This window comes from Heterodontus francisci, chromosome 6, assembly GCF_036365525.1.
Source record: "Heterodontus francisci isolate sHetFra1 chromosome 6, sHetFra1.hap1, whole genome shotgun sequence".
Classification (NCBI taxonomy): domain Eukaryota; kingdom Metazoa; phylum Chordata; class Chondrichthyes; order Heterodontiformes; family Heterodontidae; genus Heterodontus; species Heterodontus francisci.
The window spans coordinates 113,001,360-113,145,538 of record NC_090376.1 but is presented as its reverse complement, the minus strand read 5'-3'; the positions used below and the strand labels follow the sequence as shown (position 1 = coordinate 113,145,538).

General features: G+C 43.2%; 1 protein-coding gene across 1 annotated transcript; it reads right to left on the bottom strand.

Annotated features, from left to right (window-relative positions):
* Nucleotides 1-46,275: 46,275 nt before the first annotated feature.
* LOC137371007 (uncharacterized protein C3orf85-like) lies at nucleotides 46,276-113,430 on the bottom strand. The gene is made up of 5 exons (XM_068032907.1): nucleotides 113,384-113,430; nucleotides 113,191-113,240; nucleotides 97,334-97,470; nucleotides 59,246-59,337; nucleotides 46,276-46,542 (listed from the first exon to the last, which is right to left on the bottom strand). The coding sequence occupies exons 2-5, from the start codon at nucleotides 113,237-113,239 to the stop codon at nucleotides 46,467-46,469; spliced, it is 354 nt and encodes a 117-aa protein (XP_067889008.1). The 5' UTR covers nucleotide 113,240; nucleotides 113,384-113,430; the 3' UTR covers nucleotides 46,276-46,466.
* Nucleotides 113,431-144,179: the final 30,749 nt, after the last annotated feature.

The following is a 144,179-nucleotide window of genomic DNA, read 5'->3' as shown; positions in this document are numbered from 1 at the left end:
GAAGCATTGAGAATCATCTTCAAATCCTCACTAGATACAGGATAGGTACCAGACGTTTGGAGGTCTGCAAACGTTGTACCATTGTTTAAAAAGGGTGCGAGGGATAGGCCAAATAATTATAGGCCAGTCAGTCTGACCTCGGTGGTGGGCAAATTGTTAGAATCTATTCTGAGGGACAGGATAACCTGCCACTTAGAAGGGCACAGAATAATCAGGGATAGTCAGCATGGATTTATTAAGGGAAGGTCATGTCTTACTAACTTAATTACGTTTTTTGAGGAAGTAACAAGGATTGATGAGGGTAGTGCAGTGGATGTGGTCTACATGGATTTTAGTAAGGCATTTGACAATGTCCCACAGGGCAGACTGGTCAGTAAAATGAAAGCCCATGGGATACAGGGGAATGTGGCAGGTTGGAGCCAGAATTGGCTCAGGGCCAGGAAACAAAGGGTAGTAGTCAACGGATTTTTTGTGAATGGAAAGCCATTTTCAGTGGCATTCCACAGGGCTCAATGTTGGGTTCCTTGCTGTTTGTGGTATATATTAATGATTTGGACTTAAATGTTGGAGGCGTGATTGGGAAATTTGCTGATGACACAAAAATTGGCCGTGTCGTTGATAGTGAAGAGGATAGCCGTAGACTCCAGAATGATATCAATGGCTTGGTTGAGTGGGCGCAAAAGTGGCAAATGGAATTCAATCCAGAAAAGTGTGAGGTAATGCATTTGGGGAGGGCAAATAAAGCAAGGGAATACACAATTATTGGGAGGATATTAAGAGGGGTATAAGAAGTGAGAGACCTTGGAGCGCATGTCCACAGGTCCCTGAAGGTGGCAGGACAGGTAGATAGAGTGGTGAAGGCATATGGAATATGCATTCCTTTATTGGCTGAGGTATAGAATTCAAAAGCAAGGATGGAATGCTGGAACTGTATAAAACACTGGTTGGGCCACATTTGGAGTATTGTGTACAATTCTGGTCACCACATTACAGAAAGAAAATAATTGCTCTGGAGAGAGAGAGTACAGAGGAGATTTACAAGAATGTTGCCAGGGCTCGAAAGTTGCAGCAATGAGGAAATATTGAATAGGCTAGGGTTGCTTTCCTTAGAACAGAGGAGTCTGAGGGATGAGTTAATAGAGGTGTACAAAATTATGAGGGGCCTAGATAGAGTAGACAGGAAGGACCTGTTTCTCCTAATGGAGAGTTCATTTACCAGGGGGCACATATTTAAGGTGATTGGTAGAAGTATTAGAGAAGACGTGAGGAAAAACTTTTTCACCCAGAGGGTGGTGGGTGTGTGGAATCCACTGCCAGGAACGCTGATGGAGGCAGAAACCCTCAACTCTTTTAAAAAGGTACCTGGACATGCAGCTGAAGTGCTGTAACTGGCAAGGCTACGGGCTAGGTGCTGGAAGGTGGGATTAGATTGGGCGGTTAGTTTTTTCGGCCGGCACGGACACGAAGGGTTGAATGGCCTCCTTCTGTGTGTAATGTTTCTATGGTTCTATGGTTCACATTGCAGGGAAAAGCAATGTTGATACTTTGTCTAGAAATTAACTTTGCTTTGAGTTATGAGTGCAAAGATGGTACAGGGCATTACTGTATTAGTTATAGGTAAAGAGTGAATGAGAATGTGTGTGTAAATGAGTTTTAATTTTTTTGTATTTTATGTCCACACTTCATAATGAAATGCATTTAAAAATAATGTTTCATTTCTCCAAGGGTGAGGTATCATGAAATTGCTTCCATTATTAATATTTTTTGAGGACTTGTGTTTAAAAGATTGTGAAAATTGGTTCATTTGTAAGTCTGTGGAAAACACCTGAGAAGATGCCTGGACTTTTTTTTTATTTTAGGGTCACTGGAAGGACACTTGGGACTTTGTTTAAAAACAAACACTTACTGGAAGTCACATGTCTTAAACTAAGTAAACAGCCAGAGCTCTATGGACTATGGAACTGTTTGGAATTAGAGAAGTCACATGTCTTGATTTATGGTTGCCAGGTGTTTTTTGCCTGTTTTGGGGCTGGACTGTTTGAATACTCAGTTAGTGTGTCTTGCTAAGAGAGAAGCCACCCAACTCATTCTTTTCCACCTGTTTTGAAAAATCTCCTGAGAATCCAGTGCGATAGCTAAAACCACAGATGCAGTAATTCTCCCGAAAAGCCTGCAAGACTACTCCTCAACATCTCCTGAACTGAGCTGCTCCAGAAAGCCAGAAAGATCCCAGTGACAGCTGTCTATGTGGACCAAAGGGACATCCGGAACATTCCACATCATCCTTTTTCTTCAAGAATTGACAATAACGTGGCCAAAGTTTTTTTTTTTTAAGTTGATCTCTGCAGAGCCAGTTTCTTTCATTTTTCTTTATTGTGTTAGGTGTGTTAGGATATTTTAGAAGAGTAGATATTTATACTTTAATATATCAAACTGTGTGTTAATAAGCTTTACATCTTTATTGAATGAGTCTCGTTTGATAATAAATCAACAATTTTGTTTATTGAAGAAACCTGGTTGGCAGATTTTTATTCGGAGCTAATATAAAGTATATATTTGGCCATATGGGTAACTGTGAAAAACATTTATATGTGGAGTCATGGAACTCAAGAAAAACAGTGCATTCCTCCAACCTCAGTCGTAATGTCATAAGAGTTTTTTTTTAAACTGGGAAGTCTATGTGCCTTTAAGATCTGTTGTTACTTTTGGTGAACAGTGACTGCAGAGACTTGTGGTATTTGAAGACCAGGTTGCAGGGCAATTTGTATCCAAGCAATCTGATAGTTTTACAATTGTCTTGTGACTCTTATTGTTTGTAAAAAAGGCTTAAGTTTTTTGTTCTGCAGAGGGAAACAGAACAGCTAGCAGTGGCTGGAGCTGTGATTTACTGATAGACTAGAGAAAAAGACCTATTCTCATAAAATGAGCTCTGTATTTCAAGGGAAAAACTGTTACATTTGGGGTGAGATTTTGACTTACCTGAAGAGAGAGGAAAAGACCCAGAGAAAAGAGGAATTGCAAGACTCTGGAGAAACACTGCTTTGGAGAAAGGAAGTCTGTGTTTTTCAGGTGTGGGCAGTTGTTGTTGCCTCCAGTTAAGAACCCCTGCCTCGAGAATGAGTTCTGTTGTGCTGTGCTCTGTGAAGAAGGCTCCTTTGCTGAGAGTAAGTCCTGTTGACTTTTGTGTTTTGGAAGTTCCTGAACTCTCAAAGTTTCTACTGTTAGACTGCTACTTTAAAATTTAAATAGACCAGTTGCTACAATCTGTTGCTGCAAGATGTGACACCTGCTGCAGACAAACTAGCTTGAGCGCCTACCAACCATAGACTGTGCATTAATTTCACCTGGAGACTTTGAGTGGCATCTGACTATTTGACTCTGGGACACATCATTGATCTGGAAACAACCCACCAGGAGTTACAACCCAGTGACTTTACTATCCCTAAGAAACTGTTATAAAATCAATATAACCATTTTCCCTGGTTAACTGTTGATTTTTGGATGTATGTGCGTGCATGAGGAAGATGATGATTAAGGAGTTATAAAATCTTTTCATACATATAGATTCATCTCAATCATTTAAAACTTGGTTTATTAATAGCTGATTTTGTTATTTAAAGAAACCTGGTTTGGCATGCTTTATTCTGGGGATAAATTAAAGTGATTAATTTGGCTATTTTTCTGGTTAATGGGAAACTTTACTAATATGCTGTGATCTGTGGAGTAGTGGGACTGAATTAACAGTGCATTACTCCTGCCTTGGTTGTAACAGTAACAAGAGCCACAGCAATCCTCTCAGCAATATGAGTTCTGTTTGCTGACCAAGGGATTCCTGAAAAATTAATATGTGACAATGGCATCCAATTAATCTCCAAATTTTACGAATTCACTGAACAGTATGGGTTCAACATAATCACATCATCACACTACCAACAGGGACACGGGTTTATATAAAGACACATCTGGACTGTCAAAAGAACATTTGCAAAATGCCAAGAGATGAAGGAAAACCCAAATCTTGCCTTGTTGTCACTCCAATCCACACCTCTCAAGCCTGAGATGAAATCACCCACAGAGCTGTTGAATGGAAGGAAGTATATGACAACTCTGCCAAGCAAAATTCACTTCCTCATTGCCACTTGGAGGATGTGACAACTCACTGAAGCACAGATAAGAGATCAACACTTTGACTTGCATGCTAAATTCCTATCGGAGCTATTGAAAGGACAAATAGTACTGTACAGGATCCAATCAAGAAAGCCTGGAAGCCAGCAAAAGTTGCTGCTGAGATTGAAACTCCAAGGTCATAGATCATGGAGAACAAAACCAGTACAAAAATGACCTACACCTGAGCTGGGAAAACAGGAAAGATCAACACCAGAAACATCACTGCCCAGCGAGACATCAAAAACATCACCAGCAAGTGACACAGCATTACTGACAGCGAGCACGACTCCAACACCAGGAACAACCAGCACAGCATCGACTGTGCAGCGTGCCAACTCACCACTAAGAGTGACAAATGCCAAATTGCAAGATGGAGGCACAACATCTTACCACCTAAGTGATACCGTGAATAACATTTTTTAGAAAAAAGTTTGTGATTGGAGCAGTTATATTGATATAGTGGCATTTTGTTATTTACAAAAAGAAGGCTGTTATATTATCTGTAAAGAGTTAGGAACTAATTAGCGCGGAACTAATTGTTAGGTGCAAGTGTGTTCCAGTGCCAGATTCACTGCTGCAATGGAGTCATGTGATGCCTAACATGACACCAGTCTAAAGCAGTCCCTTACCAGGCAGCATGAAAGTTGCACAGAATAAACAAAGATGTCCAGCCTTTCCAACTCTAAAGTGTGATTATTTCTAACTTATGGGAACCAGAAGACAACCAGAAAATGTAACAGGCAACTCTTGGAAAAAAAAGATATAAAAGCACAGTCCTCAGGACATAAGAACATAAGAAATATTAGGAGTAGGCCATTCAGCCCCTCAAACCTGCCCCGCCATTCAATATGATCATGGCTGATTTGCCTCAGAGCTCAATTCCTCTTTCATGCCAGCTTCTCATAGCCCTCAACTCCCTGATATTTCAAAAATCGATCTACCGCCTCTTTAAATACTTTGTGATCTAGCCTCCACAACTCTCTGGGGTAGAGAATTCCAGACATTCACTACCCTCTGACAGAAGAAATTCCTTTAAATGAGTGTCCCCTTATTCTGTAACTATGTCCCCTAGTTCGAGATTCCCCCACTAGTGGAAACATCTTCTCAACATCTACCCTGTCAAGCCCCCTCAGAATCTTGTACGTTTCAGTAAGAACACCCCTCATTCTTCTAAACTCTAATAAAGGCCTAATCTGTTTCGCTGCTCTTAATAAGTCAACCCCTTCACCCCAGGAATCAGCCTAGCGAATCCCTTTTGAACTGCCTCCAATGCCAGTATATCCTTTCTTAAATACAGGGACCAAAACTGTACAGTGCTCCAGGTGCAGCCTCACCAACACCCTGTACAGTTGTAACAAGACTTCCTTATTTTTAAACTCCAACCTCCTAGCAATGAAGGCCAAAATTCTATTTGCCTTCTTAATTACTTGCTGCACCTGCATGCTAACTTTTTGTGTTTCATGCACAAGAGCACCCAGATCCCTCAGTGCTGCACTTTTTTTTTTGGAGTCTCTCTCCATTTAAATAAGAGTCTGCCTTTTGATTTTTCCTACCAAAGTGCATGACCTCACATTTTCCTACATTATACTCCATCTGCCAAGTTTTTGCCCATTCACTCAACCTATCTATATCCCCTTGCAGATTCCTTATGTCCTCATCACAACATGCCCTCCCACCTATTTTTGTATCAGCAAATTTGGATATATTACACTGTGCCACCTCTTCTGTCATTAATATAGATAGTAAATAATTGAGGCCCTAGGACTGATACTTATGGCACTCCACTAGTTATTTATCTTTCCAACTTGGAAAAAACCCATTAATCCTGGCTCTCTATCTTCTGTGAGTTAACCAATCCTCAATCCATGCTAATACATTACTCCAATACCATGAGCTCCTATCTGTGCAATAATCTTTTATGTGGCATCTTATCAAATGCCTTCTTGAAATCCAAATACACTACATCTACTGGTTCCCCTTTATCAACTCTGCTTGTTATATCCTCAAAGAACTCGAGCAAATTTGTCAAACATGATTTCCCTTTCACAAAACCATGTTGACTGTGTTAAGCTTTTCTAAATGTCCTATTTCTTCCTTAATAATGGACTCTAGCATTTTCCCAACAACCGATGTTAGGCTGACTGGCCTATAGTTTCCTGCTTTATGTCTCCCTCCCTTCTTGAACAGGGGCATCACATTAACGGTTTTCCAATCCGCTGGGACCCTCTCAGAATCCAGTGAGTTCTGGAATATTTCGACCAATGCCTCCACTTCCTTTAAAACCCTAGAATGCAGGCCATCAGGTCCTGGTGACTCGTCTGCCTTTAGTCCCATTAGTTTGTCAAATACTTTGTCCCTCATGATAGAGACTGTTATAAGATTTTTCCTCCCATTAGCTCCTTGCTTATCTGATATCTGTAGGATGTTTATCATGTCCTCCACCATGAAGACCAATGCAAAATATTGGTTTAAATTATCTACCATTTCCCTGTTCCCCATTATCAATTCTCCAGTCACATCCTCCAAGGGTCCCACGCTCACTTTAGCTACTCTTTCTTTTTGTATACCCATGGAAGCTCTTGCTTTTTTAAATATTTCTTGCCAATTTACTTTCATAATCAATTTTCTCCCTCTAATAGCTTTTTAGCCATTTGCTGCTGGTTCCTAAAAAATTCCCAATCCTCTGGCCTATCACTAGTTTTTGCCGTTTTGTATGCCTTATTTTTTGATTGGATACTCTCCCTGACTGCCTTTGTTAAACACAGGGTGGTTCATCCTTCTCAGAGTCCTTTTTGGATAAATTTTTGCTGAGTGTTATGAAATATCTGCTTAAATATCTGCCACTGCTCATCCACTGACCTTCCCCTTAATCTATTTTCCCAGCCTGCTTTAGACAACTCTTTCTTCATAACTCTGTAATTGCCCTTGTTTAAGTTGAGGACAATGATATGAGATCCGAGTTGCTCGCCTTCAAATGGAATTTGAAATTCTACCATGTTCTGTCTCCTGCTTTTCTTTCTCTCCCAGGACTGCTTGGGCTCCTATCATCTTCCCACCCTTTGTCCTTTTCCGATTTGTGGTGGTGACTAGGAAAGGTTCTCCCCTGGGAAACTGACTTATAAATTAAAGCAACTCATCGGCCAGAACAGCCACTTGCCAGGCTCTCTGGACATGCTGCTCCTCTACATGGGTCTTTATGGAGAGTGGGAGTGTTTAAATCCCCAACAGAATTACCTCAGATTCTCATTGCTGAGCTGTACTTTAAGAGCCCTCAGCCACTGGTCAAAAGCTAACTGCTTACTTCTTTCAAACTCCAAATAAGTTTGATTAGCTTGCTTCTTGAGGGTTCTAAACTTTTGGCAATAGGCTTCGGGTACTAATTCATATGCCCCGAGGATAGTATTTTTGGTCAGTTCATAATTTGATGAACTCTCATCTGGCAACAGGGAATAAACCTCAAGGCTTTTCCAGTTAGCTTGCTTTGTAGTAAAAGAGGCCAGGTCTCAGCTGGCCATTTTAGCTGCCTTGCCAGTTTCTCAAAGGACACAAAAAGTTCTTCTGCATCCTCCTCATTGAATTTTGGAATTAATTGAGCTAGTTTTAACAATTTTGTACGCAGCCCTGAATTATGCTCCTCCATATTGGCTATGCTTTCACTGGGGTTACTCTGTCACCACCTAGTTAACTCAAGCTGCTTCAGCTCTCTTTATTCGCATTCTTTCTGGAATATTCTTTCTCTCTATGTTCCTTCTGGAAGGCTCTCTTTCTCCCTCTCTCTTTCCTCAAACTCAAGTTTCCTCTGTTCCAATTGTATCTTTGTTAGCAATACCCTGTCCAAGTCTATTTCTCACCCTGTTTCTGCTTCTTCAGATTCAAGGGAAAAATGGTTGGCCACTAGTCTTAGGAGTTCAGACTTTCTAGCCTTGGCATGGACAGTGATTCCACTCTGCTCAGCCATTTTTCTCAACTGTTCCATAGACAGTGCTTTTAACATATCACTTGTTAGTTCACCCTGGCTTGGGGAGTTACTGACTTCAATTGCAGACATGTTAGTGTTCAAGCACACACAGCCACAAAAAAACCTGCATTGAAATTTTTTGTCTTTTTTTTTTTAAATTGGGATCAATTTGATTTCCCATTTCCAATTTTCTCATTTCTCTGTGGATCGAACCTTGGACTCTAGCCCCCACATTTCTGTTATGACCAGGTTAAAAAGGGGTCTAGGGTTTCCCTCTCAGCCTTCACCTGGTCTTACTGTAACAGGGTTTAATATTTAACTGTTTTTAGCTCCCCTTCAGTGAATCCTTGTTCACTGCTCTCCAATTGTAAGGCAAAAGGAATCAACCGGACAGGTTTTCTTAGATTTAAACAAGAAAGGTGTAAGTTTATTAACTTTAAAACTCTAATTTGGTTAAAACTACTATGAATACGTAACACGACTATGCTAGCATGCATACGTGATAAACATACATACCAATAGAGACAGAAATGGAACAAGAATAAAGGGGAAAGGTTTGAAGCAATAGCTGGAGGTCGTTTACTGTTCTTTGAGTTCAATGTAGAGTCTTTGACTGCAGTTAAATCTTACCATTTTGTTGAGGCCCAGTGCACGCTTTCAAATTTGTTTCAATGTAGGAGTCTTCTCTCGAGGTTTAAGTGACTTCAGTGGATCTGGAAATTTGAGAGCGCGCGCGCCAGGGAAAAGACCTTCTTTCTCTGTTGTCTTCAAAGTAGTCTGTCTACAAACTGTCCTTTCAGCACAATTTAAACTTCCAAGTTGGCCAGCAGGTTAGTCATGTAACTAAGTTTTTTCAACAAACTCTGCTGTGTTTTTTGTGGATTCTCATTCTTAGCAGCCACCCTCGGATGGAATGCTGCCTTGTTACACATTCAATGTCTGGTAATCAAAATCTATTTGGGTCAATTGGATCAGGGAGTAGTTCCATTGTCTTTTCCTAGGCAACTGTCTTAGAATGAAAATCTTTCCAGTCGCTGCTGATCTCTTTAAACAAGTTGTCTTTTCAGTCCAGCAACAGTTTACAATTAATGTTTCATATGATGAAATTAATATGTTTTATTCGTGGCAGCTGGGGTCTTCATGACACTTTAAAAATGCGGCAGTGCCTGTGCACAAGCAGCTGACACCATTGCTGGTGATGAACAGCTCACCCCCTCCATGTGATTGTTGGGGGAAGGGGGTCGTGGGCTGCCCAGGCTATTTAAATGAGCCGCTGCATGGGAGATTGAGGTGGTTCTTCAGCGTGTGACCCACATGTGCAGGCCGCTATTTTGAGCTCACCACTAGGAGTGACGGCAGGCTCTTGAAATCCAGACCAGAGTGATCAGCTTCTCTATGGGATTTCGTCATGAACATTGATTTTTAACTGTTGTTGGAGCGAGGATATGACTTGGTAAACAGATCAGTCGTGGTTGGAAAAAAAATTTACGGAGTAACATACATCGAAGGTGAGGAAACACATTCCAGAGCCTGCGAAGGAGGATACTATCCACTGGTTAGATCAGCTGGTCAAATGAATACCTGGCTGTTCCAGGGTTTTCTTTTGAACTAGCCACAGAGAGGTTGAAGAGAGTGTGTCTGTTTGCTGCTGAACTGAGAAGATCTCTCTCCTGTCTGCTCCCATCTCTTTCTCACAAGCCTCTGAAGCCACTGAAGGCACATGAACACCAAGAGAGAAAAGTCTCCTACAGTGAACAAGGTTTAAGAAGAATACTGGGCCCCAACGAAAAGTAAGATCCACTTACAATCAAGGACTCTACAGTGAGCTGGAAGAACCGTAACAACTACTCTTCAGATATTGCCTCAAATCTTTCCACTTTATTTTACTTCTGCTCTTTTCTGTCTCTACTTGCCTGTGTGCATCATGTATGCATACTGGCGTGGGGCGTGGCATGTATCCGTAGGTGTTAACTGAATTAGAGTTTAAGTTTAATAAATTTCAACTTTTCTTCTTTAAACCTAAGAAAGCCTATTTGTGCCGGTTTCTTTGCCTTATAATTGGAAAGCGGCGAACAAAGGTTCACCAAGGGGAGCTAAAAACGCGGTGTTTAAAATTAAACCCTGTTACAGTAAGACCAGGTGAAGGCTGAAAGGGAACCCTAGACCTCTTTCTCACCTGGTCGTAATAGATTGGAAAGACTGTAAATTATATTTTAAAGTGATTTATGAAAAGGTTTTTATTGAAAGGATTATAATATTAGTTTTTAAACATTCTTTGTTTAAAATGTCCGTACTGTTTCAAAAGAATGCTGAAAGGGTTCCAGAGAGAGTCTGGGAGAGACAAAAGAAGCCAATCAAATTAAAGCAAGTTGGGAAAAAGGTATCAGAATTGTATCAGGTCAGGAAGGGGAAACAGATGCAGAGAATGTGTAGTTTGGCACGTAGACCGCTCTGGAAAACAAGATGTAAAGGCAGAGTCCTCAGGACCACAGTTCACATAGGCACATGCAGAGGCACCAGAAAAACATCCATGAGAAGAATCATAGATGAACACACAGAAGAAGCCAGAATAGAAGAACCAATGACAACATCACCTGTGTTCCAGACAGCTTGGAGGAGCAAGGATCGAAAGCGGCTTGTCTACTATTGCCGATTAAATTTTTTTTTTTTTTTTAAAAAAGAGATACAACACAGAAACAGGCCCTTCGGCCCACCGAGTCTGTGCCGACCATCAACCACCCATTTATACTAATCCTACATTAATCCCATATTCCCTACCACATCCCCACCTTCCCTCAATTCTCCTACCATCTACCTATACTAGAGGCAATTAATAATGGCCAATTTACCCATCAACCTGCAAGTCTTTGGCTGTGGGAGGAAACTGGAGCACCCGGCAAAAACCCACACAGTCACAGGGAGAGCTTGCAAACTCCGCACAGGCAGTACCCAGAATTGAACCCGGGTCGCTGGAGCTGTGAAGCTGCAGTGCTAACCACTGCGCCACTATGCTGCCCATTTAAGCATTTACTTAATAAATTCTGTTGATTTGTTGCAGCTAAGTCATTGTCTGTTGCCCTTTTTGTCTTGTCCAAGAACTCAGCTAAGGTAAGGGACTGCATTTAAAATAGTGTTCAACAAAATCCAGGAAAAATTGTATTCCGCTAAAAAAATCAAGAACAAACTAAACACTATTGAGACAGCATGGGTGAATAAAGACACAAGGGAAAAATTGTGGGGAAGGAAAGAGGCATGCACTAAGTATACATGGATAACAGGGGAGAGCATGACACTTGGACAACTCTTTGAGTACTATGTACAGTTCTGGTCACCAGGACATACAAACACTGGAGAGGTTGAAAAAAAGATTTACAAGGATGATAACAGAAATGCAAGTTGATACCTATCAGGAAAGGATGAGCAGGCTATCTCTCTTTTCCCTTTAAAAAAGAGAAGGCTGAGGTGTGCCCTAATAGAGGTCTTTAAACTTATGAATTATGGACGACCTTTTTCCAAGGACATCAATAAGGAAACCTGCATGGCTCCCCCAAGGGAATTGATGCAAGTTTCTGTAGTGCCACTGGAAGTGGTGCTACATGAACAAATATTTCCTCTACAGAGTGTGTTACCACTTGTGGGCAAGAGCAAAATTTAGAGGCTATCAATACAAGATAGTCACTAAGAAGTCAAATAGCGAATTTGGAAGAAACATCTTTAACCAGAGAGTTGTAAGAATGTGGAATTTGTTACTGCAGGGAGTCATTGAAGCATATTTTATTGATGCAGTTAAGGGGAGGCTAGATGAGCATATGAGGGAGAAGGAAATAGAGAGTTATACGAAAAAAGAGTTAGATGAAGAAAGATGGGAAGGGGCTTAAGTGGAGCAACTGGACTGGTTGGGCCAAATGGCCTGCTCTGTATATTCTATGTAATTCTATGGAAATTCAGGACTAGTTCAGGGCACTATGAAAATGGTAGCTTACTATCAGAGGCCCTGTAATACCTGTCAAATTATGCAATTATTCTTGAAGTTGAACTTAATAATCAGCATTAATACTCTCGGTTTTGTGTCACAATATGACAACTTCACAACTGATCACTCAGAATACTTGGTGCAAATAGCAAAATAATTCACTATTTAAAATGTATATTTTTGTTCTGTATGAATTTTATTTTTATCTCAGCTTTCTAACTTGCAGATTCTCATTCAGATGTCAGGATAGCAGTTCTCATGTTAACACAGGCCCTTTTCATTAACATAATCTCTGACTATCTTTGATTCAGTTTTCATTTTTCTCACTACCAATCATTGCATAGATTAACAGTATTGCATACATATTTCAGTTGGAACCAAATATTTAAGAGAATATGCAAACGCAAAGTTCAAACATTTAAAAGAAATTTGCATTCTTTTCATGGGTAACCCGACTGCACCTGTGGTGACTTTAAGTGTCAACAGCAAACAGTTGTGTGGTGGACAGAGTCGTTCCACAGATGAAAGGAAATGGAAGACGTGTCTGCAGGTAGTTAAACAGCTGTTGCCAACTCTCAGTGGACACATTTTATAACAGAATCTTGACCCACATTAATGAGCACAGTAACTAAGTGGAAAAATCAAATCGGATAGGTTAGTGGCATCTGCCATTTGTGATGTATAGCAATAAAAGGATCCTATACATTAGCCTATCGTAATGAATGAGAATGTTAATACTTTTTTTTAAATCTAGATAAAATATTACACCAATTATTTACCTGAAATTTATAATGTGGTGGCTCTCTTTAATATTTAGCTTAGTTTTTATACCAAAAACTTTAAGTTTAGCTGCCAGCAGATATTTTCAAATATTAAATCACGAGGGCTTAGATGTTACTCCTTCAGTGTCAGTGTTCGGGTGTAAAGGCTTGGTAGGGCAGAAGCCTTATCACACAATCAGCCACAAGCTGCTGACAATTTTCCACCTGCTCATTTTAATAGATGAAGAATTGTGACTGATTTTTCAAAAAGGATCCTTATCAGTTGTGAGTAATATTAATTTTAACAACTAAAATGACAAGTTTGAACTGTGGCTGCTGGTCAGCCATTTTATTTTAATGGTCCTCAATCAGATGTTCAAGTGTCAAAGCTGGAACTTTGCCAGTGATCATCTTAGACTGCATGTTCTAAACCTCTGCTGGGAATCCAAATGACAACCTACAAAAGGCAAGCTACAACTTGAGTGACTATTGTATGAACTTTGGGCATCTTTAACCAACTGTGCTATGCAATTAATGTTGCAGAGCCAGGATTTATATGGAGGATGAGGGATGGTGAATGGGGTGGGGGGGGGGGGTGAGGAGGGAGTGTGACTCTGGAGGGATTGCCACTGGCTAAGTTTCCTGGCCACAAGGGGCAAATGAAAACCAAAATCAAAAGACTCACCCCTGATCACAAAAAGGGCAGCTATGGGAAGTCTAGATCACTAGGGTGGAAAGGAAAAGGAAGATAAAATTGAGAATTTAAAGAAATCTTTTATACATGTTGATTACAGATCACAAAAGGTGTTGGTTAAATAAGAAACACATCCATTAAAAATGAAATTGGAAATAATATTCTTTCATGACTAATTTATTGTACTTTTTAGTCTGATTTTAACAAACATTACCTAGATTTTTTTTTCTGTTGATGTATACCACCCCTTTGTCAGGTCCCTCAAGTCAAGAGAGCGTGTCCCTGTTGGATAAGGCTGAATGTGAGTTAACACATGGAGAAAATAATTCACAGGAATTTTTTTTTTTTATATATAGAGAGATACTCATTCAACCTTTGAATCGAGAATTATTCTAGGCTGTATATCACTGCGATTGACATACTCCAGCCAGAGACGTTGACAAGATTGCTAATGGATTTGCTTTATTGCACTCTGCCTGCACAGTTGATAATTTGCTGGTCCACATGTTAGATTTAAAAGAGCTGTCTGTCCTTCAGGCTGCCTGGCCAAGGTTGTCAACTTATCACTAAAAGTTTGAGGGCTGAAAAGCTCATCACATATATGGCTGCATTCTAATGCTAGTCTCTACAGAGACTACAGCTAGAGACCTGGGAAAGAGACATCCACAATTAAGAATAAAAACAAGAAATGCTGGAACCACTCAGCAGGTCTGGCAGCATCTGTGGAAAGAGAAGCAGAGTTAACGTTTCGGGTCAGTGACCCTTCTTCGGAACTGACAAATATTAGAAATGTCACAGGTTACAAGGCTGGGCGGCACAGTGGTTAGCACCGCAGTCTCACAGCTCCAGTGACCCGGGTTCAATTCTGGGTACTGCCTGTGTGGAGTTTGCAAGTTCTCCGTGTCTGCGTGGGTTTCCTCTGGGTGCTCCGGTTTCCTCCCACAGCCAAAAGACTTGCAGGTTGATAGGTAAATTGGCCATTATAAATTGCCCCTAGTATAGGTAGGTGGTGGGGGAATATAGGAACAGGTGAGGATGTGGTAGGAATATGGGATTAGTGTAGGATTAGTATAAATGGGTGGTTAATGGTCGGCACAGACTCGGTGGGCCGAAGGGCCTGTTTCAGTGCTGTATCTCTAAATCTAAAATCTAAGCAAGCAAGTGAAGTGGGGCAAGAGATAACAAAGGGATTTTGTGGGATCGCCCCACCCCCACCTCACTTGCTTGTAACCTGTGACATTTCTAATATTTGTCAGTTCCGAAGAAGGGTCACTGACCCGAAAAGTTAACTCTGCTTCTCTTTCCACAGATGCTGCCAGACCTGCTGAGTGGTTCCAGCATTTCTTGTTTTTATTTCAGATTTCCAGCATCTGCAGTATTTTGCTTTTATCCACAATTAAGACCCCTGCTCAGTTTATGGTATCTACCATTAGATGCTGCTGCTTGCAGTTGGCAAATATATATATGCACCTTCAACAAATTGAAAACTTAAACAGAGTAATATATTTATAAAGGGTGAAAGATTTGAGCTGGATTGTTAGATTCTGTGGGATTGCAGTTCCTTCTTTCTCGTCACACACTTTCATCTTTTAAATTTTTCTATTTTTTTTGCTGTTTCACCTTTTTCTCCATCTCTGATGTACTTTGTTGTGTTCTGATACTTACAATTTGTTTATTTCACTCCCAATTAACAACTTAAATCTGAACCATCGTCCCAATAGTTGGGGACAGTATCGATGTACTGCAGATTCCTTTTTGACATGCAGTGTTAATGTCATATTGTTTCAATCCAGAACACTGTGCTTCAGCTATTCATGTGGTTGAATATCCCACCTAGTGATCCAATGAATATTGATATAACACAGTTAATGAGTTAAAGTAAACCTTGACTAGAAATATACTTTACAAGTCAATTAACATTCATACTTATGTTTTTTGTTCTTTTTTATAAAGCATCAAGCATATACTTTGATAAATGCCCCTCATTACCCAGCAAAATAAATACAGTAAAATGTACTCATTTTGGTACTTCTGTAAATGTAAATGATTGAGTTTAAACTCAATTGCCTGTGATTCAAATAACTATAGCAGGTCTGGTTTGCCATGTGCATATTGCACCACGACCAAAATGCTAATAACGCATTTCATGTTGGGGCACAGTCTGGGGCTAAATTAGCTAGCACAAGAATAGTGATGCGTAATTAACCCGGGCCTGTTGATTGTAAAGCAGGCAGCATGTCAATTTCATGCTGCCTGCTCATTTGAATGATCTGTGTCCAGCCAGCGCTAACTGCACTGCTCATTTGCTGCACGCATCAGCAGGGATGCTAATATTGTGAGTGAGTGCCTAGCACCAGTAAAAGCTAGTCTGCACTACTCAAAGCTAGCCTGCACCTCTTAAAGGGGACATACATTGTGGCTGGAGTAGGTGCTGGGAGTTGTGGTTGTAGATGATCAGACCTGGGAAAGAGTAAGGAATGGAAAAACAGGGGAGAGAGCGGGTTCCAAGGTTTTGGGAGGCTGCACTGGAGGTCTTGGTGAAGGAGATGGAAAAGGAGGAGAGATGTCTTGTATCTGCAGGGAGAAAGGAGACCCACCAGACACATGGTTAAAAGGCAGTAGGACCAGATAGCCATAGAGGTCAATGCCAGGAGGACATGCATGCAGAGCCACAAAATGTTCATTGACCTTACATGAGTGGCATATATCCTCAAATGCCATATTCCACCAAGGCTGCATTTGACTGAGTATGGCTTCAAGGAGTCCTAGCAAAACTGTAGTCAATGGGAATAAGGGGGAAAACTCTCTGCTAGTTGGAGTCATACCTAGTACAAAGGAAGATGGTTGTGGTTGTTGGAGGTCAATCATCTCAGTCCCAGGACATCACTGCAGGAGTTCCTCAGGGTAGTGTCCGAGGCCCAACATCTTCAGCTGCTTCATCAATCACCTTCCCTCCATCATAAGGTCAGAAGTGAGGATGTTCGCTGATGATTGCACAATGTTCAGCACCATTCGCGACTCCTCAGATACTGAAGCAGCTAATGTCCATACGCAGGAAGACCTGGACAACATCCAGGCTTGGGCTGATAAGTGGCAAGTAACATTCGCGCAACACAAGTGCCAGGCAATGACCATGTCAAACAAGAGAGAATCTAACCATCTCCCCTCGATGTTCAATGGCATTATCATAACTGAATGCCCATTATCAACATCCTGAGGGCTATCATTAACCAGAAACTGAACTGGACCAGTCATATAAATGCTGTGGCTACAAGAACAAGTCAGAGGCTGGGAATTCTGTGGCGAGTAACTCACCTCCTGTCTCCACAAAGCCTGTCTACCATCTACAAGGCACAAATCAGGAGTGTGATGGAATATTCTCCACTATCCTGGATGGGTGCAGCTCCAACAACACTCAAGAAGCTCGACACCATCCAGGACAAAACAACCGGCTTGATTAGCACCCCATCCACCACTTTTAACATTCACTGCCTTCACCACCGACGCACAGCGGCAGCAGTGTGTACCATCTACAAGATGCACTGCAGCAACTCACAAAGGCTCCTTAGACAGCACCTTCCAAGCCTGTGACCTCTATCACCTAGAAGGACGAGGGCAGCAGATGCATGGGAACACCACCACCTGTATACTCCCCTCTAAGCCACACACCATCCTGACTTGGAACTATATTGCCATTCCTTCACTGTCGCAGGGTCAAAATCCTGGAACTCCCTTCCTCACACCACCGTTGGTGTGCCTATACCCAAAGGACTGCACTGGTTCAAGAAGGCAGCTCACCACCTCAAGGGCAATTAGGGATTGGCAATAAATGCTGATCTTACCAGTGACGCCCACATCCCATGAACAAATAAAAAAACTGCACTGGTAGCCTCAGCCACTACTCAAATTATCACACCCCCTTCACTCACCTGCCAACAACCTCCATCAATCAAGCCTCATACCTAACATTCATATGCTTCCTCACAAATCAATATCTCAGTTTTCACACACTGTCAGCTATTCAACCATGACAGCCACATCAGCTAAAATATTGCATTCCACTCACTTCCCTCTCCTTTGCAGGACAAAATGGTATATAACCATCAGAAGCTAAAGGAAGGGAAACTGGCATGCCTGCATGTTCTAATCCCCATGAAAGAAAAGGTGCTGGCCATCATTGGGATGGCCATGCTGAGGCCATGGCCAGCAGTAGAGCTGAAATCATTGATGAATTCTTTGTACCTAACCGTCCTTCTCCCATCTCACTTCTCCCTCATTCCACAATCTCTTCTGAAATGCAACCTGGCCAGGCAGTGGAGGAACACCAAGAAGAGAGTGATGATGAAGCCACAGCACTGTCACTGGACTTCACACTTGCAGCCATTGGCTCAGATACCAAAACTGTGCGTACCTTAGAGGAAAGATTAATGCAGAATCTGCACATGGTCAGACTCCAGACAGGGGTGAGCTACAGCCAGGACAGGGACAAAGATAGCCCACCAGATGTTGAAATTGCACATGGGTTCTACTGCAAAGGACTCAGATGAGGACTTCAATAGGGTGCCGGCAGAAGGCGGCTGATGGGGTGCATTGGCAGACCTGCCAGAAAGGCGGTGGTCAATGTCAAGGAGCATGGAGGATTCCAGCATCAACTTGGCACAGGGCTTTGTGCAGAGCTTGGAGCTCATCCTTTCCAGCATGGAAGTGGTGGCCAACTCCACTCACACCCATGGGCCCAGCTCTGTTGCAGCATCTGATGACCAATGTTGCAGCTTCCATTGTAGCACAAACAGCAGCTACCCAAAGTCTGAGTGCTGCAGTGCAAGCTCAGACTGCCCTCGTGCAAGGTCAGATTGCTGCTGTAAGTGCTCATTTCTGTGGATTACAGTCTGCAAAGGGACATCATGGTGCCACAGCAGTCCAGCAATCCGTCCTCCGATAGATTACCAGAATTGCTGAGGTGCTATACCCTGGGAGTAGCAGTGACTCCATGGAGGATGAAGCTGCTGTCCTCTCTCAGGAAGACAGCATTTATCCTCCCACTCTTACACTCCACCAGTGCTCTTGCAGTTGCCTTTCAACCAGCTAGTCCAGACAGCTGCTACCCACATCAAGATGATGTAGTCTGCAGCCAGGAGCTGCTTGGGGTCATCCGTCAAGACCACCTGCAATCTCCTTCACTGAAAATCAGCAGCCTTCCAACAATCATGCTTTAGCCACTGCTGTGGCACTGCGTAAGAGCACTCGGACAGCTAAAGCACACAGGGGACAGGCACTAAGGGAATGCACAAGGATGATTAGTTGACTTTTGAATGCAATATGGCATGATACATTTGAAAATTTGGTTTGGAATATTTATATTGTGCTGGCATTAATTTTTGCATTGTGACTGAGCAGGTGCCGTGTTGGTCCGTGACTGGGAAGGAAAGGTGTAGGACTGTTGGTGAATGGGGACTTCGGGATTGCAATTATTAGTATTGCAGTGGATGAGTTCGTCCCTTCCTCTTTCACATCTTCCTCTTCATCCTCACATGATGGCAAAAGAAACAACAGCAACATGAGGAAAAACGGTTAAGCAATGAGTGTTTAGGATCTGGAATGCACTGCCTATGTGTGGACTGTGGTGGAGGCAGAGTCAATTGAGGCCTTCAAAAGAGAATTGAATAATTATCTGAGGAGAAAAAGTTTGCAGGGCTACAGGGAAAAGGCAGGGGAGTGGGCTAGGCGAGTTGCTCCTGCAAAGAGCTGGTATGGACACAGCAAGCTGAATGGCCTCCTTCTGTGCTGCAACCATTCTATGATTTTATGCTCCTGCACCTCAGTTGCTCACCCTATAGCTGATGGCAAGAGCTGTCCCTCATGGTGAGGTTGTGTAGCATGCAGCAGATCACCACAAATTGTGATGTCTGCTCTGCCAAGTACAGCAGGGCTCCTCCATAGCAGTCCAGGCAGCGGAACTACTGTTTCTGCTTGCCAATGGTCTGCTCGATCACATTTTTTCTGGCAGCATGGCTTTCATTGAATGACTGTTGTGCATGTATGCATGGGTTGCACACCAGAGTCAGCCATGTGGTCAGTGGATAGCTCTAGTTACCCAGAAGCCATCCTTTGGTATGCCATGGTGGCTCAAATACAGCTGGTACGGCAGACTGCTGCACAATGAAAGCATCATGACAACTGTCAGGATACCAGGCACTGACCAGTTGTGGCTGCAGCAGGTGGCAGATTTCAATGAGGACATCCTTACTTAAGCACAGACATGTCACATGTTGCTCCTCAGAGGTTCAGGTTGGAGAATTGCTCCCTGAACAGCTGGTGAATAGGGCTTCCTGCTGAGAGCTTTTCTCCCCTTCCTCCCTCTTCTGGCAGCTTGTCCTGCTCTGCATAGTCTCTGCCATTGCCCCATTGATGCTGTATTCCAAGGGGAATGCCGATTAGTGCACCCATGTCTGGGAGCAATTGGTTAGTGAAGAGGCCTTGAAGTCAGCAAGAATTCCTTCAGAACCTGCCACACCACTCCCTGTAGACTTTAGCAACTATAGAAAAAAAATCTACAGAATCATAACAGCAGTCAGAGGAAATCAACCAGCAACTAACCTGGAAGTAGTTGATGATCCTTTGAAAGAATGCTTTGGGGCATCCTTCCTGAACATGTGTTCAGCTGTGTGAGATTAAGAGAGACCATTGACTGGAGCATAGAGCTCCCAAATGGCACCGCTGGTAATGCTGATTTGCATACTTTCAGCTGACATGCACTTTGTGCATAGCAATGCCTGCACCAATATGGCATCTGGCCTAATTCACCCTAAAAGTGTGCCCACCACCTTGGATGCCATTTGAGCTCCAAAGGCTCTTGTGGTACCTCAAAGCTGGGCACTAACAAGCCCAGTTTATTCAATTTTCTCTTAAAAGGTGCAACATTCTTTGCCTCAGCCACTGCCTGTGGCAAAACATTCCACATTTTAACAATCTACTGTGTTAAGAAATTTCTCCAAACCTCTATCCTCAATTTTAATTTTAAATTGATGACTCCTCATCACTGGCTTCCTAACCTGAGGAAATAGACTTTCTCTATTCACTCTATCAAAATCCATCACTATTTAAAATAAACTCTAGAAATATTTTTAGTCTTCTCTCCTTCAGCATATCAAGTCTTCTCATAATTACAGTTTCCTATCACTGGCACCTGCCTCGTGAATCTACACTATGATTTTAATATCCTTTCTATAATGGAATGCCCAGTTAATTTCTGTACAACATCAGTCACTGTGGTAATAGCAGGTAATTGGAATAGTTTTGGTCCTGAATAAGTGACTTGAAATATCACCGATTTAATAAAATTGATAGATGTTGGACTGGCCCCAGAAAATGACTATCAAACCTCGCAAATGGTCTAAAAACCCAACAGATTCATTCATGCCATCAGGGAAGGGAACTTGCCTCATCTACTTTTTCTGGCCCACACCTGACTCCTGTTCCACACTCTGCAGTTGACACTTACTGTCCTCTGAAGTGGCCAAGCAAGGCATTCAGTTGTAAAAGCAAATCTGAGGAGAAAGCTCCTTCTCCCACCTTCTCACTGCAATTAGGAACGTGCATTAAGTGTGGCCCTCAAATCCTGAGAATAAGTTTTAAAAATAGTTTTACCAAAGCACATTGTGTCATTGATAATTCGGTGTTCATTTCTCCCTAGGACTCATGTGTACATAGTAATTTGATTAAATGTACTGTAATTTCAAAGCACAACCAGATTTTGTTTGACTTTGAAGCCACCGGAAAAATATTGGCCCAGATTTTGCTGGAGTGGGGCATCTCATGGGGTACCCTTCAGCCCGAAATGTTGTATGATCTGTAAATTGCATGGGAGTGAGAGCTGAAAACCATCCACTAAGAGCAATGGAGCATCTGGATCCTTGGTGAACAATACAACCAAACGACCTCCCTGTAACCAACAAGATTTTAAGAACTGAGAAAGAAACATGATCACTGGAGAAGGAAATAGGGCAAATTAAAGTCAAATCCAATTCGGAAATAGAGAGGGAAAGAAAGGTTGGATTGAGAGAAAAAAAAAGAGACAGAAAGGAAAAATAAGAAAAAAATTAAAAATACATAAAAAAAAATTCATGAACAACTATTTACTACCTGTAAGAATAAGATACCACAGCTGTAATTGTTCCATTTCTGGGCCTGAGAGGTTGAGTGGCTTGCGAGAACATAAAGCCACTGACTAAAAAAATATTTACATTATTAAGTAGCAGCCCTAAGATTCTGTGGCAATTTTAATTGGCAACTATGTAATTGCAGCAATTTCGTGAAACTCATGTTGAGGGCCAGCTGCCATTTTCCCCAAAGCTAATGACGGATGGTGCAAGTCGTCCAATATCTTGTGATGCTTTGTAATTCATGTATCTCCTTCATGCTACAAATTGCTAGACAATTTACAAATTAAAATGGTGAACGCCATTAAACTCACTTTCTTGGCAACAAAATCTGAGCCATATAATTGTTTTGCGAAGGGGAAGAGACTGAAAACAGTTCTGAACTATGCGCTCCCACCCCTAAATTCAGCTCCTCAGAAACATTGTAGTGCCAGCAAAGAATCAGACTTTATTTTGCTGTTGCAACTTGCAAATTTTTTTTCTGCCTGGCATTTACAGAATAGTTGCGGCTGCACAAATTTTAGAATTCAAACGCATGACAATTTCCAGGAACCATGGAAAAAAAGTTGCACCAGATCTGATGTTTCTATAAAACCTTTACCATGCCTCCTTCTCCCTCAATCCTTGACCCACACATTTAGCATCTGATTGCTGAATTTCCTGCATTCTTAAATTGAGACAATGAGAATAAATGTTTATCATCCAGCAGATACATTCTCTCCCCAGACTGTGCAAAATTCATCCCTGCCATGGACAGCAGCATATCCATTCAGTCGTCTGAGGGAAATGCTCTAGGCTTGTAGAATCATAGAAAGGTTATGGCACAGAATGAAGCCACTTTGCCTATCGTGTCAGTGCGGCTGAAAAAAAAAAACAGCCACATCCCACATTCCAGCATTTGGTCTGTAGCCCTGCAGCTTACTGCACTTCAGGTGCACATCCAGGCACCTTTTAAATGAGATGACATTTTCTGCCTCTACCATCCTTTCAGGCAGTGAGTTCCAGACCCCTAACACCATCTATGTGAAAAAAAAGTTCTCATCTCACCTCTAATCCTTCTACCACTTTAAATCTATGTCACCTAGTCACAAACCATTATGACTTGGAACTATATCACTGTTCGCTCTCTGTTGCTGGGTCAAAATCTTGGAACTCCCTTCCTAACAGCATTGTTGGTGTACTTACACCACAAGGACAGCAGCAGTTCAAGAAGGCAGCTCACCACCACCTTCTCCAGGGCAATTAGGGATGGGCAATAAATGCTGGCCTAGCCAACAATGCCCACATCCCACGAGTGAATAAAAAAAAGTCACTGACCCCTCTGCTAAGGTAAATAGGCCCTTTACATCCACTCTATCCTATTCAGGCCCCTCACAATTTTGTACATCTCAACAAATATCCTCTCAGCCTCCTCTGTTCCAAGGAGAACAACCCCAGCCTTTCCAATCTTTCCTCAAAGATGCAATTTTCCAGTCCTGGCAACATTCTCGCAAAACTTCTCCATACCCTCTCTAGTGTAATTATATCCTTTCTATAATGAGGTGACCAGAACTGCACAAAGTACTCAGGTTTTGGCCTAACCAATGATTTATACAGTTCCAGCATAACCTCCTTACTTTTATATTCTATGCCTCAGCTAATAAAGGAAAGGATTCCATTTGCCTTCTTAACCAGCTTATCGGCCTGTCCTGCTACCTTCAGGGACCTGTGGACATTCACTCCAAGATCGCTCACTTCCTCTACACCTCTCAGTATCCTCCCATTTATAGTGTATTCCTTTGCCTTGCTTGACCTCCCCAAATGATCTGACACTACTCTGGGTTAAATGCTATTTACCACTTTTCTGCCCACCCAACCAGTCCATTGATATCTTCCTGCAGTCTACAGCTTATCCTCCTCGCTATCAATCACGCAGCCAATTTTTGTGCCATCTGCAAACTTCTTGATCATGCCTGCTACATTTACACCCATATCATTAAAAATATACCACAAAGAGCAGGGGACCTGGTACTGAGCCCTGCGGAACCTCACTGGAAACACCCTTCCAGATGCAAAAACACCCAATTACCTTTTGTTTCCTGCCACTGAGCCAATTTTGTATCCACTTTGCTACATTCCCCTGGATCCCATGGGCATTTTTTTTTTTTTTTTTTTTTTTTTAAAAAGTCTGCCATGTGGAACCTTGTCAAAAGCCTTACTAAAATCCATGTAGACCACATCAACAGCACTACCTTCAATCCTCCTCGTTATTTCCTCAAAACATTCAATCAAGTTAGTCAGACATGATCTTGCCTTAACAAATCCATGCTGACTATCCTTAATTAATCCATGCCTTTATAATTGACAGTTTATCCCGCGCCTCAGAATTAATTCCAATAATTTGCCCACTACCGAGGTTAAACTGACAGGCCTGTAATTATTCAGTCTATCCCCTGCTCCCTTTTTCAATAAAGATACGACGTTAGCAGATCTCCAATCCTCTGGCACCACACCTCTATCCAGTTAGGATTGGAAAATGATGGTCAGATCTTCCCTTATTTCCTCCCTGGCTTCTTTGAACAGCCAGGGGTACATTTCATCTGGACCTGGTGATTTATCCACTTTCAAGGATGCAAATCCCAGTAATACTTCCTCTCTCCCCATGTTTATCGCATCCAATACTTCACACTCCTCCTCCTTAATGACAATATCTGCATTATTCCCCCCCCCCCCCCCGCCACCACACCCACTGTGAAGACAGATGCAAAGTATTCATTAAGAACCATATCCACATCTTTCGCCTCTATGTTGGTCTTTTAAGGGCCCTACTCTTTCCTTAGTTATATTCTTACTCTGAATGTATTGAGTTGGGTTCTCCTTGATTATACTTGCCAATATTCTTTCATGTCCTGTCTTTGCTTTCCTGATTTCCTCCCTCCTCTTGCTATACCCCTCAGCTTTCTGTAATATTGAGTTCTCGGTGTCTCACAGAAAGCTTTTCTGCATCATACCCTGTAAGCTCCTGGACATCAGGGGGGTTCCATATTTGGCCGTCCCACCCTTTTTCTTTGTGGGAACATGTTTACTCTGAACCCCCTGAATCTCCTCCTTAAATGCCTCCCACTGCTCTGACACTGATTTACCTCCAAGTAACTATTTCCAGTCCACTTTCACTAAATCACTTCTCAGCTTAGTAAAATTGGCCTTACCCCAGTTGAGAACTTTAACGCCTGTTCTATCATTGTCCTTTTCCATAATTATGTTAAAACTAACTGTCCTATATATTTCTTAGGTTCTGCTTTCAGAGTAACAAAGGGCAAAGACATTTCACCTGCCATCTTGACCATTGATGGTGGGTAACTGGAAGAAAGGGAGCTGGAAAACAGCCTTACCCTCAACAAAAAAAAAAACTTGGAGATTTAGCTGCTAATGATACCGCTCATGTGTTCAGTAGGAAAAATTACTGATTGTTTTTTTTTTAAAATGCTTAGAACACCCTGTAAAGCACAAAAAACATAAACATTTAAAAACAGTTTAAAAACACAAAAGAGGCTACATTTTGTGAACCCACGATTTGATTAAACTTTCAAAATCAAGTTAAGTAATGTAATGGACTTGGAAGAAATTACTGTCAGTGAATCCTCAGTTCAGAGTCAGAGGGCAGGATTTTATATAGGGGTTGCACACAAAATGGCATGGGTGGCATCGGGCAGTGTGGCTGATGGTGTCCTTCCCCCATGCCATTTTCTTCGTGGCAGGAAAGTTGGAGGATGACCCTTCCTCCCAAGGCCACTTAAAAAGGTAGCTTCATGCCTCCACTCCCATTTCACCAAGGTCGAAGGGGCCTGCCTCAGCATGGAAACACCACCGGTTTAAACCTGGCTGCCTGTTAGCAATCTCTGGGGATGAGGGGGGTTGGTGTTAGAGAAATTTCCAAGCCGGTTTGTGAAGAAGACACTGAGACTAGGATGCTTTGGTGGAGACTGTTTATTGTTTGCCATAGAGCTTACTCCTCCACTCCTAACACCCAGCCAGTACTGGCTGGTTCTTTATATATACACACATCGGAGTACATTTAACTAATCAACATCCATTCACCCTATTATCTTCAACAACTATATATTTAAGATCCATTAACAGAATTTATTAGACACTAACAGGTTCCCCTCTTTTCTTTAAATTAAATACATATATATAAACCGAAAAAGACAAAATAGTGATACTTTTTGCATCTTACGTTATACCATTAACCTTCAACAGCACTGGCCATTAACATACTGTATATTCCTCCCTATTTTAAAAACAAAAAAACATGCTTAAAGAATTACAAAGTGATCTTAACATAAATTTCCACGTTTTCCTAACGCATCATAACACAAGACAGCCCTCTGAGGATACCCAAAATTTTTTTTGAACCAGCACCTCTCTTCATAAAACAATCAGACAACTGATGACTGGTGTCGACCCATTTTATTTTGGAAATTTATTTTCTTTCCAACATTTTTTGGATATTTATGAGATCAACCCTCAACCTCTTTTCTGTGACACTTTTGTCGACTGGACATTGTCCCAGGGAGAATGGCTATCTATATAGCATTTTATAGGAAAATATTTCTCTGGTTGCCCCTTTAATAAGAGTTCCTTTAAAATAATCGATTAATACATACCCATATCTATTGCTTCCATCAGTGCAAGTGTCTCAGCAGCTAAGGTGCTTTTAATAATCCTCATTATTTTCGATTTCCAGGCTAATGGATAATATTTACCATTTCTGCCCACCAAAAGTATAATGAACCCTGCTGCACTCGAATAACCATCGGGAAGAATAGCGTGTGAGGAGTCACTAAAAATTGTTAATTTGATTTCTTCTGGGACATCCAATGCTGGAAACTTGAGTATATATTTGTCTAAACTCAACTTCAATGTCTTATTTGCTTTCAGTACTTCCCCAACAGTAGCATGCATCAGCATGGTGCTCAATTCTAAAACATCATAGCAAGCATCCAACCTAGGTTGTGTACACAACCAGTTTAATTGCCTGATTAAGCTCCTTAACTGGTCTGCTTCTACCTTGGTTGCAGAATCTTCCTTTTGAGAGGATCTGGCCCGATTTATTGGGATCCTATTAACATTCTCTAGGTAAGACAGTTGATTTAAGGTTGCCCCCAACTTAGTCTGCCTAATATTCAACCCTATATATTTAGAAGCTCCAGAAGTCCAACTGCCAATTTTAAATTTGTCACAAGAGTTTTGTTTTTTATTTGAAAGCTTGGCATTGTGTGTTTTTAAACAATTAAGGAAAAGGATTTTATGTGAACATTAAATGCTGAAATTTGGTGTTTGAACTGAGTGGGACAGACTGCAAGACACCTGTTCCAAACATCAGCAAGGGAAATGACAGGTCATATGACTTGTTAGCGTTCAGTTTCACTTTTGCTTAGTGGAAGACCAGTGCAGACAGGCAGGAGGCAGAACAAACTGGTTGGAACCGGTTTTTTTTTTTTTGCAGACTAGAGGAAAAAAAAAGATCTCTGCCTGACAAGTCTGCCTCTCTCGTAAAATGAAATCCTACATTTTGAGGTGGTGGCTGTAGTCTGCCTGGATAGGAAAAAGATGAGTTGCTGCTCTCTGTGGAAAAGGGCTCCTTTTTGGAGAAGAATTCCTGTATTGTAAAAGGTAGCAAATTCATTTGCCTCTAGTCAATGAAAAATCACAGCCTCAGGAGTTATTCCTGTTGCCTCTTATGTTTTAGGAGACCCTGAAATCTCAAGAAAGCTTCTAGTGCTAGACTGCTATTTCAAAACCGTTTGTTACACTTTGCTGAAAGATCTTTGTGGCACCTGCTGCAGACAAAGTGCTGTGAATACCTACCCATCGCAGACTGTTCATCAACCTCGCCTATAGAGGTTTTGAGTGGCATCTGACTATTCGGCTCTGGGATACCACACTGTCCCAGAAATATCCTACCAGAGCATTACAACCCAGTTATTTTATTATTCCGAAGAAACTGTTGTAATCTGAAAACATCCTTTTAAAAGCAATTAACCTTTTTCTTCTGGAATGTATGCATGTGTGCATGCACATGAGGGTTAGGAAGAAGAAGTTTTAAAGTATCTTTTTACATAGAGAGTTCTCTTTATTGTTTAAGACTTTGTTTATTGATAAATAGTTAATGTTATTTAAATAAACCTGGTTTGGTGTGCTTTATTCTGGGGGACAAGTAGAGTGTTTGATTTGGCAAGTTTCCAGTAGGTGGGAAACTTTACTAATAATGTTGTGACATGTGGGGTAGTGGGACTGAATTAACAATGCATTACTCCTGCCTTGGTCATTATACATTCCTGTATAACTTTAGCAACCATAAATTTCTCAAATGCCGCAGATCCTCCCCATAGAAAATCAAGAAAGTGTCTGCCAGTTTTTCTTCATAGTACCAATAAAACATTGGAGGATCCACTTTTAGCTGAAAACAACCAGCTTTTAGTAGGATGGACCCAACTGAAAAATACCACACCCTGGATGCATTGTTTAGCCCATAAACACACTTGTTTAGCTTCCGTAATTGCCCCTCTATATCTCCAGCTTCTTTTGATGGCTTTAAAATACTTCCCTAGCTCTCCCCTTGCAAAAATGCTGCTTTGATGCTAGTTGACTTATGCTGCTTTGATGCTAATGTGTGCATGTCACTAAAAGGACTCTGAAAATCCTCAAACTTGCTTTCCCTGCTTTTGGGGAGCCGACTGCAACTTCCTGGTCACCTAGTCATTCCTTAAATCCCTGAGCTACAAGTCTGGCCTTGGCTTTATACATATCAGGAAGTACTTTTCTGTACATAGCCATCTACGGGACAATACTAGTTGTCCTCTATCGGGCACCTCCATGTATACACCAAAAACTCCCCAACTGTCAAGCTTTGTTTTGCATCCTTTACCAACCTAGCATCTAACATGTTAGTAGTCATTAGAGCTTCTCTATCGTAAGGGCTCTTACTTGCTGTGTCACTCCTTGCTCTTGTGAAATCACGTCCCCTACTAGATTTTCTATCCCTTCTGGACTGCTACTACTCGACTTGTCCCTCCTACAACCAGACTCTCTCAAGTTAGTGTCCTTTTCCTTGGACTACGATCATCTTCAGGCCCATTGTCTGAACTTACACTGCTTTTTCTGGCCTTCCACATTTTCACTTCCTTCTGCTAATCTATAGGTCTGATATCCTGTCCCTACTCTTGCACATTCAGCCAATGTTTGTATTTCCCAGTGGCCTTTCCTATAATGGTGGCTTCCCTCCATTCACTAGCCCCTTCTGGCATATACATCACTCTAGTCCCAACTTTTGAGTGTTGATCTTTGCAATAAATGGCTTTATCTTGATCTGCACCATCACTTGGTCAACTCTCAGTTAGCCTGTTATCTGCCACTATGTTACTCGTAAAGGTCAAACATATGTGCATGTGAAGTACATGGTGCATCAGTGTCCATCACTTGTTCAGATCCTGTCATTATATAATCAATGCCAATAAGCCACAAGGAAATGTATTCTAATGGTTTGGTTGCCATGTTGCAAAATTACCATTTTGCCAACTTTTCCTTGGTCTCTCCATTCTTTCTGACCTTCTCTTTTGTAATACACCATGTCCACAGTATTAAAATTCTTTTCTGATGGCCTGATCCGATACCTCAAAGCTCTCGATTTTTTTTCCTAAAACCTCCAGCTTAATAAATGCTGTTGTCTCTGCATGCATAGCATTCAAATATTCCCCAAAAATTGAACTAATTGTAGTCCCCTCGAAAGCTGGGGGATGATTCCACATTACCGAAGGCATTTTCAAATTTCTGCCATAAACTAATTGATACAGGCAGTAGCCCCCCCCAACCATTTGGAGCATCTTTTGCACATGTACTGCCCACGCCAGAGCAGATGTCAATTTACAATTTGGCTGGTTGGCTAAAATTTCAGAGCATTTAGTCAATCGTGATGTGATTTCTCTCTCAAATCCCATTACTAAAAAGATGTTCTGCTGCCATGTGAATTGCTACAATATTCATATTTTCACACATATTCCTGAACTCATCATTGGCAAATTCTCCTCCATTGTCAGTTAGAAATCTAGCCAGTGCTCCCAGGCCCATTCCTAGCCACCTTTCCATTATCTTGTCCACTATTACTTTTTTTGTCTTTACTTTTAATTACTGTTGACAAATTGAATCTAGTCACTATGTCTATAAAGTGTAGAAGAAAAAGGTTTGTCTTCATCCCATATCTTCAAGTCCATCGCCACAGTTTCATTAAAGTCCCTTGCTAAGGGGAAATTCACTACGGGTCATGATGGAATCCACCTGAATTTTTTTTTTTTTTTTTAAAATATATCACATTTTTCACTGATATCCTTGTTAAGTTTAGTGTAACCATCTATTACCTCTGCATCTTTTAACAGCACATTCAACCTATGACAAGATGGCCAAGCAAACTGTCGATATAGTTTTGAAATAATTTGCCTTCTCTCCTTTAAATCCCTACCCCCAGATGCCATTAATACCTCTAATATCCTACTGAAGGGGGTTAGGTCTCACTAAAGGAATACAATATCCTGACTGTAAAATGCAAAGCTACAGATTTCCCACAGAAACACCTTATGTTCTATATCCAATTTCATCTGAGCCTCTTTCATAAACAGTTTACTTAACAGCAAAAGGTAGATCACTGGATTCTACATCTGTGCTAGTAAAATAGTTTACCCCTGCTATTTTACACAGAATTACCACTCTTTTTAGCAATTTCAGCATGTCATCATCCCCAAACCTGAAACAGGTAGAACTGTAATATTCTTTGACCTTACTTTGGTCTTCCTTACTTAAAGGAACAATGTAACACCTGAACCAATCCACTCTACATACCGTGGACATACACCCACTGTCTAGTACTGCACAATTGAACAAATCTGCAACTCGTGACCAGTACAATTCCTTCAGATTGATCAGCATCATCCTCACCATCATCATGTGTCATCGCAAAAACCCTATTATTCCTTTTTGGACAATGCAACACACAATGATACTTTGAATCACATTGGAAACACCTGTTGACCACCCCTTGGTTGTTCCTGGGGTCCATCCTTCTGCTATAATTGCCCAATTCCTGTTATCTTATAGCTGCCAAATCTATATCTTCATTCATTTTGTTTGTGATTCTCCTTTCATACTGACATTTAGGCCCATATTTGAACAGCTTCAAAATTCTGCTTGCATTGTATCCTCCACCTGCACTGTCATCACCCATTTACACCATGAAAGCAACCAATTATTTTCCTTCAAATTTTTTTTTTTAGGGCATCAGACTTCTGATCATAAAAAGTGTGTCTCATTTTATGACTTAAACTCCAGTTAACAAGAGCCTATCCATGTTTGATATCCTAGCACAATCCAACAATTTGAAGGCAAGTACTGATTTAGGAATTTCCAAGCAGAAATGCTGCAACCTTGCACATAGTCAGTTAAACACCATAATACATTCTTCTATGGAAGAACCATCCATTTTCTAAATTTACCAATGTCTGACAACACCACATTGGCACTCAATAAGTCATCTTTTATATAAATTTTATGAGATTCTCCAAACCTTTTTCTTTGTCCAAATGAGAAGCCTCTAGCTCAGAACACTTTGCCACTGATTTTGCTTCTGGTAGGAAGTGAAAGTACAAGTGCAAGGACAATTCCTTGTTTCCTTTGTAGTAAAGAAATAACCTAAACTATGGATTAACTTCATTCTTCCATCGATTGTAAGGTTCAGCTTCACAAAACAGTAGTAGAAAATCATAGCTCAATACTTTACACCTGGTTGCAACCATCTTTCTTCAAAAAAAAAACCCTCCAATAACAGCCTTCTTAAAAAAAAAACTCCAATTCTAATCTCCAAACTTCACTTTCAGGCAACCATCCTCTGCTGCCAATGTTAGAGAAACTTCCAAGCCTGTTTATTACTTACTTCTCCACTCCTAACAACACCCAACCAGCTGGCTGGCTCTTCTATATGTATACACATCTGAATACAATTAAATAATCAACACTCAACACCTGTTCACCCTATTACCTTCAACTACTAGGTATTTAACATCCATTAACAGAATTTATTAGACACTAACAGGCAGTCCCTCCTCTGGGGACAATCCATGGGCCACAAAGGGCCCCAACAGCGGTGATGGCTGCCCCAACAGCGGTGATGGCTGCCCCACCACCTCCCCCCAACCCCTCCCGCCCTCGTGGCAAGACCCTCCATGCCCTTACCAACACCAACCCCGCCCCATCACCGGGACCTACCTGACCGGCCCCAGTGACCCTGCCCCCACTTACCTGCATCCCAGTGTCTCCTCTGTCTTCGCCACTGCAGGCCTCCTGCAGTACCAGCAGTGGCCACCACTTCTAGTGGCACTGCTGGTATTACAGAGTTACTGGACCTCTGATTGGTCAGCAGCTCTAGAGGAAGAGCTTGTCACTAAAAGGGACTGCGGCCCGACGACAGGCAGTTAATTGGCTGTCCGCTGTGGGATTCCACCAGGGGTCTGTCAGAGAGCCGAGGCCGGTGCCACCCCAAACCTCCCATATTCTGGCCCGCTGCTGGGTCCCCATCGCTGAGATAAAATCTGGCCCATACAGTCATTACGGCACAGAAGGAGGCCATTCAGCCCATCGGGTCCATGCCTGCTCTCTAGTGCAATCCAGTCAGTCTTGTTGCCCCTCTCTATCCCTGTAGCCCTGCAAGTTTATATCTCTCAAGTGCCCATCCAATTTCCTTTTGAAATCATTTATCGTCATTGCTTCCACCACCCTTGTAGGCAGTGAGTTCCAGGTCATTACCACTCGCTGTGCTAAAAAGGTTCTTCCTCACATCTCCTCATATCTCTTGCCCAAAACCTTCAATCTGTGTCCCCTAGTCCTTCTCCATCAGCTAATGGGAGCAGTTTTTCCTTGTCTAACTAATCTAAGTCTATTTTTATCTTGTATACCTCCATCAGATCACCCCTCAACCTCCTTTACTCCAAGGAGAACAACCCCAGCTTCTCCAAACTAACCTTGAAGCTAAAATCCCTCATTCCTAGAACCATTCTGGTAAATCTTCTCTGCACCCTCTCAAGGACCTTCACATCCTTCCTAAAGTGTGCTGACCAGAACTGAACACAATACTCCAGCTATGGCCTAACCAGAGCTTCATTTATAAAAAATTCTTTACTGGGATGTGTTGTTGGTAAGGCAGCATTGGTTGCCCATCCCTAATTGCCCTTGACAACTGAGTGGCTTCCTAGGCCATTTCAGAGGGCAGTTAGAGTCAACCACATTGCTGGACAACATTGTTCTGGAGTCACATGCAGGCCAGAGCAGGTAAGGATGGCAGATTTCCTTCCCAAAAGGACATTAGTGAGCCAGATGGGTTTTCACAACAATCAATGATAGTTTCATTGCACCTTTACTGAGACTGGCTTTCAATTCCAGATACTTTTACTAATTAATTGAATTTATTAATTAATTGAATCTAAATTCCACCAGCCACCATGGTGGGATTCAAATCCATGTCCTCAGGGCACTAGCCTGAACCTCTGGATTACTAGTTCAGTGACATTACCACTCCACTACCACCTCCCCAAAAGATATATATAGGTTATAAAGGCTGTGCATAACTTGCATGCTTTTGTACTCAATACCACTATTTATGAAACACAAGTTCCCATATGTTTTGCGAACTACTCTCTTCATATGTCTTAATATGTCCTGCCACCTTCAAAGATCTATTGCACATGAACCCCCACGTCACTCTGTCCCTGCACACTCTTTAGAACTGTTCCATTAAGTATATATTGCCTCTCTCTATCCCTTCTGTCAAAATGCATCATCTCACACTCTTGTGTATTAAATTTCACCTGTCACATGTCTGTTCATTCTGCGAGCCGATCTATGTCCTGTTGCAGTTGATTGGTGTCATCTTCACTGTTTGCTACACCTCCAAGTTTGATATCATCGGCAAATTTTCAAATCCTCTCTGGCCACAGGAGAGGTGCCAGAGGACTGGAGGACAGCGAATGTGGTACCATTATTCAAGAAGGGTAATAGGGATAAACCAGGTAATTACAGGCCAGTGAGTCTAACATAAGTGGTAGGGAAACTATTGGAAAAAATTCTGAGGGACAGGATTAATCTCCACTTGGAGAGGCAGGGATTAATCAGAGATAGTCAGCATGGCTTTGTCAGAGGCAGATCGTGTCTAACAAACTTGATTGAATTTTTCGAGGAGGTGACTAGATGTGTAGATGAGGGTAAAGCAGTTGATGTAGTCTACATGGACTTCAGTAAGGCTTTTGATAATGTCCCGCATGGGAGATTGGTTAAGAAGGTAAGAGCCCATGGGACCCAGGGCAATTTGGCAAATTGGATCCAAAATTGGCTTGGTGGCTGGAAACAGAGGGTAATGGTCGAGGGTTGTTTTTGCGAGTGGAAGCCTGTGACAAGTGGTGTACCACAGGGATCGGTGCTGGGACCCTTGCTGTTTGTAGTGTACATTAATGATTTAGGCATGAATATAGGAGGCATGATCAGTAAGTTCGGAGATGACAAGAAAATTGGTGGTGTCGTAAATAGTGAGGAGGAAAGCCTTAGATTACAGGATGATTTTGATGGGCTGGTAAGATGGGTGGAGCAGTAGCAAATGGAATTTAATCCTAGAAGTGTGAGGTGATGCATTTTGGGAGGACTAACAAGGCAAGGGAATATACAATGGATGGTAGGACCCTAGGAAGTACAGAAGGTCAGAGGGACCTTGGTGTACCTGTCCATAGATCACTGAAGGCAGCAGCACAGGTAGATAAGGTGGTTAGGAAGGCATTTGGGATACTTGCCTTTATCAGCCGAGGCATTGAATATGAGAGCAGGGAGGTTATGATGGAGCTGTTTAAAACGCTAGTTAGGCCACAGCTGGAGTACTGTGTACAGTTCTGTTCACCACATTATAGGAAGGATGTGATTGCACTGGAGAGGGTGCAGAGGAGATTCACCAGGATGTTGTCTGGGCTGGAGCATTTCAGCTATGAAGAGAGACTGGATAGCCAAGCACAGAAGGCTGAGGGGGGACATGATTGAGGTATACAGAATTATGAGGGGCATTGATAGGATAGATAGGAAGAAACATTTTCCTTAGCAGAGGTGTCAATAACCAACGGGCACAGATTTAAGGTAAGGGACAGGAGGTTTAGAGGGGATTTGAGGAAAAACATTTTCACCCAGAGGGTGATTGGAATCTGGAACACACTTCCTGAAGGGGTGGTAGAGGCAGGAACCCTCACAACATTTAAGGAGTATTTAGATGAGTACTTGAAATGCCATAGCATACAAGGCTATGGGTCAAGTGCTGGAAAATGGGATTAGAAGAGATAGGCGCTTGATGGCTGGCACAGACATGATGGGCCGAAGGGCCTGTTTCTGTGCGGTATAACTCTATGACTCTATGACTAATTTTGAAACTTGCTCCGTATTCCACTATCCAAGCCATTTTCTATCAAAAAAAGCAGTGGTCCTAGCACTGACCCTTGGGGAACACCACTGTGTACCATCCTTTGAAAAATAACCATTTACCACGACTCACAATTTTCTGTCCTTAAGCCAATTTTTTATCCAAGCTGACACTGACCCTCCTATTCCATGAGCTTAATTTTGTTAACCAGGCTTTTATGCGGTACTTTGTCAAATGCTTTCTTAAAATTCATAACACACTAGAAAATGGGATTGCTCGACTCTCCAAAATAGTACTTCTTTAAGAGGTAGACGTCTCTGTTTAGGATCTAAATCAGAAAGTAGCATTGTTCTGTCAGATTAAATGTCTTGCTTAGCAGTAGGACCATAACAGTTATGGGCCAGATTTTGCAGTAGGCATAACAGTGAGGCAAACCGTGCTCACCATTATTAATAACGTAGAAAGCAGAGAGCAACTTCCAACAACTGCACATGCACATTTGAATGTGGAAGGCAGATGTGAGATGCCCGGCTCCTCCCAATCCTTCCTGAAAACGGCATCTCACTATCTAGCTCCACTTTCAAATAGATTGAACAATGTGAAGTTGCTGTAGTTACCTGATATAGAAGACTAAGTCCACCACAACAAGTTAGGGCTTATCCATTCTCGCACAAGTCTTAATTGCAGCCAAAGAATCTCTCTGGCATTGAAAGTGAACTTTCACAAGTTTGGAGTCTCAGTCCTCCAATTTTTAATTATTGTTGGAGAATTAAAATAACTTTTTTTTTGTTACCTTTTCCTTCTGTCTCTCTCTCTCCCTTAATTCAATCTTTCTTTCTCTCTCTTTATTTCAGTTTCTGAACCTGATTTGAAATGAATTAAATATTCTAACTGACACTTTCTAGTTCAGACTCTGTTATACTCATTAAAGATTCTTTGATCTGATTAGTTAGCGAGATACACAGTTGCTTTCCTTGTTCACACAGGTCCCAGATATTTTGTAGAGGGTGCTGAACTTTTTGGATGTTTAGGAGAGAGGAACTGCAAATGCAAAAGCCCATAGAAAATCTTGCACTGTTTTTTCACTGCTTACCACACAAAATCCAGCCGAATATGAAAGTGCGAGGATTATTCCATGTGACCATCTCGAAGATGTAAGCTAATGTAATGAATCTGGGACCAGCCCACACACTGGGTACTACTCATGTGCAATGTCTCTTAGTCTCGTAAAGGGGATCACTTCCTGTGAGCTGATAGCAATATAGTTATTGTTAATTGAAAAGCAAATCTGCTTTTTTATTTTTGCAGAATACAAACATTATATTGGGTTTCTAAAAGTTGCTGGACTGTCTACATAATAATGGAAGCAATGTGCAGATCCATTTAATGAACTACATTTCAGATTTACATGGAACTGGAAATGAGAAGTAGCATGTGACTTTTGTATATGACATAATGGCATCACACTGCATTAGATAGCTCTTTTAAACTTCAAGGGAGGGGTGGGAATGGGCTAGGGTGTTCTTGTTACATCACTAAGTTTATGAAGCTATAATAAAACAAAACATTTTTACTTCTGATTGATTCCATTCTTGATTTTGCAAATTACTTTAGTGTAAAGCCCTATTGCCTGTTGTGTGCTCTTTTACCTACTCTAGTGCTACCACTATGGTTATAGTTTGGGAGTTGGAAGGCTGCTGAACTTCAGCTCAGGGCATTTGAGACAGCCATGGTGGGTAACCTCAAAGGAATCTAGCTTTTGAGCTTCCTTGTTGCAGACTGCTGGTAATCAGTTTTGGCTGGAGCAGTCTGGCCCAGCCAACTGTCTGACATCAACAGGGGCATTGGTTGTGTGGCTGACAGGGAGTCAGTGCGAGTGCTGAGCCTCAGCATTCCCACTGCTCTGCAAGAGAACAGAGCACAGGCAGGCTGAGAGGCTCTCAAATGCCCCTAATCCTTTGTAAGCCAGAGAAGTTACTGGGCCTCAGGGCCAACATGGAAGCAGTTCAAGCATCCTTCGGAGCAGTCAAAGCTGTCATCAGATCTCCATTACTGTGGGCCTCACCACTGTGCTCATAGAGCTGTCTACTCACTCCATTGTTGCCTACATGGAGCTGGACTCCTGCACACTCTCCAACATTATGCACATGCTTTCTGGCAGGCAGTACAGCATACTTTAAAGGTCAAGGGATAGCGATGAGTCTTCCTATGTATTGTGGGCCCTCGGTGTCTTCACCTTTACTCTGCATATCAAGTCCAGGATGTAAGATCTTCCTCTGGTGAACTCCTTCTTATCATGACTTATTCCCCTGCCCTTGCTCCTGTATACTTATTTTCTCCCTGTGCAGACATCTGCAGTGAAACCTGCAAACTGTCTGTATTGCCAGTATCTGAACTGGTGTCTGCAACTGTAAGGCCAAGTGATGGCTCCTGTTGTGCAGTGTTGCATTTTTGTCGTCTTCTACTTCCTGAGGGATGATTGAAGTTTCCAAAACTGAAATGGAAGAAAGGGAGAAGGATTCACTTTTAATAGCATGGGTAAAGCAGAGACAGATAGCTGGTTTCTGAAAACACCAACAATTTGTCATGCATCATGTACAAGAAGAGGGGAAAAAGATAGTTTAAAACATCACAGGAAGTCTCCAGCCTAACCAGAGGCCACGCCCTTCACACGTTTCTTACTCATGACGTTCATCACCATTTCAAGTGGGGACAGTGTATGGATGAAGCTTGGCCCTCCTCCTGTGGGTGCTTGCTCCCTGTCATTGTGTGCAAGCTTGGCCTGCAGAAAGAAGGAAGAATGTCAGTGTTAGAACAGCAAGACATTTTGGCAACCTGCATGAGAGGGTTGAATATTGTTGCTGGTGTGTGAAAGATGGCAGAGGTGATGAAGGAAACAATAATGAGGAAAGTTGCATGTGCAGAGTGCTGCAGTAGGAGTAGAAGGAAATGGAATAAAGTGTGCTGCAGTGATTATAGAAGACTGCTGGTAGTCAGATGTGGCAAGAGATTTGAGTGCTGGAAACAAGTAATACAGGCTAAGCAGAGAGTAATGAGATATACGAGTTAGGAGGCTTACCTTAGCTTTCATTGTGAAGTCTTTAAAGTTTTACCAGTATTGCAGCCATGTCCTTGGGACAAGGTATTTGACACTCACTCACTCTACCCTCTAATGCTGGTCAGCTTGTTTGTATATCTTCCAGCACCTGGTGGATAGAACATCTCGTTCATCCTGCTGACCTTCTTCACCAAAATCTCCAATGCAGCATCCAAAAATCATGGCCCCTTGCAGCTTCTGAAGTGCTGCCATTACGTAGAATCCTCACTGACAATTGCCTGCAGCTAAAGTGCTCTTCATTATTATAAGGTACAGACTGCTGTTTAATAGCATCAGCAATGTGCAATATTGATGTCCCTGATTAGACAAGCTGCCAATGAAGAGTGTAATCAATTAATGGGGAGCAAGAATTTGAGGCCTTATTTATGGCCATGTGATCGAGCATGGTACCAATTCTGGGGAAGGAAATGTACTTAGAGCAATTTCTACTCCAATGCCTTTGAAGAGGAGAGAAAGTAGGGAAGGAAGAAAGGAGAAACAAGGAGAGAAAAGGAGACGAGGACTAGAATGGAGAGGAGACAGGAGAGGAGGAGAAAGTAGAAGAGAAAAAGTGAGGGCATTCTGAAAAGAAACAACAGTTTTGGCTGCTTATTTATTTTCATGCAATTGGGCTGTGAGGCAAAGAAAATACACAACATCAATCTCCCTTATCTTGTGTCAAAATCACGAGCAACCTGCATGACATGGACAAGATGATCAAGGTAGGTTCTCCAGCCTAAGTTCTGAAGGGAAACAAATGTTGGGAAGTGCTGCGTCTCACTTTGATGGTCGCTAAAGCTTTGGGTAACAGCTGGAGGCTCTCAGAGTCAACTTTGACTCACTCACAGCAAGTTTGCAGACTATTCTACAGCAGCTCATACAGGTCAAAGGTTTTATGCCCAACAAAACAAGTGGTCTTTGCAGGGACATGCCTACTCATTGGAGTAGATCTTGACTTTTGGCGATGGTGTAAAGCAAGAGATAGTAAGTCAACAACAGTTTTTATATCTCTCCCGATTTTACTGTTTTGATGACATTCTCAGGGCATCCATGAGACAATTGCCAATGCAGGATGATCAAAGTGCCAATGCCCCTCTTGATCAGCATCCAAGACAAGGCATGGACCTCATTTCACTATACCTCAACCATGGTGTATGAGTGGCCATGAGATGTCAGAACCACCATCACATTACATAGCCCATATTTCCCAATCTGCAGCCACCAACCTCCATGAGAGAACACTAAACATTGGGTTAGTGTAAGATGTATGAATCATGGCCACTCCCATGTACATTTAGTTTATAATCATAAACTGTTGGTCGCATACCATCCTCACTTTTAACTGCTGTACTGTATGAATAGTAACTATGGGGGTATATCACTATTCTTTGAAACCTCTGGAAATCAGTGAGTTGGTGAAAGTTCAGCTGCATTTGGGGTTGCCAACTTTGTTGGACTGCAAAGCACAACTAAACAATGTATAAGTCTCTTGTCTTGGGGCTCTGTGATCAGAACAGCAGCACAGCCTCTTTGATATCTTTGTGGGGACATAGAAGTGACACATCGAGGTCGTTACTTTGACTGTCACAGGCAGGGTGGTGCTGACTGAAGACTATCTTTGTAGTTCATCATTCAGAAGATTGTACTGATCAGTAACTCATCCCAAAATAGGCCTTGCCTTTGTACCTAGAGATGATCAACGGCTTCTTGATTTGTGCATAATGCCCCAGGATAATTGGTGTAGGTGGCCATAAGTATTTTGTGAACTTCTCCACCTGTGCTTCTGTGGCAAGGCATCTGCCTTGGCTGAGTGGTAGCACTCTGTTGTACTGGTGAAGGTGCCTTTTTTAATGGACATGTTAAACTAAGGTCCCATCTACTCCCTCAGGTGAATGTAAAATATCCTATGGCAATTTTCAAAAAAGAACAGGGAAGTACTCCTGGTGTCTTGGCTAAAATTTATGCATCAATTAACAATGCCAAAAGTGAATTATCTGGCCACTTATCTCATTGCAGTTTGTGGGACCTTACTGTGTACAAATTGGCTGTCGTGTTTCCCTATAACATTGGGCTGGATTTTGCAGCCCCCCAATGTCGGGGGTCATGGCGGGTGGGGGCCAGAAAAGGACTCCAGCAGAGGCCTACTACAGGCTTTGATGGTGGGAAGGCCCGATCCATTATTGCCAGCAGCAGCAAGGCCTTGTGGCGGCATCCCCCCCCCCCCCCACCCCCCGCCACTCAGCGATGGGACCAAAATTTAAATGTTAATTTATTTAAATAAATGAATTAATTACTTACCTGCTCCCGCCGTCTGTTCTGGGGCAATATTGGTGCTGGTGGCCAGCACTCCCATGCCTTCAGATACCCATCAGTGGAACACTGGTGGAGAGGGGGGAGCAGGTATGTTTTTCAGTGCTGGGGGTAGGGGGGGGGGGGGAGCGGGGTCAAACTAAATTCATTGGTCTAGTGGGTGGTAGGAAGAGGTAAAGTTTAAAGTTGATGATCTTTGGGGTGGGAAGGCACAAGTTAAGTGCTTTGTTGGGGGAGAGGGCAGGTAGTTACGTTTATGCTTATTGCGGGATGGTGGTGGGAGAGGGTTAGGATCACGTTATTTCATTTTTCAGAATCATTACTTCTTTCAAAATTTAAATTGCAATGTCGGGCTCAAAGCCCTTTAAAAATGGCGCAGCACCTGCGTAGTGGCGCCTGACGCCATTGCCGAGGATGGACTGCCCGCCCCCTCCATGTCATCGGGGTGGGCAGTCTGCCCTGGCCATTTAAATGAGCTACCGCGTTTAATATCGCGGCGAGCTTATAAAATCCAGCCTGCATTTCAAAAGTATGTAATTGACTGTGAAGCATTTTAGAACATTCGGAGGCCATAAAAGGCACTATGTAAATGCAAGTTCTTCCTTTAAATGAAGCACAGCATATATTTCATCATCATTATGCTAAACAGAGAAAAATGATTCCAAATCATGAGGACAGCAACAGGCTGCAATGAAGAATTAATTGCAGAAAACGATAAAAAAGCACCAGATTGGCATTAAAAGGTAAATGCCATGTTCCATGCTGCAAACTCAGAGGGATTGCAGATCAGAGGATCATGGTGCAATGTTTTAATTCTGTCTTTGATCCCTGTATTCTATGGCTGTAAGATGACTATGTAAGAGTCACTTTTAATCAATGGATGTTAAAATAACGGCAGAACATTAGTGCTAATAAATTCTTTACTCACATGGCAGAAAACATGAAATAAAACTGATGGAGCTGCTGGTTATGTGTTTCTGTTTTAGCGCCTTTTAAAAACAGCTTCCCTAAACATTGCCAACTAAAAACATTAGTCATTTAGCATCTGGAGAGTAAAGCAGCTGATGTATCATAAATGGGCAGTGACATCTGCTGGTGAACTAATGAGAGCAGGATCAGATGAATTGGCTCACAATCAAAAAGCACATATTCCTTTTTTTCAACTGTTGACATTTGCTACAATACAGTTCCAAGGTCATTGGGTACTATCCCAAAACCTTGCCCAGTACCCATTCTTCATTAGACAGTGAATGTTGGCAGGTTACGTGGCATGGAGCTCATTACACCTAATGTCCATTCTGTTCTCACCTGATCTTCAAACAAGGACGTTTCTTAACATGGGCCGTTGCACAGCAACAGCAGCATAAACCCAGATTTCTGCTCTTCCTGGACCAGCAAACAACTTAGACTGGATATCATACCTACAGCCTTGCGAATGACTCTGCACTTCGGCAAGCTTTCTCATGGGTTATACCATGGAGTCTTGGGGAACACATATCAAACTTCACGTCCAAGTCCCCATTAATATGTATCTATCTCAAGTTGCTGATACTAACAGATCTTAGCGTTTGTTCTGTTTTAGGATTTATCCACCAATGAGGCAACAGCATTAAGAACCTCTACGGTTGGCTGGCACCCTTCCATCTATGAAAGATGATGGACACGCAGCAAACAATCCATTTAGGTGGGGTGTCTTCTCTCGGTGCACCTTTGCTGATGGCTGTGAAGACCAATTGTTGAGAGGCAGATCATGCCACAAGTGCCACACGTGAAGCTGCCAAGTGACAATGTGAGTTGTTGTTTTTGACGCTTGTTGCCATGCTGCTGTAGCAACTGGTCATCGTGGTAGTGCACACCCAGTCCACAGGATGTGTCATCATTTCCCTCTTTCGCCAGCTAGTGACTCTCAAGTGCGATAGTTGACATTTAGGGCCTTCATGTCACGTTGCAAGCATCCTTGAACCGGAGCTTTGGATGCCCCACTGATCGCCTGGCCCTGGTTACCTCACCATACAGAAAGTCCTTGGGTATGTGACCATTTTCCACCCTGCAGACATGTCCGATCCACTGAAGCTGCCTCTGATTAGTGCCAAAACACTTGGGAGCTCTGCCTTTGAGAGGACTGCTGAATTTGTGATTTTGTCCTGCCAGGATATGCCCACAATGTGCTGCAGACAACAAAGATGCAAGTTATTGAGCTTCTTTTCCTGGTAGCTGCAAGCTGCCCATTTTTCATAGCCCTACAGCAAGGTGCTGAAAACATAGGTCTTATAAATCATCAGCTTGGTCCTAAGGGTCAGCTTGGTGTAATCCCATGTGAGTTTCACAAGTCGGTCAAAGGTGGTAGCTGCTTTCCCTATGCATTTATTGAGCTCCGCATCAAGAGCCAGATTGTCTGTCACCATGGACCCAAGGTATTTGCTAACCACTTCCAGTGGGATGTTGTTTATTGTGATCAGGGGTGGAGATACAATACCTTGTCCCATGACCATGGTTTTCTTGATGCTTATAGTCAAGAAGAACAAGTTACAGGCATGGGAGAGATAGTCCATGAGTCTTTGTAGCAGAGTTTCCATGTGAGCGACTAGCACAGCATCATCAGCTTAGAGGAGTTCTCCAAGAAACTCTAAGCTCTCAAAATTCAAAAAGGGCAAAGCAACAAATAAGAAATACAAACACATTTAGGAATGTGTTGCTTGGTCTTTGAGGAGCACTGCTATTATATCTAGATAATGCCTCGATCCACTGGAAGGTGATTAGGTTCTTAATAGCCTAGGTCATCAGTAGCATATTACCTTTTTGATGATATTATCTTACTTAGTGGAAATTTAAAAAATAACTTTAGATTTTTTTTTACAATTTTGAAAATAGTGGATTTAAAGACAAGCATTCCAGTGCAAGATGAGTGGGAAGGATAGAGAGACAGCTGACAAGTTTGGATCAGAGATTGCAAATATAAATAACAGGTCAAAGGTATGGATAGACAAGGACTTTGTGAGGAAAAATATTTAATTCCCTGGTCCCTAATCATGCTCTCCCGGTGTGGAACTTAACCCGTCGGGAGCACATATCGGGGATCACAAGCTCTGCATCGCACAGCTGAGGGAACAATTAGAAAATATACCCTGGAATATGCATGGCTCAATCTTTCTATTCAGGGATTGCAGCTCCGATCAGGAAATGAGCCATGGCCAAATGAATTCAAACTTTCATTTCAAAAACTTTAATGCTTTGAAAATAAACAGCCTGGAATGTATTGTTATAAGGAATATTCAAGGATTAGAAAGGAAGAACTTTCATTTATAAAGCCATTCATCACATCCCCAGGATGTTCTGAAATGCTTGAATTCCAATGAATTTTTTTCTCCTTTTCACCATGGACGTCCAATCTCTCTACACCTCCATCCCCCAGGATGGTCTGAGAGCTCTCCGCTTCCTCCTTGAATGGAGGCCCAACCATCCTCCATCCACCACCACTCTGCTCCACCTGGCTGAACTTGTTCTCATGTTGAACAACTCCTCCTTCAACACCACTCACTTTCTGCAAATAAAAGGTGTTGCTATGGGTAACCATATGGGTCCTAGCTATCCCTGCCTTTTTGTAGGATATGCAAAACATTCTTTGTTCCAGTCCTACTCCGGCTCCCTCCCTCACCTCTTTTTCCAGTGCATTGATGACTGTATTGGTGCCATTTCCCGCTCTTACCCTGAACAGGAAAATTGCATTGACTTTGCTTCCAATTTCCACCCTTCTCTCCTTTCCATATGGTCCATCTCTGACTTTTCCCTTCTTTAACTTCTCTGTCTCCATTTCTGGAGATAGGCTATCAATCAATATTCACTATAATCCCACAGACTCCCACAGCTACCTTGACTACACTTACTCACACACTGTTCCATTCTCCCAGTTTCTCCATCTCTGGTGCATCTGTTTTGATGATGCAGCCTTCCATACTAGCGTGCTCCTTTTTCCTCATACGAGAATTCCCCACCCACTGTGGTTAACAGGACCCTCGACCATATCCATTCTATTTCAAGCACTCCTGGTCCCATGCCTTCCCCTCCCTCCCAGAATCACAACAGGGATCCCCTTGTCTTCATCTTCCACCCCATCAGCCTCCGTATTCAATGGATCATCCTTCGCATTTCTCCCACCTCCAGGGTGATGCCACCACCAAACACATTTTCCTCTCCCCTCTCCTTTCAGCATTCTAAAGGGACTGTTCCCTCCACAATTCCCTGATCCACTCTTCAGTCACACTTAACACATGCTCCCTTTCCTACAGGACTTTTCCATGAAAGTGCAGGGGATGCAACATCTGCCCTTTTACCACCTCCTTTCTTACAGTGCAAGGCCCCAAACACTCCTTCCAGTTGAAACAGCAATTTACTTGTACTTATTTCAATTTAGTTTACTGTATTTGCTGCTCATGATGTGGTCTCCTCTACAACGGCAAGACCAAGGCAAACTGGGTCACTGCTTTGCGGAGCACTTTCTTTCAGACGACAAGCATGACCCCGAGCTTTCAGTCACCTATCATTTTAATTCTCCACCTTGCTCCCACTCTGACATTTCTGTTCCTGTCCTGCTGCAGTGTTCCAATAAAGCTCAATGCAAGCTCGAGGAACAGCACCTCATTTTTCGACTGGACACTACACAGCCTTCTGGACTCAACATTGAGCTCATTAATGTTAGATCAAAACCCGCCCCCTTTTTCTCAATTTTCTTTGCTGGTTTCATTTTTTCTCTTGTTGCTCTCTTGTTTCCTTTACTTTGCTATTCTGGATCCTGCCATTCCACCCTCCCCTAAACGCATATTTTGTTTCTTGTCCAATTCACACTCCTTTTGGTCTTGCAGCATGAAACCTTTGTCATTTAATCTCACCCTATCACAGGCTTTTCCCTTTTGTTCTTCTTCCAACCTCCCCCTTTCACTCGCTCAAAACCTATTACATTTCTAACATTTCCGAGTTCCAATGAAAGGTCACAGACCTGAAAGATTAACTCTGTTTCTCTCTCCACAGATGCTGCCAGACTCACCGAGTGGGTGGTATTTAATCTAGCCAGCGGGAGCTGGTAGCATGGCGGGGGGTGGGGAACTGTAGAAGTGGGAAGGCTCGTTGCCTTCCTGACTCGGTCCAATTTAACCAGGGATGGGGAATATCAAGGACAGCCTTCCTGCTCAGAGGCCAATTGAGGCCCATACAAAGCATTCCATTTCCCACACTGGCATTGACAAACAGCATACATATTCAGTCTCTGACTAAATAGCTTTGTACACCAAGCACCAGCATTTAAAGGCTCTGCAAAATTGTAAGGCTGATCTTTCAAGTTTGGCTGCGGGGTGGAAGCCTGATCTGTAATGTAAGTGGATAGAATATCATAAGCTGTGCGACCGCCAACTCCTGGTGATGTTTCCTGGCCACTAACACACACTTGGGGGAATTACCCCCTGTGTTTGACACACTGGCATTTGACAAGGATGCTGGAGTGCTGCTGTCCTTTTCTCACTGTGAAAGACAGCAGGTTTATTTAGCTCTAAAATGTTAGCAAACATTATAAATCATTCAGAATAAAATCAGGTATGTGCAGTTAAATAATATCACAACACAGTGAAAATTTTTTACTATCAATATTTATTGATTAACATTTTTCAGGCAATGCTTCAAGCACACCCCTACTTTGGATACATCTTGGCACAGTTAGAGCTCATTGAGCTGTGGTTACATTGTGCTTTGTTACAAGAGAGATATTCCCATGCTGTCAGAGCAACTTGATTGATAATGACATGCTATATGGGTCTTCACTGTCTGCTCTGAGTTAATCATAAGATTGCAATTATTTGATGTCCTTTTTATCCTTCAGTTCTTTTGAATCATTTGTACGTGGGTTGCTGTTGGAGGTAAACGCTTGTTTGTCGTAGGTAATCCATGTAGCTTCTGATATGCTCCCTACAAAGGACACAGTAGAAATACAGGCTTAGGCAGACTACAATCACAGGGATATATTAGCACAGACCTTCTGAAGGTGAAAAGAGTTTTCCAAAAGAGCTGCAGCGTTGCAAGGGCAGCCTCCAAATGAGACAGAAATCAACCTTGCAATATTTCTGGAACTCTATATTTTCTCAGAATATATGTTGATGACATTACAAGAGGCCAATAAGGCAACAGCCACTAACCTCATCTCCCAAAAAACCTGAAATACACTACAGTGGAACAAATCTCTTACAACAGTTTTAATTTTTCTAAAAAAAAAAGTTACTTATTGCGGCAAATTATGTGACTTTGAACCATTGGCAAAACTCAAGGGCATGATTTCCTGGCCATGCAGTGCGCACCAAATATGCTGATGGGAAGGCTGCTGCTGGGAGCCTGAAGTCAGAACATTATCCCTAATACAATCCGAGCACAGATTTTATTCCTTTGGAGAAACAAAACTATCAGACTGACCCCATATTTAAATAATTGTATCTGGAAGGAGGAGAGAGAGTATTTACTTATAAGATTAGTGCCAGTTGTTTAAGGAATGCACTGAACAAGGGAGGAATTTCAAGATAATGCAAGCAGCAGAAATTTTGCAGAAGGGACATTTTGTCAAGTCAGACACATTGGAGTAAATGCTCATCTTAACAATCAGGCAATCTAACGTTCAGTGGAAAAATTCTAATTTTAAAAGAAAATACCCCTCACCCCCAATCCCACTCTGGAGACTACACCTTTACATGGCATGAAGGCTTGCATGCTGCTATGACCCTGTGAGTTATGCTGCCAAGAATATAACTACCGTTAGGGTCAGACATATTGAAAGGTGGGGGCCAGAGGAGAGAAAGCTCACCAGTCTTCCTGGTAGAGGTTGTGAGTCGGGCTCTCTCCGTGTAAAGGTGCCTTTTGTTATAGAAACAACCCAGAGACAAGATGGGCTGGATTTTACAGACCCCCCCCCCCCCCAAAGTTGGGGGTTGTGGCAGGGGGAGCTGGAAACCGTCTCCGGGAGAGGCTCACCATGGGCCTTGACGCTGGGAAGGCCCAGCCCGATATTGCCGGTAGCGGCAAGGCCTCGTGGCGGCCCCCGCCACTTGGCAACGGGAGCAGCATTATCATCGTCAAAAAATACAAATAAATTCATTAAATACTTACCCGTGCCTGTCGACGGTTCCGGTGCCATATTGCTGGTGGCGGCTGGTACTACTGTGCCTTCAGATCTCCGTTCAGAGATCCGATGCGGGACACTGGTGGGGAGGGGGGAGCAGGTAAATATTTCAGTGCGGTGGGGGGGGGGGAACGCGTGGAGCGGGGTCAAACTATTCTGATTGGTGGAGGGGATGGTGGGAAGGGGTTGAAGTTAAAAGTTAATGAACTTTGTGAGGGGGGGAAGAGAAGGTCAGGTACACAAGGTTAATATTTTGGGGGGGGTGAGAAGGCAAAGACTGAACTGAATAGATATTGTGAGGGTGGGAGAGGGGATAGAAACATTTCTTTAAGTTTTTAAATTAAATCTAAAATGCCCATTCTTCTAAATATTTAAATGAAATATAAGGGCTGGAAGCCCTTTAAAAATGGCACCTCCACAGTGGCTTCTATCTCCACCACCCTTTCAGGCAGTGAGTTTCAGACTCCCACCACCCTCTGGGTGAAAAGAAATTTCTCCTCAACTCCCCTCTAACCCTTCTACCAATTACTTTAAATCTATGCCCCCTGGTTAATGACCTCTCTGCTCAGGGAAATAGGTCCCTCCGTCCACTCTATTTAGACCCCGTATAATTTTATATATCTCAATTATATCTCGCCTCAGCCTCCTCTGTTTCAAAGAAATCAATTACAGCCTATCTTACCTCAAAGCTAAAATTCTCCATTCCTGGCAATATCCTCATGAATCTCATCTGCACCCTCTTTCGTGCAAGCACATTCATCCTGTAAGGCAATGACCGGAACTGTATGCAGTACTCTCGCTGTGGCCTAACTAGTGTTTTATATAAAAGCACGCACTGAGCTCTTCTTCCATCGCCTTCACCTCTGCACCCACTTCTTTGTCCAGGAATTCACACCCATCACAGTGGACCTTTTCACCCATTTCCAGTATTCTCCCTACACCCGGACCCCTCCCTCTGTCCTCTTACTCTCTCTTGATCTTTTCATCGAGAATTGCTGGCATGGTATCAATCCTCTCAATTTCTCTGCTCCCCTCACTCACTCTAACCTGTCTCCCTCTGAACTTGCTGCACTCCATTCTCTCAGGTCCAACACTAGCATTGCCATCAAATCTCCTGACAAGGGCGGAGCTGATATTGCCTGGCGAACTGACCTCTATCTTGCAAAGGCTGACACCAACTCTCCAACACTTCCTCCTACCTTTCCCTGGACCCTGACCCCACCACCTAACATCAAGACATTGTCTCCAGGTATGTTACCGACCTCATCTCCTCTGGAGATCTTCTCTCCATGCCTCTAACATTAGAGTCCCCAAACCTGTACAACGCACTTCTACCTCCTTCCGAAGATCCAGAAACAGGACAGCCGTGGGAGATCCATTGTTTCAGTCTGTTCCTGCCTTATTGAACTGACCAGGTTCTACAACACAAGCATGGTGTTGAAATAAACAAGACTGACTGCAGCCTGTTCCAAGGTTAAACTGTGATTCTTTCCAATATCTGGGAACCAGAAACAACATAAAGATGAAACATGGTGGCAGCGAGTGTCTGTGAGCAAACCTACAACATTTTTAAAAGCATCAGATTGAAAAAAGTGACCCAAATTAGTGACAGAGAGACAGAAAAACTGAGTGACTCGTACAAAGACTCTAAAAAAAAAATCGAAATGTCAGCTGGGACAGGAATGAAGGCACTGCGACAGCCCATAATGAATTGGGGAGCTGATGATGTCGTAGAAGTTTAAACTAAAGTGCAATTTGGCATTCAATAGTTTCCTAAAAGGCACTAGTGAAGAGGAGAGGGTCCTTCTGTGGGCTGGAGATAAAGGAGTAAATTTATTTAACAGCTGGGACCTAAGCAAAGAGGACTGCAGAAACCCAGACAAAATTTTTGAAAGATTCAGCACCCATCTCCAGCCAAAATCAAATCATCTGATATACCGATATGAATTTCAAGGCCTCAAATAGGAACTAGGTGAGCCTATTGACAATTCTGTAGCAAGATTGAAAAATGCAGCCAGAAAATGTAAATTTAAGGACATAGATACACAGCTGATAGATCAGTTCATTCGGGGTTCTGTACATCCTGAAGTAGAGAAAGCTCTAATCGGACAGGACAAGTTCAAAATATCGCAGGCTGTATACACTGCCAGAGCACATGAAGCCACGAGCAGACAGATGAAGACTCTGACCTCCCAAATGGCTAGCCTTCAGTTAAGCCAAGAGACAGGCAGCAGGGTTGATGCAATGAAACAACACTAAAGAATGTATACCAAACAGAGAGAAAGATGTGCAGGATCTGTGGACGACCACATGACTTGACAGATAGAAGCAAAAAGATCTGGTGCAAGTGTACCCACAGTGTTTTGATGAGATGGTTGGGTGCTTCGAAGATTTTGAGTATCACATCACTATTGACCTAGCGATGAAACCAGTGATACACCCTTCACGTAAAGTACCAACAGAACTAAAAGGAAAGCTTGAATGAGAGCTCCAAGAAATGGAAGGAAAGAAGGTGATTGCCAGAGTCACAGAGCCTGCAGACTGGGTAGATTCCATCGTGGTGACAGAGAAGCCAAATGGATGGCTAAGAATTTGCCTAGATTCCAAAGATCTGAACCAAGCAATAAAGAGAGATCACTACCCTATTCCAACATTGGAAGAAATCACACCAGCACTGGCAGGGGCAAAAGTTTTCAGCAAGCTTGATGCCAGAAATGGTGACTGGAATGTGAAGCTAGACACAGAATCTTCATTTTTGACAACATTCAATACACCCTTTGGACAGTACAAATGCCGACATCTACTCTTTGGCCTCAAAGTGATCCAGGATGTGTTCCGACAGAGAGTAGATGAGACATACAGGGGATGCAAAGGAGCAGTCGGCATAGCTGATGATATCCAGATATATTGTGTAGATGGAAAAGATCATGACAACCATCGACATGAAGTCATGGAGAGAACCAGGAAAGCTGGGATTAAGCTAAATGCAGACAAATGCATTCTGAAAGTGACAGAATGCCAGTTCTTCAGAATGGTGTATACACCTGACGGAGTTAAGCCAAGCCCTGAAAGAATCTCAGCCATCTAGTCATAGAGTCAGAGAGTCGTACAGCATAGAAACAGGCCCTTTGTCCCACCGCATCCATGCCGACCATACTGTGTATCTATACTAATCCCACCTGCCTGCATTAATTCCATATCCCTCTATGCCTTGCTCATTCAAGTACCTGTCCAGATGCCTCTTAAATGTCGCTACTGTTCCTGCCTCCACCACCTCCTCAGGCAGCTCATTCCAGATACCCACTACTCTTTGTGTGAAAAATTTACCCCTTTGATTCCCTTTAAACCTCCTCCCTATCACCTTAAATCTATGCTCTCTAGTTTTAGTCACCCCTACCATGGGAAACAGACTCTGGCTATCTACCCTATCTATGCCTCTCATAATTTTATATACCTCTATCACGTCCCCTCTCAGCCTCCTTCACTCCAGGGAAAACAGACCCAGCCTATCCAATCTCTCTTTATAACTCAAACCCTCCAAACCAGGCAACATCCTTGTGAATCTTTTCTGCACCCTCTCTAGCTTAGTCACATCTGTCCTGGAGTGCGGTGACCAGAGCTGCACACAGTACTCCAAATGCGGCCTAACCAATGTCATGTACAACTGTAACATGACGTCCCAACTCTTGTACTCAGTGCCTTGGCCGATGAAGGCTAGCATGCCATACGCCTTCTTCACCACCTTGTCTCCCTGTGTTGCCACTTTCAGGGAACTATGTACTTGCACCCCAAGGTCTCTCTGCTCAACAACACTCCCCAGGGCCCTGCCATTCACTGTATATGTCCTGCCCTGGTTTAACGTCCCAAAATGCATCACTTCACACTTGTCTGCATTAAATTCCATTTGCCACTTCCTTGCCCACTTTCCCAGTTGATCTATATCCTGTTGTAACCTTAAACAACCTTCTTCACTGTCCACTATACCACCAATTTTGGTGTCATCCGCAAACTTACCAATCATGCCCCTTATATATTAATGACTTGGATGTGAATGTATGACAAACAACATAGGGCCCAGCACCGATCCCTGTGGCACACCACTGGTCACCGGCCTCCAATCTGAAAAACAATCCTCCACTACTACCCTCTGCCTCCTATCACCAAGCCAATTTTGTATCCAATTTGCTAGCTCACCCTGGATCCCATGTGTTCGAACCTTCGAGACCAGCCTACCATGCGGGACCTTGTCAAAGGCCTTGCCAAAGTCAATGTAGACAACGTCCATCGCCCTGTCCTCGTCAATCGCCCTGTCCTCGTCAATCCACTTGGTCACCTCCTCAAAAAACTCAATCAAATTCGTGAGATATGATTTCCCACGCACAAAGCCATGCTGACTATCCCTAATCAGACCATGCCTTTCCAGAGGCATATTAATCCTTCTCTCAGAATCCCTTCCAATAACTTTCCCACCACTGATGTAAGGCTCACCAGCCTGTAGTTCCCTGGCTTATCTCTGCTGCCCTTCTTAAATAAAGGCACAACATTAGCTATCCTCCATTCTTCCGGTACCTCTTCCGTAGCTAACGATGATACAAAAATCTCTGCCAGGGCCCCAGCAATCTCCTCCCTTGCTTCCCATAGCATCCTAGGATACACCTGGTCAGGCCCTGGGGATTTATCCACCTTAATGCAATTCAAAACCTCCAACACCTCCTCCTTTGTAATGCTGATATGCTCCAGGATATCGTTGTTCCCTCCCTTGAACTCACTAGCTTCCATGACCTTCTCCACGGTAAATACGGACGAGAAATACTCATTTAAGACCTCGCCCATTTCCCATAGCTCCACGCATAGCTTACCACACTGATCCTTAAGGGGACCTACTCTCTCCCTAGCTACCCTTTTACTCTTAATATACTTATGGAATCTTTTAGGATTCTCCTTTATCTTATCTGCCAGGGAAATCTTATGGCCCCTTTTCGCCCTCCTAATTTCCTTCTTAAGTGTAGTCCTACATCCCCTATACTCCTCAAGGGACTCGCTCAATCTCAGCTGCCTATACATGACATATGCCTTCTTCTTTGTCCTGACCAGACCCTCAATATCCCTCGTCAACCAAGGTTCCCTAAACTTGCCAGCCTTGCCCTTCCATCTAACAGGAACAGAATCTTTGGGATGGAAGCCCCAAGAGATAAGAGAGTTGAGAAGTTTCCTTGGTTTGATACAATACATGAGCTCCTTTATTCTGCACATGTCGGAACACACAGCGAACCAGCGGGAGCTGATGAAAGAAGATGTAGAATACCTGTGGTCAGAGTCACATGACAGGAGTTTCAACAAACTCAAAAAGATAGTATGCAAGGAGACAAGTCTATCGTACTACGAAAGAAAGAAACCTGTTACTCTGCAAGTAGATGCTTCCACAAAAGGATTGGGAGCAGCCCTGGTACAAGAGGGAAAGCCAATAGCATTTGCTTCCAAAGCTCTGACATCAGCTGAGACAAGATATGCCAACATAGAGAGAGAGAGCTTTTGGCAGTCGTGTATGGATGTGAGAAGTTCCACACATAACTCTATTGGAGCAAGTTCACAGTGGAGAGTGATCATCGTCCACTGAAGCAAATCTACAAGAAAAATCTATGTAAAGCACCAGCAAGACTGCAGAGGTTACTCTTGAGGCTTCAGAGTTATGATTTCACTCTGAAATAAGAGCCAGGAAGAGAAAGGGTGCTGGCAGACACTCTATCTTGGTTGTCATCACAGGAGACACATAAGATAGAAGATCTAGGCATGAAGATTAATCACCGAGTGAACGTAACACCACCGAAACTGAGTCAAATTAGAGATGAGACCAGCAAAGATGATGAGTTACACATGCTATTTCAGCAAGTGATCTAAGGATGGCCTGATAGGATACAGCACACACAGCCAGCAATACGGCAGTACTGGTCTATCAGAGATGACATCTCACTAGAAGATGGTGTTCTGCTGGCTACATCCAGAATAATCATACCCAAAACAATGCAGGAAGAACGTCTCCAAAAGATACACGAAGACCATATGGGAATGGAGAAGTGTAAGCTCAGAGCCAAATCAGCTGTGTACTGGATAGGCACATAGAAAGACATTGAAAATATGGTGTCTACATGCAATGTATGCCAGAAGTACAAAAAATCCCAACAGAAAGAGGAGACGATAGCTACTGAAGTACCACCCAGACCATGGCATATTGTAGGAGTCGATTTATTCACACGTAATCAAGAGTGGTATCTCATAGTCGCAGAACACTACTCAAAATTCCCTTTTGTCTGGAAGATGAAAGACTTGAGAGCCACAACAATAATCTCAGCAGTACAAGTTCTGTTCGTTGAGCAAGGGATTCCTGAAAGGTTAATATGTGACAATGGCACCCAATTTACATCCAGAGAATTTAAGGAATTCGCTGACCAGTATGGGTTCAACACCATCACCTCATCACCACACTACCCACGGGGTCACGGATTTATAGAAAGACACGTCCAGATGGTCAAAAGAACACTTGTGAAATGCCAAGAGATGAAGGAAGACCCAAACCTGGCCTTACTGTCATTCCGATCCACACCTCTCAAGGCTGACATGAAATTACCTGCAGAGCTGTTAAATGGAAGAAGATATAAGACAACTCTGCCAAGCAAAATACATTCTTTAAGTGACCAGGAGGAAGTGAGACAACAACTCACTGAAGCACAGGTAAGAGGAGAGCAACACTTCGACAAATATGCTAAATCCCTACCCGAGGTGTTGAAAGGACAAACTGTACACATACAGGATCCAATCATGAAAACCTGAGCCGAGCAAAAGTTGTTAGTGAAGTTGAGACGCCAAGGTCATAGATCATCGAGACCGAAACCGGTAACCAAATGAGAAGGAACAGAATCCATATTCGATCTACACCTGAGCTGGAACAACAGAAAAGACCATCAACAACACCGGAAACTTCACTATCCAGCGAGACAATATTATCATCACCGGCAAGTGACACAACATCGCCTGTACAGCGTGCCAACTCACCACTGAGAGCAACAAATGCCAAATCTGTAAGATGCAGGCACAACATCTTACCACCCAAGCGATATCATGAATAAAATATAGAAACATAGAAATTAGAAGCAGGAGTAGGCCATTCGGCCCTTCGAGACTGCTCCGTCATTCATTATGACCATGGCTGATCATCCAACCCAGTAACCTGTTCCCGCTTTCCCCCCATATGCTTTGATCCCTTTCACTCCAAGAGCTATATCTAACTCCTCCTTGAAAGCATACAATGTTTTGGCCTCAACGGCTTTCTGTAGTAGTGAATTCCACAGGCTCACCACTCTCTGGGTGAAGAAATTTCTCCTCGTCTCCTGAAAAGTTTACCCCGTATCGTTAGACTATGACCCATGGTTCTGGACTCCACCACCATCGGGAACATCCTTCCCACATCTACCCTGTCAAGTCCTGTTAGAATTTTATAGGTTTCGATGAGATCCCCCCCTCACTCTTCTGAACTCCAGCAAATATATTTATTTATTTAGAGATACAGCACTGAAACAGGCCCTTCAGTCCACTGAGTCTGTGCCGACCAACAACCACCCATTTATACTAATCCTACATTAATCCCATATTCCCTACCACATCCCCACCATTCTCCTACCACCTACCTACACTAGGGGCAATTTACAATGGCCAATTTACCTATCAACCTGCAAGTCTTTGGCTGTGGGAGGAAACCGGAGCACCCGGCAGAAACCCACACGATCACAGAGAGAACTTGCAAACTCCACACAGGCAGTACCCAGAACAGAACCTGGGTCGCTGGAACTGTGAGGCTGCGGTGCTAACCACTGCGCCACTGTGCCGTCCTATAATCCTAACTGACTCAATCTCTCCTCACACGTCAGTCCCGCCATCCCAGAAAACAGTCTGGTAAACCTTCGCTGCACTCCATCTATAGCAAGAACATCCTTCCTCAGATAAGGAGACCAAAACTACACACAATATTCTATGTGTGGCCTCACCAAGGCCCTGTATAATTGCAGCAAGACATCCCTGCTCCTGTACTCGAATCCTCTCGCTATGAAGGCCAACATACCATTTGCCTTTTTTACCACCTGTTGCAAAAAAAAATACATGCTATAAAAGACTCTAAAAAAGGTTAAAATTATTTTCACAAATCGGATGATAATCTTCTTTATTTATATTGACAGTTATATTGATATAGGGGCATTATGGCTGGAATTTTACGCCGCCCCAGCGGGTCGGATGATGGTGTGGGGGCGGCGTAAAATTGAGCGGCAGGCTCCAGGAGGCCTAACGGCTCCGATTCCGCCTCCGACCAAGTTTATGGCGATCTGGCGGGGGGTGGGGGGGGGGCGTGGTGGTGAAAAGCGGCCTGCCCGCCCAAGGCCAATCAAAACCCTTAAGTGTCCACTTAACTGCCACTTAAGGGCCCTCGCCTGCCTCCATGGGTATTTTACCCATGGCAAGCGGGTGTGCTGGGGACGTGAAAGGCCACCCAGCCATAGCTGTCGGCGTTTCCGCACCCCGGGGGCAGGTCCTGGCAATCGGGCACAGGGTGCCTGATTGAGGGCCGCCCCCGCATCCCAACCCAACCTCGGGATCCAAGACGCCCCCCTCCCCCCAAATGACCACCCTAGCCTCACCAGGGCACGACTGATTCCCCTGGTGAGGCTGCCCGAACTTACGTTCTGTCCCGGTTCCATTGCGTCCTCCTCCGTCGGCTGGGCTGCAGGCTCAGCAGTGGCCACCGCTCTCGGTGGCGCTGCTGAGACTAAGAGCTGCCGGCCCACTGATTGGCTGGCAGCTCACTGAGGCGGGACCTCCTCCCTCAAGTGGGTGGAAGTCTCCCCTCGAGCCAATTGAAGCCTGGGGATCCGTAAAACACGGGACGAATCCCCGGGCTGGGCGGGAGCGGGATCGGCACCGACATTTACGTTGGAGTCCGGCTCCTGATCGCCCAGCGTAAAATTCCAGCCTATGTTTTAAAGAAAGAGGGATGTTGTATATGTATATATTGTTATACTAATTGTAAAGTGTTAGGAACTAATTAGCTAGGAACTACTTGTTATGTGTAAGTGTTCCAATGGGGGGGGGCCTCATTCACGGCTGCACTGGGGCGTCATGTTATATGTAACACAAGAACCAATTCAACCAGGTTCTACAGCACAAGCATGGTGTTGAAATAAAGAAGACTGACTCCAACCCTTTCCAAGTTTAAAGTGTCACTCTTTCCAACATCTGGGAACCAGAAATAATATAAAGACAAAACGCTTTCCTTCCTGCCACTATGCCAATTTTGGATCAAACTTGCAACTTTGACTACATCAAACGTGCTACCCTCATCACCCCACCTTGTTACCTCCTCAAAAAATTCAGTCAAGTTAGTCAGACAGAACCTTCCCTTAGTAAATACACGTTGACTGTCCTTGATTAATCCATGTCTTTCTAAATGACGATTTATACTGTCCCTTAGAATGTTTTTCAATAATTTGCCCACCATCGAGGTTAATCTGACTAGCTTATAATTACTCAGGCCATACCTTCCTCCCTTTTTAAACAATACAACGTTAGCTTGTCTTCCAGTCCTCCAGCATCATCCCGATAACTAGTGAGGATTGGAAAATGATGCTCAGAGCCTCTGCTATTCCCTAGGTTGCTTCTCTTAGTAGCCTGGGATACAGTTCTTCTGGGACTGGTGAATTATCTACTTTCCAAGATGCTAAACCACTTAATATGTATTTCCTACTATCTTTAGCCCAACGAATATTTCACACTTTTCCTCCTGAACTATAATGCCTGCATCATTCCCACTCCTTTGTGAAGAAAGATGCAAAGTGTTCATTAGAACCAAGCCCATACCTTCCGTCTCCACACACAGGTTCCCTTTTGGATCTAAATAGGCACTACTCTTTCCTTAGTTATCTTCTTGCTCTTTATGTATTTATAAAACATCTTTGAATTTTCCTTGGTTTTACAAGTCAATATTTTTTCATGCCCTCTCTTTGCTTTCCTAATTTCCTTTTTAATTACACCCCTCCAGAGTCACTATGACACAGAAGGTAACCATTCGGCCCATCAAGTCCATGTCAGCTCTAGGCTTTCTGCAGTATTGAGTTTTCGGTATCAGCTTCTCTTTTTCTTCATTGGTTTGTGGAATGTGGGTGTTGATGGCAAGGCCCGCATTTATTTCCCATCCCTAATTGCCCTTGAGCAGTTGGTGCTGAACTGCCTTCTTGAACTGCTTCAGTCTGTATGCTGTGAGTACTCCAAGGTAGAGTGTTCCAGGGTTTTGACCCAGTGATAGTGAAGGAATGACGATATAGTTTCAAGTCAGGATGGTGCGTTGACATCCAAGAGGTCTAGATTTACAAGTCTACCTATTTTCTTAGTGGGAACATATTTGTTCTGAGCCCGCTCTATCTCTTCCTTGAATGTCACCCCCTGCTTTGACACTGATTTACCTTCAAATAGCTGTTTCCAGTTCACTTTTGCCAAATCACATCTCAGCTTAGTAAAATTGGTCTTTCCCTAATTTAAAACTTTTACTCTTGATCTATCTTTGTCCTTTTGCATAACTTTACTGAATCTAATTGAATTATGATCACTAACACCAAAATGTTCTTCCATTGATACCCCTTTCACTTGTCCAGCTTCATTTACTAAAACTAATTTCAGAACCACCCCTTTTCTTGTTGGGTTTACGACATACTATCTAAAAATAAATGTTGCTCTGAACAGACAGCAGTGGAAAATTGGGTTGCCTCCATTATTCCCTCCAAGCTGTGTGGCCACATGACCACAGCAACCAGAAAGTTTTCGTGAGGCCACACACAAGTCAGCACCTCTAAGTTACCGCGCTCACACACTTAAAGGGCCCACACACTTAAACACATCAGCTGCACACTACAAAAAATAAGTAAAGGGGACGTTGATAGTCTCCTGTGCCACTAGGCACAGGAGATTCCAACTACCTAGTTGATATACCCACAGCAATATTTTGTATCTGGGGCCAGTCTGCCAATGTTTGGAAGATATGAAGAATAATTTGCCGATTTAACATTCAGTGAGTGAGAAACTGTGCTTCACAAGAGCTTATGGAATTCACCGTGTAACCCATTATATAATTTAGTTACATAATCTGTGTTGGGTTGATGAGGTCAGCACTTGCTAGTAGCCCAGACTCCTGAAATTCCTCTCCTGTGCAATTGGAAATTAAAATGTCGAGTGTTCTTGGGCTGATAAGGCTCATTCCATGGACCAGGCACACTGCTGGCAAGAGGCTGTTAATGAGCACAATATTAGGATATCTGCCTTTCTGAATGCAAATTATAAACAGCATTAAACATTTGTATGTGTTTGTTCTGCATTCCCCTTGACTGCATACTGCAACTCACCATTCACATCATGTCAATTTGTTCCATTGTGCATACAATGCTTACATAAAATAACTGATTCAGTACTCACTGTACAACAGATGGATCTGATGCAAAGCCAATCGAACTCAATCCTATATAGTACTGTGCTGTGTCTCTCAAGGATGTCCAATATTCACTTGCCTAAATTGTAATAAACACATTCAGTCAACAAATGTACAACAAAGTGAATGATGCAGTGCTCTTCGGTTTTAAGAAGAAAAATTGTACACAGGTGCACATATTTTTATAATTATTTAGCAATTTTTTTCACATTTTCAGCAGCAGGTAGCAAAAGCAAGAAGGGTAGCAGGGATAAACCAGGTAATTACAGGCCGGTGAGTCTAACATCAGTGGTTGGGAAACTATTGGAAAAAATTCTGAGGTACAGGATTAATCTCCACTTGGAGAGGCAGGAATTAATCAGGGATAGTCAGCATGGCTTTGTTAGAGGGAGATCGTGTCGAACTAACTTGATTGAATTTTTCGAGGAGGTGACAAGATGTGTAGATGAGGGTAAAGCAGTTGATGTAGTCTACATGGACTTCAGTCAGGCTTTTGATAATGTCCCACATGGGAGATTGGTTAAGAAGGTAAGAGCCCATGGAATCCAGGGCAATTTGGCAAATTGGATCCAAAATTGGCTTGGTGGCTGGAAACAGAGGGTAATGGTCGACGGTTGTTTTTGCGAGTGGAAGCCTGTGACCAGTGGTGTACCACAGGGATCGGTGCTGGGACTCTTGCTGTTTGTAGTGTACATTAATGATTTATACGTGAATATAGAAGGTATGATAAGTAAGTTCGCAGATGACATGAAAATTGGTGGTGCCATAGTGAGGAGGAAAGCCTTAGATTACAGGACGATATAGATGGGCTGGTAAGATGGGCAGAGCTGTGGCAATTGGAATTTAATCCTGAGAAGTGTGAGCTGCTGCATTTTGGGAGGACTAACAAAGCAAGGGAATATACAATGGATGGTAGGACCCTAGGAAGTAGAGAAGGTCAGAGGGACCTTGGTGTACTTGTCCATAGATCACTGAAGGCAGCAGCACAGGTAGATAAGGTGGTTAGGAAGGCATATGGGATACTTGCCTTTATTAGCCGAGGCACAGAATGTAAGAGCAGGGAGGTTATGATGGAGCTGTATAAAACGCTAGTTAGGCCACAGCTGGAGTACTGTGTACAGTTCTATTCACCACACTATAGGAAGGATGTGCTTGCACTGGAGAGGGTGCAGAGGAGATTCACCAGGATGTTGCCTGGGCTGGAGCATTTCAGCGATCAAGGGTTACTGAAGAGGCTAGGGTTGTTTTCCTTAGAACAGAGAAGGATGAGGGGGGCCATGATTGACGCATACAAAATTATGAGGGGCATTGATAGGTGTGATAGGAAGAGACTTTTTCCCTTAGTGGAGGGGTCAATAAGCAGGGGGCATAGATTTAAGGTAAGGGGCAGGAGGTTTAGAGTGGATTTGAGGAAAATCTTTTTCACCCAGAGGGTGGTTGGAATCTGGAACGCACTGCCTGAAGCGGTGGTAGAGGCAGGAACCCTCGTAACATTTAAGAAGTGTTTAGATGAGCACTTGAAACGCCATAGCATACAAGGCTACGGGCCAAGTGCTGGAAAATGGGATTAGAATAGTTAGGTGCTTGATGGCCAGCACAGGCACGATGGGCTGAAGGACCTGTTTCTGTGCTGTATAACTCTATGACTCTAAGAGGCGCAACCCTGGATAAAACCAGACCCGAGAGTGGACCTGCAGAAAAGCGAGAGGACCAACCCTGAGATCTGGGTGTCCTAGTGCATGAACTGCAAAAGGTTAGTATGCATGTACAGCATGTAATTAGAGTCATAGAGTTGTACAGTACAGAAACAGGCCCTTCGGCCAATCGTGTCTGTGCTGGCCATACAGCACCCAACTATTCTATTCCCATATTCCTGCACTTGGCCCTGTATGCTATGGCGTTTCAAGTGCTCATCTAAATACTTCTTAAATGTTGTGAAGGTTCCTGCCTCCACCACCACTTCAGGCAGTATGTTCCAGAATCCAACCACCCTCTGGGTGAAAAAATGTTTCCTCAAATCTCCCCTAAACCTCCTGCCCCTTACCCTAAATCTATGCCCCCTGGTTATTGACCCCTCCACTAAGAGAAAAAAGTTTCCTCCTATCTAACCTATCAATGCCCCTCATAATTTTGAATACCTCAATCGTGTCCCCCCTCAGCCTTCTCTGCTCTAAGGAAAACAACCCGAGACTTTTCAGTCTCTCTTCATAACTGAAATGCTCCAGCCCAGGCAACATCCTGGTGAATCTCCTCTGCACCCTCTCCAGTGCAATCACATCCTTCCTATAGTGTGGTGAACAGAACTGTACACAGTACTCCAGCTGTGGCCTAACTAGCGTTTTATATAGCGACATCATAACCTCCCTGCTCTTATATTCTGTGCCTCGGCTAATAAAAGCAAGTATCCCATATGCCTTCCTAACCACCTTGTCTACCTGTGCTGCTGCCTTCAGTGATCTATGGACAAGTACACCAAGGTCCCTCTGACTTCTGTACTTCAAAGAACAAAGAACAGTACAGCACAGGAACAGGCCATTCGGCCCTCCAAGCCTGCGCCGATCTTGATGCCGCCTAAACTAAAACCTTCTGCACTTCCGGGGACCGTATCCCTCTATTCCCATCCTATTCATGTATTTGTCAAGATGCCACTTAAACATCGCTATCGTACCTGCTTCCACTACCTCCCCCAGCAGCAAATTCCAAGCACTCACCACCCTCTGTGTAAAGAACGTGCATCGCACATCCCCTCTAAACTTTGCCCCTCGCACCTTAAACCTATATCCCCTAGTAACTGACTCTTCCACCCTGGGAAAAAGCTTTTGGCTATCCACTCTGTCCATGCCACTCATAACTTTGTAAACCTCTTTCATGTCGCCCCTCTACCTCCGTCGTTCCAGTGAAAACAATCCGAGTTTATCCAACCTCTCCTCATAGCTAATGCCCTCCAGATCAGGCAACATCCTGGTCAACCTCTTCTGTACCCTCTCCAAAGCCTCCACGTCCTTCTGGTAGTGTGGCGACCAGAATTGCACGCAATATTCTAAGCGTGGCCTAACTAAAGTTCTGTACAGCTGCAGCATGACATGCTAATCTTTATACTCTATGCCCCGACTGATGAAGGCAAGCATGCCGTATGCCTTCTTGACTACCTTATCCACCTGTGTTGCCACTTTCAGTGACCTGTGGACCTGTACGCCCCGATCTCTCTGCCTGTCAATACTCCTAAGGGTTCTGCCATTTACTGTATACTTCCCACCTGTATTAGATCTCCCAAAATGCATTACCTCACATTTGTCCGGATTAAACTCCATCTGCCATTTCTCCGCCCAAGTCTCCAACCGATCTATATCCTGCTGTATCCTCTGACAATCCTCATCACTGTCCGCAACTCCACCAACCTTTGTGTCGTCCGCAAACTTACTAATCAGACCAGCTACATTTTCCTCCAAATCTTTATATATACTACAAACAGCAAAGGTCCCAGCACTGATCCCTGCAGAACACCACTAGTCACATCCCTCCATTCAGAAAAACACCCTTCCACTGCTACCCTCTGTCTTCTGTGGCCGAGCCAGTTCTGTAGCCATCTTGCCAGCTCACCTCTGATCCCGTGTGACTTCACCTTTTGTGCTAGTCTGCCATGAGGGATCTTGTCAAAGGTTTTACTGAAGTCCATATAGACAACATCCACTGCCCTTCCTTCATCAATCATCTTCGTCACTTCCTCAAAAAACTCAATCAGGTTCGTGAGACACGACCTCCCCTTCACAAAACCATGCTGCCTAGGGTCCTACCATCCCTTGCCTTGTTAGTCCTCCCAAAATGCATTACCTCGCACTTCTCAGGATTAAGTTCCATTTGCCACTGCTCCACCCATCTTACCAGCCCATCTATATCTCCCTGTAATCTAAGGATTTTCTCCTTTCGTGTCATCTGCAAACTTAATGAGGAAAGCTCACAGAATGTTATCATGGGTAATTGAATACAAAAGTAAGGAGGTATGCTTCAGCTATACAGGGCATTGAAGAGACTACATCTGGAGTACTGTGTGCAGTATTGATCTCTTTATTTAACGAAGGATGTAACTGCATTGGAAGCAGTTCAGAGAAGGTGTAGTAGACTGATACCTGGAATGGGCGTGTTGTCTTATGAGGAAAGGTTGGACAGGCTAGACTTGTACCTGCTGGAGTTTAGAAGAGTAAGAGGCGACTTGATTGAAACATATAAGATGCTGAGGGGTCTTGACAGGGTGGATATGGAAAGGATGTTTCCTCTTGTGGGAGAATCTAGAACTAAGGGTCACTGTTTAAAAATAAGGGGTTGCCCATTTAAGACAGAGATGAGGAGAAATTCTTACTCTCAGAGGGTCATGAGTCTTTGGAACTCTCTTCCTCAAAAGGAAGCAGAGTCTTTGAATATTTTTAAGGCAGATGTAGATAGATTCTTGATAAGCAAGAGGTGGAAGGTTATTGGGGGTAGGTGGGAATGTGGAGTTGAGGTTACAATCAGATCAGCCATGATCTTGTTGAATGGTGGAGCAGGCTTGAGGGGTCGAGTGGCCTACTCCTGCTCCTAATTCGTATGTCCGTAACCCAGGATAAAACAAGGCCCAAAAGCACACCTGCGGGAGGGTGAGAGGAGTGACCTAGGATAAAAGCAGGCCCGATAGTAGACCTGCAGGAGAGGGAGAGAAGTGACTCAGTCTAAAACCAGGCCTGAGAGTGGACCTGCGGGAGAGGGAGAGGAGTGACCCAGGATCAATGGTCGGCAACATGTCTGTAAATGGACACCAGTGTCCTTGGTAAAACATTTTGTGGTAAGTGACTGGTAATTTCAGGGATGAGTTATTTCCCATTGACTTCTTCTTTCCGACCAGAAAGTCTTTAAAAATAAAATTACACAGTCATTTGCACAACTGAATTGGAATTTTTAAGTTCAGATCTTTATCTAATGTTAATTAACACCCTTTCCATAGTCACGACTGATAGGTGCTGAGAGCGGGAACAGCAGTTTCCAAACTTCAGACAGATCCGCAGTTTTCCAATGGGCCTTTATAAAAAATTGGAACCTGCTGGAAAGCCCTGAATCTGTCCAAAGTGCAGAAACCACTGTTCTGCTCTCGGCAACAGTCAGAGTCGGGGAGGGTGGGGAAGAGGACAGAGAAAAAGGGGTGCACAGGGAGAGAGGGGGTCACTGGGAGATAGAGGGCAGGCAGAGAGAGAAAGAGAGAGAGATGGGGCATAGTGAGAAAGAGGGAGAGAGGGGCAACACAGAGAGGGGGATGACACACAGAGGGGGAGACAACACAGATGGGGGGATGGCACAGAGAAGGGAGATTGACACAGAGAGGGGAGGGAATACAGAGAGGGGGAATCACAGAGGGGGGGACAACACAGAAGGGGGAACACAGAGAGGGAGGGGCAGAGAGACAGACACAGAGAGAGAAAGGAGGGCGAGAGAGTGATCAAGTTCACTCCTGACAGATGGACATCTACCTGGAATACTCCATATCCATACAAGACACTGACCACTTATACAAGCAAAAATTGCTAGGTATCTCACTAAATCAGTGTCCAACATAGTAACCAGAAAGTAAGTCAATAAATGAAAGCTTCTTCACAAAAATGCACATTTGTTGTCGTTTTGATTAATAGTAAGATAAATTTTTAATGCTTTTATCTTTCCAAAATTGTCTCACCAGTCCCCTACGTAAGACAAAAATAGTAATGTCCCCTCCAAGTAAAAAGGTTGGACACCCCTGCTTCAAGCCTTTAACCTTGTGTTTAAAAAAAAAACTGAGCAGCTAGGTTATTTTTAAACACAAGTTTAAAGGCTTGTGTTATGTAAACTCATTTTAAAATGGCAAAAGTCACTTAGGAAATGTCTCGATTTCTATGCTCTGGCATGCATTACTTTCACTTGTGACACAAGCTCAATGACATGTTGAAGGTTGCTGGACTTTACTTCTATATAAATGCCCGCTGCTATCCAGCTCAGCTATTTTCAATCTATATTAATGACTTGGATGAAGGGTTAACGAGCAATGTATCCAAATTTGCTAAAGCTAGGCAGGAATGTAAGCTGTGACGAGGACACAACAGGCTGCAAAGAGAAGTAGACAGGTTAAGGGAGTGGGCAACAAGATGTTAGATGGAATATAATGTTGTGAAGTGTGAGGTTATTCATTTTGGTAGAAAGAATAGAAAAACAGAATATCTTTTAAAAAGCATGAAACTTCTGAATATTGATGTTCAGCGAAGCATGGGTACCCTCGTACAAGGAACATGAAAAGTTAGCAAGCAATTAGGAAGGCAAATTGCATGTTGGCATTTATTGCAAGGAATTGGAGTACAAGAATAAGAAGGTCTTGTTACAATTGCATAGGGCCTTGGTGACACCACACCTTGAGTACTATCTGTAGCTTTGGTCTCCATACCTAAGGAAGGATATACTTGCATTGCAGGCAGTACAGGGAAGGTTCACTAGATTGGTTCCTGGAATGAGAAAGTTGTCCTCTGATCAGAGACTGAGTAAACTGAGCCTGTACTTTCTGGCGTTTAAAAGAATGAAAGGTGATCTCACTGAAAGGGGCTTGACAGGGTAAATACTAAGAGGTTGCTTTCCCTGACTGGGGAATCTAGAACACAAGGGCAGAGTCTCAGGATAAGGAGTCGATCATTTACGACTGAGAAGGGGAAATCTTTTCACATCAGCAGGTTATGAATCTTTGAAATTCTGTACCCCTGAGGGAAGCACCATCATTGAGCATATTCAAGACTGAGAATGATAGGTATTTGATCTCTTAGGGAAACAAGGGATATGGGGAGAGGGCAGGAAAGTGAAGTTAAAGCAGAAGATCAGCCATGATCGTATTGAATGGCAGACCAAGTTTGAGACGCCATATGGTCTACTCCTGCTCCTATTTTTAACGTCCTTATGCTCGTATTGGTACAGGTGTTTATAGGTTTCACAATGTGAAATGAGAGTGGGTACCACAAGAATGACACTACCTTTACTGGGTCCATTGTGCTTAATATTGTCAGTCAAGCCCCCCACCTGCCAAGAATTAGGAAAATTAATTTTGCCACATGAACATTGATTTTAAACAATTGATGATGAAGAAAGAATTTGCTTTAAAAAACAAATGGAGACATTGGCTGGAGAGGGACATTAGCATATCAACAGACAAGTACTTTAAAGGACAAAGGAGCTATTCCCTGCTCCAATTTAATCCACAATGGACTTTTGATTACCAGGGACGTTGAATCATTCCAGGTGAACTATTAAGATGGCTGAATACACAAACAGACGTGGTCAGGCCAGTTTAGTCACATGACTCACTGTTGGCAATTTGACCTCAGAAGGCAGTTGGCTCCTGGACTGAGAACACCTCTCTCCTGTCTTCTCTCATCTCGCTCTCACCAGCTTCGGAAATCACTGAAGACATATGAACCCCAAGAGAAAAAAGTCTCCTACAGTGAACAGGGTTTAAGAAGAATACTGGGCCCCAATGAAAAGTAAGAGCTGTTTACAATCAAGGACTCTACAGCGAGCTGGAAAGACAGAAACAGTAACAAGTAACCTCCTTTTAGAGACTGCCTCAAACCTCTCCATTTTATTTTTCTGCTGCTCTTTTCTGTCCCTATTTGCACGTGTGTATCGTGTGTGCATTTTAGCGTGGGTGCGTCATATATCCGTAGGCGATAACCGTATTAGAGTTTAAGTTTAAGCTTTAATACATTTCACTTTTCTTCTTTAAACCTAAAGAAAACCTGGTGTGCTCATTTCTTTGCCTTACAATTGGAAAGCTGTGAACAAGGATTCACAAAGGGGCAGCTCAAAACACAGTGTGCTTAAAATTAAACCGTGTTACAATAAGACCAGGTGAAGATAGTAAAAGACGCCTAGACACCTTTCTCACCTGGTCGTAACAATATAATTATTATGGCACCTACATCAGGATTGCGGCTGATGATGGGAGAGGGGAGGATCCTATCGTTAAGGATTCAGACAGCCTGGGGCTTTCCCAATTCCATGCATAGGCGATGCATCACGTTTTTCAACTGATATCTGACCCACAGGTGTTAATCCACATATTTTCTCTGTTATGGTCATGGGAGAAGCTTTTCCATAGCAGGGGGATTCACCTCGCTGCTAGCAGTGAATGCTGTGTTGGTCTGTATTTGAGACTTCTTCAAGGTGCCTTCTGTCCCCAGTGTAAAACTTCACAGACAGGAGGGGGATAGAGGCAAATCTGGTCATGGCCCTTGTAGCAGGGGTCTATACTATGCCAACCTACTACTGAATTCCAGGTCTCATGCTGGGTGCATCTCCCTGTAAAGGTACTCACTTAAGGGCCTGAACTAAATAGCTGGTGAAGAATAAGTCTGGCACGTGATAATGGGCTTGGACACCTAGAATATTAAGGTGGCTGGCACTGTGTAAGCTGCCCTTCATAGATCCTACCATCATTTACTTGCAGAAAAATACAAGACTTGGGATGGCAGCAGCCAGAAGATTTGCAAGCACCAGCTCTTGATTCCACGACATGTGGTCATTGGGATGGGATTTCAGAAAGCAGGCAAATGTTGCTGAAACTTAACAGTTTCAACTGGTCATAGAGTCATAGAGTTACACAGCATAGAAACAGGCCCTTTGGCCTGTTTGTGTCTGTGCCGGCCATCAAGCACCTAACTATTCTAATCCCATTTTCCAGCACTTGGCCCGTAGCCTTGTATGCTATGGCATGTCAAGTGCTCATCTAAATACTTCTTAAATGTCGTGAGGGTTCCTGCCTCTACCACCACTTCAGGCAGTGTATTCCAGATTCCAACCACCCTCTGGGTGAAAATTTTTTTCCTCAAATCTCCCCTAAACCTCCTGCCCCTTACCTTAAATCTATGCTCCCTGGTTAGTGACCCCTCCGCGAAGAGAAAAAGTTTCTTCCTATCTAACCTATCAATGCCCCTCATAATTTTGTATACCTCAATCATGTCCCCCCTCAGCCTTCTCTGCTCTAAGGAAAACAACCCCAGCCTTTTCAGTCTCTCTTCATCGCTGAAATGCTCCAGCCCAGGCAACATCCTGGTGAATCTCCTCTGCACCCTCTCCAGTGCAATCACATCCTTCCTATAGTGTAGCGACCAGAACTGTACACAGTACTCCAGCTGTAGCCTAACTAGCGGTTATACAGCTCCATCATAATCTCCCTGCTCTTATATTCTGTGCCTCGGCTAATAAAGGCAAATATCCCATATGCCTTCCTAACCACCTTATCTACCTGTGCTGCTGCCTTCAGTGACCTAAGGACAAGTGCACCAAGGTCCCTCTGATCCTCTGTACTTCCTAGGGTCCTACCATCCATTGTATATTCCTGTGCCTTGTTAGTCCTCCCAAAATGCATCACTTCATACTTCTCAGGATTAATTTCCATTTGCCACTGCTCCACCCATCTTACCAGCCCATCTATATCATCCTGTAATCTAAGGCGTTCCTTTCACTATTTACGACATCTGCGAACTTATTTATCGCACCTCCTATATTTACCTCTAAATCATTAATGTACATTACAAACAGCAAGGGTCCCAGCACCGATCCCTATGGTACACCGCTGGTCACAGGCTTCCACTCGCAAAAACAACCCTCGACCATCACCCTCTGCCTCCTGCCACAAAGCCAATTTTGGATCCAATTTGCCAAGTTGCCCTCGATCCCATGGGTTCTTACCTTCTCAACCAATCTCCCATGCGGGACCTTATCAAAAGCCTTACTGAAGTTCATGTAGACTACATCAACTGCTTTACGTTCATCTACACATCTAGTCACTGCCTTGGAAAATTCAATCAAGTTAGTTAGACACGATCTCCCCCTGACAAAGCCATGCTGATTATCCCTGATTAATCCCTGCCTCTCCAAGTGGAGATTAATCCTCTCCCTTAGAATTTTTTCCAATAATTTCCCAACCACTGATGTTAGACTCACTGGCCTGTAATTACCTGGTTTATCCCTGCTACTTTTCTTGAATAATGGCACCACATTCGCTGTCCTCCAATCCTCTGGTACCTCTCCTGTGGCCAGAGAGGATTTGAAAATTTGTGTCAGAGCCCCTGATATCTCCTACCTTGCCTCACATAACAGCCTGGGATACATCTCATCTGGGCCTGGGGATTTATCCACTTTTAAGCCCACTAAAACAGCTAATACTTCCTCCCTTTCAATGCTAATATGTTCAAGTATATCACAATCCCCCTCCCTGATCTCTACATCTACATCGTCGTTCTCCATCGTGAACACAGATGAAAAGTAATCATTTAAAACCTCATCCATGTCCTCCGGCTCCACACACAGATTGCCACTTTGGTCCCTAATGGGCCCTACTCTTTCCCTGGTTATCCTCTTGCCCTTAATACACTTATAAAACGCCTTAGAATTTTCCTTTATTTTTCCCACCAGTGTTTTTTCATGTCCCCTCTTCGCTCTCCTGATTACTTTTTTAAGTACCCCCCCTACACTTTCTATACTCCTCTCGTGCCTCCGCTGTTTTCAGTGCTCTGAATCTGCCATAAGCCTCCTTTTTCTTCCTGATCCAATCCTCTGTATCCCTTGACATCCAGGGTTCCCTGGACTTGTTGGTCCTACCCTTCACCTTAACGGGTACATGTTGGCTCTGAACTTTCACTATTTCCTCTTTGAACGACTCCCACTGGTCTGATGTAGTCTTTCCTACAAGTAGCTGCTCCCAGTCCACTTTGGCCAGATCCTGCTTTATCATATTGAAATCGACCTTCCCCCAATTCAATACTTTTATTTCTGGTCCGTCTTTGTCCTTTTCCATAACTACCTTAAATCTGACAGAGTTATGGTCACTATCCCTGAAATGCTCCCCCACTGACACTTCTTCCACTTGTCCTGCTTTATTCCGTAGGATTAGGTCCAGTACTGCCCCTTCTCTTGTAGGACTTTCTATGTACTGCTCAAAAAGCTCTCCTGTATGCATTTTAAGAATTCCGCCCCCTTTAAGCCTTTTGCACTAAGACTATCCCAGTTGATTGGGGAAGTTGAAATTCCCTACTATTATTATCCTATTATTCTTACACCTCTCTGAGATTTGCCTACATGTCTGCTCCTCTATCTCTCCCTGACTGTTTGGAGGCCTGTAGTACACACCCAGCCAAGTGATTGCCCCCTTTTTGTTTTTAAGTTCTAACTGTATGGCATCATTTGAGGAACCTTCTAAGATATCATCCCTCCTTATTGCAGTAATTGACTCCTTGATCAACATTGCAATGCCACATCCTCTTTTACCCCCTTCCCTGTCTCGCCTGAAGATTCTATACCCTGGAATATTGAGCTGCCAGTCCTACCCCTCCCTCAACCATGTCTCTGTGATAGCAATAATATCATAATCCCATGTGCTCATCAACACCCTCAATTCATCTGCCTTACTAGTTAGACTCCTTGCATTAAAATAGATGCAATCCAGCCTTGCATTTTTCACTTGTGCCTTAACAGGTCTATATTTACTCTGCCTTCCAGACTGACTCAGTTTCTCTTCTATATTTGACTGTGCATCACCCCCTACTGTACCTCAACTCTGTATCCCATCCCCCTGCCAAATTAGTTTAGCACCCCTCCTTCCCACAACAGCATTAGCAAACCTCCCAGCAAGAATGTTGGTTCCGTTCTGATTCAGGTGCAACCCATTCAACTTGTACAGGTCCCACCTTTGCCAGAAACAGACCCAGTGATCCAGGAAACTAAAGCCCTCCCTCCTGCACCATCCCTTCAGTCGCGCATTCATCTGCTCTATCCTCCTATTCCTATATTCACTAGCATGTGGCACCGGGAGGAATCCAGAGATTACAACCTTTGAGATCCTGCTTTTTAATCTGCTACCTAGCTCCCTAAATTCTTGTTGCGGGACCTCAACCCTCTTTCTACCTATGTCATTGGTACCAATGTGTACCACAACCTCTGACTGTTTACCCTCCCCCTTCAGAATGTCCTGCAGCTCCTCCATGACATCATTGATCTTAGCACCAGGAAGGCAACATGCCATCCTAGAGTCACGTTTGTGGCCACAGAAATGCCTATTTGTACCCCTTATGATAGAATCCCCTATCACTATAGCTCTTCCAGTCCTTTTCCTCCCCTCCTGTGCAACTGAGCCACCTTTGGTGCCACAGACTTGGCTTTTGCTGCCACAGACTTGGCTTTTGCTGCATTCTCCTGAGAAGCTATCTCCCCCAATTGTATTCAAAGTGGAAAATCTGTTAGATAGGGAGATGGACCCAGGGGACTCCCGCATTACCTGCCTGCCTAGTTCTTCTGCTCTGCCTGGCGGTCGCCCATTTCCTTTCTGCCTGAGCAGTCTTTACCTGCTGTGTGCCCACCTCGCTGTACGTGCTATTGGTGAAACCGATATTCAAGAATGTAATCAAAAGTTTCGTGAAAATGCATTCGAACATTTTCCATTTAGTTGCGCTGCTCGTCATGCCGCTTGGGATAGCTGCTGTCCTACATAACACAGACTCTGATATGCAATTGTCAGTTATCTCACAACCAATTCGTGACAATGTCTTTGAAGGGCAGGCCAGGGAGGTGGATGCGGGGGTGATGGTGGGTGCGGGGTGCAGTCGTTGGGGGGAGAAGGGAAATGTAAGCAGGGCCTCTTTAGAGTCAAACTAGCTCCAAGGTAAAACACCTAGCAACAAGTGTTTCGAGCTAAGTCAATCCTCTGCAGCAGATCCGGTAATACAATATCCTGGAGCCAGGCATGTTTGCAGGGCAGTTGATGATTGACTAACCAGCCTGCCTCTCTAATCAAACTTGGAAGATTCGAAATATCACTAAGGGTGGAAATTCTTCCCATTCAGCTCCAGATAACCCTGCAAGCCAAAGCCTTAATAAGCAGTGTGGTTCTGATTGAACAAGCAACAGAAAGTGTACTAACCTTTGCAGATAAGCTGCATACTTTCAGCTGGTTAAACTCCAGGAATATTCCTGTTCACAATTAGCAGGTCCCTAAGCCTTAGGTCTGTCAACCTGTACCTCAGCTCACTGGACTTGAATAAGAAGGGTACGTTTCTATGGAGAGAATGCACTTCATACGAGAAAATAGAAACCCCAACAGCACAGATTTCTACATTTTCTGGTTTGGAGACTCATTTCTTCTTCATTCTTGGATGTGAGCATCATTGGCAAGGCCAACAATTATTGTCCATCCCTAATTGCCCTTGAGAAGGTGATAGTGAGCTGCCTTCTTGTCCAGCTGGTGTAGGTACACCCACAGTGCTGTTAGGGAGGGAATTCCAGGTTTTTGACCCAGCGACAGTGAAGGAATGGCGATAAAGTTCCAAGTCAGGATGGTGTGTGACTTGAAGGGGAACTTGCAGATGGTGATGTTCCCATGCATCTGCTGCCCTTGTCCTTCTAGGTGGTAGAGGTCACTGCTATCGAAGGAGCCTTGACGAGTTGCTGCAGTGTATCTTATAGGTGGTACACACTGCTGCCACTATGCACCAGTGGTGGAGGGAGTGAATATTTAAGGTGGTGGATGGGGTGCCAATCTAGTGGGCTTCTTTGTTTTGGGTGGTGTTGAGCTTCTCGAGTGTTGTTGGAGCTGCACTCATCCAGGCAAGTGGAGAGTATTCCATCACACTCCTGATTTGTGCCTTTGTGTGAGTTACTTGCCACAGAATTCCCAGCCTCTGACCTGCTCTTGTAGCTACAGTATTTATATGGCTGATCCAGGTAAGTTTCTGGTCAATGGTAGTGCCCAGGATGTTGATGATAGCAGATTCAGCGATGGTAATACCATTGAATAACAAGGGGAGATGGTTAGATTCTTTTTGGAGATGGTTATTGCCTGGTACTTGTGTGGCCCGAATGTTCCTTGCCACTTATCAGCCCCAAGCCTGAATGTTGTCCAGGTCATGCTACATGTGGGCATGGACTGCTTTAGTAACTGAGGAATTGCAAATGGTACTAAACACCATGCAATTATCAGTGAACATCCCCACTTCTGACCTTATGACAGAGGGAAAGTTATTGATTGAGCAGCTGGAGATGGTTGGGCCTAGGACACTACCCTGAGGAACTCCTGCAGTGATGTGTTATGGCTGAGATGATTGACCTCCAACAACCACAACTATCTTCCTTTGTGCTAGGTATGACTCCAAACAGTGAGTTTTCCCCCTGATTTCCATTGACTTCAATTTTGCTTGGGCTCCTTGATGCCACACTCGGTCAAATGCTGTCATGTTATCCAGGGCAATCACTCTCACCTCTTTTGTCATATTTGTAATGAGGTCTGGAGTCGAGTGGCAATGGCAGAAACCAAACTGAACATTGGTGAGCAGGTTATCGCTGAGTAAATGCTGCTTGATAGCACTGTCAACAACACTTTCCATTACTTTGCTGATGATTTATAGTAGATTGATGGGGCAATAATTGGTCGGATTGGATTTGTCCTGCTTTTTGTGAACAGGAAATACCTGGGCAATTTTCCACATTGTCGGGTAGATGCCAGTGTTGCAGCTGCACATGAATAGCATAGCTAAGGGCACGGCTAGTTCTGGAGCACAAGTCTTCAGTACTACAGCTGGGATGTTGTCAGGGCACATAGCCTTTGCTGCACTCAGTGCATTCAGCCGTTTCTTGATATCACATGGAGTGAATCGAATTGGCGAAAGACTGGAATTTATGATGATGGGGATCTCAGGAGGAGATGGGGATGGATTATCCACTGACCTTTGGGGCCAAATTCCTGATTATACTATAAATTGCCATTAGACATGAAAAAATTAAGCAAACTTAAATAAGTCCGAAAGCTTTTTAAAAAAAAGTAGGGTACACAGTGGATGGATTTGCAATTAAGACAGTCAGTCCATGATTTAATTGTGGGTTTCATGATTGGATTGTGATAATTTTCCAATTACATTGCCAACTCATATCAGCAAATTGCCCATTATTTTCGACTTTGATTTACATACTTGGAAAATTTAGGAGACGACACCAGCTTTTTGCTCTTTCAAAGGTGGTATACCATGTTGCTGAGAGGTACTGCTTAAAGTTGCAATTAAGTTACAACAGGCAAGTCTGTGTGTCAGGCAAACTAGATTGAGACCATATGGTGATGTGAAGTGGGGCATGATGCAATTTATGGCATCGGGCCCATTTGGACTAATTTGTCATGTACTATCATACCACAGCTCCAACGTACCAGGTGCAGGAATATCCTTACAAGGGAAAGTCACATACTGATTGCCATCTCACAGTAAGCATGCCCAGCTGACCTGATACCTACTTGTGAAGGTGCATTTCCTGCCATCTGCTATTATAAAACAGCTTTGGCAATTGATGCATTCACAGTTCGTACATAGTTGCGTAATTAGTAGTTAAGAACATCAGAAGTGAGAGATCAGAAAGGAGATGGAGTCAGTAAAATGCAGCAATATATTAACCATGACATAAGGATTGTCTAAGTGACAACCAGAAAACTAATAGTGTTATGAACAGGTGAGAAAGAGGTCGAGGGTTCCCTTTTAGCCTTCACCTGGTCGTACTGGAACAGTGTTTAATTTTAAACACACCGTGTTTTTAGCTCCCCCTTGGTGAATCCTTGTTCAGCACTTTCCAATTATAAGGCAAAGAAACCAGCACAAACAGGCTTTTTTAAGTTTAAAGAAGAAAAGTTGAAATTTATTAAACTTAAACCCTAATTTGGTTAACGCCTGTGGATACACGCCGCGTCCCATGCGATACACACATGCAATTAGAGACAGAAAAGAGCAAAAGAAAAATAAAGTGGAAAGGTTTGAGGCAATATCTGAAGAGTTGTTGTTACGGTTCTTCAAGCTCCCTGTAGAGTCCTTGATTGTAGGTAGATCTTGCTTTTCGTTGGGGCCCAGTATTCTTCTTAAATCTTGTTCATTGTAGGAGACTTTTCTCTCCTGGGGTTCATGTGTCTTCAAAGGATTCAGAGGCTTGTGAGAAAGAGATGGGAGCAGACAGGAGAGAGGTCTTCTCAGTCCAGGAGCCAACAGTTTTCTGCCCAAACTGTTTGTACAGATTTAAAAAACTTAGGTTGCCCAGCAGATTAGTCATGTGATTAGTTGGTTTGACCATGTCCGTTTGTGTATTCGGCCATCTTAGCAGTCAACCTGGAATGCAAGCTCCCCTACCGTCAGCATCTGGTGATCAAAAGTCCATTGTAGGTTGAATGTCAGGGAATGGCTGCTTTGTCTTTCCAAACACTGTTAATATGCAAATGTCTTTTCCAGCCACAGCTGATCTTTTCAACAAGTCCTCCCCTCACTCTAGTTACAGTTTAAATTCAATGTTCATGACAAAATTAATGTGCCTCATTCTTGGCAGGTCGGGGCCTAGCATGACACCTCCACACCCAGTGGAATTAAATGCCACTTGAGAAAAGGCGCATTTCATTAAAAGAGTCGAGAAAAATGTAAGATAAAGAAAAAAACATGCATTTCTCTCATTCATTCATAAATCCTAAAACTTATTACAGCCTGTCTTCTCTTGGTGCCAGTGCTGCTTTAATTGCCCCCTTTTTTGCATCCCAATAAACATGTGGTTCTTTTTATGGGGAAGTTTCTCTTCTGTTAAACCATTTCCTGGGCTGCCCTGGGTCTTTGTTCCTGTTGAGATCTGAAAAGGGGTGGGGTGGGGTGGGGGCGGAGTTAAATTTACTTCGCCCTAAGCTGGAATTTTTTCTCAGGAGAGTCAGTAGTGGGCAGGTCTATCCTGAACTCAGTGCTTTGCGGAGTCATGTAAAGGCTTTTGACTTTTCTTTGGTTTGACTGTGGGGGAGGATTCTTTGCTAATCTCCACTTTGTGCCAGAGAGCACTCCTGCCTGCAAGTATTTGTGTAGACTCTACTGCATGCCCCTGTGGCACTTCGACTAGGTGAGGCATCACCCTCATAGTTTCTCTGCCCCCTAAAAGTCTTTCTTTGTCTCTGTAGGTTCCTGTATTTGCTTTTAGCAACTTTGGTGAGATGATTCTAGTTTCTGCATTTATGTACAAGGATGTGGGGTCTATCTTTTCACATTTTTCGGGGTTGGCTGACCGGCCAGTAGGAGTTTTCATCCGGGATTCCTCTCGGACTTCCTTCAAACTGCCCTCTTGGTCACTTTTCCCTTTCTCTGTCGAATCTTTTGCCAGCCTCCTGCCTGCCTGTCCCTTTTTGTTGTCAGCAGGGTCCCTTACAGTTCACCAGCCCTCTGCTGGAAGGCCCTCCTAATACAGGACTTATGGGTTCAGGTTTCACTGTAGGTTGGGATTTCCCCTCAACTTGGCACATGTGTTAACTCCTGCAGTACTCCATCACATCTTTGTGGAGATTTGGCCAGTCAAACTGCTGTCTTATTTGGGCTTTGGTTTTTCGTATACCAGCATGTACAGCCACTGTAGTCTCGTGGGCCCTTCTTAATATATCCCTCCAGTACCTCTGCAGCACCACTAACTGGTGAACTACTGTCCACTCCTTGCTCTCAGGTCTGTGAGGAGAACTCCATTTCCTCACCAGTACCTCATTCTTTAAATAGTAGCAATCAGGGACTCCATCTGCTTCACTTTCAGACTGGGCAGCCTGCGCTAACTCTCACAATACTGGGTCGGCACACTGAACCTCAGCTAGGGAAAATCCATTTAATTCATTCGCTGGGTCTCCTAACTTTCCAAAGAAAGTCTTGGACAGGCAGACCTCATGGTCATATGCCTGCAGTGCTAATGCAGTCTCCTCTGGGGGAGTTGGTTTGATCATGGCCTGATCCACTACACATTTAGGGAAACTGCAGGGGCCCGTCTCCAACCATGGCCCTGTCTCTCTGACCTCCTGTGGTCTTTCTTTCACTACTGGGGGGGCCTACCACTCCAACCCTGCCAGATCATTATCTAGGAGCAGGTCAACCCCATCCACAGGCAAACAAGGGACACTGGTCCCAAAACTAGGTCGCACTCTAGGTGTACCCAGTGTACAGGTTTAGGCATACACTGCTCTCCAATAACATTCACCACCATTCTGGTGTTCACTGCACTCTCTGGGGGAAAGGTCAGGCCTTTTCCAAGTAAAAGGGATCCAGTGGCCCCTGTGTCCCTGAGAATCACTATGGGCTTGCTTGCCCCACTCGAGGGGTATGAGGTTACTGTCTCTTCAGATACAAAACCCTGACAGCCCTCAGGAACCCTATTAAATTTCTCTGCACTTGCAGCACTCATCTTCCTGGGTCTCACTCTTACTGCAGTTAAAGCCACAGCTTGTTCTGCTGTGTTTTCCATCAGGTGCCTGTCTTCACTGAGCGGGTGTGCCCTGATTACCCCTACAGGTTTTATCTTTGGTTTCCAGCAGTCAGCTCTTAAATACCCTGCTTTATTACAATGGAAGCACACAGGTCTCTGGGTCTCACTCTTGCTCACAGCTCATTCCTTTCTGGCTAGAGGAGGGCCCCCTGTCTCTCCTGCTTTCCTTTCTCTCACAGGACTGCTTGGGTTCCTATCACCTTCCCACCCTTTGTCCTTTTTGGATTTGTGGGGGTGTCTAGGAAAGGTTCTCCCATGGGAAACTGACTTATAAATTAAAGCAAACTCATTGGCCAGGACGGCCGCTTGCTGGGCTCTCTGGACCTGCTGCTCCTCTACATGGCTCTTTATGGAGAGTGGGAGAGAGTGTTTAAATTCCTCTAACAGAATTACCTCTCTGAGGTTCTCATAGATGAGCTGTACTTTAAGAACCCTCAGTCACTGTCAAAAGCCAGCTGCTTACTTCTTTCAAAGTCCAGATAAGTGCGATTAGCTTGCTTCTTGAGGGTTCTAAACTTTTGGCGAAAGGCTTCGGGCACTAATTTATATGCCCCGAGGATAGCATTTTGGTCAGTCCATAATTTGATGAACTCTCATCTGGCAACAGGGAATAAACCTCAAAGGCTTTTCCAGTTAGCTTGCTTTGTAGTAAAAGAGGCCAGGTCTCAGCTGGCCATTTTAGCTGTCTTGCCAGTTTTTCAAAGGACACACAAAATTCTTCTACATCTTCCTCATTGAATTTTGGAATTAATTGAGCTAGTTTTAACAATTCTGTACGCAGCTCTGAATTACGCACCATATTGGTCATGCTTTCACTGGGGTTATTCTGTCGCCCCCTAGTTAACTCAAGCCGTTTCAAATCTCTTCGCATTTTTTCTGGAATATTCTTTCTTTCTCTCTCTCCTCAAATTCAAGTTTCCTCTGTTCCAACTGTATCTTTGCTAACAATATTCTGTTGAGAGTCTGCTTCTAGCCGTGTTTCTGCTTCTTCAGAGTCAAGGAAAAAATGGTTGGCCACTAGCCTTAGGAGTTCAGACTTCCTAGACTTGCCATGCACAGTGTTCCCACACTTCTCAGGCATTTTCCTCAACTACTCCATAGACAAGTTACTTCACACTGGCTTGGAGAGCTACCAGCTTCAGTTGCAGACATGTTAGTATTCAAGCACACACAACCACAAGAAAGCCTGTACTGAAATCTTGCTCATTTTTGATTGGGAACAATTTGGCTTCCCACGTCCAATTTCTCTCATTTGTCTGTGGGTCAACTCCGGACCCTAGCACCCAAATTTCTGTTACGACCAGGTGAGAAAGAGGTCTAGGGTTCCCTTTCAGCCTTCACCTGGTCGTACTGTAACAGGGTTTAATTTTAAATCTTGTTCGCCGCTTTCCCAATATAAGGCAAAGAAACCAGCACAAACAGGCTTTCTTAGGTTTAAAGAAGAAAGGTTGAAATTTATTGAACTTAAACTCTAATTTTTGGTTACAAATTCACAAGATTTGATAGAGATATTGAAAATCATGAATAGTTTTGATAGAGTAAATAAAGGGAAACTGCTTCCAGTGGCAGAACAGTTAGTAACCAAAGGATACAGATTTAAGGTGATTGGCAAAAGAACCAGAGGCAAAATGAGGAAATTATTTTTTTACACAGCGAGTCATGATCTGGAGCACACTGCCTGAAAGGGTGATGAAGCAGATTCATTTGTAACATACAAAAGAAAATTGGATAAATGATGGGGAAAAAAGATTACAGTATTATGGGGAAAGAGCAGAGGACGGGAATTAATTGGATAGCTCTCAGATAAGATCTGGCACAGGAATAATGAATGATCATAGAAATTTACAGCATGGAAAGAGGCCATTCAGCCCATCAGCTGACAAGTAGCCATTTTCCAGCTCTTGGTCCATAGCCTTGTAGGTTACGGCACTTCAAATGCATATCCAAGTACTTTTTAAATGTTATGAGGATCTCTGCCTCTACCACCCTTTCAGGCAGTGAGTTCCAGACATCCACCACCCTCTGGCTGAAATGAATTTCCCCTAGAATCCTCACAAAACCTCCTGCCTCTTACCCTAAATCATAACCCCTAGTTATGGACCCTCAATCAAGAGGGATAGGGTTATCCTCTTGCTCTTTTGTATTTATAAAAATTTTAGGATTTTTCTTGATTTCACTTGCTAATATTTTTCGTGCCCACTCTTTGCTTCTCTGACTTCCTTTTTAATTTCATCCCCACACTTTTTATACTCTTCTCGTTTTTTTGCAGTATTGATCGCTCGGAATCTTTCATAAGTTTCCCTTTTTTTTTATTCTCTCCTTTAAGCCCCTTGACAGCCAGGGAGCTTTCGATTTGCTAGTTCCACTCTTATTCTTTAAGGGAACATACTTCTCTAAACCCTCACTATCTCTTCCTTAAATGCCTCTCACTGATCTGGCACAAATTTACCTTCAAGTAGCTGTTTCCAGTCCACTTTAGCTAAATCACAAAACCAGTAAAGTTAGCTTTTCTCCAAATGAGAGCGTTTATTTCTGGTCTATCTTCGTCCTTTTCCATAACTACCCTAAATCTAACTGAACTATGATCACTTCCACCAAAGTTCTCCTAAACTCCTTCCACCTGCCCTGTTTCATTCCCCAAAACATCATCTCGAACTGTCCCTTCTCTTGTTGGGATTGCTACATACTGGCTCAAAAAATTCTCCCGAATGCATTTTAAGAATTCTGCTCCCTCTGCGCCTTTCACACTAATTCTGTCACAGTTAATATTAGGGTAATTGATACCCCACATTATTACTGCTCTATTGTTTTTGCACTTCTCAGACATTTGCCTACATATGACTCCTCTATCTCCCTAAGACTGTTTGGGGGTCTAGAATACACTCCCCGTACGTAATGTGATTCCCCCTTTATTGTTCTCCAGTTCAACACAAATGGCCTTCTTCTGTGCTACAACATTTGATGATTTTACAATTCTCTGATTCTGTCACCATTTTTGAAATAACTGTCCTCTGCACCTTTTTTAATTTATTTGAATTTCCTAGGCCTTGCAGTATTTCAACAACTTCCATTTATATAGTACCTTTAAAATAATGAAATGTCCCAAAGCATTTCACAAGACCATTTTCAAACAAAATTTGACACTGAACGAAAACAAATATTAGGACAGCTAACCAAAAGCTTGGTCAAAGAGGTAAGCTTTAAGAAGCATCTTAAAAGAAAGAGAAACAGAGAAGCAAAGAGATTTAAGGAGGGAATTCCAGAGTTTAGGACCTAGGTAACTGAAGGCATGACTGCCAATGGTGAAGCGATGAAAATCAGTGCAAGAGGCCAGAATTGGAGCAGCACAGAGATCATGAAGGCTTTTAAGGCAGAGGATACTACAGTGAAATGGGGTGGTGTGATCATACAGGGGTTTGAAAGCAAGGAACAGAATTTTAAATCAATTCATTGTCAGACCGGAGCCATTGTATGTCAGTGAGCACAACGGTGATGGGTAAATGAGATTTGGTGCAAGTTAGGATATGGGCAGCAGAGTTTTGGATGAGTTCACGTTTGTGTAGGGTTGAGGATGGGAGGCTTTCCAGGAGAGCATTGGAATAGTCAGGTTTAGAGATAACAAAGATGTGGATGAGGGTTTCCATCGCAGATGAGCTGAGGCAGGGGCGGAATCGAGTGATGCTACAGAGGTGGAAGTAGACTTTCTTGGTGACGGAGCAGACATCTTGTCAAATAGGACATTGAGGTTCCACATGGTTTTGTTCAGCCTTAGGCTGTTACCAAGGAAAAGGATGGAGTCAGTGGTTAGAGAATGGAGTTTGTGACTGGGACTGAAAGTAATGGCTTTGGTCTTCCCAATATTTAGTTGGAGGAACTGAATATTGGACAAGCAATGTGGCAAATCAAAGATAGTGCAGGGGTCAAGAGATGTGGTGAGGTAGAGGTGTATTTCCTCAGCATACATGTGGAATCTATTGTATTTTTGGATGATTGGCCAAGGGGCATCATGTAGATGAGGGGCCCAAGGATATGCTTGTGGGACTCTAGCGGTAATGCCGCAGCAGCAGGAAGAGAAGCTATTGCAGGTAATTCTCTGGCTATGATTGGATGGATAAGAATGGAATCAGTCAAGGGCAGTCCCACCCAACCGGATGATGGAGAATGGTGTGGTCAACCATGTCATAGGCTGCAGACATTACAAGATGAATGAGGAGAGAGAGTTTACCACAGGCACAGTCAAAAAGGATGCCATTTGCAACTTTGGTAATGATTATTTTAATATTGTGAAGGGGCAAGAGCTTAATTGGAGGGATTCAATCATGGAGTTGCGGGAGAGATGGGCACGGACTTGTGAAGCGAGAACATGTTCAAAGTCAAAGGCAAAATAGTGCGGATGCTGGAAATCTGCAATAAAAACAGAAAAACTCAGCAGGTCAGTCAGCATCTGAGTTGAGAGCAACAGAGTTAATGTTTCAGCTTGACGACCTTTCATCCAAACTAGAAAATGTTAGAGTTGTAACAGGTTTTTATAAAAGTACAGAGACAGGGAAAGTGTTGATTGGGGGTGGGGTGGGCGTAGGCGGGGGGTGGGGGGAGAACAAAAGGGAAAGTCTGTGATAAGGGGGAAGATAGGAAAGATTTAAATGATAAAAGGGATGATGGTGCAAGGCAAAAGGAGATGGTTTTGGGACAAATAAAGAAAAAAAAAGATGGATCTAGATGAGGTGTAAATGGGAAAAGCAGAATCATCACCAACAGCTATCATCCGAAAACAAAAGAAACACAAAAAGCAAAAGAAATGGGGTCAGAGGTTATGATCTGAAATTTGTGAACCAAGGTTGAGTCCAGAAGGCAGTAGAGTGCCTAATCAAAAGACGAGGTGCTGTTCCTTGACCTAATGTTGAGCTTCATTGGAACAGTGTAGGAGGCTGAGAACATAGAGGTTAGAGTGAGCGTGGGGCAGGGAATTAAAATGGCAGGCGACCAGAAACTTGGGTTCATGATCCGTTGAATGTGGAGGTTGGTGGGGTGAAAGATGAGGTCAAGGGGAACTCTATCATGGCCCTGGGAGTGGGACGAGAAAGGAGTAAGAGCAGAAGTGTGGAAAATATAACAGACACGTCGAGGGCCCTGTCAACCATGGTGGGGGCTGAGGAAAAAGGCAGACACATTGGAAGCACTGGTAAAGAAGGTTGTATTGTCAGAACAGATACGATGGAAATGGAGAAAATGGGAGAATGGAATTGAGTCCTTACAGGAATCAGGGTGTGAGGAAGCGTAATCAAGGTATCTGTGGGAGTCAGTGGGCTTATAGTAGATATTGATCGATAGCCTATACCCAGAAATTGAGACAGAGAAGTGGAGGAAGGCAAGAGATAGTTAGATATGGACCATGTGAATGTGGGCTAATTGGAAGCAAAGTTGATAAGATTTTACAGTTCGGGGCAAGAGCAGGAAACAGGAGAGGACCGGAGTAAGCTTGGAACAATGAATGTTCCACATTGCCCAGGGAAAGGCAGGTATAGCTAAGACTCATACAGGTTCCCATAACAACACTTTCATTTGGAGGAAGTGAGTAGAGTTGAAGGAGAAGTTGTTCAAATGAGAACAAGTTCAGCCAGGTGGAGGAGTATGGTGGTGGATGGGGACTGGTTGGGTCTCCATTCAAGGAAGAAACGGAGAATCCTCAGTCTGTCCAGGTGGGGGATGGAGATGTAGAGAGATTGGACATCTCTGGTGAAAAGGAGATGATTAAGGCCAGGAAACTGTTAAAGTGATGGAGAACATCAGAAGGGCTGTGGATATTGGTGGGAAGAGACTGGACATGAGGAGAAAAAATAGAGTTGAAATAGGAAGAAACCAGTTCAATGGAGTAGGAACAGGCTGAAATGATGGGGCTACCGCAGCAACCTGTTTATGTATCTTGGGAAGGAGTCAGAAGTGGTTAGGGGTCTATGAGGTTGGTGGAAATTAGGTCAGTGATAGCCTTGGGAATGATGGCTTGATGTTCAATGGTGGATAGGAGGAGGCATTAGACAGTTGGCATTCAGCCTCTGCTAGTTAGAGGTCAGTTTGCCAAACAAAGACAGTAACACCCTTGTCAGCAGGTTTGATTGCATGTTCAAGGAATTTGGAGAGGAAAGGGAGGTTGGAAATGGGGGCAGTAGTTTGCAAGGACAGAGGTATCCAGAGTGGGATTCTTGAGAGGTGATGACAGCAGATTTGAAGGGGAGGGGGCAGTACCTGAGGAAAGGGAACTGTCAAAATCATCAGCTAACATTGAGGGCAGGAAGTTGGGTGGCCAGCCGTTTGTGGGAATAGGGTCTCGGGAGCAGGAGGTGGTCTCACGGACAATATGAGCTCGGAAAGGGCAACAGGGCAGTATGACTAGATAGGGTTGAGATAGACTGGATAAGGTTGAGAGTTCAGAGCCAGGGCAGGGAGGAGCCTGAGGGGAAGTTTTGCCCAATGTCCTGAGGGAAGGGAGGAAATAACAGAGGCAGCTGAATGGATGGTGTCAATCTTTGTGGCAAAGAAGTCCATGAGCTCCTTGCAATTGTTGTTGGAGAGAGGGTGGAGGAGGCAGGGTGCTTAAGAAGATGGTTTGTAGTGAGAGAAGCCAAGGGTTATCTTTATATTCCAGGATGATCCTGAAATAGTGAGCAGTTTTGGCAAACAAGAACAAGACCAATAGTGCTTTATGTGGTCCAGCCAGATCTGCCGATGAATGTCCACCATATCGGTTCAAGTCTGCGTCCCTTGGTAAAGTAAAGATGATGGCTGTACCAGGGAATATGATCATGGGGAGCGAGAGTAATGGTTTTAATGGGGACAGGTCATTAAAGGTGGAGGTGAGGGTGTGATTAAACAGATCAGTAGCTGCAGAAATGTTGTGGTGACTGGAGGGCCAAAGGCTAGACAGATGGAATTCGAAAGTGCATTTGTAGGTGATTTGGGAGAGAATTTTATCCAGGGGCAGACACGAGGAAGTGAGCTTGATAGGGGGAAGGGGATGTGGGTGGGTAGGCATACAAGGAAGAATTAAGAGATGTCCTTACCTGTGATTGACACGAAGGGAGTAGCAATGCCATATGAAATGGCAAAGTCAAAAGTGTTCAATTTCAGAAAGCCAGCTGGTGAAGAATAGAACTGGAACTGATCTTTACACACTTCTGTATTTATTTACAGTACAAGCATACACATCCGTACCTGAACAACCAGTTTTAGTCTTTGTCTATTTATAGGGGGCTCAAGTGAATGCCCAGTTAATGCCTACTAGCTGTGTAAAATTAAATACAATTAATATACAATTAACAAAGGGATGGCCATGAATATGGGTTGGGGAGTTTACTTTGAAGGAGAGATTTAGGGAGGATAGGGAGGCAGTGAGCTCAGAGGAGACAGTTCATGATGAACTGAGATGGGGGTTGAAATCACATGTCACTTGGTGTAGACACTGAGGGAGGGAAGCAGTGAAGGTATCTTCATGAGAAACTTGGCACGTTACTTGGGTGGGCAGAAAAAAATTAAGGTTTTAAATGTGAGACAAATGGGGTAGAACAAGATGAGATGTTCAAAGGAGAAGCAGGTGCCAGAGGAACAGGCTTGAGAGACTAAATGGCCTATTCATGTTCCTATATTCCTAAGCAAGGGCTCTGGCCAATGTGTGATTTGCTGGTAAGAGCTACACTGCCACCATGGCTCTTTGGAAGGGCTAATGGTGAAAGTTACAGCCAGGTGGGGAAGCTTCATTAGGGGGGAAAGTGTCAGGTTTCTCAGTCAGGTTTCTTCAACAGCATAATGTAGATGCAATCATGCGCAATAAGCTCATGGATGGCAAGGACCTTGCTCACAAGCGATCGGACATTCTGGAGGGAGACGCAGAGAGAGGCAGTGATATCTGATCTGATGGCAGAGTCCACTGTGTCAGTCCTGGCAGGGGTGAGCAGAATGGGAGGGAGGTTGGCAAGATTAGCTCCCGACAGGTGCGCTAGGCATGAAGATCAGCGGGAGAGTGGGATGGGGCAGTTGGAGTTGCTGCGCTTAAGAAAGCAGCGATGAGTACCTCGATGAGCCCTTTGGAGGATACCAATAGAGGAACACAGGGAAGCTGTAGGCTTATTCAAGAGAAAGTCAAGCCTGGAACAGTGGCAGAAGAGCAGGAAGGCCAAGGACTGAAACAGTTTTGATGCTTTCAGTTGCTTGCTTGCACATGTGGAATAATGTTGTATCCTGTTTCATGCTTTTTACTCACCTTTACCTGTCATTTAATACATGTTTTCAATTCACTTTGTGTACTTTTTAGATTATACTTTGATGATAGTTGAAAGAAGTAAAATGTTGCAGGAAACAAACATACTGAAACAAAGACTTCATAATTAGTGATGACAGTTTCAGATTCATTTTTGAAGTGCAATTACTGTTGCTAAGTAGGCAAAATTGGCAGCCAAACTGTACACAGATCAGTCCCACAACTAACAAATGACTGAATTGCCATATAATCTGTTTTTGGTAATATTGGTTGATGGAAAAATGTTGGCAATGACAGCAGAAGTCCCTTCTCTTCTTCATAAAAGTGCCATGGTTCTTTTACATTTATCTCAGCCACCTGAATAGACAGACAAGGTTAAATGACTCACCTGAAAACTGCATCTCTGACAGCGCAGTTGACTCTTAGAACTACACTGAAGTTTCAGCATACATTATGGGCTTTGACCCAAGGGTGAGATTGCTACTAACTAAGCCAAGCAATATAGCTGGATTGGAGGGGGCATTTACAATGATAGTGAAATCTGTTAAGGTTCCCAAGCTTCCTCAAACTATTAACACTTCCCCAGGGAAAAAATAATGGCCGGAATTTTATGCTACCCCAGCGAGCCGGATGGTGTGGGGACGCTGGTGTAAAATTGAGCGGGAGGCTCCGGGAGGCCTTCCTGCCTCCGCCCCACTTTACATGGGCCGGTGGGGGGTGTGTAGGGGGCGTGAGAAACAGACTGCCCAGCCCAGGCCAATCAAGGCCCTTAAGTGGTCACTTAATGGACACTTAAGGGCCTTCACCCGCCTCCACGGGGATTTTACCTGTGACAAGCGGGCGTCCTGGAGCCGGGAAAGGCCGTCCAGTGAGAGCTGTCGGCCTCTCCGCAACCACAGGGTGCCCGATTGAGGGCCAGCCCTGCTTCCAACCACCCGCAGGCCCCAAGATGCCCTCCTTCCCCTCAAACGACCAGCCTTGCCTTGCCAGGGCCCGAACGAATACCCAACCGCAACCCAAACTTACCTGCAGTCCTGGCTCCATGTCCTTGGCTGGACAGCGGTCCCAAAAGTGGCCACCGCTCCCGGTGGCGCTGCTGGGGCTAAGAGCTGCCGGTCCAATGATTGGCGGGTGGATGTCCTGCCTCATAACAATTAAAGCCCTGGGAGCCGTAAAATGCGGGACAGATCCCCGGGCTAGACAGAAGCGGGTTCGCCACTAACTTTTATGTCGGTGGCCAGCTCCCATTCGCCCAACGTAAACTCCAGTCCAATGAGTACAATATTTAAAGATCAAAAAATATTGTCACTGAGACATGTCATCAACAAGAAGTTCAAATGGTTAGAAGAAAAGAACACAAATATCTCCAAATTTGTTTTACCTTCCACACAATGTCCCAGTAGGATAAAAGAAGCTGGAAAAGCACAGTGTGTAAACAATAACATGTACAGAAGACCAAATACACTCTTTAAAGATTTCAATGGGTAAATTTTCAAGTATTCCACTTTTGGTGTGAGTCTCACTTGTTGACAGCTATGAGTAGAAGGTGTGGAGGTCATTGCGTTCCATTCACAGCAATCCCCACTTCACATTCATTTAAGTTTAACCACTGCAAAATTAGGAGCACAATTAATCCTTGATCTACCCTGCCAATTACATGCTCAAAAATCGCTAATTGATTGTCAAACATAGTTTTCTTTTTATGAAATCACATTAACTCTCTAATCATATTATGATTTTCTAAACAGCCTGTTACCACTTACTTAACAATAGATTCCAGCATTTTCAGGACAACTCATGTCAGCCTAACTGGCCTGTAGTTCCCTGTTTTCTCACTCACTCCTTTCTTGCATAGCAGTGTTACATTTGTCCATTTTCAATCCATTGGGACTGTTCCACAATCTAGGGAATTTTGGAAGATCACAACCAATGTTGCTATGTTTACTCTCATATTCTATTTTCTCCTCTTTATCAATGTTTTGGTCATCCTTTGTTTGTTTTTAAAACTCTAGCAATCCGCAGCCTTACTAGTTTGCTTGGCAATACATAAGCCTCAACTTTTAATCTAATATTATTCTATCTTGTTACGAATGTTTCATACATTCAGATAAAGCATCTTTAATTTGAACTTTTTACCACTTTTCCCTGATCTGACCTTATTCACTGATGCGCTATTACAGTTACAATTTCTGTCCCTTCCTGTTATAGCTGGCTCATCTTACCGAATTGCTACATTGCCTTATGGCCTTCACTTTTCTCTTTGAAACATGCATGTTGCAAAATATATAAGCATTTTTGACTCTTGATCTCTGTAGTGCCTGAAACCCAATGCAGATTCATGATTTGACAGAAAGCAGAGCTGCCGGGGTGTATATCTTGAGAAATCAGAGGAGCGAGCTGTAATTTTATTACCCTTAAAATTAATGGATGGAAAATTATTAGTTGCACAGCTGAAATTCTTAAAGAATTCTTAAAGGGAGCTCCTTCAAGTTCTTCTCCCTCTAATTGACAAAGCAATGTTTGGATTACAATTCTTCTTAATTACAATGCAGTACAACTGGCAAAATACTGATGAGTGATGGTTCCTCCGGGAGTGCAGGCACAGCCAAGTCCACACCATCATGGGTGGTTCAGCTGTACGGGGATGGGCGATAGGGGAGGAAGAGCAATTGTGGTAGGGGATCTGATAGTGAGGGGAACAGATAGGTGCTTCTGCAGCCACGGATGTGACTCCTGGATGGTACCTTGCCTCCCTGGTGCCAGGGTCAAGGATGTCACTGAGTGGTTGCAGGATATTCTGAGATGGGAGGGTGAACAGCCAGAGGTCATGGCCCATATTGGCACCAATAACATAGGTTGAAAGAGGGATGAGGTCCTGAAGGCAAAGCTTAGGGAGCTCGGAGAGAGATTGAAAAGCAGGACCTCAAAGGTAGTGATCTCTAGATTATTCCCGGTGCTAGTGAATACTAGGAAGACAGAGCTGATGAATACATGGCTGGAAAGGTGGTGGAGGAGGGAGGGCTTCCTGAGGATTCCTGAAGCATTGGGACCACTTCTGGGTGGGGTGGGACCTGCAGGGGGGTTTGTTATTGCTGTTGGGTAGGGTTTAAACTAGCTTGGCAGGGAGATAAGAACCTGAGAGTAGATTCAGAAGGAAGAGAAGAAAAGTTGGAAATGGAAGGCAGAAAATTACTATGTATGTTTGGAAGTCAGAGGAAACAAAGGCTAGAAAATAGACAACAAAATAGTTTGGCTGTGCTAAGTGGTATACACTTCAAAGCAATAAGTCTAGGGAATAAGGTAGATGAGCTGAGAGCACAGAATGACACATGGGAGCATGATATTATAGTTATTACTGAGACATGGCTGAAAGAAAGGTAGGAATGGCAGCTCAATATTCCAGGATTTTCAGACAAGATAGAGAGGAGGATAAAAAAAAGGTGAGCTTGCAATATTGATAAAAGCAACAATTATAGCTTTGAGGAGGGAGGATGTGGTAGAAGGACCAACAAATGAGATATTACATAGAAATATTACATAGTTTACAGCAACTATATATTCCTTCAAGGCATAAAAACCCCAAAAGTAAAGGCAGCCAACTGTGGATAACAAAGAAAGTTAAGGATTGTATAAGAGTAAAAGAAAAGGCCTGTAAAGTTGCCAGAAATACGAGTAAACCTGAGGATTGGGAGGATTTTAGAATACAGCAAAGGAGAACCAAGGAACTGATAAAGAAAGGGAGAATAGAATATGAATGTAAACTAGCAAAAAATATAAAAACGGACTGTAAAAGCTTCGACAGATACATAAAAGGGAAATGTTTGGCTAAGACAAATATGGGTCCATTACAGGCAGAGTCAAGAGACTATATAATAGGGAATAGAGAAATGGCAGAGAATCTAAATGATTACATTGTGTCTGTCTTCACTGAGGAAGATACAAGAAATCTCCCAGGATTAGAGATCCAAGGCGTTAGGGGGAATGAGGAATTGAGGTAAACTAATATTAGTAAGAAGGTTGTATTGGAGAAATTAATGGGGCTGAAGGTTGATAAGTCCCCAGGACCTGATATTCTACATCCAAGAGTGTTGAAAGAGTTAGCTGGAAGGTTGCAAATGTCACCCCACTATTTAAGAAGGGAGGGAGACAGAAAACAGAAAATTACAGACCTGTTAGCCTTATATCAGTCATTGGGAAAATGCTAGAATCTATTCCAAAGGATGTGATAAATGGACACTTGGATAATAATGATCTGATTGGGAATAGTCAACATGGATTTATGAATGGGAAATTATGTTTGACGAACCTGTTGGAGTTTTTTGAGGATGTTAATGACAGAATTGATAAAGGGGAGTCGGTGGACGTGGTATACTTGGATTTTCAGAAGGCTTTTGATAAAGTCCCCCACAGGACATTGGTTAGCAAAATTAAAGCACATGGGAGAGGAAGTAATATACTGGCATGGATTAAGGATTGGTTAACAGGCAGAAAGTAGATAGTAGGAATCAATGGGTCATTCTCGCGTTGGCAGGCTGTGACTAGTGGGGTACCGCAGGGATCAGTGCTTGGGCCCCAGCTGTTCACAATATGTATCAATGATTTGGATGTGGGGACCAAATGTAATATTTCCAAGTTCTCAGATGACACAAAAGTAGGTGGGAATCTGTGTTGTGAGAAAGATGCAAAGTGGCTTCAAGGGAATTTGGACAGACTTAAGTGAGTGGGCAAGAACGTGGCAGATGGAATATAATGTGGAAAAATGTGAGGTTATCCACTTTGGTAGAGTAGATGTGCAGAGTATTTCTTAAATGGTAAGTGAATAGAAAGTGTAGATGTACAAAGGGACCTGGGTGTCCTTGCGAATAAGTCACTGAAAGCTAACATGCAGGAGCAGCAAGCAATTAGGAAGGCTAATAGTATGTTAGCCTTTATCGCAAGAGGAGTACAGGAGTAGTGAAGTATGGCTTCAATTGTGTAGAATCACACTTGGAGTACTGTGTGCAGTTTTGGTTCCCTTACCTTAGGAAGGAGATTATTGCCACAGAGGGAGTGCAACAAAGATTCACCAGACTTGTTCCTGGGATAGTGGGACTGTCCTATGAAGAAAGATTGGGGAAATTGGGCCTGTATTCTCTAGAGTTTTGAATAATGATTGGTGAACTCATTGAAACTACAAAATACTTAAAGGGATAGACAGGGTAGATGTAGCTATGATGTTTCCCCTGGTTGGGGAGTCTAGAACCAGGGGACACAATTTCAAAATAAGGGGGAAGCCACTTAGGACACAGATGAGGAGAAATTTGTTTACTCAGAGGCTTATGAATCTTTGGAATTCTCTACTCCAGAGGGCTGTGGAAGCTCAGTCATTGAGTATGTTTAAAGCAGAGATTGACAGATTTCTAAATACTAATGACATAAGGGGATAGTGTGGGTAAAAGGCATTGAAGTGGATGTTCAGCCATGATATATTGAATGGTGGGGCAGGCTCGATGGGCTGAATGGCCTACTCCTGCTCCTACGTTCCTATCCTCTCCTATAACGGCATATTGGTTGAACCGAAAAGCAAAAAAGGGGCAATCACATTCGTGAGAGTGTACGATAGACTCCCAAACAATCAGAGGGAGACATATGCACATAAGAGCACAGGAAATAGGAGCAGGAGTAGACCATATGGTCCATCGTGCTTACTCCACCATTCAATATGATTATGGCTGATCTTGGGCTTCAATTCCACTTTTCCGCCTGCTCCCCATATCCCTGATTTCCTGAGAGACCAAAAATCTGTTTATCCCTGCTTTATATATATACAATGACGGAGCATCCACTAACATCTGGGGTAGAGAATTCCAAAGATTCACAACCCTTTAAGTGAAGAAATCTCTCCTCATCTCCATCTTAAATGATCGTTCCCTTATCCTGAGACCGTGCCATGTTTTCAGTTCCCCAGCCAGGGAAACAACCTCACAGTGTCTATCCTGTCAAGCGCCTTCAGAATCTTGCAAGTTTCAATGAGACCACCTCATTCCTCTGAACTCCAAAGAATATAGGCCCAATTTATTCAGCCTCTCTTCATAGGACAACCCTCTCATCCCAGGGATGTATCTAGTGAACCTTCACTGTACTGCCTCCAATGCAAGTATATCCTTCCTTAAATATGAAGACCAAAACTGCACACAGTGAGCTGAATTTCATTATCCCACCACTGGAGGTGGCGGCAGATGTGCAAAATGGCTGCAGTCCCGCTTGTGACGTCAGCGACCATTTAACATAATGGCAGTGACTGTACCCCCATCACGTGGCGGGGTAACAATGGCTATGATGTTCATGACATCACTTGATGCTGGAGCAGGTGCTGGCACCATTTTTAAAAGGCTGCCAGCCCTGCATTTGCACTAGTGTGTTTTCATCAATATCGCCCTGAGGCTTCACTTCTGCAGGGGACAAGCATAACTGTTCTCTCAACTATCTCCCTCTTTACACTTGCAGAACAAACGGGACAATAACAACAGGGAGACCTCAAGGACTGGCAGAGGAATTCCAGATATATGACCATTGTTAACGGCTGAGGAGGAAGCACTGGAGCTAGCAGGGACCTAGGCCGGCCACTCGATAGCGAATGTTGAGACTGGCATCTCCGTGCAAGTGAGTGTCTTCATTCAGCATGCACCACACTTCTGGAGATCCACATCACGCATGGCTGGCATGACAAGATCCGCACAGTGCAAATAGAAATAAATAAGTACAATCTGATAGCCATTACAGAACATGGCTGCAGGGTGACGCAGATTGGGACCTGAATAATGAAGGGTACATGACTTTTAGGAAGGATAGGAATCTAGGAAAAAGGTGGAGGGCTGGCTCTATTAATTAATGATGATATTAGCACATTAGAGAGGGATGACCTAAGTTCAGGAAACCAGGATGTAGAAGCGGTTTGGGTAGAGGTGAGAAATGATAAAGGCAAGACGACATTTGTGGGAGTGGTGTACAGGCCCCCTAAAAGTAACCACATGGTAGGACAGAGTATAAAGGAAGAAATACTGGGATCTTGTCAGAAAGGCACAGTGATAATCATGGGAGATTTTAATATAGACTGGAAAAATCAGATAGGCAGAGGTAGCCTAAATGAGAAGTTCATAGAATGTTTTTGGGATAGTTTCTTACAGCAGCACGTTCTGGAGCCAACCAGAGAGCAGGCTGTACCGGACCTGGTATTGTGCAATGAGATAGGATTAATTGATGACCTCATTGTGAAGGCACCCCGAGGTAGCAGCGATCATAATATGATTGAATTTTACATTCAGTTTGAGGCAGAGAAGATATTATTGCGAAAAGATGGGTGGCAGGTCAGACGATTAGACAGAATATAAAGAACAGCAAAGTATGACTAAAAGATTGATAGGGAGGGAAAAATTACAGTACAAGAGAAAGCTGGCTAGAAATATCAACACAGATAGTAAGAGTTTCTACAGATATTTTAAAAAGAAAAGAGTTAACAAACTGAGTGTTGGTCCTATAGAAAGTGAGTCTGGGAAATTAATAAGGGAAAATAAGGAGATGGCAGATGAATTGAACAGGTATTTTGCATCGGTCTTCACTATAGAGGATACAAGTCACATCCCAGAAATAGCTGCAAATCAGGAAATTGAAGGGAGGGAGGAACTCAAGAAAATTATAATCACCAGGGAAGTGGTACTGAACAAATTGCTGGACTGCGGGCTGACAAGTCCCCAGGTCCTGATGAACTTCATCCTAGAGCTAAAGGAAGTGGCTAGTGAAATAGTTGATGTGTTGGTTTTAATTTTCCAAAATGCTCTGGATTCGGGGAAGGTTCCATTAGATTGGAAAATAGTGAATGTAACTCCTTTATTCAAAAAGGGAGAGACAGAAAGCAAAAAACTGCAGGCAAGTGAGCTTAGCATCTGTCTAAGGGAAAATGTTAGAAGTTGTTATTAAAGAAGTTATAATAGGGCACTTTGAAAAATTCAAGGTAATCAGGCAGAGTCAACATAGTTTTGTGAAAGGGAAATCATGTTTAACCAATTTATTGGAGTTCTTTGAAGAAGTAACATGTGCTGTGGATAAAGGGAACCAGTGGATATACTGTACTTAGATTACCAGAAAGCATTTGATAAGGTGCTACATCAAAGGTTATTATGGAAAATAAAAGCTCATGGTGTACCTGGTAACATATTGGCTAACTAACAAGAAACAGAGAGTAGGCAGAAATAAGTCATTTTCTGGTTGTCAAGATGTAAAGAGTGGTGTGCCGCAGGGATCCGTGCTGGGGCCTCAACTTTTTATAATTTATATAAATGACTTGGATGAAGGGACCGAAGATATGGTTGCTAAATTTGCTGATGACATAAAGATAGGTAGGAAAGTAAGTTGTGAAGAGGACATAAGGAAGCCACAAAGGGATATAGATAGGTTAAGTGAGTGGGGAAAGATCTGGCAAATGGTGTATAATGTGGGAAAATGTGAAATTGTCCATTTTGGCAGGAAGAATAAAAAAGCATATTATTTAAATGGTGAGCGACTGAGATGCAGAGGGATCTGGGTGTCCTTGTGCATGAATCGCAAAAGGTTAGTGTGCAGGTTCAGCAAGTAATTAGGAAAGCTAATAGAATGTTGTCATTTGTTGCAAGGGGAATGGAAGACTAAAGTAGGGAGGTTATGCTTCAGTTATACAGGGGCATTGGTGAGACCACATCTGGAGTATTGTGTGCAGTATTGGTCTCCTTATTTAAGCAAGGAAGCAAATGCATTGGAAGCAGTTCAGAGAAGGCTTAGTAGACTAATACCTGGAATGGGCCGGTTATCTTATGAGGAAAGGTTGGACAAGCTAGGCTTGTATCTGCTGGAGTTTAGGAGAGTAAAAGGCAACTTGATTGAAACATGTAAGATCCTAAGGGGGCTTGACAGGGTGGATATGGAAAGGATGTTTCCCCTTGTGGGAGAATCTAGAACTAGGGGTCATTATTTAAAAATAAGGGGTCACCCATTTAAGACAGAGATGAGGAAACATTTTTTCTCTCAGAGTGTTGAGAGTCTTTGGAATTCTCTTCCTCAAAAGGTGGTGGAAGCAGAGTCTTTAAATATTTTTAAGGCAGAGGTAGTTAGATTCTTGATAAGCAAGGAGGTGAAAGGCTATCGGGGTAGGCGGGAATGTAGAGTTGAAGTTACAATCAGATCAGCCATGAGGGGCCGAGTGGCCTATTCCTGCTCCAAATTCATATGTTTGTATGTTTGTACGTCAGAGGCATTCACATTTCCTTAAAGTTCCAGGATATCAGCCAAAAATAACAAAAAAGTTCCAAGTAAATGCAATTAGATTAGAAAGACTACGTACATCATTCATACCTCCAGCAAGAGAAATAATGGGCTCATAAGGCTAAGGGTATTTGCTATATCTCATCTGCATAAAATTAAACAAAACTGTCTCCACTCCCATCTCCTGAGGTGAGCTGAATTGTAAATTCCACTGGGGAAACTGCGCTCAAAGGGAAAATGAGTCAGAAACATGACAATGGGAATACTGAATTTACCCCATTATGTGTGGATGCAGTTAGTGCTGTTTGTCACTGAGTTTGCAACTAATTTTTGTATGTCCACGAAAACAATGAGTGAAGGGTATATCAAATCTTTTAAAATTGAGAGAAACATGAACTCATTTTCACACTTCTTCAATATTTAGTAAATGTTTGTATAGATATTACTAGATAGATATTAACTCATAGATGTTAAAAGTTTGCTGCTCAAAATAATTCAAATATTTTTAAAATCATATGAGTTGCCAAGAACAGCAAAAGTGAAAGAAATGTGATTCTGCACTCCCAACTGGGAGTTTGACTTGACAACAGCACAGTTTGGAGAATTGAGGCACACAATGATGCAACCCTATCGCCACTACAGGCTACATTTAAGCTTGACTTCTTACAAGGCGTGCCAAATCAGTGAATTAGTCAATCTGTGTCTTCTCTTACTAAGCGCTGTCAGAATCTTAGGAGTGGCATTTTCAATCAACAAGATTATCAAGACCGAATGCCACTTAACTACATTTATTTTTTATTAACAGTTAAACGATTAACTCAATATATTGGCATTTAGCAGATCTGCTATTTTCCCATGTGCTTGGCCCATTCTAGCACAGTAATGATGTGTAGTCAAAAGTAGGATGGACTATGTCACTTCCTAGTGGAAATGAACACATAATTCAGTGGTCAGCAGGAAGCATAATTTAGAGATTGCCATTGTAACCATAGGCATTTTTCGCCATTAGAGAAACAGTTGGTAATGTATAGCTTGAAGGTCACCACTCTTTAAGCATGGGGCAAGGCAAGCCTCCATGAACTAACAAAGCTGGTATAGGGATTGAACGTAGGCTGTTAGCATCTTTCTACATCACATGCTAGCTGCCTAGCCAACTGAGCTATTCAACCCCCATCATTTGACGATAAGGCCACCATAATGTAGGGACGATTCCCTAACTTTCATTCCTGTCCAACAAGCCTCCCATTGAAGCGCAGGATCGCTGAATAAATCCTTAGATTTATTGCTGCCAACTTAACAAGTTGCATTTGCCTTACACTTCCTTGTGAAACACAACAATATTGTTGAAACAATGAAATCCACTGCAGTTTCTGCTGCAGAATACATCTAAAATAGGTTGCAATGCACAAGAACATGGGCACTGTTAGACAAAAAAAAAATCCATTCTGGTATGAAAAAACTAATGAACTGGTTAACTAATCATGGCAGTCAGTCCCTATCAATAAGTCTGCAGCAGAACAAGACATGATGTGAAGAAAAATCCCCATTGGTGGAAAGCTTTGGGAAAGATAATCACCTGTTTCTTCTAAATGTGCTACGATTACCACATGTTATATCTCCAGTTATGACAATTACCCCCATGGATTGGTCTTATATACTTCCTCATTCAATACTAAAAATGACTACAATGACTGTCCTAACACAGCTCCTGGGGATAATCCAGACCGATAATTCCTCTCCAGGGTGCGCAATCCTCTCCGCTCGATGTGCTAGAGGTATGCCCACCACACTGTCGGATTGATTCTCTAAATTATTCAGGATTTCTGTGATTTTAAAGTAAACTGAAGGAAAATAAACCGTGGCGCAGTGGTTAGCACCGTAACTTCACAGCTCCAGGGACCCGGGTTCAGTTCTGGGTACTGCCTGTGTGGAGTTTACAAGTTCCCCCTGTGACCGTGGGGGTTTCTGCTGGGTGCTCTGGTTTCGTCCCACAGCCAAAGACTTGCTGGTTGATAGGTAAATTGCCCCTAGTGTAGGTAGGTGGTAGGAGAATGGTGGGAATGTGGGATTAATGTAGGATTAGTATAAAGGGGTGGTTGTTGGTCGGCACAGACTCGGTGGGCCAAAGGGTCTGTTTCAGTGCTGTATCTCTAAATAAATAATTCTGAAGATTATGCAAGTGTATTATCTCATCCAACCAGATAAGAGTTTGATAAAATTCAAGCCTTACCTGTTCTGCCTGAGTGACTCCCCACACATTATTTGCACTGTTTGGGTCCCAGTATCCTTGCATTGTATCAGTTTGCCTTTTGTTTCGGATGAAGTGCTGGGCTTCTTCATCAGCCAAAAATGGGGCAGCTGCAACCCCTGCCAAACAGACAATATTACTGACATCAATTGTACAACAAAAACATCTATCGAAGCATTAGTAAGTATATGATATTCACCATGAAATGGACTTTGATCCCCAATCTGTACTGAGATAGCTGGTCTCAGCTCAGCATCAGTTAGACACATGATTATTGGATACAATGGATGGTAAAGGGAAATATCAGTTAGGATTTCCAACCATGTGTGGGCACAGGAATTGGATGAGAACATGAATGGGCTCAGCTGAGATGCTCTCTACTGTCAAATATCTTGCTAATATATCCTATCTTGACTCACACACAAAGAATAACCACTTAGTCAAGGTAGCAGAGTACCTAGTGCTAGGAAAAGTATACCAACAAGTGCCTTCAGGAATAAGAGACAATAAACAAGGAAATGGTGCAAATGGTGCAAATTGAGCATGCTGGACTCTGTCTTAATTCTCTGATCTCTATTGCTGCCAAATGAGAGTCTGCACCAGCAGCAGATTTTAGGACTTATACAGTTAAATTTACCTGAACTACATTTTTTTAAAGGAACTACCAGAGTGTTTACTCAAGCAAGATATGCCACCCAGAGATCTAATTCCACACTGTGCTGCCAAGGGCAGAAAGGCCTTCTACTCATCACAGTATCCTTCTCTAGACTGCACCAAACAAGGTGGAGGGTCCCAAAAACATATCAGATTGCTTGTCTTACACTGATATGGTATCCCAGAACCTACTAAAAGTGGGTGTCTATCCCCATATGCAGTTTGGGATCACTGGGTTGCACAACAATGCAATTAACATGTGTCCAATTATGCTGTTGGACTGAGTACAATTGGCAGAGAAGATTGACCTTCTAGTCCATGGATTCACTGTTAAACCAGATACGGTCCTCCTTGCTGTTCCAGGATATTACTTTTCAAATGTCCCATGTGTCCTTTGTAGGACTACTGGCAGAAGACTGCAGGTAGCATCTACTGTGGCCAAGAGAGCACCTGAACCAGTATACCCACATGTGAAAGATCTTCCAAGTGATGGATCCTCCCAAAGCTCAGTAACCAGTAATTTTCCATCCCCTTTCCTGAGGTTACAGTGAGGCTAAAATTCTATAGGCCCTGGCAGCTCTTCAATACTTGGTCCAACTTACCATTCTCCATGTGCCAGCCTGTACGGGAAGGATCAATAAGCTATGTTGTAGGAAATATGAGCTGAGTTAAAAGCGGTGACCAGCCAACATCCACATGCTTCACACTTCCCATCAGGAGTCTCTGGATAATGAACAGGAGCAGTAACATTGACCAAGACATTTCCTCTCGGTTAGTCTGGACACAGCCCAATTCAAGTGAATGCTGAGGTTTTACCCAAAAATCAATGCTATCTTTGTCCTGCTTTTATTTGAATGCTCTGCCAAAATACTTAAAACGATTTATAAGTAAATCCATAAAAGAAAAAGAAATATCGAACAAAGACAGCAGTATTTCCCCCAAAAAAGTGTCCTAAATCTCCAAAAATGCAACCAACCAATTGCCAAAGTAAATGTGTATGCATTTTAAGTGTTGACCTTGTAAATAAAAAATGAGTAAAATATTGATGCACACCACCTTGAGTGATTTTATCATTTTTTATGACATGTTTGTGCCACAAATTGTTTCTCAAAAAACATTCTGTTGGCTACTACATACACTACTACATTCTACTCTCCTCCTGGGAACAGGTAGCCATCATGGTCAATGCTAGCAGTTGAGCCCCAAGGACCTGGATGCAGTGCAGGAAGACGTTTAGTGACCTCACAAGGTCAAGGTCAGTGAATGCATCTTTTAATGTCATATCCTTACAAACCAATCACTAGCCTCTCACCCCGCTGCATTTGCCACACCCCCTTCATTCACCAAACAACAATCTCTATCAAAGATGACTCAGAGCTCATATTCATAATCTCACCTCACCCTCACACACATAGTGCTACTGCAAGCCTCACACGCACATCTCACACTTGCACACACTACCAGCTATTCAACTATGACAGGCATGTCAACAAAACACATTGCAACATAGTGAAGGAAACATTTTCCTCTCTCTTGTAGAACAAGGAGGCATATAACTGAAGGCAGTGGCACCTATCCAGTGACAGACAGGCACAGCTGCATGCCCTTCCCCTCATGGAGGAGACAGTGCTAGCAATCACTGGACCGGCCACGACTGAGGCCATGGCCAGTGGCAGGTCTAAAACCCTAGAGGATGACAGTATGCGCCTACCTAATCCACCTTCTCATATCCCAAATTCCCCTCATCCCACAATCCCTCCAGAGTTATAAATTCAGATAGTGTAAGCATGCACCTCTTGCTATCCTCCCATCCCCTCACCCCAACCCTACCCTTGTGCATTTATCCTTTCAGATACCCAAGAACTACTATGTCATACAGACCCCCACCTGTCAAGATTGAGGCACATTAATTTCACCCCATAGACATTAAATTTCAAATTGTTGCTGGAAAGAAGAGAAGGCCTGTGACAAGGGGTTGCCAGACCCCTGGCTGGAAAGACATTTTTGCATATTAACAGACATCGTTGGAACAAAGGAGCTATCCCCTGCTCCAATACGATCCACAAGCAGACCTGGTCAAAGCAGTTAGTAACAGGCTTAGAAGTCTGTTTTTTTCTGAATTGTACAGTTTTTTTGAATTGAGAGCCTGCAGAAAACTCTTTGCTCTCTCCTGGCTGGCTGGCTTGCCACAGCCTCTCCTGTCTGCTCCCATCTCTTTCTCAAGGAAGTCCAAAAACCCACTGAAGACACATGAACCCCAAGAGAGAAAAGTCTCCGACAGTGAACATAGTTTAAGAAGAATACTGGGTCCCAGCAAAAACCAAGATCTACCTACAATCAAGGACTCTACAGTGAGCTCGAAGAACCATAACAACTCTTCAGATATTGCCTCAAACCTTTCCACTTTAGTTTTCTCCTGCTTTTTTCTGTCTCTATTTGCATGTGTGTATTGCGTATGCATGCTAGCATGAGTGCGTCGTGCATCCAGAGGCGCAACCGAATTAGAGTTTAAGTTTAATAAAATTTCACCTTTTTTCTCTAAACCTAATTCTTCTCTAAACCTAAGAAAGCCTGTTTGTGCTCGTTTATTTGCCTTATAATTGTAAAGCGGTGAACAAGGATTCACCAAGGGGGAGCTAAAAACACAGTGTGTTTAAAAATAAAGCCCTGTTACAGTAAGACCAGGTGAAGGCTGAAAGGGAACCCTAGATTTCTTTCTCACCTGGTTGTAACAATTAAGTGATTAAACACTCGAGCAGCAGCATGAAGTGCAAGAGCAGCAGGACATAGATGAAAAAACACCTTCATTCGGTCTTGTTGTGGGATGACATTAAGAGCAGGCCACCTTAACGAGCTGCAAGTGAAGATCACCAGAGGAAGTGATGTCATGTTCATTGTGGGTGGAGCCTGACATAGTAAGACATGTTTAGATATGCTCATGCAGTAACTGTTTGTGTGTATATGTTATAGTTAAGTTATAATAAAAACCCACGCTTACTTATAATATTACTTGTAGTCCTGGTGAGTCTTACAATAGATCACTCACCAAAGTAATATTACAGATCTCACATTCGCAGCCACAAGCTCAGTTATTGGCACTGTGCTCACTTTAAAAGATAGCAGAGGCGGAATCTGCATGTTGTGACTCACTGAGCATGATCGGGTTGAAGCCAGGGCAGGGGGAGGTGCTAGCTCCACGGTGGGTGAGGGTGCACACTAGTTCTGCTGCAGAGGGCTCAGTTGATGGGGTAGCATACAAAAAAGGGTATGCACACCAAAATGCTTGGTGCATTGGAGGAGTCCGGCTCTAACTTGGCACAGGGGTCTGCACAGAGCTTGCAGCCTATTTTTTCCAGCGTGCAAGTGGTGGCGAACTCTATGAGAAGACTTGCACACCCAACCATGATGCAGTGTGTGATGACCAATGTCTCAGCTTCCATTGCAGCACAGATAGAAGCCACACAACGTCTGTGTGCTGTAGTAGAAGCTCAGACTGAGGTCATGAAATCTCAGCTTGTTGCCATGCAAACACCTACTCAAATCAGGCTCAGACTGCTGCCATCATGACTATGGGTACCAGTGCTCAATATGGCTTTCAGGGTGCATTCCAGCAATCTATGTTCCAGGATTACTGAGAAGCCACCCCGGGGGAGTGGCAATGGCTCCGTGGAGAACAAGCTTGCTGCCCTCTCTCAAGATGACAGCATTTGTATCCCAACTGCCACTCTGCCAGTGTTCTTGCTGTTGCCCGTCAGCCCACCAGCCCACACTGCTGCCATCCATACTGACATGTTACAGTCCAAAGTCAGGCCTTATAAAAGAGAGAAAGTCTAACATTTATATAGCAACTTTCATGACAACTGGATGTCACAAAGTGCTCTACAGCCAATGAAGTACTTTTGACATGTAGTCACTGTTGTAATGTAGGAAAAGCAGCAGCCAATTTGTAGACAGCAAGCTTCCACAAGTAGCAAAGTGTTAATGGCCAGATTATTTGTTTTGTGATGTTGATTGAGGGATAAATATTGGCCACTACACCAGGTATAACTCTGCTGCTCTTCCGTGAAATACTATCATGGGATCTTTTATGTCCTCATCTCATCTGAAAGACGGTACCTCCAACAGTACAGTACTCCCTCAGTACTATACTGGAGTGTCAACTTTGATTTTTGTGCTCAAGTCCTGGTGTGGGATGTGAACTTTCAGACTCAGTGGTGAGAGTACCACCAACTGAGACACCCAGAGATGCTCACAGGCATCCATTAAGGCATCTCTGAAATTTAACAGCCTTCACCAGCCAAGTGGAGCCATTGGGGTTGCATTGCATAGGAGCACCAGGCTAGGCAAAGGCACCCACAAGACAGGCACTGCGGGATTGCACATGGGCGATTGTTGTCTTTTCTATGCAATATTGGATGGTTTATTGAAATAATATTGGCTTGGAATGGTTGTTTTGTGATGGTTTTTATTTCAGCAATGTGGTCAAGAGGATACTATAATGGTCTGTAACAAAGGGAAAGATAAGGTGTGTGACTGCTGCAAAATGGGAATTTAAGGTTGTGTTCAGAGGAACCTCAGTCAAATGAGGCAATGACGGGTATCACGGCCAGAAAGGGGATGTGCTAACTCCTTCTCTTGCTCTGAAGCTGATTGTCATATCCCTGGTGGCAAGGACTGTACCCTCATAGTGGTCAGGTTATGAAGGATTCAGCAGACAACAACGAATCGAGGCATAGACTTCAGCAAGTACTGCAGGGCTCCTCCAGAACAGTCAAAGCAGCAGGACCAAAACAAGAAATGCTGGATTCACTCAGCAGGTCTGGCAGCATCTGTGGAAAGAGAAGCAGAGTTAACGTTTCGGGTCAGTGACCCAGCAGCAGGACCGTTGCTTCAGTACCGCAATAGTCTGCTCAATAATGTTTCATGTGGCAGTATCGCTCTCATTGTACGCATGCTGACCATGTGTGCTTGGGTTGTGGAGTGGAGTCATGAGCTAGGTATTAAGCGGATAGCCCTCATTGACCAGCAACCACCCTCTGGTCTGAGGAAACAGTGAACTGGTGCAGAATAAAGGCACCATGACTGCTGCCAGGCTAACGTGCATTCACTGGCATGATGTGCTTAGCATGGTCACAAACTAATTGCAACTTCAGCAGAGGATAATCTTTGTGATTGTGGTACATCTCTGCCTTTAGATGCTCTGTGTCCACAAAGCCACTTGTGTGCAGTCGATTGCACCCTGCACCATGGAGAAGCCCACTATCCTGGCAAAGACACATGAATGTTCTGCCTGCTTTTCGCTGGTCTCTCCTAGCGTTAAAAGCATCTGTCACCTTTCTTATGCAGCAGTGGACAGTGAACTGGGAGATGTTACATATGTCGTCTGCTCCAGCCTGAAACCATCCGAACGTGAAGAAATTCAGAGCCACAGTCAACTTCAAAGCCACAGGCAGTGCCATCTTTGCTCTGCTCTGAGGTTGCAGGCCTTTTTGCAAGAGGTGGCACACTTCTGTTAGCACCTCCTCTTTAAAAGTAGATGACACACACACTGTTCCAGGCTTCGGTTGGCGTAAGAGAAATGATCCTGGAAGACCCCAAGTGGATAAGGCCACCTGCTGAGAGCCTCTCATCCCCTCCTTTTCCTACCACTGTGAGCAGCTTGTCCTCTTTGCTGCCCTTGCTGCATCTCCCTCCCATGCTGCAGTCTAAGGGGGATTGTAACAATAGCACCCATGGCTGGGAGCAAGTGGCCTAACCAAACACCTCAAAGTGAGAACCAAGTTCTTTCCGACATACAGAACCACTCCCTGTCGAACTCACCAATTTTAAACAACATTGCAACACCGTAAACCAAGCTCTCCTACAAATTCAAACAGAGTCTGTAGAAATTAATCATCAACTAACTTGAGAGTTATTGATTTTAAATTGTACTGGTGAATCTCCTTCCTGCTGCTGAATGCATGTTTATCCATGCATGTTTAAGAGAGGGTGTTAGCTGGAGTGGCAAGATCAAAAATGGCAGGGATGGCAACAAATCAGCATCACACGCCAACTGATGTCACAATCTGCCTACTCTGCATATTTCTGCCACACACTCGCCAAGATGGTGTTTGGCATGGGCCGTGCTGGAAGTGTGAGCATGCGGACGCTACTGTACCAAAACGGCACCTGGAGCGCCAAAATTACCCAATTTTGCAGCTATTGTCTTGATAACACTGCTGACCTTCAGAAAATAGCCTTCTGAAACTGTGGGGCCATTCAACAAAATCACAACATAGAAATTTTGAAAATTGGGCCCTTATTTGCACATTTTGGGGGAGAAAAGAGTCACTGAAGATGGTTTCCTCAGTTGAATCTTTTTCAATAGTGGAAGAATTAGTAGAACCAGAATTGGTTAAAACAAAAGGGTATATTTGAAGAGACATCTTAATGACTAAGAAGAACTATGCTGTCAGCTTTGGAATGTTCAAGTCACTATGCCATGTTCCTCCTTGACACTGCTGTTAAAATCATGATGAAGGTATTGGTTTTTCGTTTAGAAGAGGTGTGAAGCTCCGTTTGCTTTGGAAAGATTTGGTAGGATAAACTAGAAACCATTAAATAATGGACTTCAATTTCAACCGCAGAAATGATTCCTCTCTTGCATTACAATTTGAAGTGCAATTCAATCTAGACAATCCTTTCAATTACAGACAAAAATGTACATGTTATTTGACAATTATTATGAAAAATATACAGAATAGATTGCGAGCAATTTAGCTGCTGAATCCTGTGGATAAACAGTATGATATGACTCTAAATGATTTACTGGAGTTTCGTTCCTTAATGGGGGATAAGACCTATAAAGGCTTACACCATTTAAAAATGCACTAACTGATAAGTATCAAATTTTATCCAATTATGCTCCCCTTACTCAGGAAACATGTACTTTCTTTTATAAATTGGCAATGTAGATACAGCAACAGAAGGAGCAACAATTTTAGGACAATAGGTATTTGCTTCAAAATTACATTATTGCATATTTTGTATTACAGAAATGGTCAGTGATAACTCAATAACTCAAATAACCATGGTGGCCTTTTAACAACATAAAAATGAATTTAAGTTGGCATGAAAGAATGATTGGATGGTTTTAATACTGCTCACATCCATTCTGTATATCGTTCATAATAAATGACAAATAACATGGGCACTTGAGGGAAATAAACATGCAGGGCAGCGGGGATAGAGTGGAGGAATGGGAGTGACTGGATTGCACTACAGAGAGCCGGCTACAAATGGGCCGACTCGATGGGCCAAATGGCCTCTCCTGTGCTATAATAATGTCTCTATGACTCTAATATGTACACTTGTTGTTAGTAATTGAAAGGATATTTTTCTAGATTGTTTTGCACTTCAAATTGTAATGCAAGAGAGGAATCATTTCTGTGGTTAAAATTAAGGTCTGCCTTGGTCCTCTTCAGAGTTCCACTGGCACATACGCATGTATGTAAAATCTGATAAAGGAGACTGGCAGAGGGAGTGAAAGTGTTTTTCTTAAGGCAATGAGAATCCTTTTCATAGGAATTACTGGTCAGAAAAATTGGTGCTGAAAGTCGGAGAGGAATATTGCAGAAGGGCCAGGGATTAGGCAATAGGCTCCCAGAATGTTAAAAAAAATTACAAAGCTATAAAAATGTTTTTGTTCCTTCACCACAGGACAACTTCAGCTCCAAACCATTCACTTCAATAAATACGGATGTGAAAGTTGATTTTCTGAGTGTGTGCTACTGGTTTACCATCCGTTAAAAGAATTTAAGGTTAAAATATGCTTAAGATTAAAACTGTAGCAGAGTTTGAATTTTTTTCTGTTTATATAAGAGTCAGACTGCATATTTGGTCAAGAGTTCAAATTCACTTGTTAAAGTGAGGCAAGAATTGTAGGAATAAATAAGGTCAAGGATATTGAATTTGATTATTGGATCGATGAAATGAATCAATTCGTTGAATGGAATTTGGGAAAATCCAAAAATCAGGTCAAAAAGTACTTTGACAATAAGGTTCAACCATTTGAGTATCAGGTTCAAGTCATTGTAATGGTCCTAAAATATGGTAAAAAGGGCCAAGCTTTTAAACAAAAATGATGAGGATCATACCGTATCAATTATAGAGCCAGTCTTGCATGTATCTAATTCAGTTTCTGGGCAAGAAGGGTCTGAAATATGCCAAATAGTATCACATTAATCAGCTAAAAACTGTGAAAGAATCATTACTACATTTTTCCAAGAGGTGGAATATATTTCTTAGAACATAGATTGTTCTGGGTCTGGTTACCTACTTCAATTGAGAAGCAGCTGCAGCACTCTGCAGCTCAGCATCCACAGCAGCAGGGGCAGCAAGCACCACAGGACCAGCAGCTGCAGCATCCAACACAGGGAATGTCATCTGAACACAGCAGAAGGAATGGCCAAAGGGTTGCAGTCACAAGATGGCGCTACCCTGTGCACAGGATCCATAAGCTAGGGCCAGCTTCCTCAATCTGTTAGAGCAGCAGTGCCTCCAAAGGCTACAACTGTCACATCAGGTGGTTGCTGACCTGTGTGCCTTGATGGAGGATGGAGCAAGAGGCCACCCATTGCCCTTGCCAATGAAGGTGACTGTTTCCTTGAACTTTTATGTGTCCAGCTCATTTCAAGGCTCAGCTGCATACATCTACAGGATTTCACAATCTGCAGCCCACAAATGTATTAGCCAGGTCATGGATGCCTTGTATCGGAGAACATCCCAGTACATCAAGGTCGAAACAGATACGACCAAACAAGCCTAAAGGACTATAGGCTTCACCTTGATGGCCAGCTTTCATCAGGTCCAGGGCATCACTGACTGCACCCATGAAGCTATCAAGGCTCCTATGGACTGGTGATGTGTATTTGTCAATCGTGAAGGCTTCCACTCTTTCAATGTACAGCTGGCATGCGACCACCGCAAGAGGATCCTACAGGTGTGCACTGAGTTTCCAGGGAGCTACCATGACGCCTTTATTCTCTGGCAGTCTCAGGTGCCTCAGCTCTTCAGACCTCTGCACAGCCTCAATGGATGGCTCCTGGACGACAATGGGTACCTACTGAAGACCTGGCTGCTCACACCAGTGCATTACCCCACCACAGAGGCACAAGAGAGGTTCAATAGATGCCTTCTTACTACCAGGGCCACAATAGAGCTAGCAACTGGTTTGGCCAAAATGGGGTTTACGTTGACACTCTGGGGCTCCCTTCAATATGGGCCAGCAAGGGTTCCATGCATAGCGGTTGAGTGCTGCACCCTGCACATCCTGGCTCTTCAAAGCGGAGTGAAGCTAGGGCCAGAGGAGGTTGGGGACAGACAAGCTTTTTCTAACGAGCATGATGAGGAGGAGGATTTGCCAGTGGAGCATGAACATTCAGAGATGCCTATAATGTGCCCTGGCATCGACCTTCATGTAAGAGAAGCCCATGATGCCCTCATCCAGGCAGAATTCATCTGAGGGCCCCCTGGCCCTCACATAGCATCCTCACACACCACCCCCTTCCTGAAGTGCTGTAACCTGCAAGGCTACAGATCAGGTGCTAGAAGGTGGGATTAGAATGTGCAGCTAGTTTTTTCGGCGACGCAGACACGATGGGCTGAATGACTTTTTTCTGTGCTGAACATTTCTATGGTTTTATGGTTCTCGGTCTCCACTCTGGTAAGAAGTCCCCAAGTTACGTCCTCTGCCCTACATTGAGAACCTACAGACTCGTGGCACTCCCGTACTTTATCCTGCCCATTGTCAATGTGGGATTGGAAATGAGGTAGACAATGACACATGCCATGGAAAAAGAAGACTTGGCTCTTTGAAATAAAGTTTATCATTCAACAACAACATTAGAAGCTGCACCCAAGTGAATCCCTTTGTGCCATTAAGACTTTTTCAACTTCCTCTTTCTCTTCTGTATGGTGATAACCCCTGTGGCTGTAGCAAAGCTGGAGGTAGCCTGCTCATTTCCAGGCTCTGACACTTTAAATGCCCCATGGTGGACATCCCTCTGGGTTGTGGAGCTCCTGAGAGCTCCCCCAAAGACTGCCCTCCTGCATATGTACAGCGGCAGCCTCAGTCATGGGGTTGGGTGTCAGCTGCGGTTCCATTGTCAGAGGGACCATCGGGAGGGGCCAGGACCTGGGGATGCCTTGAGGACAGCCCCCTGTTCACCAACCCTATTCAGCTGTTCCTTCCCAGGGCCGGCCTGCACCTCCCTGCTAACCAAGTGTGAGTGAGCACGGATGCATTTTGATGCAGTGTTCAGCCATCAAGGCGAAAGTGAGCTCAATGCTTTGCAACGTAGCCGCCATCGAATGGAGGCTGTGTACCTGCATCCACTCATTGGCCTGCCGTGTCTCACTCTCCATGAGGTTGGCCACTCTTTCAATGGAGGTCATGATGCACTCATATGCATGAGACACAATCACACCATGGCCAAGGTGGACTCCTCCATCCTCAGTCCTCTGGGCCACAATGCCCCTGGGAATTCTGACAGATGACCACAGATTTCCCTTTGCTACTCCACATGTACCTGCCTGGTCTACAAGCCCCAAAGCTCAACATCTGTGTCTAGCTGAGCACAGCTGGATGCTTCCTCAGGCCTCCAATAGAGTCTCTTCATAGCTGTCTCTGCCTTCAGCATCTGCTCCTGCTCACGTGTGAAGTGCTACTCACTTTGTGCCACCCTTTCTATCTGTGATGCAGGAACCACTGAGGTGCGTGTCTCAGTGCTGGTGTGCATGAGTCATGTGACAGTGCATCTTCAGAGTGTTGTTCCTCCTCTGAGGACAGCACTGCCTCCTCCTCATCTCTCTCTGCGTCTCTGGTGATGTCCCTGCAGAAGAGAAAAGACAATAGTCAGAGCAGCACATAGCTGACTGAGAGATGAAGCCCTTGCAATTTGCTGATGACTATATTTCTCCCATCGGTGACCAGGGCTCCTCATAAGACACATGTCAGAGCGAGCCGCAAGTGTCATATGTAATGCTTTCACCCGGTGCGGCATGCCCATCACTACATCGGCAAGAACATGCATTATTGCCAACCTGTCAATTTCCAGTGCATCCTCCTCCACTGGCATCAGTATGGTCAAGGATGCCACTTTACCTCCGCTTCTGTGCCCTCCTGGGAGTTGTATGCTCTCTTCTCCTACAATATGAAAAGAAATTGAGGACTATTATTACATCAACATTTACCTTACATAAGGTAGGCAAAGAAAAGCTGTTCCCATTAGCTAATGGTACAAGGACTAGGGGACATAAGAGATGCAGGGGGGATGTGAGGAAGAACTTTTTTCTGCAGTGAGTGGTAATAGCGTCATACTCACTGCCTATGAGGTTGGTGGAAATGGAGCCAATCAATGATTTCAAAAGGAAATTGGATGGGCACTTGAGGGAAATAAAGTTGCAGGGCTACAAGGATCGAGGGGGGAATGGGACTAACTGGATTGCTCAAGAAAGAGCTAGCATAGACTTGATGGGCTGAATGGCCTCCTTCTGTGCCATTATAATTCTATGCCATCAGTCTTTGTTTAGGACTTAAGCATGACATTTGAGGGGGCTCACTGTGGAATGGAGAATGCTAGGTCAACAAACTAAGGGACAGTTTCATTGCTATCTATGGAGATGTAGAGTTAAAGTGCAGCCTGGGCAGACATTCTTAGGTGTGGTTGCAAAGAGAGTGCTTCCAAGGATATGTGTGCTGCTAATGGCTACGGAAGTGAGAGAATGATGGTTGCCATCTCACATTTCCATGCCGCTCACCTTATCAGAGCTGGATCCACTTCCTCTTCACCACACTCTGGCTGCTCACCTTTTCTGTGACCTCCAACCTAGCTTTTTTGGTTGGTTTCCTCTGGTATGAGCACCTGCCTCCGCACCCTCACAGCTTCCAGCATCACGTCAAGTCCTGCATCCGTAAATCATGGGGCTGCCTTTCCCCTTCCGGCATCCATCTTCCTGCCTTTTGCTTCTGCAGCTTTGCCATCCAAAATGCATAGTTCCACCACTGTGCTTGGTGTCGGTTTCTCTCTAAATACTGTGCCCTCAATCAGGCTTCGGACTGCTCCTCCCTTCCGCTTCTCCCAATTGGGCACCAAACCCGAGGCACCCTCTTAGTTGGCAGGCCCATGGAAATTTCACCCGGAAGGGTTGATGACCTGGATATGGTCCCGAGGTGCTGTCAAATTTTAAGTCCGTAAGATTCTGCCCTGTCAGATACAGTGTGAAGACAAGGAGAAGACACCTTAGCATTTATGCGTGGGCATAATGCTGACGGGAGCCTAACACCTATCTAGCAAAAGGAACTAAACAGGAAGTAGTAATGTAGGTGATATACGATCTGTTTGGAACTGTAAATTACTGACTGGACTGTAATGTGTTGTTTTAAGCTGTGTGCCAATAAAAAGTTTGCTGTAATCAATGGTATCAAGTTTGAATCTCTTGAATTTTGACACTGACAAGGTGGATTCAAGTGCCAGTTATTGTGGAATGTAGCCAATAACCTATCAAGAGCAAATAAAGCATGAACAAAGTAGACAGTGTGGAACAGGAATTTTATATAGTGGTATACAAACAATTATATTGAATTTGACACTCATTAATAGTTGCATAAAATTCAATTTACTGCATCATTTATAACTGAAGCACACACGTGAATTAAACTAACAATCCTTACTTTCCAGCCCAGCTGAATGAAAACGATTCTATCGTACTATTCAAAGAGCAGGGACTTTTTGTGGTTTCCTGGCCAACATTTCTCTGTCAACCAGATGAGCTGGTTATTCATTCATTTGCTCTTTGCAGGATCTTCTTGTGTGCAAATAGCTTGCTGCACATGTCTACACAAAGCAGTGAGTCTACATCAAAAACAGGTAATTCATTGGTTGCATAAAGTGCTTTGGGGTATTTAATGGATGTGCTAAGGCGCTAAACAAATAAATACACACTCTTTCTTATGAAATTGTGTGCTGTTTGAATTGCTGTTTGCTATTTGACCAAGACCACGGCAGAATCTTACCACTTCTCAAATTTTATTGCCCTCGGGACCAAAAGGGGGTCCCAACCCTGATAGTATCAGCTGGTCGCACGACATCGTGATCTTATGGGAGGTGGCCAATTTACGAGACCGCCTCTGCGTTCGCCTTCCAATTAAGGTTAGTGGGCAGGTTACCAAGTCGGGAGGCCCAACCAGAGGGCCTGAAGATGTGGACAGCGGCCAGCCCCATGGGGAGAGATGGGCAGGGGAAGAAGAACAAAAGGTAAGGTGTGTGAGATAGAGCAGAGGGCGGGAGAGATTAAATGACAAAGATGTCATGAAACAAAGGCAAAGGGAGTGCTAATAGTTGTATGAAAAGACAGAGCATTAGTCCAGAGAAATTCTTCGCACTCCTCTTTCACTTGCTCAAAGTAAAGACCTGCGCGGGTCGGGAAAAAAAAACCCAACCCGAACCCGACAGAACCACATTGGACCCGAGCCCGACCGGGCCCAAGTCCTGCCATTTTTTCCTGCACCCGACCCGACCACCGGAATGTTCACTTTACCTAACTTCCAATTCCAAATCTGTTTTTTACTTTTTCAGTTTGTGCAGATAAGCAACAAAAACTGTAATTGGACTTGAAAGGGTTGTTTGAAAAGATGAAGATTGGAGCTACAAAGTCAGTGATTGTTTGGTTACGAGTTAAACAGAAACCCATGAAGTTGTGCCCAGACAGGTACCTGTATCTGTATTGCTTAAAATAAACACAGCAATTGCCTGAAGGCTCAGAAAATATCATTACACAACCTAGACTCCTGTTTTACAGGTTGAAATACTTGCTGCAAGTTTCTCCAGTGAGCAGCTGAGATGCAGAGATAAGGAAGGTCCTGAGTGATTAATTATTATAAAATATACAGTATTTATATACAAAATATAAAATGATCACCGTCAGGACTCTAGTCTACAGACATATAGTACTGTACTAGACTAGAGACCTGACAGTGATTTTTTTTTATATTAATACTGTATATTTTATAATAATTAATCACTGAGGACCTTCCTGGTCTCTGCATCTCAGCTGCTCACTGGATAAACTTGCAGCAAGTATTTCAACCTGTAAAACAGGAGTCTCGGTCATGTGTAATGATATTTTCTGAGCCTGCGGGCAATTGCTGTGTTTATTTTAAGCAATACATGATACTGGTACAATGTGGCACAACCTGTCTGGGCACAACTCCATGGGTTTCTGTTTAACTCGTGACAAAACAATCACTGACTTCGTGGCTCCAATCTTCATCTGTTTAAACAACCTTTCAAGTCCAATTAATACCGTGGGTATCCGACCCGGAACAGGCCACACCCGGACCTGGACCCGGCCTGAGCCGAACTGATCTGAACCCAACACATGTCGTTGTGTTCCGTCGGGTTTGGGTCAGGTAGCAGGCCTTTAGCTCAAAGCCTATGACATTTCCTTCCTTTGCCAGTTCTGATGAAAGGTCACAGACCTGAAAAATTAACTCTGTTTTTCTCTTCCCGCAGATGCTGCCAGACCTCTTGAGTATTTCCAGCACATTCTGTTTTTATTTCAGATTTCCAGCATCTGCAGTATTTTGCTTTTATCCTAATCCGACAACTCTGTGCTAACCTGGTCAGAATTTGGTCAAACCTTTGGTTTCCTGTTATTCATAAATTTAGCATGACAGACTGGTATGAGGTAATCAACATTCAAAAATCGGATAATTTTTTTAAACTGCAAAGTATTTCATACTTATCCATACAAATAAATACAAATCGGTTCAATATTAACTGACGTAGAGCAGTGTTTTCTACATCATCATGACATTGGCCAGTTTATAAAAGAACGTACAAAAAGATACACTAGTTTGCCGACAATATCATGTGGGATGAAAACTATATTACAATATGGAATGTGGCTTCCACATAGCATTTACGTAAAAAGTGCATTCTCCCCAGTGCCTAAAATATACAAAGTTCACCCTTTAACACGTACATCCTATAATATGAGTGCGCCGGTGATAGTACTTTGAATAAGTTTCCTGTGTACTCACAGCTAACATTTCAACTAGTGGGTGGCTTGAGTGTAGTTTAATGTGTGTTAGTTGGGACCAGCAAGCACGACAGTGAGAGGGGTCAAAAATGTTTCAATCTTACCAAAAACGAACAGAGCGCTGAGAGTAAGTTGGATGGTCACAAACGACATTCTGTGAAAAAACACAAAACACATTTCATCAGGTTAAGTTTTCCACCTGCTGCTAAACAAAGACTGAACTGAACAGATATAATAAAGCGTTCAGTTACTTTATCACAGACTCGGAACGCGCGGGAGCTGCTTCATCTTACTTACATTGCCTATCTGATTGAGCACAGACACGGGCGTCTGTCTGATTTCTTTTAAGGTCAACTGACTCCTAACCCGGAGACTCCAGCCCGCTCCAAGCTCGGCAGCGAATGGTGAGCATTGCCTTTGGATTGACCTCACCTCCGCCCATTCATAAAAAAACTTGCATTGATGTTGTTCCTTCCCCTGACTATAGCTCAAAGGTTCTCCAGGAGTCCTAGGCATGTCTGGCACATGACCCTTTAGAAATCCTTTTTGCTTTTGACAAAAAATGCCTTAAAAAAATGCTACTTTACCTCCAGTTCAAATGACTTTATCGGACAGCAGATGAATAGTTCAAATACGAAGGAGTTTAAAGAGGGTGTTTTAGAAATAACTCGTATTTCGTAAATAGCACTTTTCACCACCTCTGGATGTCTCAAGCGCATGGGTAAGGCTTCCACTGCTATGTTCAGACTGGCCAAGAGAGTGTGGGAAAATGGCGCACTGACACGGAACACAAAAGTCCGAGTGTATCAGGCCTGTGTCCTCAGTACCTTGCTCTACGGCAGCGAGGCCTGGACAACGTATGCCAGCCAAGAGCGACGTCTCAATTCATTCCATCTTCGCTGCCTTCGGAGAATACTTGGCATCAGGTGGCAGGACTATATCTCCAACACAGAAGTCCTTGAAGCGGCCAACATCCCCAGCTTATACACACTACTGAGTCAGCGGCGCTTGAGATGGCTTGGCCATGTGAGCCGCATGGAAGATGGCAGGATCCCCAAAGACACATTGTACAGCGAGCTCGCCACTGGTATCAGACCCACCGGCCGTCCATGTCTCCGTTATAAAGACGTCTGCAAACGCGACATGAAATCGTGTGACATTGATCACAAGTCGTGGGAGTCAGTTGCCAGCATTCGCCAGAGCTGGCGGGCAGCCATAAAGACAGGGCTAAATTGTGGCGAGTCGAAGAGACTTAGTAGTTGGCAGGAAAAAAGACAGAGGTGCAAGGGGAGAGCCAACTGTGCAACAGCCCCAACAAACAAATTTCTCTGCAGCACCTGTGGAAGAGCCTGTCACTCCAGAATTGGCCTTTATAGCCACTCCAGGCGCTGCTTCACAAACCACTGACCACCTCCAGGCGCGTATCCATTGTCTCTCGAGATAAGGAGGCCCAAAAGAAAGAGGATGTCTCAAACCAATTAGCAGCCAAAGCCAATAAGTACTTTTGAAGCATAGTCACTGTTATCAGGAAATACAGCAGCCAGTTTGCAGACAGCAAACAGAGAGGATGGTGAGTTTAATGGGCTTTTATCCCTCTAAAAGAGGGCAGTACTTTAAACGAGGACTGGGGAGATGTAAGTACTGTATTAAATTTATAGCTTAACTAGTTATACTACTTAATATAACTACAAATATTCATTGAGTGACATTTCAAAACTTGAAACCCTAATTAGTTAAATAAAATAGACATGGCAGGGCAGGTGATGTGTTACAGCTGCAGCATGTGGGTGATGGTGGACACCAGTGTGATCATCCACACCCTCAGTTAGTGTCTGCAGCTCGAGGAACTTCAGCTAAGATGATCCGGAGTCCTAGCTTTGGACACTGTTATGCATCAGGATGGAGAAAGTTACCTGGACACTTTGTTCCAGGAGGCAGTCACACCCCTTAGGTTAAGTAATTCAGATTTGGTCCATAGTCAGGGACAGGAGGGTGTGAATACAAATGAGACAGGTATGGGGATCCACAAGACAGCACTGGAGAATCCTCAGCCCTTGTGCTTGTCCAACAGGTACAATTTCTTGCAGCCAGTATGGACAAGAACAGGGACTGCAAGGAGGATGAGAAAACTAAACATAACACTGTAGTACAGGGGGCAATTCAAATTGGGGAGTTAAAAGGAATGTAGAAGTAATTGGGGACAGTATAGTTGGGAGGAAAGATACTGTTCTCTGTAGCCAAAAGCGTGAGTCCCAAAGGCTGTGTTGCCTACCCAGTGCCAGGGTTAAGGACTGGAGAGGAACTTGAAGTGGGAGGGGAAGGATCCAGTTGTCGTGGACCACATGGGTACTAGCGACATAGGTAGGACTAAGAAAGAGGCTCTGCTAAGGGAGTATGAGCAACTAGGGGCTAAATTAGAAAGCAGAACCACAAAGGTAATAATCTCTGGATTACTACCTGAGCCAAGAGCAAATTGGCACAAGGTATATAAGATCAGAGAGTTGAATGCATGGTTCAAAGATTGGTGTGGGAGAAATGGGTTTCAATTCATGGGGCACTGGCACTAGTACTGGGGAAAAAGGGAGCTGTTCTTTTGGGACAGGCTTCAATGGAAGCATTCTGGGACCAGTGCCCTGACAAATTGAATAGTTAGGACTGTAGAGAGCGCTTTAAACTAAATAGTGGTGGAGGAGGGTTCAGGTGAGGGGAAATTTAGAAAGTTAATGAGAAAGGATAAGTCAATCATCCAGGGTAGTGATACAGGTAATGATAACCAGTGTGTAACAGGAAGGGATGGAACGTACAGACATAAGAGTGCACCAGCAAACAGAGTCAGAGTAAGGAACAATGGTAAAAAGAAAGAATTAAAGGCTCTTTATTTTAATACATGCAGCATTCATTACAAGATAGATGCATTGATGGCACAAATAGAAATAAATGGGTATGATATGACAGCAATTACAGAGACATGGATGCAAGCTGAACAAGGCTGGGAACTGAATATTCAAGGGTATTTGACATTTTGAAAGAATAGAAAGAAAGGAAAAGGAGGTGGGGTAGCTCTGTTAATAAAGGATGAGATCAGTATAGTAATGAGAAATGATCTTGGCTCAGATGACCAAGATGTAGAATCAGTTTGGGTGGAGATAAGAAACAGCAAAGGAAAGGAGCCACGGATGGGAATAATTTATAGGCCCCCTAACAGTAGCTCCATTGTAGGACAGAGCATAAATCAAGAACTAATGGGGGATTTTAAGAAAGGTACTGCAATAATCGTGGATGCTTTTAATCTTCATATCAATTGGACAAATCAAATTGACAAGGGTAGCCTTGAGGCCGGGATCATAGAATGTATTTGGAATAGCTTCTTAGAACAAAATATTGTAGAGAAAACCAGGGAACGGGCTATTTTAGACCTGGTAATGTGCAATGAGATTGGATTAAGTGATGATCTCATAGTAAAGGATCCTCTGGAGAAACGTCATAGAGTCATTTACGGCATAGAAGGAGGCCATTTGGCCCATCGAGACCTTGACAATTCCCCGCAGAGCAATCCAGTCAGTCCCACTCCCCTTATGAATCCCCATAGCCCTGCAAGTTTATTTCCTTCAAGTGCCCATCCAATTTTCTTTTAAAATCATTGATTGTTTCCACTTCCACCAACCTCATGGGCAGTGAGTTCCAGGTCATTATCACTTGCTCTGTAAAAATGTTCTTCCTCACATTTCCCCCTGCATGTCTTGCCCAAAACCTTCAATCTGTGTCGCCTATTCCTTGTACCATCAGTTAATGGGAACAGTTTTTCCTTGTCTAAATTATCTAAACCTTCTGGTAAATGTCCTCTGTATCCTGTCATGCTCATGTGAAGTGCAGTGATGAAAATACAGAACCCAAACTGAATAGTTTTGAAAATTGACTTAACATTTTTAAAAAATGGACCATGTGCTGCAGAATGACTGCCAAAGGTCAAATAACCTGTCACTGTATATTCAAGCTGTCTTACTGTATTTTAAGCACATTCCAAGTACAGTCCAAGCTAAGAGGTGTCAATTACACCCATCCTAAACTGATCGAGAGACATTTTTGAATTGAATGGGTTCTTCTGAAAACAAGAAGGTGTGAAGTAGCCACAATCTAGTCCATTGTTGGTCACCAGGCAGAGGGGGTTCTGTGTGTCCCAACAAAGGCAGCGTGAGAGATTTCTGACCTTAAAAAGTAGCTATCTGGAGAGAGAGAGAGGGAGAATCAGAACAACATCACAAAGGCCTGTCCAGCCAAGAGCTGAGAGATCCAGAAAAAACAAAGAAAGAGCCCTACTGTGAATTCCACATTCCAACTTGTTGCTGCAGAGAATTGAAAGTGATCACTGCCTTCAGACTGAAGTCTCAACCACCAAGAAAATTTACAATCAATCCAGGCCTGCAACTTTAAAAGAGAAATTTACCTCTGAGAAGATTCAAAAGGTTTACTGTGAACCGTGAACACCTAGCTCACTTCAAACCACTTGCCTTTTTCCTCTCTAACTATCTGTTCTTTTGTGTGTGTGTGTATGTGTGTGTGCGTGCGAGTGAATGCATGTATGGGTGCAGTTGCCAGAATTTTGGGAATGCATATTGCTCAATAAATCTTCTGTTTTAAACCTACAAGAAAACGGGCGCTATGCCAAATGATTTTTTTAAATCCATCAGCTTGAAACCTGAATTAACATTTTTTAAAAGGTGACTTCCAGCACCTAAAATGGCCACCAAAATTTGCATCAAAATCCCCTACATTCCAATGCATTAAGAGTGAGTTGAATTGTCTGGCCAGTCCCCTCAAGAACAATGACTTGGGAAGTTTGGAGTTCATCACCTGGCTAGTCCCCATTATCAAGGCATTTAAAAATAAACATTTGCGACATTAAACTGATGGAGCCAAAACATTCGTAGGTAATCACTTGAACAATGGTATCCTGATTGAGAAGAGAATTCCTAGACATGAACTAATTAAGTTGCAAGAGGAAATACACACTGAGCCATCATGTGACTGGCCCACCATATGCATGTTTTAAGTTGGGTTTTCTCTCTCTGCAGCAAACAAGCAACTGGATACTGATCAGAAGAGATCCAAGTGGGGTCCATCTCTCTCTCTCTCCAGTCCACCTTATTAGCTTCGAACCCTGCCTGTTGGCCGTAACCACCCAAGCCTATCATTGCTGAAGACAGAGACCCCACAACGGAAACCATCTGATTGGTTTTTTTATGAATAAAGCACGAAAATAGTTAAGCACTCACTGAATTGGCAAGCAATAAAAGAAATAAAACCTGTTGCAGTCAGACAGGGAGAGGGACAAGAGGGGAGCCCTTTGAGCTCTCCTCACCTGATCATAACAGTTTATTTGACAACCAAAACACAAGGGGTTAAAACCCTAGTAATAAAAACACTTGCTGCAGTCAGCTGGGAGGTGAACAGTGGGAATCACCACACCCCTTACCTTCTGGCCATAACAACCCTCTCAAGGACCCTCACAACCTTCCTAAAGTGTGGTGACTAGAATTGGATGCAATAATAGAGTTGGGGCATAACCAAAGCTTTATAAAGGTTCAGTATAACTTCTCTGCTTTTGTACTGTATGATTCCTCTATTTTTGCAGCCCAAGAAGCAATATGCTTTGCTAACTACTCACTCGATATGTCCTGCCACCTTCAAAGATTGATGCACTTGCACTCCGCAGGTCCCTCTCTTCCGGCACACTCTTTATAACTGTGCCATTCAGTATATATTGCCTCACCCCAACCCATTTGCCAAAATGCATCACCTCATATTTGTCTGTATTAAATTCCATCTGCCATTCTACAAGCTTATCTATGTCATGTTGCAGGCGGTTTGTATAGCCTCACTGTTTGACACTCCTTCAAGTTGGGTATCATCAGCAAATTTTGAAATTCTACTCTGTATTCTAAGATCCAAGTCATTTATATATAGCAAAAAAAAAATTAGTGGTCCCAGTGCTGACCCTTGGGGAACACCACTGTCTACCATCCTGCAGTCTGAAAAGCAACCATTTTACCACAAATCATTGTCATCTGTCCTTCATATATCCTCCCTCTCCATTACCCTATCCATTGCCTCTACTCTCTCCACTTCTACTTATATTTTGTCGGATTGCTCTTCCTTAGTAAACATCTATACAAAGTACTCATTAAGCCTTCTAGCCTTTCCTGTGCCTCTAAGCATATATTGTCCTCTTTGTCCCTACTAGGACCCACTCCACCTCTTACTACCCACTTATTATTTACATGCTGGTAGAGGAATTTTCAGTTCCCTTTTATGTTGACTGCCACTCTCATCTCATATTCTCTTTTTGCCAGTCAAATTTTCCTCATCACCTCCCCTCTCAACTTATTGTATTTGGCCTGGTTCTCACTTGAAGAATTCACCTGACATGCATCGTACAGCCTCTTTTTTTATTTCATCATAATCTCTATCTCCCTCGTCATTCAAAGAGCCATGATTTTAGTTCCCCTGCTTTTCGCCCTTGTTGTACCTAGCCTGTGCCTGAAGCATCACTTCCTTAAAGATAGCCCATTGTTCCGTTACAGTTTTTCCTGTCAGTCTTTTGTTCCATTTTATCCTGGCTAGATCTCTTCCCATCACATTGAAATTAGCCCTCTTCCAAACGAGCCATTCTACCTTATATTAATCATAGCTTTTTTGCATTACGAACCTTTTGATATGATGATCACTCTTACCTAAGTGCTCCCCAACAGACACTCATTTCCCAACACCAGATCGAGCAATGCCTCCTTTGTAGTTGGGCCAAGAACATGCTGATCATCGAAGTTCTCCTGAACACAAATTCCAACCCCTCCTTTCCCTTTAATCTAAAATTATCCTAATCGATATTTGGGTAATTAAAGTCCCCCAATATCACCACTCTATAGTTCTTGCACATCTTTGTGATTTTCCTTCAGATTTGCTTGTCTATCTCTCTCTTACTATTTGGAGGCCTATAAATCGTAAATCTGCGATGTGGTAGGTAATCGGGATGGCGGGTATGGGTCAATCACCCTATGTCTGCAGATTTTCAGCAGCTGCCAGTAATTTTGCAGGGTGCCCTTGGAGGTGGGTGCCATTCCTAATCTTTAAGAAGTGAGATGCTGATTTATAAAAGTCAGTGGGATACCTGGCAAAGAAATTTACAACCTGAATTTAGGCACTGGTAGCTTCTAAGACACATTTCAGATTCTCACAAAAGTCATGGAACATTTGGATAATTTCATGGCTGACAGATGAAAGTATTGTAAAAGTGAACATGACAACCTGTGATTTCCTGCTACAGCTGGAATAACAGCCTTGACATTGTTGCTACTCTCCATGATGATAGCTTTGAAATATCGAATACAGACAATATTTATGGTCTTGTTCACCACATTCAGATGCATTTAAGTAGTTTTATTCTTGAAGACCTTGCATTGGAAAAATGAATAGATAACAGGAAAGGTTCTTTTCTTCAATTATTTCGCAGATTGTCGCAAGGGTTTTCCAAAATCAGTTTTTCATATGCTATTGTGTAACTACATATCTGGACTGAGAATGAGTGGGAATTCTTGCTGCCCAGATCCTCCTATTGGCTTCAGCAACAGAACTGGTTTCAGAATGATACCCATCCTGGTTGTGAGGCATATGTTGGGCTAGGCTGAAGTTCAAATAATAGTCAGCATGGGCACTATTATCTCAGTGCTGTAACCATTCCTCATTTGTAAGGGTGTCCAATCTAAGACTCCACATGCAGATCCTAAATCATAGTGTTACAACCAGGTGAGAAAGGGGTCTAGGGGTTCCCTCTCAGCCTTTGTCTGGATTAACCGTAACAGGGTTGAATTTTTAAAAACGCCGTGTTTTTAGCTCCTCCTCAGTGAATCCTTATTCACTGCTTTCCAATTGCAAGGCAAAGAAATCAAATCAGACAGGTTTTCTTAGTTCTAAACAAGAGAAGTTTATTAATCTTAAACTCTAATTCGGTTAACAAATAAGCGACGTGACCACCCTAGCATGCATACGCGATAAATGCACACACAGATAGTGGAACGAATAAAGGGGAAAAGTGTGAGGCAATAGCTGGATTGTAATTACAGTCCTTTGAGTTCGATGTGGAGTCTTTGGTTTCCGGTAAGTCTTGCTGTTTGTTGGGGCTCACTGCACGCTTTAACTTGTTTCGATGTAGGAGTGTTTTCTCTCTTGAGGTTTAAGCAACTTCATTGGGTCTGGAGGCTTGTGAGAAAGTGAGAGAGAGCCAGCCAGGAGAGAGGCTGTCTTGTTCCAGGTTCAGTTGCAATCTGCAGTCTGTCTTCAAACTGTCCTGTGAGCACAATTCAAAACTCCAAGTTGGCCAACTTGGAACAACCGCTCCTGCAGTTTGTGGATTCCAAAGCTTTCGGTGGGGGGAGGGGGGTGGTTGTTGTAGCGCTGTCTCTGACACCGACAAGATGTGGATCACCATTGCCCTGACCAATCTGTTAATTGAATCAGTAAGCAATTCTTTTGTCTCTCCAAGCACTGTCTCTTAGTATGTAAATGTCCTCTAGCCAAATGTCTGGTGATCTCTTTAAACAAGTCATTTCTTCACTCCAGCAACAGTTTAAAATTAATGTTCATATGACGAAATTAATATGCCTCATTCTTGGCACGTGGGGGGTCTTTGTGACAATAGTAATCTAGCCGTCAAAGCCCAGGCAACTCAGTCTTATTCATAATTATAATTTTTATTTGCTGGTTGAGATGTTTGAAATTTGGAAAGGGGAGCTTTTAGCACTGGTGCCTCATTGTTGAAAAATCTTAAATCAGAATGCCAAGTTAGTGTTGGAAACTTGAAAAATATCAAATTAGTAGGATTATGAATTTAAACTGTTTTTGTGCCCTTCTTCCCCCACCCGCTAAGACCCCATGATGTGCAACTGTATGGTCACAAGCATGGCAGCTTGGACAGCGCTGTATATTTGAGCTCACAGGCAAGATCTTTGTATACTGACTTCAACCACAAGTGGCCTATACATGCAGACAACAACTTCTGCCATATGCTGATGGTTTTGAAATATACATTTCACACTTTTGAGAAGATTAGGAGAGATAAACCAGGAAATTATAGAGCTATTGGTCCAACATCTGTTGTGGTGAAATTACTAGAATCTATCATTAGGACAGAGTGAATGCGCATCTGGCCAAACATGAACCTGTCAGAGAGCCAGCATGAATTTGTAAAGGGTAAGTCATGTCGAACTAACCTAGTTGAATTTTTTGAGGATGTCACTAACATGATAGATAAGGGAGTGTCTGTGGATGTTATTTATATGGACTTCCAGAATGATTTTGATGAGGTTCCACACAAAGATTGTTCGCAAAAATGAAAGCACATGGAATTGGAGTCAACTTTTTGACCTGAGTAGGGAATTCATTGGAAAGTAGGAGACAGAGAGTAGGGGTAATGGACAGGATTGACTAATGGTGCCAGTCAGGATTCTGTATCAGGCCTCAGTTTTTCATTATATTTATTGATGACTTAGATAAAAGAATAGAGAGCCATATATCCATGTTTGCAGATGACAATAAGTCAGGTGGCATTGTAAATAGTGCAGATGAGCATTGATAGATTTGGTAAGGGGGTGAAACTGTGGCATATGGAGTTCAATTTGGGGAAGTGTGAGGTATTGCACTTTAGATAGATCAAGAGTATTTTCTAAATGGTGAGAAGTTAGGAACTGTGGAGATGCAGGGAGATTTAGGTATCCATGTACAGAAATCACGAATAGCTAGTGGGCAGGTACAAGCCCACAAGTACAACCAGAAGTCAGAAGATATCTGGGGAAGGCTGAAAAGGCATCTCCTTGACTTCCTGAACTCTCAAGAAACATCTAAGGCAACAAGGATTCTTTAAAAAGGCTAATGGAATGTTAGCTTTCATTTCAAGGGGGCTGGAATATACAAGGGTGGAAGTTATGGTATAGTTTTAGAGTTTTGGCTAAACCTAATCTGCATTCAGTTCTGGGCACTACCTCAGGAAACCTTGGAGGAGGTGCAATGCAGATTCACCAAAATGATACCAGGGCTAAAAGAGTTAAATTATGAGGACAGGTTGCATATACAAGGCTTAAATTCCTTGAAGTATAAAAGAATCAAAGGTGATCTAATTGAGGTTTCTAAGATGTTTAAAGAATATGACAGGGTAGTTTGAGGGAAATTATTTCCTGTAGTGTGGGAGTCCAGAACAAGATGGCATAAAACTTAAAATTAGAGCCAGGCCATTCAAGAATACTTTTTCACATTAAAGATAGTGGAATTCTGGAATTCTCCCAAAAGATTGTTGAGGCTATGTCAAATGAGAATTTCCAAAATGACATTGACAGATTTTTGTTAGGTAAGGGCATTAAGATATTAAGGTGAGTAAATGGAGTTAATATACAAAATAGCATGATCTAATTGAATGGTGGATCAGGTTCAATGATCTGCTCCTGCTCTTAAGTTCTTCCTATTTTCCTATAAAATGTCCTTGCCCCTAGCGAGCCACCATTTCACAATGTAACCAGCTCGCTGGAATAAATTACAAAATAAAAAGCAATTCTTCTGCCCTTTTTATTGACAATCATCTGGTCCTGGGGTTTACTCCATCAGTTTAAAACAATGTCCTTTCCTCATCTGCTTCTACTTTCTGGGGTTGTTAGTTATTTCAGCTGGCACCATGATACTTTGACAACCTTGAGTTAACTCATTCACTGGAGTTTCAGAAATCCTAAAGGTCAACAGAAGTAAAAATGAACATGCTCCCTGCTCTTTTAATGGACAGGACCCTTGTTATCTCAGAAGTTTCTTGAGAACTTAGGAAGTTAAGGAAATGCCCTTTCAGCCTTTCCCAGATATCTTCTGTCTCTTGGTTGGCCTAATACAGGTCTTGCAGTCAAACACTACACACAAAACTCCAGCTTGTTCAGCCTGGAACTTGAGCAGAAGACATCTTGTTTGTGGCAACTTCAACTCCCCACAGAGAGAGCAGTGCAGAAATGAGTCCAGTCCTATGTCTGGGATCATGCTCTCCTTGTGCCCAGTCAGACCCAGTTAAACCCAGGTGCAGTGCAAGTATATGTGGATGTGAAAAGCAGTGCATAAGAGCCCATCTCAGTTAGGCAGGGAAAATATATTCTTTAGTTATTTTTTGACCAAGCAATGGGAATGTATTAGTCTTTTCCAAGAGATTGTAAGTTCTTCCACTCTGTCTTTGCCTTGTTACACACAGGTGATGACTTTATTTATGTAATCTATAACAGATGGTGACTTTAGAGCCAGCTGGCATGCTGATCTATACTCTCACAGCTTCTCTGTGTATGACTTGGATTAACATGGTCTATTGCTTCATATCTACCTGGCTAATGAAACAGAAGCCAATATGTTTTCACTGGGATGATTAGTAAGTACTGATTTTTTTCCTTAACTTCTTATTTGATTTGGGTTGTGTCACAGTGTTATTATTCAATATATAAATACAGAAATGACTCTCAATTGTTTGCCTTATCTCCAGCACCCACCAGTGCATGCCAGGAAGGATATTTTAATAAAGAGAGAAAATGGTGAAAATATTCAATAGATCAGGCAGCACCTGTGGAGAGAGAATTAATATTTCAGGTAAGTGACCTTTTGTCAGAACATTTTAATGTCAGTTGACTGCACAAGAATGGACTCTCTCAATTGACATTGTCATTACGCCATGATATTTTGAATTTATGCTGACTCATGGCGAACATTTCAACTGATGATGTGAATGATGGCAGCAAGCCTGCCTGGGGATCCAGAGTTCAATGGAAATAGCTACTGATAGCAATCAACTGTTATTTCAGCAACAGCTCAGCAGCAGGAGAATTTCTACATGAAATCACAAGTATCTTCATTGGAAAAACTTGCTCAAAAACATCATGCCTACTGCCAAGTCATCACTCACCCATATAAATTAACAACTGGAGCTCACCAGCTGGCGTTGAACAAGAAAAAGCATTTTTCTGCTCATTGAAAGAACAGAGAGAAAAAGCTTTTATCTACTGTCTCCTCAAACATGGGCATCTGCTTCTCTTCAGCTACTTTTCTTGATTAAAGTACATTCTCAGCTTTTTTTAATGCATACTTATGAATGTGCACTGTCTGCAAGATGTGAGTTGTAAACATAGGAAGCAAGAAATTGGACCCAGTAGCGCCCTTTTTTTGGGCAGTATGAGTGCTGTTTGGGATCTCAAAATGGTATCCGTGGCATGCACGCACACTTCTGACACAAAGCGTACCAGATGCCATCTAGGTGAAGGCATTAGCAAGTGTGCAGTGAGTGTCCACCAGAATGGCAGATCGTGATGTCAGTCAGCATGAAAAGTCGATTTGACGTCAGCACTGCCATTTTGGAGATTCAGTTGACACCTCTGAAGCTCGCAGAGCTGAAAATGCATTAGGCAGCAGGAAGGAACCCTTCTGCTATCAGTGCTATTTAAAGGGATCATCAACTATGTGCAAGTTAGTTGCTGGTTGATTTCTGTTTGGTGCTTTCCATAATTATTATAAGTTTCAAAGATCTACAGGGAGTGGTGTGGCAGGTGCTGAAGTACGTTTTGCTGATTTCAAGTCTTCTGCGCAAACCAGTTGCTCCCATGCATGGGTGCACCTGGAGACTTTCCTCTTGGAATCAAGCATGACTGGGAGAATGAGCAGAGGCCATGCAGAGCAGGACAAGATGCTAGAAGATGGAGGAGGAGGAGGAGGAAGGGTTGAAGGGCTCTCAGTAGGAAGCCATATCTGCCCAGCCTGTTCAGGGAGCAATTTTCCTACCTGAACCTCATGAGGGAAATTGTGTGTGAGAAACCTTTACTAATGAAGGCCTCATTGAAATCTACCAACTACTGCAGCCACAACTTCAATGTCAGAGTAGGGTAAGGACTGCATTTCCAATGGCTCCAAAGATGACTATAGCAATGAACTTTTTATGTGTCTGTCTTCTTCTAGACTGGAGCTTGAGATATTAGTAACATTGCACAGTTTCCCATCCACTTTGCATAAGGGAGGGTACTGAGGCTTTTTATTATATGAGAACTAACTACATTTAACTAACTACATTTCATTCACTCTAGCCAGAGGCAAGCAGGAGGAGTGAGCACGAGCATTTTCTAGGATTCCAGGCTTTCTCAACATGCAGGGTGCCACTGACTGATGGAAATTGCCTTGCGGGTGCCACATGTCAACTCTGCCACGTACTGGAACTGAAAGAGATTCCACTCCCTCAACATCCAGCTGGTGTGTGACCAAAGTCAGAGCATCATGCAGGTTAACACCCGGTATCCTAGCAGCAATCGTGATGCCTTCATTCTGCAACAGTCCGCTAACATTTCAACCACCATGGCAAACGGAAGGCTACCGGGCAGCAAAGGATATGGCTGATGATAACGCTTCACAACCCATGCACACATGCAAGGTATGCATACAGTGAAAGCCATGCTGCCACAAGAAATGTAATGGAGCAGACCACTGACGAGCTGACGCAATGATTCCGCTGCCTGGACCTCTCTGGAGGAGCCCTGCAGTACTTGGTTGGGCAGGTCTCAAGATTTGTGGTGATCTACTGGATGCTACACAATCTTCTCATCATGAGGGGACAGCTCTTGCCATCATCTACCAGGTGAGAATCTGAGCAGCAGGACCATGAGGGGGAGGAGAAGAAGAAGGAGGAAGAGGAGGAAGAGGAAGGGAGGCGGCAACCTAGACGGTCTCTTTTTGCCTGGACTGCACATGAAGAACTCATTCAAGTGCAACAACAGTAACTGCAATCCTAAATCTTCATTCACCAATAGTACCACATTTCTTACCTTCTCTCTGTCACTGACCATCACAATGCAAAAATAAAAGTCACCACAAAGTCAAATAAAACAAAATAAAATGCAAGCTTAAACTGACTTAGTGCCTGTCTTCCATGTGCCTTTGCATGTCCTAGTGTTCCTAGGTGGTGCTACCCCAGTGGCTGCAGTATGGTTGCTGGAAGACTGTTAATGTTCAGTGAAAGCAACTGCAGATGACCTCGGAGGATGACCTCAAGCAGCTCTGGGCCTAGAAGGCCCAGCTCCAGACAGCACCACCTTGGCACAGGCAGCAGCAGACTGGGCTGGCTGGCTGACAGGCATCAGCAAAGGCACTACAGAGTGGCAGTGGTCGAAGGACAAATATTATCATGAGAAAGGACAGTAGTTTTGTGCTTCATGGAGCCACTGCCACTCCCCCAAGGCAGCGACTCAGTAATTGGTTGGAGAACAAATTGCTGCATCATGGGTGAGACCACAAATGGGCTAATGGATTTGGCCACCACTTCAAAGCTGGAAAGGATGGGCTCCAAACTCTGCACAAAGCCCTGTGCCAAATTGATTCTGGGCTCTTCCATGCTCCTTGACATTGAACATAGGTTATCTGGCAGGCCTTGCAATACACCAAACATTTTGTTGTGTATACCCATCAGCCTTCTTCTTTAGCCTGGCTCATCAAACTCCTCATCTGAGGCCTCTGCAGCAGAACTTGTGTTTGACCAGTTGTATCAATCTGCCACAAAAAAAGCCTATTACAAATAAACAAGACCTAAGCACTGGACATGACAAAAGCACAAGCAGCCCAGTCTTCCTCATTAACATCTAGGGACCTGTGCAAAAATTGGGAGAGCTGTCCCACAAACTAGTCAAGAAAGAATCTGGCACAGTCATACTCACCAAAACATATCTAACAGCCAGTATCCCAGCCATTACCATTCCTGTGTATGTCCTGCCTCACTGGCAGAGTGGCAGCCCAATGGTATACATGTGGGAGAAAGTGGCCTTTGGATTTCTCAACATTTAACTCTAGACCCAATAAAATCTCATGACATCAGGTCAAAGGTGGGCAAGGAAACCTCCTGCTGATTACTACCTACTTCCCTCCCTCAGCTGATGAATCAGTACTCCTCCATGTTGAACACCATTAGCAAGGGCAGAGAATTTACTCTGGGTGGGGGACTTCAATGTCCATCACCAAGAGTGGCTCAATAGCACCACTAGTGACCGAGGTGGCCAAATACTGAAAGATATTGCTGCCAGACTGGACCTGCGGCAGGTGATGAGAGAACCAACAAGAGGGAAAAAAACGACTTGACCTCATCCTCATCAATCTACCTGTCACAGATGCATCTGTCCACGGCAGTATTGTTTGGAGTGACCATTGCACACTCCTTGTGTAATCAAAGTCCCATCTTCACATTCTTCATCAAGTTGTGTGGCACTAGTACTGTCCGAAATGGGATAGATTTAGAGCAGATCTAACAGCTCAAAACTGGGCATCCATGAGGTGCTATGGACCATCAGCAGTGGCAGAATTGTATACCATGACAATCTGTAAAATCCTGGCCTGGCATATATCCCACTCTACCATTACCATCAAGCTAGGGGACCAACTCTGATTCAATGAGGAGTGTAGGAGAACATGATAGGAGCAGCACCAGGCATACCTAAAAATGAAGTGCCAAACTGGTGAAACTACAACACAGGAATACTTGCATGCCAAACAACAGAAGTAGCTTGCAGTAGACAGAACTAAGCGATCCCACATCCAATGGATCAGCTCAAAGATCTGCAATCATGCCACATCCAGTCATGAATGGCAGTAGACAGTTAAAAAACTAACGGGAGAGGAAGGCTCAATGAACATCCCCATTCTCAATGATGGAGGATCCCAGCATATCAGTGCAAAAGACAAGGCTCCAGCATTTACAACCATCTTCAGCCAGAAGTGCTGAGTGGATGATTCATCTCAGCCTTCTCCTGAAGTTCTCTGCATCACAGATGCAAGCCTTCAGCCAATATGATTCACTCCATGTGATATCAAGGCTAAGTGCACTCGATAATACAAAGTCTATGTGGGCCTGACAACATCTTGCTGTAGTGCTGAAGACTTGTGCTCCAAAACTAGCCACACCCCTAGTCAAGCGTTTCTAGTACAGCTACAACACTGATAATGACCCGACATTGTGGAACATTGCCCAGATATGCCCTTTCCTCAAAAGGCAAGACAAATCCAAGCCGACCAATTACCACCGTACTCTTAATCATCAGCAAAGTGATGGAAGGTGTTATCCACAGTGCTATTACGTGGCATTTACTCAAAAATAACCTGCTCGCCAATGCTCAGTTTGGCTTCTGCTTGGCTCCAGACCTCATTACAGCCTTGGTCCAAACTTGGACAAAAGAACTGAATTCCAGAGGTGAGGTGAAAGTGACTGCTCTAACATCAAGGCTGCATTTGACTGAATGTGGCATCAAGGATCCCAAATCAAATTGAAGTCAATGGGAATCGGGGAAAGCTCTCCACTAGCTGGAGTCATACCTAGCACAAAGGAAGATCATTGTGGTTGTCAGAGGCCAATCTTCTCAGCCCCAGGACATCGCTGCAGGAGTTCCTCAAGGTAGTGTCCTACACCCAACCATTTTCAAATGCTTCAACAATGACCTTCCCTTCATCATAAGGTCAGAAGTGGGATGCTCATTGATGATTGTTCAGTACCATTTGCAACTGCTTAGATACTGAAGCATGTAGCAAGACCTCAACAACATGCAGGCTTGTCCTGATATGTGGTAAGTAAAATTTTTGCCACACAAGTGCCAGGCAATGACCATTGTAAATAAGAGAGAATCTAACCATGTCCCCTTGACATTCAACGGCATTACCATCACTAAATCCCCCACCAGCAACATCCCGGGGGTTATCATTGTCTAAAAACTTAACTGGACTAGCCACATAAATACTGTGGCTACAAGAGCAGGTCAGAGTCTGGGAATTCATTGAGTAACTCAACTCCTGACTCCACATTGCCTGTTCACCTCTACAAGGTACAAGTCAGGAGTGTGATGGAATACTCTCCACTTGTCTCGATGAGTAAGGGTCCAACAACACTCATGAAGCCAACACCATTCAGGACAAAGCAGCCTGCTTGATCAACACCCCAGTCACCATTTTAAACATTTACTCCCTCGATCACTGGTGCGCTGTGGCAGCAGGGTGTACCAAATACAAAAAGCACTACAGCAACTTGCCAAGGCTTCTTTGATAGTAACTTCCAAATCCACGACCTCTACCACCTAGATCAAGGGCAGCAGGCACATGGGAGCAACACCACCTGACTGTTCCCCTCCAAGTCACAAAACATCCTTGTAAATATATCGCCACTTCTTCACTGCCACTGGGCCAAAATCCTGGAACTCCTAACCAATTTGCCCTATGGATATACTTATACCACACAGAGTCCAGTGGTTCAAGAGACAGCTCACCACCACCTTCTCAAGGGCATCAAGGGATGGGCAATAAATGCTGGCCTTGCCAACCACAACCCATGAATCCTTTTGGCATGGTTGGGGAATTCCTGCTGGAATGATGGGAGTGGGGAATCCTGCTGGAATGTTGGAGAGAATCATGCTGGAATGGTGTGGAAGATCTTGCTGGACCGGTGTGCACATCCCATGTGCACACAACCCATGAATGAACAAAAAAATGACTCTCTGCACAACCGGTCCAGCAAGATCTTCCACACCATTCCAGCATGATTCTCTCCAACATTCCAGCAGGATTCCCCACTCCCATCATTCCAGCAGGAATTCCCCAACCATGCCAAAAGGATCCTCTCCACCGTTCCAGCAGAAATGATCCCCACCATTCCAGTAGGACATCCACCACCCACTCCCTCCGCACGCCCCCCCCCCCCCCCCGCCCCGTGCAAACCCAAATCACCATTCTAGCAGGGTTCCACCACCACCTCCCCCACCATTCCAGCAGGATTGTCCACCAGGAGCAAAGTCACCAGAAATTGACTGCACTGTGTGTGTTTACACAATTTGTATTAAAATATGCCAGATGTTTCAAATCAATGTCGGCATGGTTTTATGAAGGTGCTGCATTCTTAATATATTTTGAGGACATGTGTTAAAGATATAGACATTGGTTCATTGGAAAACTGAAAAGATTTCATGGATGTGTTTTTTTTGCAAGGGTCACTGGAAGGACACATGAGGGTTTGTTTGAAAACAAACCTTTACCGGATGTCACATGCCTTAAGCTAAATTAACAACAGAAGCCTTCGTGACTCGGGAGAGCTGTTTACAGAGAAGTGACATGATGGTCAAAAGTTGGTTTTGCTTTTGGAATATTGTATTGGTTCAGTTGGGGTGTGGACTATTTTGAAGGCAGTTGGAGGTCAGCCTGCCAAGAGAAAAGCACCGAGCTCACTTCTTTCCTCCTGTCTCTGAGAAATCCTGTGTATCCAGTATGATAACTAAAACCGCAGATGCCACATTTCTCCTGGAAAGCCTACCAGATTAATTGTCTACATCTCCAGAATGAACTGCTTCTGAAAAGATCCCAGTGACCCGTCTCCATGTAACTGGACACCAGACCAAAGGGACAACTGATATCCTTCCATATCTTCTCTTTTTCCTTCAAGAATTAACAAATATTTGGCCAAAGTATTTTTTTTTTGCCTTTTGGAAAGTCACTCTCTGCAGAGAAAATCTCCTTATTTTTTCTTTAACGTGTGTGTGTGTGTGTGTGTGTGTGTGTTGGGTCTAGAAGGGAATATATATATATCTTTTCATATTTCAAATAGTGTGTTAATGTATTGCATCTTTACTGCATCTTTAGAATAAACTGATAATTTTGTTGTTTATTAAAGAAATGCAGCATTCACAACAAGGTAGATGATTTGAAGGCAGAAATAGAGGTAAATGGGTAAGAATTAATTGCCATTACGGAAACGTGGTTACAGGGTGACCAGGACTGGGTACTGAATATTCAGGGATATTTGTCATTTCGGAGGGATAGGCGGAGGAGAAAAGGACGTGGGGTAGTGCTGTTAATAAGGGACGAGATCAGTACATTAGTGAGAGAGGATCTTTGATTGATAGAGCAAGATGTAGAATCAGTTTGGGTGAAGCTAAGGAACAGCAAGGGGCAGCAAACGTTGGTGGGAGTGGTTTATAGGCCACCAAACTGTAGTGGTAATATTGGGCACAGTATAAATCAGGAAATTAGAGCTGCATGTAGCATGGGTAATACAGTAATAATGGGCAATTTCAATTTACATATAAATTGGGCAAACCTAATTAGCAGTAATGCTGTGGAGGATGAATTCCTGGAGTGTGTACAAGATGGATTTCTGGAGCAATACATTGAAGAAACAACTTGGGATTGGGCTATTTTAGATTTAATATTATGCAATGTGAAAGAGCTAATTAACAACCTTGCTGTAAAAGAGCCATTAGGAAATAGTGAACATACATACGAACATACGAATTAGGAGCAGGAGTAGGCCACTCGGCCCGTCGAGCCTTCTCCACCATTCAATAAGTTCATGGCTGAACTGATTACTCCATATTACCACCTACCTCCGATAACCTTTCACCCCTTGCTTATCAAGAATCTGTCTACCTCTGCCTTAAACATATTCAAAGATTGCTTCCACCGCCTTTTGAGGGAGAGAGTTCCAAAGACTCACTGCCTTCTAAGAGAAAAAATTTCTCCTCATCTCGGTCTTAAATGGGCGATCCCTTATTTTTAAACAGTGACCCCTGCTTCTAGATTCTCCCACAAGGGGAAACATCCTTTCCACATCCACCCTGTCAAGACCTCTCAGGTTCATATATGTTTCAATGACCACAATATTATAGAATTCTACATTAAGTTGGAAAGAGATATAGTTTATTTTGAAACTAGGGTCTTAAATCTGAACAAAGAAAACTATGAGGGCATGAGAGGCAAGTTGGCTATGGTGGATTAGGAAAATATATTTAAAAATTTGACAGTAAACACTCAAAGGCTAGTACTTACATGGTTTACAACAAATATACATTCCTCTAAGACACAAAAGCCCAACAGGAAAGGTGAATCAACCGTGGCTAACAAAAGAAGTTAAGGATTGCATTAGATCAAAGGAAGTGGCTTATAAAATCACCAGAAAAAATGGTAAACCCGAGGATTGGAAGCAATTTAGAGTCCAACAAAGGAGGACAAACAAACTGATAAAGAAAGGGAAAAGAGATAATGATCTAAGCTAGCTAGAAACTTAAGGGCAGACTGTAAAAGCTTCTTTCGGTATGTGAAAAGGAAACGATTTGCAGGACGAATGTGGGTCCATTGCAGGCAGAGACAGGAGAGTTTGTAGTGGAGAATGAGGAAATGGCGATGAGAATAAACAATTACTTTGTGTCTGTCTTCATGGAGAAAGACACAGAAAATCTTCCAGAAACACAAGGGAACCAAGGGACTTGTAAAAATGGGGAACTGAAAGTAATTAGTATCAATAAAGAGGTAGTACTCGAAAAATTAATTGGAATGAAAGTTGATAACTCTCTTGAACCAGATGAGCTACATCCCAGAGTATTGAAGGAGGTGGCTGTAGAGATAGTGGATGCATTGGTCATTATCTTTCAAAATTCTATAGATTCTGGAAGGGTTTCTGCAGACTGGAAAGTAGCAAATGTAACCCCAATATTTAAGAAGGGAGTGAGAGAGAAAACTAAGAACTACAGACCTGTTAGTTTGATGTCAGGAGTAAGGAAAATGTTGGAATCTATTTTAAAAGATGAGATAACTGGACACTTGGAAAATAATGATATGATTGAGCAGAGTCAAAATGGATTTGTAAAAGGGAAATCATGTGTGACAAACCAGTTGGATGTTACTTGTAGCATAGATAAAGGAGAACAAGTAGATGTGGTGTATTTGGATTTACAGAAGGCTTTTAATAAGGTCCCACACAGGAGGTTAGTGAACAAAATTAGAGCACATGGGATTGAGGATAATATACTGCAATGGATTGACAATTGGTTAACAGAAAGAAAGCAGAGACGAGGAATAAATGGATATTTTCAGGATGGCAGGCTGTTACTAGTGGGGTACTGCAAGGATCAGTGCTTGGGCCACAGCTGTTTACAATCTAAATAAACGACTTGGATATGGGGAACAATTGTAATATTTTCAAATTTGCGGATGACACAAAACTAAGAGGGAATGTAAGTTGTGAAAAGGATGCAAGGAGGCTTCAAGTGGATTTGGACAGGCTAAGTGAATGGGCAAGAACATGGCAGATGGAATATAATGTGAATAAGTGTGAAGTGATCCACTTTGGTAGAAAAAACAGAAAGGCAGAGTATTTCCTAAATGGTAAGAGATTGGAAAGTATTGATGTCCAAAGAGACCTGGGTGTCCTTGTTCATGAGTCACTAAAAGCTAGTATGCAGGTGCAGCAAGCAATTAAGAAGGCAAATGGTATGTTGGCCTTCATTGCAAGGGGATTTGAGTACAGGAGTCAAGGTGCATTGCTTCAGTTGTGTAAAGCATTGATGAGAATGCATCTAGAGTTATGTGTACAGTTTTGGTCTCCTTATTTAAGGAAGGAGATACTTGTCGTAGAGGGAGTGCAACAGAGGTTCACCAGACTAATTCCTGGGATGGCACTATTATCTTATGAGGAGAGATTGCAGAAACTGGGCCCATATTCTCTAGAATTTCAAAGAATGAGAAGTGATCTCATTGAAACCTACAAAATTCTGATAGAGCATGACAGGGTGGATGTGGATAGGATGATTCCTCTGGCTGGTGAGTCCAGAACAAGGGGACACAGTCTCAGAATAAGGGGAAGGCCATTTATGACTGAGATGAGGAGAAACTTCTTTATTCAGAGGGTCCTGACTGTGGCAGCTCAATCATAGAGCATGTTCAAGACAGAAATGGATAGATTTCTGAATACGAATGACATCAAGGGATATGGGGATAGTGGGGAAAAATGCCGTAGAGGTAGATGATCAGCCGTGATCTGTTTGAATGGCAGAGCAGGCTAAATGGGCCAAATGGCCTACTCCCGCTCCTATTTCACATGATCCTATGAAACCTGGTTGGTGTATTTTATTCTGAAATGAAAAATAGAGTATATGATTGGCTGTAAAGGTAACTGGGTAAACAGATAAACATTTAAATATATGTTGTGACCTGTGGAGAAATGGAACTAGAGAAAGACAGTGCACTCCTCCCACCTCAGTCGCAACATATAATTGGGGGCTCTGTGTGGGATAACCCAAAGCCGATGATGTGCAATTGTAAGTGGGGTAATAATAAATGAAAAGAGGAAAAGGAAAAAAACAGATTTCTTGTTCATTAGAGTAAAGTTTACATTACCAGACTGGCTTTGTCAGTTGCTGCGACCTTTCTGGGGAGGGAGGATTTATCCCTGAATGATTTGACAAACATAACCAAGGCTAGGTTAAAGAAACTGGCAGCAAGGTTGGAGTTAGAGTTAAAACCAGGGGCTAAGAAAGCAGACATAATTGAGGTAATAGCACTGCATTTGAAATTGGAAGAAGGAAAAGGCAATCCAGATGATAACTCAGTTGAATTAGCTAGAATTCAGTTGCAGATGAAGCAGCTCGAACAGGAAAGAGAATTGGTAATGAAAAAACTTGAATTTGAATTAGCATTTCAAATGGAGCCAGCAGAGTGGCCGGAAAGAGAAAGAGAAGAAAGGGAATTTGAATTTTAAAAGCTGGAACTAAGACAAATGGGTAGCCTTGACTCCAGGGAAAATTCTGGCAAGGAAAGATCTGACTCCAGCCCCAGGCCCAGTGGAGAGCTGTTTAAATTTGTGCAAGCCCTCCCGCAGTTTGAGGAAAGGGAAATACAGGCATTTTTCATTTCTTTTGAAAAGATAGCTAAACAGATGAGGGGGCCGGAAGAAAACTGGACACTGCATATGCAAAGCAGGTTGATGGGCGGAACTCATGAAGTTTATGCCATGCTTTGTGAGGAGGCTTCTGCAGATCATGAGATGGCAAAAAAGGCTATTCTCTCACCTTATGAGTTAGTCCCTGAAGCTTATAGGCAGAAATTTCGGAACCTCGGGAAACAGCCTGGGCAGACTTATATAGAAGCATAGAAAATAGGAGCAAGAGTAGGCCATTCGGCCCATCGGGCCTGCTGCGCCATTCAAAAAATATCATGGTTGATCGTCTAATTCAGTACCCTGTTCCCACTTTCTCCCCATATCCCTTGATCCCTTTGGCATTAAGAAATATATCTTTCTCTTTCTTGAATATATTTAATGACTTGGCCTCCATTGCCTTCTGCGGTAGAGAATTCCACAGGTTCACCAACCTCTGAGTGAAGAAATTTCTCCTCATCTCAGTTCTAAATGGCATACCCCGTATCCTGAGACTGTGAGCCCTGGTTCTGGACTCTCCAGCCATCAGGAACATCCTCCCTGCATCTAGCATGTCTCGTTCTGTTAGAATTTTATAGGTTTCTATGGGATCCCCTCTCATTCTTTTAAACTCTAGTGAATATAAGTCGAGTCGACCCAATCTCTCCTCATATGTCAATCCTGCCATCCCAGGAATCAACCTAGTAAATCTTCTTTGCACTCCCTCCATGGCAAGAACATCCTTCCTCAGATAAGGAGATCAAAACTGCACACAATACTCCAAATGTGGTCTCACCAAGGCCCTGTATAACTGCAGCAAGACATCCTTGCTCCTGTACTTAAATTCTCTTGCAATGAAGGCCAACATACCATTCACCTTCCTAACTGCGTGCTGCACCTGAATGCTTGCTTTCAGTGACTGGTGTACAAGGGTGCCCAGGTCTCATTGCACCTCCCACTTTCCCAATTTATCACCATTCAGATAGTAATCTTCCTTTCTGTTTTTACAACCAAAGTGGATAACCTCACATTTATCCACATGATACTGGATCTGCCATGCATTTGCCAACTCACCCAACTTGTCCAAATCATATTGGGGCCTCTTTGCATCCTCCCCACAGCTCACATTCCCCCCCGCTTTGTGTCATCTGCAAACTTGGAAATGTTACATTTAGTTCCCTCACCCACATTATTAATATATATTGTGAATAGCTGGGGCCCAAGCACTGATCCCTGTGGAACCCCACTAGTCACTGCCTGCCACCCGGAAAAAGACCCGTTTATTCCTACTCTCTGTTTCCTATATGCCAACCAATTCTCAATCCATGCAAGTATAGAATTTGAGAGGGTAAAGAAAATTAACATTGAGCATTGGATGTGAGCACTAAAGGAAGAGATCATGTATGAGACCATTTGGGAAATAATTTTCCTGGAAGAGTTTAAAAATTCTCTCCCTCCGTTAGTAAGAACCCATGTGGAGAATCAGAAGGTTTCAACAGCCAGACAGGCAGCAGAAAATGCTGATGATTACGAGCTTGTTTATAAGCCCAAACCCTTTGTCCGTCAACCCCACAAACCCGAGAAGAATAGAAGGTGGGAGGGTGAAAGGAAGGCAAGTAGCCAGGGACAGTTGGGAACAGGAATCTCCGTCAGGTCAGAAAGGAAGATGCTGAGGGTGGAAGTGAGGTCCGAAAGCCTAAGGGTATCCAATACCACAAGGTGTGACAACATCGTGCAGAATGCTGGAAGTTGCGGGGTAAACCCAAGGGACTTATTGGGGTACACAAAGCCAATCCACAGAAAGGGGCTTTTACCGAAAGTATGACAGATCAGGCTATAGCTCTGACTGCAGCTGTAAGGCCAAGGACAAAAACTGCTGTGAGTGTGGGGGATGTGAATGAGATACCCGAGAGTTCTAGGGAATTCTTGTCAAAAGAAAAAGTAACTCCTTATCCCTCAAGTGAGGCAAGTAAACCTATAGTTATATTTAGAGATACAGGAGCAACCCAAACTCTTTTGCTGAGGAAAGGCATAACTTTTCTACCAGAGAGCGCATTGAATGCCAAGGTTTTAGTGAATGGTATTGACGGGGCGTATATACCCATACCTTTGTGTCAGGTGCACTTGGAGTGTAACCTAATGTCTGGAACGGTAACCGTAGGAGTTGTCCATAGTTTGCCTGCAGACGGAGTTGACATACTTCTGGGGAATGATTTGGCTGGAGTGAAGGTAGTAGCTTCACCAGTAGTCATGGAAAGTTTTAGTGAAGTCAAAGAGAGAGAGCAATTGCAGGAAAACATTCCAGGAATTTTTCCTTCATGTGTAGTGATCCGAGCAATGGCTAAACAAGTTCCATTGTTGGAGGTAACATTGGCACCACAGAGAGATAGCCGAATATATGAAATTTTCTTTGGGGATGTCGATAATCTGAAGAAATATTCAGTAGGTCTTCTTTGATCAAGGCTCGACAAACTAATCCAGAGTTAAATAAAGTGGCACAATCAGCTCTTACTGAAGCTGAAGCAAAGGGAGGTCTGGAGTTCTGGAAGGCTACTATATTAAAAATGGGATTCTGATGAGGAAGTGGAGACCTCCTCACAGATCTGCGGACAAAGAATGGATGGTAGTTCACCATTTAGTGGTACCGCCCATGTATCGCTGGGAAATATTAAAGATAGCCCGTGAAATTCCTATGGCGGGACATGTGGGGATCCGGAAGACCCAATCACGTGTAAGTAGACATTTTTACTGTCTAGGTCTTTCTAAGGGCGCAGTTTTGTAAAATGTGCCATATGTGCGAGATGGTGGGAAAACCACAACCTGCCATAAAACTGGCACCTCTAATTCCCAAAGCAGTTTTTGGGGAACCATTTTAGTAAGGTGTTGATAGACTGTATGGGCCTTTACCAAACACAAAAGCAGGACATCAACATATACTCACTATCATGGAGATGGTTACTCAGTTCCCAGAGGCCATTCCCTTGAGAACAATTTCTTCTAAGGTAGTGGTACAGAAGTTAACCCATTTGGTTAACTAGATATGGATTATCAATTGAGATTCAGTCGGATCAAGGCTCCAATTTTATGTCTAAAGTTTTTCAAGAAGTTTTTTTTTATTCATTCATGGGATGTGGGCATCGCTGGCTAGGCCAGCATTTATTGCCCATCCCTAACTGCCCTTGTGAAGGTGGTTGTGAGCTGCCTTCTTGAACCGCTGCCGTCCATGTGAGATAGGTATACCCACAGTGCTGTTAGGAAGGGAGTTCCAGGATTTTGACCCAGCGACAGTGAAGGAACAGTCATATAGTTCCAAGTCAGGATGATGTGTGACTTGGAGGGGTACTTGCAGGTGGTGGTGTTCCCATGCGCTTGCTGCCCTTGTGCTTCTAGGTGGTAGAGGTCACGGGTTTGGAAGGTGCTGTCTAAGGAGTCTTGGTGCATTGCTGCAGTGCATCTTGGAGATGGTACATACTGCTGCCACTGTGCGTCGGTGGTGAAGGGAGTGAATGTTTGTGAATGGGGTGCCAATCAAGTGGGCTGTTTTGTCCTGGATGATGTTGAGCTTCTTAAGTGTTGTTGGAGCTATACCCATCCAGGCAAGTGGAGAGTATTCCATCACACTCCTGACTTGTGCCTTGTCGATGGTGGACAGGCTTTGGGGAGTCAGGTTATGAGTAATCTGGGTATAACACAGTTAAAGTCTTCAGCATACCACCCACATACACAAGGGGCTTTAGAATGGTACCATCAGTCCCTTAAAATGATGATCAGAGCATACTGTCATGAATATCCCGATGATTAGGATAAAGGGTTGGAATTTCTAGTTCTTTTGTTTGCCACTAGGGATTCACCTAATAAGTCTACCAGTTTTAGTCTTTTTGAATTAGTTTATGGACATGAGATAAGAGGTCCTCTAAAACTAACAAAGAAAAGTTTTTAGAACAGAGCGACGAATCTTCCATGTTAGATTGTGTATCCGTGTTTCAGGAGTGGCTCACGAGAGCCTGCAAAGTGGCTCAGGAGCACTTGAAAGCTTCCCAAACAACCATGAAGAAATGGGCAGACAAGCATGCCAAGACCCGAACATTTCAATCAGGGGATGAAGTGTTAGTATTATTGCCTTTACAGGGTAAACCACTGAAAGCACGGTTCAGTGGACCATATTGAGTGGTCAAATGAATTGGTAAAGTTAATTATTTGATTGACACCCCAGATCGCCGGAAAAAGAATCGGTTTTGTCATATCAATATGTTGAAACAATATCATTGCCAGGAGGAAAATAAGCATGCACAGATATGTCAGGTAGCAAGCACAATGAAGGATGAAAGGGATAGTGAGGATTAGGCAGAAGAAGGCCTAGACAATTCCCAAATTGAACCTCCTACTATCTGGTTAGCTAACACAGAATTGTTAGGGAGATTATGCACTATGCTTTCATATGTAGATGCAGATCACCATGAAGACGGAACGAGACTACTTACAGCATTTTAAGGAGTCTGTAGGGACAAACTTCGATGTACAACCTTACCCATACATGATGTGGATGTAGGGGAATCCTTTCCTAGAAAACAGCATCCTTATCACTTAAGTCCAGAGAAACAGGCCCGGGTCTAAGCAGAAATCCAATACATGTTGGAAAACCACCTAATTGAACCCAGTCAAAGCAGCTGAAGCTTCCCAGTCATGTTATTGCCTAAATCTGATGGTTCAACTAGATTCTGCATTGACTACAGAAAGGTTAATACAGGAACAAAGCCAGATTCCTACCCAATTCCTCACTTGGAAGACTGTATTGGCAATGCCACATTTCTTACCAAAATACATTTGTTAAAGGGTTACTGGCAGGTTTGTTTAACACCCCGAGCTAAAGAAATATCGGCCTTTGTCACACCAGATGGCCTTTTCCAATGCCAAGTGATGTCATTCAGGCTAAAAAATGCCCCAGCAACTTTCCAGAGACTAATGAAGCAAGTGGTAACCAGTGTTCCTCACTGTGTGGTTTACCTTGATGATGTGCTGGTATACAGTGATACTTGGAAGGACCACTTGGAATAACTGGAAGCTGTAGTTAGAAAATTACAGTCGGCTGATTTGGTGATAAACCTTGTCAAAAGTGAATTTGCAAAAGTATGGGTAACCTACCTAGGGCATAGAATAGGGCAAGGACAAGTGTTGCCAAGAACAGCAAAAGTACAATCTTTGGTGGAGTTCCCTACCCCTAACACTAAGTGAGAAATCCTGAGGCTTTTGAGGATGTGTGATTTCTGCTTCATTTGTACCAACTTTTAATACTATAGCTGCTCCACAGATGGATTTGCTTCAAGTTAGTGTGGTCAAGGGAGTGCCAAGCATCCTTTGAGAGGCTAAAAGCCATTTTGATTAATGAACCAGTGTTGGCTGCCCCAAATTTCATTAAGCCCTTCAAGGTAGCAATTCATCAAGTGACCTGGGGGTTGGTGCAGTCCTGTTACAAGGTGAATCGGGATTAGAAAGGCCAGTGGGATATTTTTCCAAAAAGAAACACAAAAAGAGATACTCTACAGTGGAAAATGAAATTCTATGCTTACTACTAGTTCTTAAGTACTTTGAAGTATATATCTGCCATGTCTACAGAGAGACACTGGTCACAACCTCCCAGCATTTATGGAAAAATTCAAAAACCGGAAGCTAGACTTTCGATGGAGTTTACTATTGCAGCCCTATCACTTAAAGATTATCCACATTGCGGGGAAAGATAATGTAATTGCAGATGCTTTGTCTAGAATTTAACTTTGCTTTGAGTTATCTGAATGCAAAGATGGTACAAGGCAGAACTGTATAAGTTACAGGAAAAGAATGAATGAGAATGAGTTTAATTTTTTTATATTCTGTTTTTATGTCCACACTTTATAATGAAACACATTTAAAAATGGCATGTCATTCCTCGAAGGGTAGAGGTGTTATGAAGGTGCCCCATTCTTAAAATGTTTTGAGGACTTGCGTTAAAGATTCTGGACATTGGCTCATTTGGAAAACTGAAAAGATTCCATGGATGCGTTTTTTCTTACAAGGGTCACTGGGAGGACATGTGAGGTTTTGTTTGAAAACGAACCTTTGCCAGATGTCACATGCCTTAAGCTAAATAAACAACAGAAGCCTTGGTGACTCGGGAGAGTTGTTTACAGAGAAGTGACATATCAAGATTTATGATGTTCAAAAGTTGGTTTTGCTTTTGGGATATTGTTTTGGTTCAGTTGGGGTGTGGACTGTTTTAAAGACAGTGGATGTCAAGCCATCAAAAGAAAAGCACCCAGCTCACCTCTTTCCTCCTATCTCTGAGAAATCCTATGTATCCAGTGTGATAACAGAAACCCCTGATGCTGCATTTCTCTTGGAAAGCCTACCAGACTAATTCTCAACATCGCCAGAACAAACTGCTTCTGAAAAGATCCCAGTGACTTGTTCCTGTGTACCCGGACATCAGACCAAAGGGACATCTGATATCCTTCCATATCTTCTCTTTTTCAAGAATTAACAAGTATTTGGCCAAAGTTTTTTTTTGTCTTTTGTCAAGTGAATCTCTGCAGAGAAAACCTCTTTATTTTTTCTTTAACCAGTGTGTGTGGGTTGGGTCTAGAATGGAATATTTATATATTTACATTCATATTTCAAACTGTGTGTTAATGCTTTGCGTCTTTACTGGATAAGTCTTGTTTTATAATAAACTGATAATTTTGATGTTTATCAAAAAAACCTGGTTGGTGTATTTTATTCTGAAATAAAAAGAGTATATGATTGGCTGTATCAGTAACTGGGTAAACATTTAAATATATGTTGTGACCTTTGGAGAAGTGGAACTAGAGAAAGACAGTGCACTCCTCTCGCCTTGGTCATAACAGTGGGTAATGATGGATGAATCATGTCAGCTGTAATGTAGAATAAGAATGGGATATGGTTGGCAGAAGGTGGGTTGGGAGGGAGGACTTCAACATGGGGCCAAAGCTGGGATATCCTAGCATGTGTCTGAATCAATGTTGATGCAAAATAAACCCCTGTGGTAGCTCTAGGTTACACCAGTGTCCATTCAGCAGCTTGAGTCTCTTTTATTGCCACTATTAACATTGTTCTTGCAGGTACCGATGCAAACACGGCACTTGTACTGATTTCAGTTCTTCAGCTAGGCTCCAGTATCTTTCGTATCCAAACAGTGATCGCAATTCTTAAACCAAATCACTGGATTTCAGGAATCAGAAGTTCTGAAGTAAGCAAATTAAATGGATTGATTTTTGTTCCTCTCTATCCATTTGGATGGCACACTGGGGAATTGTGTAGCTTTTGGTGGAAAGTCAATGTCTATCCAATAAGGTTTCCGCTCTGGTCACAATCAGCAATCCAGGCATATGTTGCGCTCTAAATTACATTACTTTTCCAAAGTGAAGTTATGGTTCATTTCTTTTTCTCAAATCTATTTTCATAATCACAAACATTAAATCTTCTATGAAACAGCACAATCGGGCAGCCTTTTAGAACGTCATTGTTTTCTTTTTCTTGCATTAAAAATATTTCTCAAATATATTTAAGACTGGGTAATCTAGTGCACTTGAAATAATACAGCTGAAAATGTGTTTATTACAAAAAAATAAGCATTTTGAGTAAGAGTATCTAGTCCACGACCTGTGAGATATCTTATTTTAAATAACTGAAAATTACTTCAAAAAAATATACAGAGCCATTTACTGATTTCATTTGTGTGCACTTGTCAGTTTCTTAATTTTCCAGCCTTAAAGACCTCCAAGGGGGCAGAATTAGTGGAAACTCACAATCATGGTGAATCCAATTTGGGGGTATGGCCAGTTTTGTGAGCAGGACCTGCTTTTCAGTGCAATGTTTTTTAAACTAGTGCTAAAGATCACAGAAACTGATTTTTCACTGGAAGTAATTTGTGCTTCTGTAAAATTCTGCCTCTTTGCACTGGTGAGGCCATTTTCATGCAAATTGCACCAAAGAAAACAACGCAACCATGGAGAAACTCCAAGCTTAACATTAAGAGCCTCCTCAGAGGGCCACAAAACCCATGTAATGAGTGGAAACCCATCATGCAGTTTCATTTGATTTGGGGGCGTGACCACTTTTGTGGGCAAGGCCAGCTTCTAGACCAATGTTTTTCAAACCATATAAAGTATCATGGAAATTCAATTTGCGCTAGTCGTAACTTGCACTTGAAATTTTTTGATCTTTATGTCGGTTTGACCAATTTCAGAAGAATTGCGCAAACTTTATCTCAATATTTCCTTTTTGTAGTGATATCTGGAATGAAAAGATTAAAACTGCACCATTTGCATGACAGCCACAGAGCAGGTCAGGTTG

What these genes read in the sequence shown, in the direction of transcription:
- LOC137371007 (XM_068032907.1), bottom strand. Translation starts at nt 113,239, where the DNA reads ATGTCGTTTGTGACCATCCAACTTACTCTCAGCGCTCTGTTCGTTTTT. An exon ending in CAGCGCTCTGTTCGTTTTTG is followed by an intron (nt 97,471 to 113,190) that starts GTAAGATTGAAA and finishes TCTGTTTGGCAG; the next exon opens with GGGTTGCAGCTGCCCCATTT. An exon ending in TCAGATCCATCTGTTGTACA is followed by an intron (nt 46,543 to 59,245) that starts GTGAGTACTGAA and finishes TGTCCTTTGTAG; the next exon opens with GGAGCATATCAGAAGCTACA.